The sequence below is a fragment of the Pelobates fuscus genome, chromosome 8 (assembly GCF_036172605.1).
Source record: "Pelobates fuscus isolate aPelFus1 chromosome 8, aPelFus1.pri, whole genome shotgun sequence".
Classification (NCBI taxonomy): Eukaryota; Metazoa; Chordata; class Amphibia; order Anura; family Pelobatidae; genus Pelobates; species Pelobates fuscus.
The window spans coordinates 44143654-44287832 of NC_086324.1; the positions used below are offsets into that span (position 1 = coordinate 44143654).

The 144179-nt window shown below is 40.7% G+C and overlaps 1 protein-coding gene across 1 annotated transcript; it reads right to left on the reverse strand.

Annotated features, from left to right (window-relative positions):
* Positions 1 to 12423: 12423 nt before the first annotated feature.
* Positions 12424 to 95726, reverse strand: LNPK (lunapark, ER junction formation factor). Its single transcript, XM_063429765.1, has 13 exons — positions 95629 to 95726; positions 67202 to 67280; positions 66808 to 66849; positions 66403 to 66590; positions 63167 to 63225; positions 60741 to 60781; positions 49664 to 49747; positions 49520 to 49568; positions 33954 to 34178; positions 18677 to 18782; positions 16008 to 16078; positions 14580 to 14732; positions 12424 to 13390 (listed from the first exon to the last, which is right to left on the reverse strand). The coding sequence occupies exons 2-13, from the start codon at positions 67226 to 67228 to the stop codon at positions 13200 to 13202; spliced, it is 1236 nt and encodes a 411-aa protein (XP_063285835.1). The 5' UTR covers positions 67229 to 67280; positions 95629 to 95726; the 3' UTR covers positions 12424 to 13199.
* Positions 95727 to 144179: the final 48453 nt, after the last annotated feature.

Sequence of the window (144179 nt, forward strand, 5' to 3'; positions counted from 1 at the left end):
CAGACACTCACAGACAGACTTATACACTCACAAATCAACTGACAGACACACACATACAATGAATGATAGACACACACACATTCTCAAATTACTAATATTATTATTTTAATTTGTCCACCCAGCCTCTCTACCTTTGGGAGAGCTGGAGTTGAACTGTCCCTGAGGTCCAGTGTAGCTGTTGTGAGGTGGGCGGCTGTGAGCACATCAGAGGCATTGGGGAAGCTCTATTCCTCCTGCTCTGCTCCCTCGCGGGCCGTCTACTGATGCAGGATTCTGGCTCACCACCTCTGATGTGGCCACAGCCGCCCGCCTTGGGGGTCCATAAACTGCTTCCTCCATGACAAGAGGAAGCACCGAGGACATCCATGCAGGCACTTTGGGATAGATACAGACAGGGCAGGCCTTAGGCCTTTAGGTGCCCTGTGCGAAAAATCACACATACACAGGCTGACAGTGACGCACACACAGTTACAGTGACACACAAGCAGACAGTCACAGACACAGAGGCACACAGTCACACACACACAGCCACAACACACACAGAAGCAGACACGGTCACACACAGTTACAGCCACACACAGAGGCAGACAGCCGCACACACAGAGGCAGACAGCCACACACACAGAGTCAGATAGTCACACACAAAAGCAGACAGCCACACACAGTTACAGCCTCACACACAGAGGCAGACAGTCACATACACACACACAGAGGCCGACAGCCACACACACAGAGGCAGATAGTCACACACAGTTACAGTCAAACACACACAGTTATAGAATAAGTATAGGTAAATCACTATAAAATTACAGTGAGAGTATCCAGGAGCTAGTAAACCTCATCAGTAGGAAATAAAGTTGATATCCATAGAAATAATAATACTAATAATGGTATAAAGGAAAAGGTCCTGTATGAAAAGTCCAAGAGAGTATCAAGCAAGTCTAAAATAGTATAGCATAAGTGTGCTTCTCTAAGCATTGGATTAGCTGATACCATCAAAAATTATCTCAGCCAGTGGAAGCGGGGTGACCACGTTGAGGCCAGAGCATCAGGGTTTAGAAAGCCTCTTAGTTCTCAAAGTCTCTGATGAAGTGGGGCAGGATCCCTACGAAACGCGTAAGGCATTGAAACTGACAGGCTTTTGGATTTTTTATAAGCCCACACTGTGAGCTAGCCTGTGTTGCTGCCAACCCCGGACTTGTATTGAAGATCAGTCCACAAAATCGGAGGGAGCACCTCGGTGTGAGGTTTGAGATGGAACGCACTGTGAAACGCACACCATCCTCACCGGTGATCAGGACATATAACGGAATACAGCTCAAATATACCTTATCCAACAACAACAGGGTCTGGACCACAGGTTACTCCACCAATTTCATATTATATCATTTAGCTGTCTATTATTACTTTGATGACGTGATTTTTGCATATTTGTAACTTTTGGAAAAAGTGCTTACATTTTTAGAGTAGATACTCTATATCTTTTTTATATTTCAAGCGCATCTCTGATTATATTTAGCAATCCGTGCCCTGTACTGACTTGCTTTACTTTTTACACACACACAGCACCAATCTCACACATACACAGCACCCCTCCTTTTGTCTCATCCCAGCCCCACCATGTTTCTCATTCTCCCTCCTAGCCCCTCCATGTGTATCATTCTTCCCCCAACCCCTCTATTTGTCTCGACCCACAGCCCCTCCATTTGTCTTATTCTCTCCCCAGCCACACTATGAGTCATATTCTTTCCCACCAGCCCCTCCATGTGTCTTAATTTGCCCCTCTAGCACCTCCATGTGTCTCATTCTTCCACTTCCCACCCCTATATGTGCCTCATTCTCCCCCCCCCCAACCCCTTAATCTCCATGTAGCCTGGCCAAGTGGACTGTGGATGGAGGGTCTTCTGTTTCTGACAGGAAGTGCTCATGGCTGTGCACCGGCCCTGAAGTTATGGCTGCCAACCAGGAAATATCCCGGTTGGCCAGGCACTGTGTCCAACTGCTTAGTCTGACCTTTTTAAAAAAAAAAAAAAAAAATTCTTTATTTTTGCGTTGACAGATATTAAGAAAAAAAGCATAATATTTGAGTGGAGGCGTACAGAGTCCGTACCTCTTATTTCACATTGGTGTACAGATTATGCAGTTTTACAATTATACATTAGATTAGTTTGTCGTTCTATGAGGCAAATGAAGGTTAGCCAAGAGGTATGCCTCACTGCATTGATGAAAAAATATACTGTCAAGGGTTTTATGGATAACATACCTTTTGCAGTCTGACCTTTTTAACCCCTTAAGGACACATAACATGTGTGACATGTCATGATTCCCTTTTATTCCAGAAGTTTGGTCCTTAAGGTGTTAAAGGGCAAAAACTAAAATCCAGGGGGGCAAGGGCCTCCCGTTTGCTGACACCCATGTCTGGGTGTGTGACGGAGCTCCTGTACCCCGGCTGGGTACCTCCACCAAGCTCACTCCCTAGTTGGAACCGTAAAACCTGAAGTGCATGTGCCTCAGTCGCCGCAGCTTGACTATGGTCCTTCTGGAGCTCTTCCACCCGACCAGGCTGCAGCTCTGCTTCCAGGCAGGTATCATCCCCTCTGCCTATCCTGCTGCAGTCGTTCTTCCGGGCAGGTATCATTCCCTCTGCTTATTCCACTGCAGTCCTTTTTCCAGGCAGGTATTGTCCCCTCTGCCTGCAATGTGATTTCTATTGCATTTACAAAGGCACTTGCAGCTCTCAGGCCTAGCTCTTTTGAATTATCCCAGGGCTAGCGGGATCCTGCAACTAGCCAACAGGACCGAAGAATCTGTCACTGGGATCCCTAAAAAAACACACAGGACACAAGCTCCAAAAGGAACTAATATAGCAAACTTTATTTTACTTAAGACTAGCCCATATTGTAATTACATTTATATTGCTGTGACAAGCATAACAAAATTCAAATAATAAAACGTCACAAAAGTATATTCGAAGCTTGGGCTTGTCACCAGGGATCTGTACTTGGACACATTCCCTTTAACATTTGTATTAGTGATATTGCAGAAGGTCTTGATGGTAAAGTATGTATTTTTACTGATGATACTAAGTTTGTGAACAGGGTTGATGTTCCAGGAGGGATAATCCAAATGGCAAATGATTTAGGTAAACTAGAAAAATGGTCAGAGTTGTGGCAACTGACATTTAATGTGGATAAATGCAAGATAATGCATCTCGGACATAAAAACACAATGGCAGAGTACAGAATATTTGATAGAGTCATCACCTTAACATCTGAGGAAAGGGATATAGGGGTGATTATTTCTGATGACTTAAAGGTAGGCAGACAATGTAACAGAGCAGCAGGAAATGCTAGCAGAATGCTTGGTTGTATAGGGAGAGGTATTAGCAGTAGAATGAGTGCTCATGCCATTGTACAGAACACCGGTGAGACCTCACTTGGAGTATTGTACGCAGTTCTGGAGATCGTATCTTCAGAAGAATATTGATACTTTAGAGAGAGTTCAGAGAAGGGCTACTAAACTGGTTCATGGATTGCAGGATAAAACTAACCAGGAAAGGTTAAAGGATCTTAACATGTATAGCTTGGAGGAAAGACGAGACAGGGGGGATTTGATAGAAACATTTAAATACATAAAGGGAATCAACACAGTAAAGGAGGAGACTATATTTAAAAGAAGAAAAACTACCACAGCAAGAGGACATAGTCTTAAATTAGAGGGACAAAGGTTTAAAAATAATATCAGCAAGTATTACTTTACTGAGAGGGTAGTGGATGCATGGAATAGCCTTCCAGCTGAAGTGGTAGAGGTCAACACAGTAAAGGAGTTTAAGCATGCGTAGGATAGGCATACAGCTACCCTAACTATAAGATAAGGCCAGGGGCTAATTAAAGTATTTAGAAAATTGGGCAGACTAGATGGGCCGAATGGTTCTTATCTGCCGTCACATTCTATGTTAAAATATATAGGAAATTATAATGGCATAATAACATATTTATAAAGGCATGGGGAAGATAATAACCAGCACATACATATCTCTCCTAATTAGCAATATGCAAATTAACCAGCTTTGCTATTCAGGTAGTGCAAATTGCTGTTGCTACCAACAGAGGGCGCTACACAGGCTCCATAGTCAAATCCGCCGTGTTGGTAGCAATCCTCAGTTCTTTTTCTAATTCACCTATGGCGGAATATATTTTGAAACTCACTTTGAATTCCCATTGCATTCTGGAAAATATCCATGCGACAGGGTTAATCGCTAAACTTTAAATTAGGAATGGCAAGACTTCAGGTAAAGTAGCCAAATTGTTACTATAGTTAAGATAGAGAATTATTCCAGATAAGCTTTCATTTTTTAGTTATCATTTACTGAAATTTGGGATTTAGGAAATAACCCGGTTGTTGAGGACCCATCACTCATAGCTGAACAACACACAATTATTTACCACCTAGATTCTACACACTCAGGATTATTATAGAAAGAGAGAAAACACTTTGACTAGTATAATACAAATATAATTCCTTTAGGCATGTCTAGGGTGGGTATGTTAATGAGAGGGGCTCTTACAGTAGTGGCACACCAGCCTGAGTTATTTCAACTAAAGAAGTCTCGCATGTAAGGGGCAGGCTAAACGCTTGCAGATGTTGATTCATGCGTTGCATGTGTCCCCATATGGGAGTGACGCTGACCCTTTTGTCCAGAATATGCCAAATTGGAGCAAGAGTGCCTGTGAGCAAACACGGCGCTAAGGCAAGTCATGGCAAATTAAAAAATTTGAAGTTAAAGCTCAAAACTTAGCATTTAGATTGAAACAGTGGCGTACTAAGGGAGGGGCGGGGGGGCGGTCCGCCCCGGGTGCCATCAGGGCTGGCCAGGCTTGCTATTCTGTGAGCTGTGTGGCTGCACCGGGTGCCATAGCAGCAGGGCGCTGGATAGCCGACACAGCTCACACGCAGGGGCTGGGAGCAAACAGGAGACCTGGCTGCACAGAGAGTTCGGGGCGGAGCTAAAATGGTCGTGGGGCGGAGCCAAGCCGGATGCGGGGGGCGGAGCTAAGTGCAGCCTCATACTGCTGCACACAGAGGGGAAGCAGGAAGGAGTCCCTGCTTCCCCAACTACAGCACAGGAGCCAGAGGTACTGAATCCATTCCTCCTCCAGCCCAAGCTTACAGTAAGTGAGATAGTGTGTGCTGTGTGTAACTGTGATTGTGACTGTCTTTGACTGTGTGTGTGTGTGTGTGTGTGTGTGTAACTATATGCCTGTGATTGTGTGTGTGACTCTGTGTGTGTGTAAGTGACTGTCTGCATGTGATTGTGTGACTCTGTGTGTGTGACTGTCTGCATGTGATTGTGTGTGACTCTGTGTGTGTGTGTGTGTGTGTGTGTGTGTGACTGTCGGTCTGTGACTGTGTGTGTGTGTGTGTGTGTGTGGGACAATCTGTGACTGTGTGACTGTCTGACTGTGATTGTCTGTGTGACTCTGTGTGTGACTGTCTGTCTGTGACTGTGTGAGTGACTGTCTGCCTGTGATTGTCTGTGTGTGTGTGTGCGTGTGACTGTCTGTCTGTGACTGTGTGTGTCAGACTGCCTGTCTGTGACTGTGTGTGTGTGTGTGTGTGTGTGTATGTATGTGTGACTGTCTGCCTGTGACTACTGTGTGTGGGACTGTGTGCATCTGACTGTGTCTGACGGTCCTCGTCCTGCAGTGAGACAGCAGCATTACAGGGCATGCAAGGGACCTGTGCAGGAAGACCACATAGATCCCAGCAGCAACCACTGACCACCAGGGACTGAGGATCCACTCCAGCCCTTCTAGAGCAAGGTAGGGAGGCTGGGTGGACCTCTTATTTATTAAATGTGTGTACGTATGTAATGTTTGTGTGATTGTGTGTCTGTGATTGTATGTGTGTGGTTCTGTGATTGTGTTTGTGTATATCTGTGATTATGTGTGTATCTCTGTGTATGTGTTTAGTAGATAGCTCCCTTATTTGGTGTCCTTAAATATTGCAATCTAAAATAAGGAAAACAAATAAGGGATTTATCCACTAAACAACTGAAAATATTTTTTTTTAAAAAGGGCTTTTTTAATTTTGATCCTTTAGCTGTTTAGTTGATAATTCCCTGAATTGGTGCCGTATGCGAGATTTTCATATTTAAAGATACCAAATGAGGGTGATGTTTAGCAGATAGTTCCCTTATTTGGTGTGCCCTTAAATATTGCAAGCCCACATAAGGATAGCAAATAGGGAAGTTATCTGCTAAACAAAGATCGAAGTTAAGAGGTGTCAGCCAGCCCACAACAAGAAATCTGGGTGGCTAACGTGAATTATATGCAAAGGTGTTGTCAGATGCCAGCATGCAGAGCACAGTGTTTCTGCGTGTGTGTATATGTATCTGCATGTGTGTATGTCCTTGTATGTGTATAAGTGCAGACATCTCAAAATCTCACCAACACTACACACAAATATACTCACGCATTTCAACGTCAACACTACATACAAACCATACCATTATATATAACCACATCACTGCATTCAAATACCACACAACACACAAATGCATGCTTGCATTCAAACACCAGCACTACATACAAACACACCCCTACATTCACTCACACATACTTCATACAAAAACATGCATACATTCACACACAAACACTGCTCAGTGCTAAATACATTAAAACAAATTTGGGTTGTTTTTTACATTTAAAGTTGGGGGGGGGGTGCCAAAAATAGGACCCGCCCCGGGTGCCAAATGCTCTAGGTACGCCCCTGGATTGAAACACCATCTTATCCATGTGAGAGGTTATAAAGCTCCACAAGGGTAGTAAAGGCACATAAACTCAATAACGTAAATACATAGAAATCTTACGGAAAGGATAGTGTATGCAGCACCATTTATCAACATATCAGTTAGAAAAGTCTGGTAATCATTAGCGGTGTCAAATTCCATAAAGTGTAAGTTCACTTTTTTTCATCCTCCATTTATTCTGAATCTTCTGTGGGGAAGATCGTTGAGGAGAAAGGGTGTCCAGGGGCCTTATAATCCCCCAGGTTTTCAGTGTAGCCAGCCCACCCTCCGGATCCTGAAGAAAGCAGAGTTTTCTTTCTTTCCACAATAGGTGCTTTTTTCCTCCATTTGTAGGAAATCTTTTGGTTCCTCAATGTCTTGATCACATTAATAAACTATCCATCTGCTGGGAATTGCGGTTGCAGGAAGATCCGCATACAAGACAACATCCTGGTATGACCGATATCTTTGTTGCCGCAAATAAGTCCTTGAAGCAATAGTAGTGGAATCTAGCTGATCTCGGTGCACACTGTCCATGAGCCATTCCGTGTCTTTCATATCAGGTGCCAAGGCCTTACACAATGATGTTAGGAAGGAAGGTAAAGCCTCAGAGGAGATGTTATCTGCTATGCTGCAGAATCGGACATAATTGTGCCGTGACCTGTCCTCAAGGTCCCCCATCTTCTGTCTCATCGTGGCATATTCTTCCTCCAACTTTTGTAGTTTATTGACTACATCATTATGGGCAGTACTGAACTCAAGTTTATGCTTGAGGTGGTTTGGTCTGTCACCTATCTCCGCAATGTTAGCATGAAGCGATGCGGCAATTTGTTTAAAATAGTTCTGTAGTGGGGTTCTCAGATGTTGGAGCATGGTGTTATAATGCCAGTTTGTGACAGGGTTGTTATCAAATGCTATCAGTGCTGGGTCTAGGTCAGCTTGTCCAAAGTTCTTTCTTCCCTTACCAGATCGGATCTGTGAGTTTTATTGTCTTTGAAGGGGCCATATGAGCAAGGTAAGGTATCAGCACTGAGAGGTTTTATTCAATCTGCTAACAAGTGCTGAACAGCCGTGCTGCAGGCCGAGTTTAACCGGGACCTCTACTCCCTGTATCTGCATAATTCAGCTGTTGTTCACGCCCCCCCCAACTTTAATTTCTATAAGAATGTTTATGCTAGAGATGCTGGGATTTAAGTCACCCTCGTCTAGTTGTAGAAGACCAAGCTAATCACTCAACAGATCAAACTAAAGCAAAGGTGGCTATAGATCCCCAGATGTGCCATGATGCTTTGTCAGCCTAGTTCTACAACAGCTGGAGTCTAATTTTTGGCCACCCCTGAACTAGATACTCTAAATGTTCTTTCGAGGGCATAATGCTTTATCATGATCATGACCCACCAGTGAACAACAAGTCCATCAGCCCTTTTATAGTCAATTGTTACAACAGAAAATTTAGACTGTCATTTTTTTCCTATTCTTACTTATCTGGTTGTAGTCGAATTTCCCATTCAGAACATCAGAAAGACATTTGGCGAACAAATGAAAAAAATGCTACGAAATTCCCCTCTAAATTTCACAACAGTTGAAACAATGAAATCAAATGTCATCCAAAATGCCACAAAGCCAATCTGTAACTAGACTTGCCAGGATTACCAGCAAAGGATAAAAAATATTAATAGTAACCATGAAAAGAGATGATACAATTTAAAGCAAATTCATAATAAAGTAGTATATAAAACAAAATGTAATAAAATGGTTTCTTCTCCAATACTTTAGAATGACTTAACATTTTATTCTAAAACTCATTACTCATTGCGTTTAACGCGTATCTGTCACTTTTTAGTATTTCTTAATTTTAATGAAATATTGATTAAGACTGTGTTGAATTTTCATTGAAATTCAAATGCAATCCAAAGATACCATAAGACAAAGTAAGGACTACTTTGTCCTCCAGTAAAGTACGAGGTTAAAAAAAAAGTTCCCAAATGTATCCAATCCAAGCAGCCTAACAAATGCAAGCTATGGGATTCAGGTTCTGTCTATGGAGGACCCCTCGTCCATAGATCTCAGCGTTGCACTCTTGCACATGCACAAATTTATTTATTTAGAACTGGTATTTATAAAGCGCCAACAGACTCCAGAGCGCTGTACAATTAGTGGAGGATGTACAATATACACAGGCAAATACAAAAGGTAGAGAGGGCCCTGCCCGTAAGCTGATATCTAGCCATTTAAGCTCTTTTACACAAGCTAGATAGTGTGTGATAATGGAGTTACTTGCAGGACTTTACTCAATTATCTCCCAAGCAGAGGGGAGGGATTGTGTGATGTATATGGGCATTGACAGACTGTATGTTTGTTCTGATTGGTTTAGGTTTTGTGTTCCTGTGTCACATCAGGTCCAGGGGGTGTTCCTCTGGCCTGGAGAATTGTATAAAAGCCAACCTGAACCATTAAAGATCAGATCATCTTGCACCTTCATGAAGTTTCGGCTCATGTTTAGGGGATTGCTATAATCACTATAGTCCACTAAGTATAATCACTAAGTTCTTGTAAGAGCTTGTTGCTGCTATGCTCTCTGGACTAAGAGAGGTCTACCCACTGGAAGCTGGACCCTGTCATAGGTCCAAGGTGGGGAGGAGACGGCGAGATCCCAACTAAGTAGCGCCGGTTCGTGGGGTTTGCAGTAGTTATGATGTCCCGGCGCAGTACTAGGAAGCAGCGATTGAAGGAGGTACCCAATCGGTCCGTCGCAAACAGCCAAACTGGTAACAAATCTCAGGCTACTGGCTAAATTTAATGCCAAAAATCTTACATTGTGCATATTAAATAGGTTTACATTAAAGCCAGAGGGAAAATAAGCAGAATTGCAGAGAATTGTATCATATACAGTTATTGCTTACGTGCAATGAAACTGTTATGGATTTAAAGGAGGTTAGAGTAAAATTACTTCACATAGACGTGTTTTTTAATCTTAAAGTATTTATTTTATTTAATTTTTATTTAATTTTATTTTTTTTAAATGACAGCTCCTTCAACCAGTAATCTAGGAGTTTATTTCAGAGCAATTCATATATGGGCTATAAGTATATGGGTCATACACTCCCACTTCTACACTGCATACAGCTAATGTGAAAGTGTTTATCAACGTGCAGAATGGTATTTTGTGAAAGTCAAAATATTGCATAACTGCTCCTGGAATTGAAAATGAATAACACCTTTTTTATTGGAAAACATTTTTCAACAAAACTTGGAAAGTAATCCATGTAATTCTACACTTTTGTTGCAATTTGACCATTTAAAATAAGGAACACCGTTAAAAAAAAAAATTAAAAATAAAAAAAAATCAATAAATAAATATTTGCTCATAAGCCATTTTTCCCTTTGAGATTGTGTGAGAGAATGCGCTTAGCATGAATTTGAAGAGCAACACAGCCCACTAGGGCCAACATACGATATTTGGCCAGAATAGAGAAGTTGAGGGTAGCTATAAAAATAAAAACTCAGGATTTCAGGGGGGAATTTTTTTTTATTTTATTAATTACTTTTCCATCTCAGGGCCCAAACCTGACCCCCCTTCTGCGGTGATTCCCCCAGTTCCTCCTCTCCAGTTAGGAGGGTATGAATACCTTTGGGGGGGGGGGGGGGGGGGGGGGGGGGGAAGGGAGCCTGCCTATCTCTCACCTCGCACGGTTTCGCTCTACACCTGGGGTATGTTATCTACAATACAAGTTATAGCCAAGTATGAGGTTATTACATGCAGGCGACAAGAACACAGCCTGAATTCTGGCACAGATTCTACTCTATACAAAGGTCAGATCACTCAGCAGCTTTAGATTCTTAGTAGGCATTATGAAGCATAACAGCTGTAGACTTTTTGCTCGCTGAGAAATTTAGGTTGTTGCTATAAACATGGACACATAGTAACTGCAGAAACAGATACATGAACATAGTTCATATATGCAAGCAATACGATTCTCTTTACTCTTCGGAAACTGTACACCAATGGCTGTGATGGGCAGTAAGATAAATTTAGCCTATAATAGAGTGAATACTTGGAGTCCCTCACAATCCAGGAACATGTTCCAAGTTAAGTCCATACATAAAATAATATTTTTTCAAAAGTGGACTTTGTTTGGATAAAGTTTCTGCATCTCCTATAAGAGAACTCTGTTGTCCAACTTAAAGGGACACTAGTGTCACTAAAACAACTTTAGCTTAATGTTTGGTGTATAGATCATGTCCCTACAGCCTCACTGCTCAATCCTCTGTCATTTAGGAGTTAAATCACTTTGTTTATGAACTCTAATCACACCTCTCTGCATGTGACTTGCACAGCCTTCCTAAACACTTCCTGTAAAGAGTCATCTAAAGTGCATCCTTTCTGTATTGCAAGTTCTGTTAAATTTAGATTTTCTTATCCCCTGCTATGTTAATAGCTTCCTAAACCCTGCAAGAGCCTCCTGTATGTGATTAAAGTTCAATTTGCAGATTTAAAATTGTTAAAGGTAAATTACATCTTGATGAAAGTGAAACCAGTTTTGTTTTTTTCCATGCAGGCTATGTCAATCATTGCCAGGGGAGGTGTGGCAAGGGGTGCATAAACAGAAAAAGTGATTTAACTCCTAAATGGCCGTGAATTGAGCAGTAAAACCTGAGAGGCATGATCTATACACTAAAACTGCTTCATTAAGCTAAAGTTGTTAAGGTGACTATAGTGTTCCTTTAAGATTAAAAACAGATTATTTTTTCCTGTGTGTCTGTTGTACTACATACTGTTCCAAAGTCTCACTAGCAACACTACTCTAACCCCAACATAATACGTCAAATTAATCATTAAATAAATACAAAAGGATGATAGTCCAGCTATTGATTTAGGCTGGTGGCCCTTGCAAAAACTGAAGACAGGTTCAAAGGAAACAGTTCAGGATTCGTCACGCATCATTACATAAGAGGAATATTTTGGTCATCAAGAAGGTACATCATCAGTAATCTGAGGTTTGAGAGTACAGCACAAGCAACAAATAGACGATAATCAAATCTTTAGACATGAGAGATTCTTAAAACTTTTGAATGCAGTGTTATTCTATTGTAGTATGTTGTACATTTTCCTTTGATAACACAGAAAAAGAATTTTAAGGAGCAAAACATTTTTTTTTAAAAATGAAGTTAATCAGAAGTGTTCATGATAAAATGTTGCCTTCTGGACAAGACTAAAGGTTTAAAACTTCTGCAAACCTTCTAATCTACCTTGGATTAGTATTCACATCTATATATACAAATAGTTGATCTACCATCTTCAAGGAACATTATAGCGCTAAAAAATTTCATAATTATTGTATGTGTCCTTTACCTTTCCTTTGTCTGCATAAATACAGTTAATATGTAACGGTTATATTTTTAACTAGACACTTTCAACCTACTGCAATAAACCTCTCAAAGCAGAAAGAGCTCCCGCAAGTAGAAATACGTTTTCAAGATCAGTAATAGTTAGTTGTGTGCACATTCACACTAAAATTTTGAGCATTTTTTTTTTTTCACAAAATCTAAAGATGCCATAATTCCTGAGTCTACAAGAACAGTTCCTGCATATACATTTTTTTTTTTATGGATTTAAGAAATAGTCGCCCAAATTAAATAAATCAGACTTTATTTGTACTTAACAAAATATAAACACACAAAAGGCAAGACAATCGACTTCTGTACCATCATTGTTCAGTTATAAATAGCATCTAGTATTCAAGTACATGGCAAGCTTTTCCTATGTTATTTTATGTAAACATGAACTAAACAGAATACAAAGGTACATTTGTGATCAACCTGTAAGCTAGCTACAGGAAGAGATCTGGACATTGACAATGTGTAAGTGCACACAATCTGTTATAAATATCACTGTATTTGTAGCAATAATTGTAAGAAAAAAAAAAGTGCTTTATTTTCTATTGCTCGCTGTGAAAATTTGCTCACACGTTTGGTACCTATAGTGGTCCATTTTAACATCCAGACGTTCACAGATATGCAAATTGTAAGACATATCCCTGGTACAAAATCAGTCTATATATATGATCCTCCAATCCCTTACCACTCACTGTAAAATAAATAAACCTGCAAGCTTATTTTCTTAAAATACTTAAATGTAAAATAAAACATAGTTTTGCCTTTTTTTTTTCTTCCCCCCCACCCCATGCTAGATAGCTGACCCATACAGACCTACAGGTCAGATTAATAGAGAGTAGAATACATTCCCCAGTGCTATATTGTCACCGACCTCCAATAGATATGGCACAGCTTTCTGGTAATGAAGCAGGTCAAGCTAACATGAATTATAAAAAAGGTGTCATATCTCTAGAAGAAAATCCACTCAAAAAAAGGAGGAAAAAGCTGCCGTAAACAAAGGCACTTATTTAATTTATTCTGTTTCCATTAAGGACTCTTCGTTCTCATCAACCTCGTTGGAAGCTTTAAAATCTTGCACTAAAGTGTTTTCCTTTGCACTTTCGAAAGGTATTTTGTCACTTGGCTGTTCAGTACATGACACTTCGTCTTCTCCTAACTCATCGGTAACTGAAGTTTCTGCAGACTCTGACTCTTCAGGGGTTTCTGAAATATGTAGAGAAGATTAAGGATTTAACATATATAAAATATTGAGTAGATACTTTTACTAATGTATTTCCAAACTTGATCCTAGAATAATAGCCAGTTTATCCCCTTTTCACAGATTCATAATTATAATAGAAAAGTTACAGAAATACATCAGGTCATTATGAGTAAAGGAAAATTAAGCAGATGGCAAATCTACTTTAAAAAAATAAAAAAAATAAAAATAAAGGACATGATCGTAAGCAAAGGTAAACTCAAACAATCTCAATTCAGTGATTAACTTCTTTGTTAAGTGTAGTATGCTTCAAAAAATATATTTTAGACACATTATATTGTTGAGTGCCAGAAGCACTTTAATGAAAACATAATATGGACATTGCAACATTTTAGGTAGTTTGAATAATTACTCAAAACTAGTTTTAGGTGTGCGCCAGTATGGTAAAAAAAAAAAAAGACATTTAAAGGACAACTGTCACTTCAAAACTATTTTTTAATATAAGAATCATTACGTCAGGTTTTGCAAAAAGATTTTTTTTTTTTTTTAAATTTCTAAATCTGATATATGTAAAAAATTTGAAAACCTCATCTCTACCTTTATTATTTGCCATATATGAACCTTGGGTCAAACAGTGTTTGGGGAAAAAAAAAAAAAAAAAACGTTTTGTTATGGTTGTCACTGCTTCAGTTCAGGGAATGAACCAGGGAAGACCAAAGAGAATGTTTTCAAACACCGTCCTACCAAAGGTCTATGTACTGTATATGGCTGAAAGATCCGGTCATGCACCAAAAGTGTGGATTAGGTTTTCCTCATACTTTTACATATACTTCTTTTTATTACAAATCTATGTAAAGCAATAAAATTCAACATGATCATGAATGGCCTTAAATGCTAAACAAACAATACAATTAATACACATTGGAGACAGTCAGCACACATTTAAGTTAAAGCAAATTTTTTCCAACATTGGCTCAAAAGAATATTCAAGTGGATGAGATGCTATGATCGCATAAAAGCACAGACAGATTGCTTTGTGAATGAAGTTTGGCGCTAATAAAATGAGAATAAAAGTTACTTAAACACAATGAAAAGAACTTGAAATTCTGCACTATTTTAGAATTAATTAGTGAGCAATGTGAAAAATCTCTGCTAGAAACATTTTTTTTACCCAAATCAATTGTTCAGTTATACCTGCAGGAGTTTGGCTTTTCAACTGCTGTTCATTAACACAGCCTTGTGAGTCAGAGCGAGGCCTTCTCTCAAAGTTTAATTCTTGAAGTCGTGGTGCTTGAGGTCGTGTTTTTCTGGCAGGATTCAGGAAATAGCAGTAAGCACACCTAAAAGCTGCATTAATATAGCGATTAGGTACCTATCAAAATGGTGTTTTGTTTTAGTAAGCTATAACATATTGTAGCAAAATTAGATATGGTTTCCATACAGCAAACTGATATATTACTGTATTTAAATGAATTCGAATTTGTATTCTGAGGATGTATGCAAACAAATCTGCACTGCAACTACATCCAAACGGCTCTAAAAATAAAAATAAACACAGATGAATACAAACTAGGCTGAACTCAATGGACTTCAGTCATTTTCAACCTAAATTATTGTTACTACACATAAATAAAGGAAAAGAGACTGGCAGGAGAATGATTGTTCTTAAAGACATTTCAGGTGCAAAGTGTGGCTGTCCTTTGGAAGAAAAGAAAAAAAAACATCTTCACAATAAACCAGGGCCAAGACTACAATGTCCCCTATCCCCTGCCCTGTCCAAAGACCAAAGGTCAGTTTGGAAGACAGACCAGATGCTCCAATATTCTTGCAGTACCTCCATAACCCTTAGCAAAAAGAGAGAGGGCAGCATACACACACACCTATTGCATCAGACAAAGAAGTCCTGCAGAGCACTTAACTCACCCTGACTGGCTACTAAAATGAATCAGAGTAGTTTAAACTAAAACTCTGTTAAAGGCCATGTGCAGGGTGAGTGTAGGATGAGGTCAGCGTTTACAGTTTGCTGTAGTGATAGAGAGAAACAAAATGGAGTCTTGACAGAGAAATGGGTTTTTCTTCCTACATCTTCAGCATAATACATCATGATATGCCATAATACTTCCTCATTTAATATATTGGTCGGGCATTGATACAACTTTAATGCATTTGATAGGTTTGATAAGTTCTGATCTCAGTAATATGCCATATTTTTGCATACTCAAATTTTTACAGTTTTTAAAAATGAACATATGCCTGCCCCTTGAGCCACAGTCCTCACTCCAAAAAAAAAATACTTCCTTATTAAATATATACAAAGAGCTCAGCCACTGACAGTACTGAATGAAAGCACACCCAGCGAGACCTATACTAAGGATTTCACTACCTGTTTACAGTTTCTTGCACTGTTTTCAATTCAGGTTGTGAATTCAAAACAGCTGTGTGCACACATTTGATAAGGAAGTCTTTCTGGTACGAGGTGGCAAAGGAACCAGGTTTATGGTGCAGCATTCTGCAAAAAGAAATTTGGGCAAAAATGATCACATTTTGAGCACGCAAAAATATATGCCTTATTAATGAGGCCAAATATATTTTTGTTTTACGAAAGGGTTAATTCACTCTCACCAATGTATTCAAATTCTTCCTTAAGGGCCATTCCATTATGAGAAAAGCACTGCTGACAGATCAGGGCATATCTGAAAGAACAATTAAAAAACAAAACAAAAAAAAACAAAAACTAGTATTGTCAAACAAAAACTGCGTTTTCCAACTAAAAAGTTACAATTATAAAAATAACAAAACGCAATCAATGTGCACTAAAGACGTACAAGTAGAGATATGCATTTCTCACTGTTAACTGACAATATAAGCCATCCTGATCACCGTGTTAATTTTGTCGACTAACAATTTTAGTCAAATTTTAGTAGACTAAATTTTTTAGATTTAGTCTACTAAAACAAACAATTCAGATGACTAGAACTAAAATGGCATTTTAGTCAAAAGACTGACAAACTAAATTGAAATTTGCCAACAAAGTTAGCACTGCACAGAGGGCCTGGGGAAAGGGCAAAAGAGACAGAACAGGGCTTGGGAGAGAGACAGCTAGAGGGGCTGGGAAGACACAAAGACACAGAGGGCCTGGGGAAGGGGCAAAAGAGACAGAACAGGGCTTGGGAGAGAGGCACCTAGAGGGGCTGGGAGGACACAAAGACACAGAGGGCCTGGGGAAGAGGCAAAAGAGAGGCTTCAACTACACCCATTAGATTTTAGTTGTGTTGACTAAAATCTACTGGAGAATTGGTCGACTAAAATCTACTGGAGATTTGGTTGACTAAAATCTACTGGAGAATTCGTCGACTAAAACGGCTTTTTAGTCAAAAGACTGACTAAAACTAAATTGAAATTTGCTGCCAAAATGAACACTGCCTGGTCATAAATGTGAATCTAAATGTTTTATATAATAATATACTTCAATACAAAAGATTCTTGCTCTCAGAATCACAGAAAAGTGTATTTGCATTGGCTTTTAATATATTGCAATAAACATTTCCAAAAATGTCACGTTTGAGAGTATTTCACCTCAAATTTTTTTTCACAGTAGGAAATAGGATTGCCGTGTTATCTATTATTAGAGCCAGAATGAAGGTATGCTCCAGTTAAGAACTGCACATAATAAATTGCACTCTTCATCTCCATCTCAAGCACTTATAGTTTCTTCACATCTCCCAAAAGCATATTTTAAAAAGCAATTAAGCTCTACTCAGTTTTAATACCGTGATTATATTTCATTCATTCTCCATTTTAATGATGATCAAATTAATGACCGCTTTACTAACGCATCTGCAACTTATTTAATGGGTATAGAAAAGCCATTATATGTATTAATGATCCATAAAATGTAATCCCATATAGAACCAGTGTCTTACACAATATAGTCTTGCAGCTGAAGTTAGAACTTAAATTGTGTTACACACTTTTTTTTTGTTTTTTTAACCTCTGATCTCTTTTACAGAACACATTTTTAACAATGTGTTCTAAGTAGTATTTCCCAGCGTACAACTAGACGGCGAAATTCTTAATTTCATATAAAAGGCTGAAAAACTTTTTGTGAACTCATTCAAAAAGGTCACATGTGTAAATAGTATTATTTAATTAATTAATTAAAAGGATGTGTGTACCACACACACATATGCCAATAACCAACGACCAGCCATGTTCATGTTGTGCGAGTAGTATCAATGTTTTGGGGATTTACAGAATACTACTGACCTGACGTGCAAAAAAAAAAAAAAAGTCGGTTAGGACATGCACTAAACATTATGCACAGATACAAACTTTATGGTATAGAGATAAATACTAATCCCTTTGGGAGAGTACCCCATCCACTATACACATATGCTCCCTAATAAGTGTCCAGGCATTTACTTAATATGAAGGAGAGTTGCTTAAAGGGACACTATAGTCACCTGAACAACTTTAGCTTAATGAAGCAGTTTTAGTGTATAGAACATGCCCCTGCAGCCTCACTGCTCAATCCTCTGCCATTTAGGAGTTAAATCCCTTTGTTTATGAACCCTAGTCACACCTCCCTGCATGTGACTTGCACAGCCTTCCATAAACACTTCCTGTAAAGAGAGCCCTATTTAGGCTTTCCTTATTGCAAGTTCTGTTTAATTAAGATTTTCTTATCCCCTGCTATGTTAATAGCTTGCTAGACCCTGCAAGAGCCTCCTGTATGTGATTAAAGTTCAATTTTGAGATACAATTATTTAAGGTAAATTACATCTGTTTGAAAGTGAAACCAGTTTTTTTTTTTCATGCAGGCTCTGTCAATCATAGCCAGGGGAGGTGTGGCTAGGGCTGCATAAACAGAAACAAAGTGATTTAACTCCTAAATGACAGTGAATTGAGCAGTGAAATTGCAGGGGAATGATCTATACACTAAAACTGCTTTATTTAGCTAAAGTAATTTAGGTGACTATAGTGTTCCTTTAAACATATAAGCCATGATGCAGCTAGCAACATATAGGTCTCCCATGTTAAAAATTAATAACTACAGGTTAAGACCACCCATATTGAGGCTCTTAATAAATAGTGGACACAATGGCATCCAAACAGCCTTAAAACATTGTTTGAAAAATGCTCCAATTTTCATTTGTGCACGTGTATGCCAAGTCATATTTTAGTATTAACTAATGTCTTTATGATAAAAAAAAAAGTCTGCATGTGGGAATGCCAATGTTTTATCAAGACACATTTTGTGAAATACACAACCATAGAAATGTAATATTTACCTGTTCTGAGGGCCATCACCGACCAAGTACTCAATAACTCTATCCAATGCACCCCTCTCTCGAGGAAGGATTGGTCTTGCCAATGGAGGTCCTGGAGGATGAATAGCTTAAAAGAAAGTTAAGAAAGGACATGTAATGACTACGATAATAATGTGACTATATTTGTTTAACACGTTACTGTATGACTCTTCAAGTGCTTTCAAAAACATCCTAGATACTATAATACATCAAGTGATTTATTTTGTAATACTAAGGCTCACACTTCAATTAAAGTTTCTAGTATTATAGTCATGTCTTTGGCATGGTTGTATGCTTTTCGACTTGAGCGGTTACAATGTTAAAATATGTAAGGGAGTTACAAGCACCATAAACTCCAATGGCAAGTTATTCAACCATGCACTAGAATACATATTCTTCTTGAAAAGGGGGTACTTCATACACATAGAATATATACATAGAATATACGTTAAAGGACTATTATTTGTTGAGCATTGAAACAAGGGACAATTAAAGTTTTTTGTACTAGTTCAGTCTCTATAATCCTGTGTAGCACATTAACATTGACATAAAAAAGTATTAAAATGGCTCATTTCTGACCTATAAAAATGTAGCTTGGGCTTAAAAATGGGCTTAACACAATATAACTAAGGTGGAACTGAGTTCCCATATTTGTTTGCGGAGGGGGGATTTTAAGTAACCTTATAACATTTAAAACTTTTTATGTGTGTACTGATCCTTATTAATCTGTAGTGTGTGTGTGTGTATATAGATAGATACATATACACATACACATACACATGTGAGGTATGTCCGGAAAAGGTCCATCTATTGTTAATATAACAAGAATGGTTTGCGAGACATCAATGTAACCTGGCAGCCAAGGAGAGTGGACTGGAATGTGCATGCATGAATTGCGACTTCTATGTACTAGTTAGTGGGGGTGCTAGACGCCGTTGAGTGAGCATGTGTACTGTGTAGCCGTCACATTTAAAATGACTGAGCGACTAAGATTCAGGTAAATATTACGAGGTAGCTGATGACGATTCCAACAAAGGATTTTGCAAAGTTTTTTTGGACCGTGGAAGAGACTCTGGGATAACTGTGTGAACTCCCAATATGCCTACTTTAAAGCGGACTGGGGTGTCATTGTCCTATGTACAATGCTTCTTGTATTTTATATTCCGGACAGACATCGTTTTTAAAATAGACAGACAGACAGCTCTAAGTTTCCACTCATCTACCTTACCATTCAACCCAGTCAAGTAGAAATTTATCCCTGGTGAATGTGCCATGGACCCTCAAGGCTAGCTATGACAAGTAACTTTTCGGTCTGTCTAGTAGCATAGGATTGAGATTGTGAGCCCTGTTATAATTTACTTCAATTAAAACATTTTTAAAAAATATATAGCTCAGCAGTTCCGGTTTGTGAATAGTATTCCAAATGACATTCACATCAAGCCATTAAAAACCTGTTACCTCAAAAGTGAGCAAGTACTTTATAACCGTAATTGAGTTATGATGGGCAGAGAAGACATGCAGCAGCAAATTTAGTACCATTTTAGCACTCCTACATTTTTCAAAATGTATATTAAGGAGGATATTTCCTCAACAACACCACACTTAAATTGCTGACTGCAGCTGCATCTCACTGCATGTGCTTCAGCCGTATTTACTTGAGATGAGTAGAAGAGTTATTTCAAGTGTATTACATCTACCCGAGTACAGCATGGTAGCCAACACGATGAGAAACTTAAACATATATCTACATATTTTAGATTCCAAAATACTGTAAGATTTTCCACAAGGAGTGACAACTACAAGGTACCTTTAACAGCTGTATGAGTAGGAGACACAGTGCAAGGATTTCAAGGGGAACAGCAATGTCTTCAGGAAAATATTTGTGTGGTTCATATGTCTAAAAGAAATGTTAAAGGACACCCCAGACCCCTAAACAACTTTAGCTTGCAGAAAAGATTTGTGTGCGAAGAACAGGTCCTATTTTTATTTTTTTTTACAAAAAGTGCAGATTTCAATAAAAATTGACCATTTTATAAATTAACCTGGTTACAACCCATTTGGTTTCAAGCTGACAACAGGTCAGGTTACTTCCTGGTTTGGTTAACACACTGGAGCTAAACTTAATAGGTAGCAATTGACCAGAGCACCTGACTTACATAAACATATTAAGCTGCATTGGGAAGTCTGTGATTGGACAGCCACAGAAAGTCTGCGCGGTGTTAGGAGAGGGCTTGCAAAGGCAGCAGACAAGAGAACTGCAGATTTTGCAGGCTGATTTTAGATATATCCCAAATGAAAAAATACCTAATTAGATGCATGCACATTTTCATTTGTGGTATATCTACTAAATTGTGATTTTTATTTTGTATTAGGGCAGTGAGGAGTCCTTTGAAGTAGTGTCCAAAAAAAAAATGAATGCTTTAAATAATACACACACAATATTTAAATTATAATATTAACACTGACAACATAAAAACAAGAAGCAACTCTAAAAAAGTATAAGAAATTCCGGTATATGTCCGGTCTGCTGGTAATGCTGTAGTTAATTTAAATTAACATTTAAGCTAACCCTAAATTTTTTATATATTTTTTTCCCACGGCTGCATGAAAACAATTTTGATTCATGCTCATGAAAAATAGGTTACCATATGGCATTTCTAATTGAAGCTGCTCTGTGCACACAACCAGCACATGGGATCAGAATTGATAACCACTTGTCAGAACTTATACAGGGGGGTACGCAGAGCTGCATTCATCGGTGCAACAAATTTTTGTCCCATTGAGAGCCAGCTTATTCAGTAAACTTTTGATTACATAGGAAAGAGAGGAGGGATAAACAGACAAAACCATTTCTACCAGAAATACAATTCTAAACACTCAATTTTACAGTTGTGCAATTCCACTTTCTATACATATAGCTATACAGCCTTTACAAAATGGTGTTAGACTTTAAGTAGAGTGCTCGTCAAATCATACAAAAGGCATTCAAGCTATTTTAAGTCAACATGCTATAGGCAGCAAGAACAAACATCCCATAGGTTTACATGGTGATTGCACTGCCTTTAAAACTCTATGGGATATTTATGAAGGCAAAAAGAAGTTCTAGCTTGGATGAAGGAGCTAAACACTAGTTAATTTTCACATCATTAATGGTTCATAATGCATAACCACAATAAATGACACCTTGCTATATGGACATCATCCTGCTCTATGCTGGCCATTTAAACAGAGGCGATGATAGTATGTATAGATGTTCATACAAGTATGAAGGCAATCTTTAGTACATTTATGGAGATTCCCATAAAGTGAAAAAGCAGCAAGCATCGACAGATTGTTCCAAAAGACCTGTTGGTTGCAGTCAAAGGTAGATATACTTGACCCCAACTGTCCCTCGTGCCTGCTGCCATCTTCATCTAGGATAGCCTTTTCAGCCCCTGATGATTCATCTGCCAAAAGACGCAAGATGATGCCTACATCCAACAGTCTTCACAATTGGCTGTTGGATTTAAACAAAAGTAGACAGCACAGCTTTGCCTTTGTCAACCTCAGGCTTGCCTATAAGATAAAGTTGCTCGTACTTTGTCTTATGGACTGGTTTGGAATTGTCAAGTAAATTCCAAGACAGTCAGCATTAGTATTTTACAAAGATTATATTTTAATGAAATACCAAGAATGCAAGAGCCCAGTGGTAACTGTTAACGAACAGCAATGGTGACAAGTTAAAGCTGCAGAGTCTTCCTAACCCTGCCCCAATTCACTTAGAAGAAAAAAAAATCAGAAGCATGTAGAGTTTCATGGACATCAGTTGCATCATAGGACATACCATTGCCAGATTCATAAATTTGTCAAAATAAAGTCCACGCGCGCGCACACACACACAAAAAAAATAAATAAAGGAGTAGCATAAGCAGAGCAGCATATTTAGAGAGGTGCCAAATGTACCCACAATTTTTAACTGCATTATGTAAAGATCTTAACCAGGAAGAGCACCTTACCTCACAAGAGCAGGAGTTTACGAAACAAGCAGTTCTATTATCATATAAAATGAGTGGAATGGCTGAGTTAACTAATCGCACCCAACATATTGCTTATAGAACATATATGTCCTGTTAATGGCAGAGCCATCGTTCTTGATCTGGAAGAGGGGTGCGCTCTGTCCTAGTTGTGTGTAGCGTATGCAGAGACTGCATGCAAAACATTAAAAAAAAAAATCCAATTAGGCAGTTGGAATACTTGGTTCTGGCTACTCAATGTCAAAATCACTAGTTCTAAGCAATTCTCCAAAATAAGCCACAATAAAAAAAATAATGTGCACCATAGCTGCTGCAGTTGATTAGAATTAAAGTGATTTCAAAAAAAACAAACTTTTTTTTATAAAACATGAAATATTTCAGAAATATGTAAAAAAAAAAAAAAAAAAAGCACCCCAGCCCTTTTTTTTTTTTAAATTATCTATAGAATCTGATAACACAATCTCTTTAGTCAAAGAATTCACCATCTTGTTATTGTATTACCGTAAAAAAATAACTTCTTTCTTACAGTTGCAATGGGTGACCTGGCCTGTTGTAGATCACTGCGAATAGGTTAGCACATAGCAGTTTGTACTGACCCTGTATATTATTATTTTGATAGTTATATAGCGCCAGCAAATTCCGTAGCACTGTACAATGTATATAGGTGTATGTCATCATTTTCAGTCTGAGGAGCTTTTTTCTTTAGAAAACAAATCCAGTTTTTCTAGCCTTTCCTCATAACTAATGTTTTCCATCCCCCTAATAAATTCTGTGGCCCACCTCTGGACTTTTTCTAGTTCTGCAAAATCCTTCTTTAAAACTCGTGGCCAAAATTGCATTGCATATTCAAGGTTGGGTCTTACCTGTGATTTTTAAAGAGGCAAAATTATATTTGGAATAAGTGAATCAAAACACCTTTTTCTACATGAAAGCACCTTACTAGCTTTTGCAATGGAAGACCGGCATTCCATACTGCTGCCTAGTTTATGACCTATAATTGTTCCCAAGTGCTTTTAACTTAATGATATCCCTAACTGAACACCATTTAATGTATAGGTGGCTTGTGGGTTTCATAAAACCATGTTGATTCTTGATAATTATATTTTTTTCAAAATTAATATATATCTGAATATTATCCCTTAACAGACCTTTCACATAAATTTCTAGACCACAGATGTTAAGCTCACAAGTCTCTAGTTTCCAGGTTGAGCTTTTGATCCTTTTTAAGTAGGCACCTCATCCTTTTCTCCAATCCTCTGGTATAACTCCTAAAACAAAAGAATCCTGAAAAATTAAAAACAGTGGTATGGATATTTCTACAAGGTCCCTAAGCACATGATGGTGAATACCATCTGGACCTGGGGCTTTGTTTACATTAACTTTAATTTCTGAAGGACTTTATCCTGTGTTAACCATCATCTGTTTGCTGTAAGGCTTTTGTAACAGGTATTTGTAAATCTACAGCCATAGATTCATCTTCGCTATATACAGAAGAACTTTTTTTTTTTTAGAATGTCTGCCTTGTCCCGATTCTCCTTGATTAAATCACCCATCTTACTTTATTAGCCCTCTAATTGCCCTTTTGCAAGACCTATAGGCATGCTTATATTTGTAATAGGATGCTATTGCCAGTGAATATTTCCAGCCGGTCAATTAGACGTAAAGATGCCCTTATCCTAGATGTTTTCCACTTACCTGGGATACTCAGTGTGTAAGGTTTCCTGTCATGCTGGCATGGCTACATCCGGCTACTGCTGAGTTGGGTAAGCCGTATGCTGATCCTGACAATCATTCATCGACTGAGAGTGCTCTCAGCTAATTAATGTATCTCTGGGTATAGAAAATGCACAGAATTGACATAAGCCTGACAGGAACGCTCACTCCAGCCTGGCCAATTACGCTGCCAGAGGTGGAGTTACACCTAAATATTTCCGCATGTGCAGCATTTCATACGGAACAGTTCAAAACAGTAAAGTGGTTATGGTGCTTGGAGTAACCCTTTAAAGCATTAATTGGGCTGAAGAGACAAGCACATAGAAAATGTACTGTTACTTCTCTGGTAGTTCTAGTATGTTCACCATGGCAACTTTAAACTATAAGCTATGCACTGCATTCTTTCCATTGGTGCTGAACATGTGCCTTCTTGGATTCATGATGATTTATGCTGTATGTTAGACTGTGCACAGCTTCACAAAGAATATAGGGGGGGGGGAGGGATGCAGTTGGGTTGTAAAATAACATCACAGTTGCTTATTAGAGTTTTAGGTGACAAACCATGTTGTCAAAACCCACTCAAAACTTTAATCTTAAAATAATAATAATAATAATAATATATAACAAAAAAAAATACACGCCTACAGATTCACATACTTTATTATCTATTATTTGGGTCTAGACAATTGTAGTGCCAGGCTAAACCTGGCTCATGCAAGGTAAACACTAGCACATGCTAAGCTTGCATCACAGATTCCATAGATCAGGCATTTATCCAGCACTTTTTCCTTACATTTGCTAATTGCTCTTAGATTCATGAGTGTCTCCAGCCATGCATCTTGCTTTTCATGCTGTTACGGACAACAGTAATTAATATAAACATCAAAAGCAATCATTGTAAGACTGGTCATTTTTGCAGGCTTGGCATACTCTCAACTACCTGCTGGTTATTAATTTTTCAACATATGGGATCACAGTTGCAATGAGCGATAAAATTGATTTATTTTTCCTCCCCCCTACAAATTGTGTTAAATATGAATATTGCTCCTTAATGCAGGTAATCAAACCTATTCTCTTGGTCTTGCAAGTTTGCATTGCAATTGAGAAGGAGACTATTAAATTGGATATAAAGCAAACAACGCAGTATCGATAAAAACTCTACATTGAGAGTACGTTAAACAGGTGGATCAATTGTTTAAAACTAAAATTATACAGTACTACACAACAGACATCGGCAAAGCCTTTTCAAAGTTAGAATTTAAATTTTAAAGTAACCCGGAAAGTTTTACATCCTTGCTCCCTTCCTCCCATCCACGAGACTATTAGGATTATTCTAAATTGGCATCTGCTGCTCCATGCAAAACTGGAGAGGCTTCCCAGCTGTTCTGCTCACAGCAAGCAACTAGACACACTATGACCTCTAATAGTTAACCTCTTACATTCTGTTCTTCCTTTTAACTCTTCCCCATACAGCCAGATCTACAAGGCAGGAACTAATTATAATACAATCTAATCAAATAGAAGATAGATAGTAAAAATGTTTTAAAGCTGTATGTCATATAGGGATTTGGTCAGGACCTGCTTTTTACTAATATTAGTTATGCAAGAAGGAATATTGCACTGGTTTGTAACAGTTCACATAAAACATGTTTAGATAAGCATTTAATTTCCCAGACATCACTTTACACTACAACAGCGCAGGAGAAGTTTTGCGCCGGAGTATCTAGTATTAGATTAGGATGCAAAAATTAAACCAGTACCTAGTTCGGGTTTTTCCGTGAAACTAGTGTAACACTTTACCTTAAAAACTGATGTGCCCAAAGGGATGGTAGATCTGGCAACAAATGTAGCAAAAATCAGTAGTACTTTAATTGCAAAATGCAGCACATTGGACTTTTTTTTTTTTACTTTTTTTTCTTCTTTTTAACCCCTTCCCAACCGCGGACATATCAGGTACGTTCAGAGCTATTAACACCTATCCTGCCAGTGATCACTGTATAGATCACCGGCTCTTGCACAGCAGCACTTATCTTTTGCTATCTTTGCATTTTTATTTTTTTTAGGGATTAATATTTTTAGTGACAGATCACTAAGTAAAGTTATTGTGATCATGTCACAGAGGTCACAAAGCGCTGAGGAGGCGTATGCCATCTTGCGTTAAAGTCTGACACGTCTATGCCAGACTCCGACCCCGACTTTGAACCTGCCAGGTGCTCAGATACAACGCTAGATACAGTGTCTGCTGCTAGCGATGTATCTAGTTATGATGTATCTGTGGCTGCTAGTCCCCCTGCCAGAAGGAGACGTGCTGCTCCAGCTGGCAGTACTGCTGAGGAGTGGGTAGTGTCTCATCGCCAGAAGCCAGATATCCCACCCTTCACTGCAAATTCTGGCATTAATGTGGATGTCACAGGATTTAGCCCCCAACAGTTTATGGAGCGTTTCTGGGCGATGATATATTGGGGAACACTGTCGCAGAAACTAATTTATATGCCGATCATCCATGCTGCAAAGCCGGACTCCTTTTTGGCAAAGCAGCAATGGGCACCCATTGATGTGCCAAAATTAAAAAAATTCTGGGCATTGACTATGCTGATGGGCATCATAAAGAAGCCCTCCATCCGCTCCTACTGAAGCAGTAGCCCCATCTGCTCTACCCCCATTTACTCCCAGGAAGTGGAAGAGGTATGAAATGATTCTACATTTCATGCACTTTAGCGACAACAGCCTGTGCCCCCTTAGGTAGCATCCCCAGTTTAACAGGCTGTATAAAATCCGCCCCCTGATTACCCACTTCGCTGCCAGGTTTGCAGAGGCTTATACACCTGGAAGGAATATATGTGTGGATGAATCCCTGATGAACTATAAGGGAAGGCTGGGATTCAAGCAGTATATTCCTTCCAAGCGCTCCAGGTATGGTGTAAATGTGTATAAGCGCTGTGATAGCAAAACTGGGTGTAACGGAGCTCCGTGTACCCCGACCGAGTACCCTCCGTTGATGGATGCTCCTAGCGCTCTCAGAGGACTCCAAGCACTGCAGACGACACCACAACCACCGCAGGCTCCACAACCGCCGTAGCTTAACTGGAGCCGCGCCGTCTTCCGTCCACCCTGGAATGAACCTTCAGCATTCAGGAACGTGTGGGGAAGACCTCTCCTCCAGGAGAGCGTAACAGGAACAAGCTCTTACAAGAGCTAAGTGATTAAGAGCTCAGGGGAATATGCAGCGCATAGCAATCCCCAGTGTGATATAGCAGTTCCCTCCAATAACGAGACAAGGCTACGTATTGAGGGTCAGAAGAGGTCTGAGGACTGGAACACCCAGCCTGCTTTTTATTAGGATCAGGTACATACAGGACACTCCCAGGGGGAGGATGAAATTGACCAATCACATGCATGGTAACACCCCCACGTCTCCTCCCCTCAGATAAACACATAACCCAATTAAAACATACATTATTTTACCCAAGTTCTGGATGTACCCCAAAAACAGGGGGTACAGCTTTAAATCTGGTATCCCCAAATAGCCCTTGTTCAGGGGAACAGTCTGTCCAAAAATCAGCCCATTCGGATGGATGGTTCGGGAGATACAGGGCTCCAAAGTTTTGACCGACCGCACAGACCAACTAGCCGAAAATAGTTCCATGAGTTTTGGCCTTGCGGTCGGTCTCCGTTCGCACGGTAAAATAGACGAAATTCTTGCCATCCATTCGCATCTTTGTGGTCGCTAGAATCCCCATACTAAGTTAAGTATAACTACCGAACGGCCGGTCGTTCGGTAGTTTCCGTACGTAGTTCTGGATGTCTGGAGGTCTTAGCGGTATTCGCCTGTTTGCGCTTCCGATTTCAGTTCCATGCGTTCACAGGCAAACACCGCTGTTCGCACGCAAGATGGCCGCGAACACGTGTAAAAGTCCCGAAATGGCGGCCACCTATTCAGAGCACAAAGAATTCGCATGAAATCATACGAACGGCTGTATTCTCCAGTAATGGTATTCTCATGCAATATATTCGCCTAAATCCCCTGGCTGTTAGGTTATATTAGCAGTCCAAACCTACAGCATAGATAAAGGGTAAAAGACAGTCTAATACAAGTCCATATGCCTGAATACAGGGTTTACAGTGCAATATAGTCCAGGACCATAGTCGCAGGGGAGGAGGCAGGCAAGCAGGCCTCTCCAGGACAAAGTGGCGAAGGGCACTTCGTCACACTGGGTATACTCAGGCCTTCCGGGTGTACGAGGGAAAGGATAGCCACCCTGACCCTCCAGGTTGCCCAGGGAACCAGTGGCAAGATTGTCTGGGACCAGATAATTCCCCCTGATGAACAAAGGGTACCACTTGTATACAGACAATTTTTATACAAGTGTCCCTTTGTTCAAGCTATTGTATTGTTTTGATACAGTAGCTTGTGGTACAATAAAAAAGAACCGCGCAGGTTTCCCAAGACAACTTGCACGCACCCAGCTACGAAGGGGGGAGACCTCAGCTCTGCCCCAAAAGGAGCTGTTGGCAGTTAAGTACAGAGACAAGAAGGATGTGTACCTTCTTTCCAAAATCGACTGTGGAGGTCTCTGTACGTGGCAGAGCACAAGTTTTTTACAGTTTCAGCTCTAGATCATTTCGCTCCCCAGGCGGTGATGGGAGAGAGCAGAGTTGGGGCTACACATTTTATTTTTAAAATCCCCCCAACTGCGGCAAAGCAGAATCTCCCCAAAAAAAGGCAGATTCTGTTTTAAGAGGAGGCAGAGAAAAGATACCGTATATTACTTTCCTGATTGCCCTGGACAGCCTGGACTCTGCATTGGGGACTGTTTCAAACGATACCACACACTGGTCCATTTAAAAAAAATAAAAAAATGTACATTTGCCCTTCAGTTTTTTGGGGGTTACGTTTACCCTATGTGTGGGGGCATGGGTGTACTGAGGAGGCCTTGCAGAAAACAACCTGGAGTGTTTTCTTGCAATAACCAACAGGTTCTCCTAAATCACAGTCAAAAAGCAATGTGTGTGTAAAAACGAAAACTGCAAAATTACCACCACACACTTTCTCCAATTTTTTGGGCTAGAAAAAGCACTCCATATACAATACCTTGGGGTGTCTACGTTTGAAATGTGTACACTTTCATGGCAATAATAAAACTTGATATGCCCCAAACTAAAGATAGGCCTATCAGAAGAAATTACAAGTCATACAATTGTAACTGAACCTTCCCAAAATCCTGGCAAACCTATGCATGAGGGGCATGTGTGTACTCAGGAGGCCTTGCACAAAACAACCTGGAGTGTTTTCTAGAAATAACCAACAACAGGCTCCCATAAAATCACACACAAAATAAATGTGTGTAAAGATGAAAATGTAAAAATTACCACCACACATTTTCTCCAATTTTTTGACTAATGCGATTGCATCAAAAAACTCCCCCAAACAACCCAACAAACCTATGCATAGGTACTCAGATGTTGCTAAAAAAAAATAAAAAAATTGGGGTGCTGAGAATGAAGCTGAGAATCAATACCTAAAGTAGAATGTGTATGAAACACACACAAACTGAATACCCAAAGGTTTGACAAAGCCTGGTGGTAGAATTAGTGCATGGAAAGTGTTAAAATAACACCATTTGAAATATCCTAGGGTGGCTTCTTTTCAAAAATATATGGTTTGAGCGGGGTAAATTACATTGGCCGGCTTCAAAAATTTCCCAAATGGGACATGGGTGCAGGATGACCAGCTGTGAAAATTCCAAGTTGGAAAACTGGAATGCGCACCCTCCAAATAAGGTCTTTTAGCCCCTAGAGAACCCGACACACCTGTACATGGGTGGTATCACAGTACTCAGGAGATGTTGCTGAATACATATTGGGGTGTTCTTTGGCAGCAACCCTTAAAGTTCTCAGTACATGTATTCTTAAATTGCTATGTGTAACGGACCGTTTCAGCAGACAAGGGGTTAAAATCCGTTTAGGCGATATGCCCCTTTCTGAGAGACAGACACAGCTACTGCAGAACACCAAACTCCCAAACTGGATACAAAATAGCACTCCGAACTGGAACCTCACGAATAGCTGCTAGCAGACGAACAGGAAAAGCAGACAATCAGCTTACACTCCTGGCAATCAGTCTCTATCAGCATACAGTGAATCCCCCCAAGAACGAGACAAGGCTCCGTGTTGAGGGTCAAGCAGAGGTCTGAGGTGCTGGCACACCCAGCCTGGTTTTTATTACAAGTGAACACATACAGGCCACACCCAGGGGGAGGCATAAAAATAACCAATAGTATCACGGGTGCAACCCACACATCCCCTCCCCTTAGTGTGACACAATCCCATTATACATACAGTTAAAACATACTTTTTACCCAACTTTCATAACTCTAAAACCATACATCACATTCACATAAAAATACATATCCACAATCAATCAATTCAGGGGAACAACATATTACAAATTGGCATGAATCAGACCAGGGTTTCAAAAGTTAGTAAAGTATCTTTTAAAACCCCTGGCAGCATGGCAAAATCTGGCTCACACAGGTTTCACAGAGGCCTCTATCCTGGAGACAATGGGGGGAAGTAATCCAATTATCCAGGGACAGAGGCAGACTCCATTGAGCACATGGTTACACAAAGACAGTAAAACACTTTAAAATACATAAAGTTACTTTTTATACATTAAACACAGACATGTAACATATCCCCAGATAGCTCAGGTCTGCGTGCACATTATTAGGTGAATGGCACGCAGACCACACAAATACAGTTTAATTGCCATGGAGCCAAAGTCTTTCCCATAGTCTTTCATTATATGAATAGGCTCCATGGCATAGCTATCTGGGGGTATCACTGCTCACACAGGGCAAGTACCGAATGGCCCCACTGTATTTAAAGGGCCAGAATGAGTGACATGCACTCTGTTAGGGCCGAATACTGTTTTTAAAGGGCCCAATCTCCCAGGGACCATAATCACATGGCAAGAGGCTGGCAAGCAGTCCTCTCCAGGCCCAAGTGGCGAAGGGCACTTCGTCACACTATGGGTGTCAAAAAAATCACCAATCATTTTTTATTTTATTTTTTTACATTTGCCATAGATTGTTGGTAAAATGGTTGCATGAAAAGAGCCAATATACCCCAGGTTTAGGAGGAGGAGGACTACCATTATGAAAACATGGAACATCATGTCTGAAACGTATCAAGGCTAACTGATACCAAGGGGTTCCCCCTCCCTCTGTCAGCTGGGGACAAATGTGGTGGTCCCACACTAACCGACAGTCTCTGTGGATCAATCACAGAAAATACTGCTCAAAGCACTTTAAACCACAGTGGATAAACAACTGTTCACCCACAGGGATTCCCTAAAACTAAGGGGTAGTTTAGAGTTCATCTCTTAGTCCTCAAGAGGCTCATGTGAATTTAAAATATCCAGATTGTGTCTCCCTGCATGCCTCCATGTCAAAAGTGATCAGCACTGGCTTCTGCATGCTACTAAGTGCAGATTACTGTGTGATAGGCAGGAACAAGCTTTGCAGCATAAATGGAAGACCTACCTTCAATCACCCAATACAAAACGAACAGAGCATTTTCTACTGTGATATCAGCAGTGACATCAGCTGGGGAAATCACTCTGCATTAGAGTTGCTGCTAGGTAGCCAAGGTTAGACCGTGAGACAAGTCTTATTTGACTCCACAAGTCCCTGAAAAACCTGGCAAATGTATTCATGTTGGGTATTGTTCTCATGGAGAAAAACAGGATACAAATAGGTGTAAGTACAGTAATGGGACACACATGGTTTGTAAAATTTCCCATAAAAAATTTTCATGTGACGTGTGTGAAAATAAAAACCAAATATATACCCTATACGGTTTGTGAATAAAATGACTGAATTAAAAGTATAAAAATGCTCCTAGTTAAATACCCAGGAGAGGTTATGTTTTACAAATTTATAGTTTGTGTAGCAGTTTGGGATCTATAACGGCTATTGAAGTTCTAATCTTAGCACACCAATTTCTGCAAAGGTTTCTCTTTAAAACGAATTCACGCCTTGCAATATTTGCCCTATAACTTACAAAACGTAAGTAAAATCCTTGAAATATTGGTAATTTTAACAATAAAGATGAATAAGTAAACCTATTTTAAGTTGTTTCTTTAGTTACACATGTTGTGTAGATTATAAACAAAACTGAGAAAAAGTGTTATTTCCATTTTTTTCACTTTAAGATTTTATTCATAAGGTTGTGTTCTGTTAACATAGGAAATTGTATGAAAGCTCAACTTGTCAATTAAAAAAATGCATATGTATATATGCACTTAAATGAACACCATAGCATTAGGAATACAAAACTGTATTCCTAACCCTATCGTGTCCTGCCTCTGTGGCGCCCCCCCCCCCCCCTCCCTGTTGGAGGACCTAATTCGCATTAGAATTTCCACATAGGAAAGCATTGAATCAATGCTTTCCTATGAGGATTTTGAAGACGCTGGATGTCCTAATGCAAAGCATGACAATGTCCAATGGCATTTAACTCCATGAAAATGCAAAAGATTCATCTCTAGTGGCTGTATGGAGGCTGTCTTAACCCTGCATTGTAAACATTGCAGTTCCTCTGAAATTGAGATTAAGTGGTGTGGGTGTCTATAGTGTCCCTTTAATGAGAAAGTTTTAATTCTGGTGTAATGAACACAGCAAAAAGTTCCAAAAAGCACCATGTCTCAGAAAAAAAAACCTTTTTTCTTAAGGGGTAAAGCATACATGCTACCAAATAAATTTACACAAAGATTTTACATGTTAACATCCAATGAGTAATTAATAAGTGGCCCAAATCCAAACTCTAGAATTAAAATGTGGTTACATGGTCTTCCATATCTTATAAGTCACTTCATTTTAGCCACAAGTTACAAAAGTTCTTCAATGTCCAAGCATAGTGGACAGCTCCAGTTTAGATTAAATAGATCTTAACTTTTAATAAATACAAAATCTTGTGGTACGAATTATTTAATGTAAAAACTAATCCAGTATGCTTTGGAATTTAAATGTTTAAATAGGCAGCCTCAATCTAATTAGCTTGCTGTAATTAATCTTTTATTAGAAAACTGAAGAGAGGAAAAAAAGAAGGAGACAGAAAAAGGAAAGGGGGAAAAAAAAGTGTTACAAACTGCAGGCATTCTTAAAGTAAGAATATATATTCTAGACGTGTTTGCCTTTATAACGGATCCATATAAATCTGAAGCTTTCCTAAACCCAAGGCTGTAAAAAGGTATGTTATATATCGTTGACTACAGAATACTGCAAAGTTTTATTGCCGTTTAAACAAAGAAGCCATAACAGTTAAACGAGCTCAAGCAATAGGCTGCAGTATCACTAGGTGCCAGCTGTAAAGAGTTATGGCTAATTGAATATGGAACTCCTGCTTAATCAGATAACTGCAGTCCTATTTCCAAATGAAAACCTATTTCCATAGCGTTTGAATATTACCAGGTTTATTGGTAACCAGAGAAAACTATATAAACTGTAAATAACAGTAAGTGCTCTGTTTACCCATTCCAGATATTGGAGTTGCAGGAGATCCAGGTCGTTTCATAACAAGATTTGATTGGACTGCTGGATGAATAGCTCGGTCAGGGGGGCCACCCGGAGCTGGAGTATCCCTTTGAAGACCTGGAGTTGCCGCCAGCAGCCCTGCAACTTGTGGAGATCCCTGGCTCGGGTTTACTGGTGTAGACACACTTACGTTTCTTTGAGCTGCCGTCCTCTGGCGCAGATCTAAGAGAAGTGTTACAGTACATAAGAATTTAATGATTCATTACGCCCTGCTGAGAGGAAAGTAATAGAACTCAAGTGACATTATAAACTTCGAACAGGAGAAGAAAATTGAAGGGGCAAAGTGCATGAAAAACTACCAGACAGTGGCATACATGAAACAAAAAAGGAGAGAAATTTCAGATTTATCATTTTTAAATCATCAAGATAAACATGTTCTACAATATTCATTACACATTACATTTTGTTTACCTTAAAGGTTTAATAAGGCATCCTAAAAATCAAATTTACCTTAACAGTTCATGTGCATTAAATTCTTCTAAGTTCCATTTATCCCCCAGAAACTAAAGCCATTAACGATATATGTTTAAATGTATAATAAAGATTTTGGGTGCTGGATAATTAGTGCTCCTAAAAAAAAGTGTATATTTAATTGCTACACACTTATGTGCATTCCCCAATCCACCAATATAGAGCACTTACTACTACACATATGTTTAAATGTGTTAGGCCTCACAAACCTGCAGTTAAACCAAGGACAAGGATTCTGGGGACATTTCTACCAGATCTAAGGGATATCAATGATGGTAGCTACAGATTAACTTGTTAAATTGGGACACCCTGAAACCTTAGCCTACTGTCAGGTTCTACATGCACTAAACCAAAAGGTGTCCAAATAAAAATAATGGACTTGCAGATACAGTTGTAATCAAACTTGTATGAAAATTCCCATATGACCGAACTGCACTTAAGACCTGAGGGCTTCAGCAATTGCTCTAGATGGACTAATCCAACCCACAAGCTGCATCTTTGTGTTTCCATTTAAATTCTGGGCACACACGCACACAATTTTGCTGGGTGCAAATTACCCTGTTCAACGTGATTTTTACATCTGCTAAATTTTTGCATTATTTTTCATAGATGACTCAAACTCCTTGCGGTAGACTAGCAGTTTAAGGCAGGCCAGAAGTAAGTATAACTCCTCCCACTCACTTTTTTTTTTTCATGCTCCGTGATTAAAATAGACCCTCAATTTTTAAGTTGTAGAGATATCTATCTATCTATAGTAAATGATGATTTTACACTTGTAGAAACCTCCTTTTTACTTAAAGCGGCACTGTCATGGCCGAATCCCGGGTTTTTTCTTTTTAACCCCCCTCCCGACTCCACTACATCTAATTGACCCCCTAATTACCCCCAAATTACCTATTTTTTATCTTTATTTTGTGCCTGGGCCTAGGTTTTGGGCGCCGCCATATTTGTGTGGGTAGATGAAGTCCCTGTGGTACAAGTCATCTGCCCATACTAGATAACGCTGTGAGATTCCCGCACATGCTCAGTTAGGCACTTGGACACGCGAACGGGAATTTAATTTATTCATTCGTCAGAAAGACAAAATTAATGAATAGAAATGTAACACGAACACTGAACATCGGTGTTTGTTCATTTAGTTTAATACAAGGAGGGAGCTCCCTCCTTGTAATATGAAAAGATAGAAGCGTCAGGGAGCAGTGCTCCACGCCACTTTCCAAGCCCCCCATGTCCTCCCTCACTCTATGACCCCCATAATAGCATAAGGGAAATTAAACTCTCCCTAATGCCCCTACTCACTATACCGCCTGTGGCTGCTCACTGTTTAAAAAATAAAAAATAAAAAAAAATAAACCCTAGTACCCCCACCCCCCAGAGCGGCGGGTGGGGGCCCTAAAAGGATAATGGTATGATGAACATACTGGCAACACTGTATTGCTACTCCCTCTGTACCCTTTTAATTCTTCTTAAAGGTAAAAAGTTCTAGATATTCACTTCTGGTTCTTGTAGCTGGCCCCCAAATACAGTTGTAATCTAAATTATTAAACCCAATTGAAAATCGAGTTTATTGTCAAAACTTACAGAATTCAGCTGTTTACAATGAACAAATCAAACAAAAGTAATTGTAATAGTTCAACATAACAAATGTTTCAAGTGGTTTCCCCAAATTCAACTAGAAATGCAACTTGTAACAACTTCTCCAGTTTCAAAACTATTCAACCTTTTCATGGCAAAGTCATAGGCGTGCGCACAGGGTGTGCCGGGTGTGCCTGGCCACACCCTAATCCCTGCGGCATGCCTATGGATGGAGACCGGCATGGGAGATCTCAGGATCTCCCGTCGGCTCATGCAGAGCCAGCGCTATCCGAGTGCCGGCACTATTCTAAGCCTCCACCATGGGCCGGTGGGGAGATCAAAGATCTCCCACACCTGCCCACAGCAGCATGGAGGGAGGCAGGAGAGGACCCGAGAGCTCTAGCCAGCAGCTCCGCCAGGTTCCTCTTGCGAGATCTGAGTGTTGCCGCAGCAACGCTCATTTCTCGCGAGAGTGAACTCTAGCCCCACAGGCTAGAGTTCACTTTCCACTGGACCACCAAGGAAGGCAACAGCACAGTCCCCCCTCCCTATAAAAAGGTAAGAAGGGAGGGGGGATATTAACTAAACGGTCCCCCCACCTCCACAATCACCTAAACATACAGCACACACCCCCACACACACCCCCCCCCACACTCACAGTACACTACCAGCACCCTCAAACACACACAGCCCCCTCACACACATAGCACACTACCAGCCCCCTCACACACAAACACACAAACACGCGGCGTGTGTTTGTGCTTTAGGGTTCACACCCTAATGCAATAGGCTGCACATGCCTATGCTTAGAGTACTTAGTAGAGCACCCTTTTGCGGTTATGATCTGCTGCAAACGAGATGCATAGCCAGACACCAGCTTCTGTCAGCGCTCCTGTGGAATCTTAGCCCATTGCTCATGAGCAATGACCTCTATTTCAGTAATATTCTTGGGTTTGCGTGCTGCAACTTCCTTCTTCAAATCCCACCAGAGATTTTCTATGGGGGTCAAGAAAGGATACTGATGGCCACTGTAGAATTTTGCAGGGCTATTTCAGCAACCAAGCTTTGAAGGAATGTGGGGTATGTTTGAGATCATAGTCTTGTTGGGAGCTCCAATGACTTAAGCTGCAGCTTCCTCACAGGCGACATGACTTTTCTCCTAGGATTTCCGGATATTTTAATGAATCCATTTTGCCTTACACACTCTGCATGTCTCCACTGCCAAAGGATGCAAAGCAGTCCCAGAGCATTAATGGGCCACCATCATGCTTAACTGTAGGCAGAGTATTCTTTTCCGCATATGCTTCTTCCTCCAGACACAAAACTTCTGTGGCTTATTTATATGACTGTGAGCATATACTGGAGCCAATGTTTCTTGTGCTTTTGAGTCAGTAGTGATTTATGTTCTGGCATGGAAACCTTTTGCCTTTAGTACGCGCCTTACTGTGCTCACTGAAACCTCAGTGCCTCTTGCCACCAAGTCTTGCTGCAGATTTTCTTCACAACCTGCGTTCTCAGAAATCTGGTGGCAGCCATTGATAGCTTCCTTTTTCTGCACCGTCCAGGTAGTATAACCACTGTTTCTTCAAATATGAATTTGCAAACTATGCTTCCAACTGTCTCTAGGAACATTCAGACCCTTCGCTATCTTTTTGTGAAGAACAATGATATCTTCTCTTAACTTTGTGGACCATTATTTTGACTTGGCCATGTTTCTAACATGCAGTCAAACGAGACACTCAAAAACCCCTAGCCAGTTCAGGTATTTCAACTAACCTGGTGCAATTAGGTGCAACTAATGAAGCCCTTGATTAGTTGCATCAGGTGTTCCTGAGACAAAGTTTTTGAATATATGTAATATTGTGAGGGTTTCTATTCGGGGGGGTTGAATAATTTTGAGACTGGAAAAGTCATAAGTTTTCAGTTGAATTTGGGGAAACCACTTAAAGTTGTGTTGAACTATTTTAAGTGCTTTTGTTTGATTAGTTCATTGCAAACAGTTGAAAATCTATAAATGTTGACAATAAACCTGATTTTTTAATAGGGATCGAATAATGTTGAGAATTGTATTTGGGGGTCAGCTTCAAGAACCAGAAGCGAACAAGTAGAACTTTACCGTTAAGAATAGGGTACGGAGCGAATAAAAACCCTATCACCAGTATGCTCGTCACCTACTCATACTGATTTTAGGTAAAAAGGCTATTTTAACAAGCGTAAAAGCACCATGTTAAAAAGATAGATAGATATCTTCGCAACTTAAAAATTAAGGGCCTAAAAATGAGTTTGTATTAGTCAACTGAAAAACTGAAAAATAATTCAAACAATTTTGTAAATGTAAAAATTACATTGAACAGGGTAACTTGCACCCAGCAAGATTGTATGCATGTTTATTTTTCTTATTTACAATAATCCACTGTATCCCATACTCTTATTGTATCATCTCAATTATGTGTTAAAATGGGTTTAAACCCACATCTGTCACCCATAATTTAAATGGAAACCCAAACATGTAGCTTGTGGGCTGGATTGGTCCCTCTAGAGCAATTGATCGAGCCCTCAGGGGGAGAGGGGGCTGCCTCAGTGGAGAAGGCTATTGCCACTGGTGCAGATCCCGAAAACAGACACCGACACCGCAATGACCACTGAAACGGAAGACACTGACTTCCTTAGAGAAGTCCCCAGAATAAAACTATCCAAACTTTATTTTCTGTGCACTTTATTATTGGGGCGACCCCCCTTACTACTGGGGTGACCCCCACACTCAAAGGTGTGCATTCACCATTGGGTTACTGTGCACTTTATTATTGGGGTGACCCCTCTATAGGGGGCGACCCCCACAGGCTCAAGTGTCACAGTGCAAGCAGGCTCATCCCCTGATATACAATCAAGTGTCACAGTACAAGCAGGCTCATCCTCTGCTATATCATCAAGTGTCACAGTACAAGCAGGCTCATCCTCTGCTAAATCATTAAGAGTCACAGTACAAGCAGGCTCATCCTCTGCTAAATCATTAAGAGTCACAGTACAAGCAGGCTCATCCTCTGCTATATCATTAAGAGTCACAGTACAAGCAGGCTCATCCTCTGCTATATCATTAAGAGTCACAGTGCAAGCAGGCTCATCCACTGCTATATCATTAAGAGTCACAGTGCAGAGGGCGGGGCCGGACCGCCGAGCTGAACGGTCGCAGGCAAAAGGAGCTCCTGCAAAAATACGACAAAAAACAGGCCTTTTGAACGAAAAGCAGACCGACAGCAACGGAGCCTAAAGCAGGGAGACTGAGGGAACCAGGGTGAGGCTGGCCCACCGGGCTTCAGTCCCCTGGAGGAGAAATCTTCGGTACCACAACTGAGACCTTCTCTGGCGGTGAGTGGGGCAGACGGCCGCTGCCCCACTATCCTGCACCACAGTACCCGGCATGGGGCACTAATCCAGACGGACCCGGCCCCGTTCCCCCCCCTATGGACCGGGGGGTGATCCCGGTCCTCACCCTGTGGCCCTGACAGAGACGCCGCGGAAGCAGGGGGACCGACCGTTCCGTCCAAGATGGCGGGCGCCATGTGCGCGGGAGTCGGAGGGAGGACCTGCACCCTCTCCGTGCCCACGGCTGAAACTGCGGCAACTAACTTCCTATGGCAGGAAGCGTGATGGCAGATACTTACCCCCGCAACCATCTGAACCAGCGACGACGACAGCGGTACAGGGGAAAATACCCAGCGCACCGTCTTTTCCTGCCAGAACGGACTAAACATGTTGATAAGTGGGGTTAATACTGTGCGGAGACAGACCTCTTACCTGCCTCCCACCCAGCCTGCAACAAACTGACCCACAAACCGACGACCACACGCAAATGACACCGAGCTCACCACTATGGCGGACTCAGACCCTCAGAGTACCAAGAGGAACAAATTTATTGCAACTCGCTTTCTCAAGATGGCGGGGGCCTGCAACACAAAGTATCCCACAAACAACGCGACCTCACACACCAGGGAAACCAACAACTAAGCGACTGGCAGGACAGGTCAGTGGCAGTAACCCCACAGTGGACGCAGAGACCCTACCCACTATCAGGCACCAAACGAAGGCACGCAGATTGTAATGGAAGCCACGTGACCCGGCGACATCCAGCTCTGGTCCCTTCTTAGCCACGACCTCAGAGTAACAGAGACAACCAAAATAACGTCGAAGGCTCACCCTCTCAGCTCCTTAACCAGCCGTTTTCCACCTCTGCTCTGACCGCCTGAAACCACCTAGCAGCTGACCCAGACCAACGAGGTATCCTGGGCATCACCATCTGAAACCTCCAGCGCAGGCAACGGCTAACCACACAGGGACTGACTGGCTCTACCACACACAAAGCCTGAGCCGGGTATGCTTCATGGGGACTCTCCATATGTATTAAGCTATACAATGCATACTCACTAATCTATTTAAGCAAACGTCTAGTAACACTAGTGACACTGCCAAGGCTCACTCCAAAGGTTTTCTCCACAACACACACCATAAAGTTATAAACGCCACTATATTACATCAGAATATACTAACTGTGTTGTAGACTTGCCCACATTATAGGACAGCCGGACGGGTCGCTATTACAAAGCTTGTACCTAACCTATATAACACATGCTATAAACCTGTAACGCACTCTTGTTACACACGTATACTGAAACACTCAATAGAACATAAAAGTTTAGACTAACCTTGTTTTACAAAACTACTAACCTGAGCAACCACTTATCCCCTGCTTACAGTTTCTCTTGTTAATAACTAATACCATTGGCCCTGTGCAGGGCATCTATGTAACTACGCTGTAAGAACGAAACTAAAATATAAAAATGTGCAGGGCTTTTACATGTTACACGTATGACTTGCCTAACATGCACTACACACATAGACCAATACCTAACGTGACCATCACAGACAGGAAAGCTTAAATTTTATTTTATACGTTATGTCTATCCACTATCTATACATCTTCTTAACATAATCAAAAAATTGTGCTGTCTATTCATATGCCATGTTTTGAATGTCATACCTGTTACTGCTTACGACTACTATCGTGGCTGATTAAGCCTATTGTTAAACCATGCACAACAAAAATAAAGAATGAATAAAAAAAAAAAAAAAAAAAAGTCAGTGCAAGCAGGCTCATCCCCTGCTATATCATTAAGAGTCGCAGTGCACGCAGGCTCAACCCCTGCAATATATATATATATATATATATATATATATATATATATATATATATATATATATATATATATATATATATATATATATATATATATATATATATATATATATATATATATATATATATATATATATATATATATATATATATATATATCTATGCATGGTACCCACAATACGACTGGGGTGATCCACATACTCCTCACCGAGGAAGGGGGGGGGAAAAAAAAAATCAGGCTCCAGCAGTCGTCTGCGGACTTCTGTGCACTTTATTATTGGGATGAACCCATTTACTACTGGGGTTTTCCCCCACTCGCAGATGCGCATTCCACGTGGAACTATGGCCGGAGGCGCTCTAGGTGTCCTAACACATTTACACATGTACCTAGACCATATATATATATATATATATATATATACACACACACACACACACACACATATATATACACACACACACACATATATATACACACACACACATATATATACACACACACACATATATATACACACATATATATACACACACACACACACACACACACATATATATACACACACACACACACACACACATATATATACACACACACACACACATATATATACACACACACACACACATATATATACACACACACACACACATATATATATACACACACACACACACATATATATACACACACACACACACATATATATACACACACACACACACACACACATATATATATACACACACACACACACATATATATACACACACACACACACATATATATACACACACACACACATATATACACACACACACACACACATATATACACACACACACACATATATACACACACACACACATATATACACACACACACACACACATATATACACACACACACACACACATATATATACACACACATATATACACACACACACACACATATATACACACACACACACACACACACACATATACATATACACACACAAAAAAGATAGATAGCTTGGCACTCTCCTTACTTGAGATCCAGTAAATCCGCCTGGGTGCAAATTGTGATGCGTTCAATATATACAAACAAAGAAGAATCCAGGATGCACTCTCAGGACTTGTGAAAAGCAGTGTTTCGTTTTATTTGAAATCATATGCAAACAGATGAACCAACGTTTCGACCTCTGCAGGTCTTTTTCAAGGTTACTGTATCTAAGTGAATAGTGAGTTTATATAAGTAAAAGATAAGTGCACTTACCAATCGTTAGCGTTGTGTCTCCCTCCACCGAAACCCGGAAGTGAATTAGGACCGTCTCCCTGACGTCATTACGTCATGACGTCCAGCGGATTTGCAAAGTGGTTACCATGGCAACGGTAACCACTTTGCAAATCCGCCGGACGTAATGACGTCAGGGAGGCGGTCCTAATTCACTTCCGGGTTTCGGTGGAGGGAGACAACGCTAACGATTGGTCAGTGCACTTATCTTTTACTTATATAAACTCACTATTCACTTAGATACAGTAACCTTGAAAAAGACCTGCAGAGGTCGAAACGTTGGTTCATCTGTTTGCATATGATTTCAAATAAAACGAAACACTGCTTTTCACAAGTCCTGAGAGTGCATCCTGGATTCTTCTTTGTTTGTATATATTGAACGCATCACCATTTGCACCCAGGCGGATTTACTGGATCTCAAGTAAGGAGAGTGCCAAGCTATCTAATATATATATATATATATATATATATATATATATATATACATATATACACACATACATACATACATACACACATATATACACATACACATACACATACACATACACATACACATACACATACACATACACACACTCAACAGATGGAAAGGTCAACAGACGACCTCTCACTCAAGACTTTCAGCCTAGGTTAATTGCAGTGGCAACCTCAATGCAGACAACAATCCCCAATAGGCTGGGTCAGGGTCTTGCAGAGACTGAACAATGGTACTCCATCTGCCTATAAATTCATGAGCTACTAGACCCCGGGCCAAGCACCCATATACAAAGGACAAGTGCAAGTATTCCATCACGGACCCTCCAAATAATTACATCAAGCCTGGGAACAGAACCCCAATGTGCCGGAAAGTTATCCAAACAACCTAATAAGGAAATCTCTTGAGACTCCACGGATTTGACCGCCGCACGGTCAGACAACACACAGAGATCGACGAAATGGGGGTTTGCCAGGCCTTCATCCACGATCCATACAATTGTAGCCACAAAACCTAGGACAAGGAGACCGTGTTCGACTGTGTCGCACGCCCTCACTCACTTCACCCCAACAACAGAACATTACCGAGAAACCGCTATACTCTTACATTTCTCCGGTTTCAACGCTCTCATGGTGTAACCATGGGCAGCGGTCTACCTTGTTATGAAATAAGGAAGCTACCTCTACTCGAGTAGGGAGGCTAGAATACTCCGGATGGCCAGAGGATAGGACATAGGATTCCTCTATACTCCTGGGCTGAACGACCCAGTAGGGTAATTTAGCTCCATGAACTAATGCTTAATCTGGATACCTGGTCGACCATTGGGGATCGAAGTCCACATCTTCCAGTACCACCCCTCTACGGGTACTGAAGGACCACAAATCTCACATATGAGGAAACTTACACTTATTTCCAAGAAGCGCTGGGCATTTGCTCCAGACGTCACTGATTAACTCGGGGATAAATTTTATGCTCACAGTAGTCGGGAAACTACCATCCTGGCACCGTCCTACAGCTTCCCCACACCTAGGTCTGTTCAATCATTCGGATTGGACGGACACATACCCGTCCAGGATAGTCACACCAGGGACCCATTTGTCCATTTTGTTTTCATCGACGGGACCAAACGAATCAATTCACATGTCTATCGTTAAGGTACGACCCATGGTATCCAAGAAACTTTTATAACCGTCATGGCGCCCTTTGCCACAAGGGAATCCACTACCTCACCTATCTAGACTGCAAGACGTTACTTACTACACACGTAATCGACAATCAGTCTCTAGGGCTGGAAGGCTCGCTGCACATATCCCTACCGGAGAACCATGATCTGGAGAAGAGACGGCTGGCGTCGAGATTACCGACAATCTACAGCTAGCCTGGGACAGATCCGATAGTTGTATTCTCCTACATTTGAACAATATCTCGGCAACAGACTACACAAAACACCTGGACGGAGTCTGGTATCGGACTAATAATATCGGAGGACATTTACCATTTTTAAATTACACGCAAGGTTACCCTACGACTAGGGTTCCCTCAGGAGATTACCTATATCACGAACTGGGTTTCGTGACAACAACTGACAACGGGACTCCTTGGTCACCATCGCATCACGGAGATCTGGGTGACACGCACCTCGCCACTACAGCAGAATCGAAGGGGCTCCCGATCCTATTGACTCCATTCTGGGCTATCCACTGCCCTTCCACTGTCTCCGAACAACCCACAAGATACCATCGGAGACTTTGGCGGCTCACGTTCCACGACAGGACTTTTCGAGAATTTCAAGGTGTTCTACTTCCTCGGACTCTTCACACATCCTGTGTTGTTCCATAGCGTTAAAAATGCAAAATATGAAGCCTCCTGTCCTGTTCTAAAATTGTAGATTATGCTAGCGCAGTGTACCTATAATCTTAATAAAATTAAGGACAGGAGGCGAGTATTTTCCCTCCCTAATTATCATTCCTTGGGTTGTACTTCAATAAAATATTTGAATTCGGGGGCGTGGTTCTCTCTTTATTACGTGGTTTATTTCAGATCACATCTTAAAATTACGACTGCTATCCGTTATGATTTCCTAATACATACAATTTGACTATATTAATGTCTCTATCATAGCTACCTATTTCGGTTAAAATATTCTTGTCTCATATGATAAATTCCTTTTACGTAAAGTACTACGGAATAAACTGGCGTTTTATAAACAGTAATATTGATTATGCTAATAATAATAATAATGAGGACAAACAGTTCATTTCCAAATCCCTTTCACGTCTTTTATTTCTTTTCAGTTTGATTCTTCTTCATGGATCAATACATGGGATCGTTTTTGCACTCTAGGACAATCTTCCAGTCGGGATTTGGATCATTTACAGTCTGATTCTTCGTTGTTATTATTTATTGTAATAGCAGGATATGTATATGATTATCTCGCACCAAAGAAAGAGGAAATTATGCAAGAGGAAGGGGCTTTTATACCCTATGGCAATGTTTTTTTCACTAAACTTTATTGTTAAACCTGTGCTGCTGGAGTTTTAGTAAAGAAAGATTATGCAAAATACTCGCCTCCTTTCCTTAATAAAATTAAGATTATAGGTACACTGCGCCAGCATAATCTACAATTTTAAAGCAATAGCATTACGAGTGTTTAGGTGAGAACATTTTTTTAGAAATTACACAAAAGTAGCAAGGCACAAGAAAATAATGCATTTATTTTAAAAGAATAAAATGAAATCCAACATTAAAAATATTTTCAACACACAAAGCTATCTTTGGCCTGAAGAGATAGAACCTGTTAGTCAAACTAAACAAATGTAACATAAAACACCACTATTATAATAATGCAAAGGCATCCTCACTGCCCAAGGACCATCATCACACAGATTTGTCAGATGCGCCACGTGAGAAAAACAGTACTGTAAAAAATTATAAATAAATTTTTTAACAACACTTTAAAAAGAACGTTCATTATTTCGCAAAACATGAACCAGAACAGGACATGTTGTGCACACAAACATTAAAAATATAAAACCAGCCAGAACACTTCATACACTGAACAAAATTGACATACCTATTGTTGGTATGGCTAGAAGGAAATGTGTAATCTCTGCCTTAACCATACCTCCAGTGGGAGACCGTACAGTGGGTGGCCAGGGACCATTATTTAATGTTAAAATAATTAACAATTAAGTATTGGACAGTGTCAGTGGACTCCAGGCAATATAATCAATTCAGTTTGATGAGGCAAAATGGTGTTAGTGCCTAATGTGTCCCTTTAATTGACAGTGAAGAGAAGTTTTAAAAAAATCTGACATGACAAACTTCAATCCAGAATAACGTCACGCAAATTGCTCCTGTTTATTGACACTCCCTTACATTTTTTTTTTTAAAAGCCAAGTTCTTCTTGCCCAAAGCTTGTGTTTTCAGTACACAATACAGTCATCTATGACAACGATCAATGTAACATGCATAGCAGCTTGACACACGCACCACAAAAGATGTTGCAAATGTAAACTGTGTGCCACAAAAATGCTCGTGGACTGGCAAGTCTATAAATGTCTGTAGTATGATGCTAGAAACATACACTAAAGGGACTGGACTTTATCTCTCCACCAGAATCTTGCATTTTTCAGAAATGTTGGTAAGCAGTGTCACTTTAAGCCTAGGGTCAATTCACATATCACAAACAGCAGCTCAGTAAAGTGGACAGAACAAGTCAGTGCTTCCTTTATTTAAAGATTGCAAAATCATTCTGATTTTTCGCACAGAGAAGTACTTAGAGCTCTCAGCTTCCTCTGAAACACCAATTACGGGTTATTCTTATATTGAAGAAATCTTAATTGGATCCCATTTTCTATTTGCTAGCGAACATCCAACACAAAAAATGTTCACTGTTGATAGAACCAGTACTCAGCAACATTCATTAAAATCAGAAGAGTCCTATTATAAAGGTACGGACAAAAAAGAAAAAAAAAAAAAGGTACACATGCCAAGGACATGGCCTTTTATGCAGAACATAATTAACTGTCAAGTATGCACATATACCAAATGTTAAGCTCAGACTAGAACAGCAGGTCACAAGATGTAAACTAAAAGAGGTTCTAGAAAAGTTCAAGTTTTAATGGCACATGAGCACCTACTCTCTCAGTATTTTGCTGGGGTATAAAGCAGGCAACGTAGTACACACTGTTTCAAGACACATAATATTTCATAGTGACAAAGGTCATTCAATCCTAGCAGATTACATAAAGGGACAGTATACTCGCCAAAACAGCTTTAGTTTAATGAAGCCATTTTGGTGTGTAGAACATGCCCCTGCAGTTTCACTGCTCAATTCTCTGCCATTTAGGAGGTAAGTCACTTTGTTTATGCAGCCCTAGTCACACCTAGTACACTGCCTTCCTACACATTTCCTTTAAAGATCTAATGTTTACACAGTTTGCTCAGTATGTTTAATATACAATTCATTATCTCCTACATGGTTAATAGCTTGCTAGACCTTGCAGGAGCCTCCATGTGTGATTAAAGTTCAATTTACAAAGCAGGAGATAAAAACTTCTAAAGTGACTTGAGATCTTATTGAAAATGAAACCATTGTTTGCATGCAGGCTGTGCGAGTCACAGCTGAGGGAGGTGTGACTAGGGCTGCATAAACAGAAACAAAAGGTGATTTAACTTCTAAATGGCATAATTGCCTTTAAGAAAATGCTAGTATTGGCAGGATAGAACAATATATGAGTATTGGTACAAACTGTAAAAGATTTTTAGCTAATCTATAGGGACACCTCTTAATTACTGAATTCAGTTGTTTCAATCGACCCATTGCCACGGGTGTAAGAAATCAAGCACCTAGCAATTCAGTCTGCATTTACAAATGTTTGTGGGGGAAAATGGGTCGTTCCGAAGAGCTCCGTGAATTCAAGCGTGGTACTGTGATAGGATGCCACCTTAGCAATCAGTTTGTGATTCCATGGTCAACTGTGATATTGGAAAGTGGAAGCGTTTAGGAACAGCAGCAACTCAGCCATGAAGCGGAAGACCACGTAAACTCACAGTGGGGTGCCAGCGAGTGCTGAGGCGTATGGAGCGGAAAAGTCGCCAACGCTTGGCAACGTTCCAAACATCCACTGGCTTTATTGTTAGCACAAAAACTGTGCGGCGAGAACTTCATGGAACAGGTATCCATGGTCAAACCGCTGCATGCAAGTCTCACATCACCAAGTACAATGTCAAGTGTTGGATGGAATGGTGTAAAGCATACCGCCATGTGTTCTGTGGAGCACCTAATCACACTTCACTGTTTTGCAGTCTCATTTTAGAGTTTGGGTTTGTCGGATGCCTGGAGACTGTTACTTGCCTGACTCCATCAACTGTAAAGTTTGATGGAGGGATGATGGTATCGGGCTATTTTCCAGGTGTTGGGATGGGACCCTAACTTCAAGTGAAGGGAAATTTTAATGCTTCAGCATACCAAGGCATTTTGTGCAATGCTAGGCTTCCAATTTTTTTCAGGACAATTTCTATTTCAGAACAATTGTGCCCATTGCACAAAGCAAGGACCACAAAGATAAGGAGTTTGGTGTGGAAGAACTTGATTGGCCCGCACAGATCCCTGACCTCAACATTAAAGACCTTTGGGATGAACTGTAACAAACTGCAAGCCAAGCGTTCTCGTCCAACATCAGTGCCTGACCACACAAATACTCTACTGGCTGAATGGGCAGAAACACCCAAAATTCTGTGAAAAGCCTTCCCAGACAAGTAGAAGCAGTCATAGCTGCAAAGGGGGACCAACTACATATTAGGGTCCATGGTATTTAGAAAGCTAGGTCATAAAAGTCCATGTTGGTGTAATGGTCAGTTGTCGCAATACTTTTGTCCATATAGTGTGTGTAATAATACACTCTGTATTTACGCTGAAGGTCAAAATAAAAGTACCAATCACGGTCACACAACCGAGGTCCATGCACAAAATTGGGAGGGGGTGACACCAAACACAACACACAGTTATCCACTAGTAAAAACCGCTGGGGGTCTCATCTGATGGGAAATAAGAATTCTCAGAAAAAGCCAATATACATCCAACATAAAGTATACAAAATGGACATGTGTAATAAATTTTAGGCAATAGTTTGCTCGGTTAAGCCTCCAGTGACAGATTTGAACCACAGCGCACTAGTGTACGTTTATTCATTGAAACATGTGGTTTGCTATTCATAGCTGAAGATTCCATTCTTTATACTTTTTTATTTCTCCACACCCATTTCCTACTGTTAAGGAATTTTCATGGGCTGCCATTTTATGGAAGAGGGGGATATCAGGATTTACAAATTACGCCCCATTTACTTCATTATACACATGAGACATGCAAGAAGCTTTCAAAAAAAAAAAAAAAATCGGTAATGAAAGCAAGACATTCAAGTTACAGATTTAATTTGGGGTGCCAAGGTTAACAGTGTATGACCTAAACTGCCATATGAAAAGTATAGTAAAATGTGGGACATTACCTTGACCTGGCCTTGGAGTAATAGGTACACCAACAGGGAGCTCAAGTTCCTAAGAAGAACATTTAAATATGAAAAGTTAAAAAGATTGCTCAAGCACACTACTAACTCTGTGATTATGCTTCAAAATGTAACATAAAAGCGTACTTTTATCTTCTTTGAGTCTGGATCGAACCTTTCAAGGATTAATTTAGCCGCCTTGTAGGTTTCTTTTTCCATTACTTCTTCAAGCTATAAACAGAACACATCAAATACATTAATAGGTGTAAAAAATCAGAACAAATAAAGGGGGGTGGGGGGCATTGACCATAATTTAATGCCTCTGCACACCTACACATTGTTGCTGCGCATTGTGCATACTCATTTTCAAATAAATACTGCACACACTGTAATGCTCCCTTTCACAAAGTACACAGCTCAAAATAGTTACATAAACATGACCTTAATTTGTGTATACTCAGCCTACCTGCACATCACCTGAAAAAAATACATAAACAAAACAAAAAAACCTGATGAGGGTAACCGAAAGAACATGACAAGAAAAATCTACAGAGATTGCATGATAACGTCAAGTCAGTACAAACTAATTCCTTGAAAATGATTCCAGCACTCTGGTAAATAGATAATATAAAAAAAGAAAAAAAGAAAGAAAGAACAAAGTAAGGCCTTCCAGAGACAGAACGGAGCGTTACCCAGCACATAAGGCATCTTAAAGGACCCCTATAGGCACTCAGACCACTTCAGCTCAATGAAATTGTCTGGGTGCCAGGTCCCTCTAGTTTATTGAAAACATAGTTTCAGAGAAACTGCTATGTTTACACTGAGGGTTAAGCCAGTGACAGCCACTAGAAAATCACTGAAAATCACAATGAGACGCTGATGTCCGCAGGAAAGCATTGAGTAATGCTTTCCCATGGGCGGCTTGCATTCGGCGCTGGAGTTGACAGGAGGAGCCCTGCGCTGGAGAAAGGTAAGTGGTTGAAGGGGTTTTAACCCCTTCAGCCCAGCGGGATGTGTGCCATGAGGGATGGGGAACTAAAGACTACATAGTGCCAGGAAAACAAGTTTGTTTTCCTGGTACTATAGTGGTCCTTCAAATCAGATTTTAATCTGGAGAGGAAGAGCTCCTAGCTTTCTATATCACATCTTCAAAGTTATAGGGCTGGCTATGGAGCACTTTTTCAACAATTTTAGGCTCTTGTACAATGGCCATGGAGGTTAGAGGAAGGAGTTAGGTCCTATGTGAGCCTGAACTCTCATTCTGTCTATTTGGATGTGGGACCATGTCTGGGGATTCTCAACCAGTCTCTGGGGCACTTTTGAAGTTATCTTCATTAGGGATCGACCAATATGGATTTTGTTTTTGGAGCAGATACCGAAAATCTGTGAACCTTTAGGTCAATACCCTACCGATATTCTGTATCTTTTTATTTACTATTATTATTATTATTATTATTATTAAGTAGTAAGTGCACAAAATATACATGCAAGTCAGATTTATTTGTTTTCAAGAATATTTAGTGTTCCTCTCCCTTTCTGTCCCTTAGTGCACCTCTCCACCCCTCCCTTCCCTGTCCATTAGTGTACCTCTCCCCTTATTTATCTGTTCTTTGATGTGTCTCTCCCTTCCCTCCCTCCCCCTCCCCCCCCCCGTGCCTCATTATCTCTCTTGTACCGTGGCCAAGAGCAGCAGTCCGCAGTACAGGAGTTTCAGTTTCCTGTACACGGCCGGACTGACCAGAAGAGCTCTCTCAGTGAGCACTTCCTGTCAGTTTGGCCGGGTACAGGAAACTGAAGCTCCTGTAGCGTAGTCCACTCTGCTCAAACATGCTACACTGAGTGACTAGTAGGCGGGGGGTTGCTGTGCGTTTCCTTCTTGCGGGTCACTCAATTCTTGCGCCACCAAAGTCAGTGCACCCTAAGACTGCCGCCTGATGGACACGCCAAGCCACCGCCACCTCTCACATTATCGGCAATACCGGTATCAATAGTGGCAGATACCGATATTTGCCAAAATCCGGAATATCGGCCGAACCGATTATCAGTCTATCCCGAATCTTCATTAAGTCTTGTTGCACTGGTTCTCTTTTTAACCAAGGAGATATTTGCATGTAGGTATATATTTTATTATTATTGGTATTTATATAGCACCAACTAATATTACAATATTGTGAAGGGGCGGGGGGGGGGACACTCCACCCCTTAAAAAAAGGTTTCTTAAAGTTAATTTTATGTCTGGAATCAATTGTGTTATTAGACATGAGTGCAAGTTTTAAAATGGAAGAGGACCAAGTCTCAGAAAAATCTTGGAAGTAATGAATCCACAAATGCAAAAATAATGCTTTAATTAACTCCCACAAGGAAAATAAGCTGAAAACCGCTATTTATAAGCAAAAAAAAAAAAAAAACTCTCAACAATAATCTTAAAGGACCACAACAGTGCCAGGAAAACACTTTCCTGGCACTATAGTGCCCTGAGGGTGCCCCCACCCTCAGGACCCCCCTCCCGCCAGGCTCTAGGGGGCAGAAGGGGTTTAATTTACCTATTTTTCCAGTGCCGGGCGGGGGACTCTCCTCCTCGTCGTCATCGGCTGAATGCGTATGCGCGGCATGAGCCGCGCGCGCATTCAGCCAGTCCATAGGAAAGCATTCTCAATTAAAATCACAGTGAGGAGCGCCTCTAGCGGCTGTCAATGAGACAGCCACTAGAGGCTGGATTAACCCTATTATAAACATAGCAGTTTCTATGAAACTGCTATGTTTATAGAAGAAAGGGTTAATCCAAGCTGGACCTGGCACCCAGACCACTTCATTAAGCTGAAGTGGTCTGGGTGCCTATAGTGGTCCTTTAAGCACACTAATGATATAGTATTGTAATGAATACTTATTGATTATTTGACCTTATCTTTCAGACAACTAAAAAGAATTGGAGATTAAATTTGCTCGCTCAGTTACATTGTTTGCAAATCATAAATACAAGCTACGGATGACATTTTTAAATGAAGAAAAAAAAAAGCAAAAAACAACATAGCGCATAATGTGGACATAGCACGCAAATACTAACACTACCTCTCAAAACTCCCATAATATACTACTAACTGAATGAATTAGTCTGAACAGATGGAGATTTTCAGTCTTTCATTATAAAGGAATGGGGACAATTTCACTAAATTGTTGTGGACAGATTTAAAATTAAGAATGTTCTGATCCGCTTTATCCATTCGTGGGAGATTGAAAATAAAAACTGCTCATTTTCAGCAGCTTAAACAGAGGCAATTCCAACCAAACTGTCAGATCGGATAACGCAGCAGTATTTCTTAAGATCTTCTGCTGCTTGAGCTCTAAAAACAGGAAGGATAGAAATGTATCGCTGGTATTTAACGGCTTTATTGCAAGGAAACACCAAATGTTGCTAATTGTTTACATATAATGAGGAGAATAATTACATGCAGCAACTTCAATAATGGAATCTGCAAAAATCTATCAGCCATCATTATTGGAAGTTATTAGACATGACAGCAAATGACAGGCAATTCCTCAGATTTATTTCCTTGTAGCATTTAATGCTATTAATTTAAAGAAGGTCGTTAGCCAAGCGCTTTGCTGAATAAAGTCTCTGCGCCAATTAACTGCTGTCAGCATCGATTTTAGATTATTTATTAGCAGAAGCAATTAGCTCCCTCCGAACACTGAAAACTCAATAAGAGAAAACATTCCCGAAACTTGCCATCTTGTCTTTAAAGGTTAAAGCTTCATTTTCCTGAGGCTCAAAAAAACCCAAAAAATAACATTTAAACCTCTTTCCAAGATTCCAAGAGAATGTGTACTTGAAACACACAGTTCCCTGGTACGAAAATTTACAAGGGTCCTCCGTTCCAAGTTCCTTTAAGACAGCCATCCTGACCAGGAACAAAATGAACTAATGCCACTGGCATTTTTAAAAGGTTTAACATAGGTTAAATACTCTTATAAATTCTTTAATTTCAAAATAACGTGTAATGAAACTGGTTACGCTGAGCTTACAGGTCAAAGTAATAATTTAGAACACTTTTTGTAGTCTTTTTATTGTATTTTTTTAAAAAATATTTGTAATTATACAGAACCTATTGTGAAAGGGGACTGTTTGCATAATTTTCTGTAATGCAGGTAAATATAACTGAAAGAACACTTAAAATAAACTAAGTGTTGCAGATCTAACTTGATTACCTATTGCAGTAAAAATCCTGTGCGGCATACATCGTCATGGCCTTCCTTAACTCTAGAGTAACTCACAATTACGTCAGGCAAACCAGGACATGAATGCCTTGGGTTCTGTTCAAGATTAGGGCCCTCTGACTGCACAAGGGTGACCTGTGCATTATTTCCTGTTGATTATGGGAAATAATAGCACAGATGAAGTAATCACTTGTACATACATGATTAGCTCATTAAAATAATACAATACCAGGGCTTAAAATGTCAAGTCCAATACTACTAGTCAAGTCCTAAAAGTCACTTGTCACTGCAAGCCCAGAGGGTCTATGTCACACTCACCATGGCTACATATTTCACCAATGGCTACTGGAAATCTTGAATCCTTATATATTATTCAATGCGTGTAGCATGTTTGAATGTATGAGTGCAGTGTAAATCCATATGTTCTTAGTTTAGAATGTAGTGTGTAATAACTAGTTCAGTTGTAGGCAAACTTTGGCACTCCAGCTGTTGTGCGGCTATATCTCCCATAATGCTTTTAAAGCCACAATGCTGGCAAAACATCAGAGGAGATTTAGTCCACAAAACCTGGAGTGCCTACGGTTGCCTATCCCCTCAACTGTATCCATGAGTATAAATGTTCATGTGGAGTGGCGGCGCATATCTGTTAGTCTGGAGATGCTGGTGCATAGAAGCAAATGCTCAGTGTATGAATCTTAAAGCGGCACTGTCATGCCGAACTTACCTTTCCTCAATCTCTTCCTCTTCTCCCCCTCTCTCAGGATCTGTTATTCTTTTCTTCCTGTCTTCTTTAGTTTTCTTTAAAACCATAAGACAAAGTAGGGACTCTTTGTCTTATGGGATTCCTCCGCTTGACCAGCTCTGACCAGCGGAGGAGCAAAGTGTGCTTCATTTCCGCTGGTCAGAGCAATTTTCCCATGATCCCTAGCTTTCCTCCCAGTTCCCACAATACTTCCTGTCAGTATTGCCGAACGTCCTGTCACTTAGACAGAACGCCGGCAAAACTGCCGAATTGCATCCTAACAGAATGAGCACCGTTTCTCCATTGGTGTTAGGATGCAATTCGGTACTTTGTTCGGATCGGAATTTCATTCAAATGAATGAAACTCCGATCCTATTCATTGCTGTGGCTGCATCTTGCAGCCGCTTAGTAGATAACTCCCTAATTCCCACGGTATCAGGGAGCTATCTACTAAAAGGCTGAAAGACCTAAATTGGTCTTTCAGCCAAATTTACTAACACCAAGTAAAAATGACTTGGTATTAGTAAATAATATGCCCCTACTCGCTATACCGCGAGTAGGGGCATGTCTAGTAAGCAGTGAGCAGCCTGTGGCTGCTCACTGTAGAAAAAAAATAAAAAAAATATTGCCCCCCACCCCTAAATGACGGGTGGGGGCCGTAAAGTAAAATAAGGGAGGGAGACCTATTGTCCCCCCCCCCCCCGGCCCCCACCCCTGAGCGGTGGGTGGGGGCCATAAAGATAATGAGGGGGGGGGGACCTACTGTCCTCCCCCCCGGCCCCCACCCCTGGGCGGCGGGTGGGGGCCATAATAGTAGTAGGGTGGGGGGGACCTACTGTCCTCCCCCCCCGGCCCCCACCCCTGGCCGGCGGGTGGGGGCCATAATAGTAATAAGGGGGGGGGGGACCTACTGTCCTCCCCCCCGGCCCCCACCCCTGGGCGGCGGGTGGGGGCCATAATAGTAATAAGGGGGGGGGACCTACTGTCCTCCACCCCCCGGCCCCCACCCCTGGGCGGCGGGTGGGGGCCATAATAGTAATAGGGGGGACCTACTGTCCTCCCCCCCCGGCCCCCACCCCTGGGCGGCGGGTGGGGGCCATAATAGTAATAAGGGGGGGGGACCTACTGTCCTCCAGCCCCCGGCCCCCACCCCTGGGCGGCGGGTGGGGGCCCTAATGGAAAAAGGGGGGGGGGGGACCTACTGTCCTCCCCCCCGGCCCCCACCCCTGGGCGGCGGGTGGGGGCCATAATAGTAATAAGGGGGGGGGGGGGATCTACTGTCCTCCCCCCCCCGGCCCCCACCCCTGGGCGGCGGGTGGGGGCCATAACGATAATGGGGGGGGACCTACTGTCCTCCCCCCGCCCCCACCCCTGGGCGGCGGGTGGGGGCACTAAGTAAATTCCCCCCCCCCCCCATCAAGGTGACTAGGGGTGCCCAAGCCCCTAGTCACCCACCCCCCACCCAAATAAAAAATGCCCCTACCTACCCCCCTCACCCTAAAAAATAGTGAGGGGGGAATAAAATTGCTAACCTGTAAAGTAAAATTAAACTTACCATTCGACGTCTTCTTTTTTCTAAAATCTTCATTTTTCAGCCCCAAAAAAGGCCAAATAAAAAACCATCATAGCCGGCGAACTAAAAATAAAATAAAAAACTCGAGCGCAAAAAAAAAAACCCGACGAAAAAGAAAAAACCCGAGCGCACAAAAAAATAATCCATCTTCACCCATGGAGGGCTCCGCGCAGACTGAGCTCCGCAGGGTGGGGCAAGGCTTATAAAGCCTTGCCCCGCCCTGCAATTAGCCTAAGAACACTCTGATTGGTGGGTTTAAGCCAATCAGAGTGCTCTTTGTCATTTTACAAGCGTGGGAAAGTTCTTTGGAATTTTCCCACGCTTGTAAAATGACACAGAGCACTGTGATTGGATGGCTTGAAATCCATCCAATCACAGTGCTCTGTGTCATTTTACAAGCGTGGGAAAATTCCAAAGAACTTTCCCACGCTTGTAAAATGACACAGAGCACTGTGATTGGATGGATTTCAAGCCATCCAATCACAGTGCTCTGTGTCATTTTACAAGCGTGGGAAAATTCCAAAGAACTTTCCCACCCTTGTAAAATGACACAGAGCACTGTGATTGGATGGATTTCAAGCCATCCAATCACAGTGCTCTGTGTCATTTTACAAGCGTGGGAAAGTTCTTTGGAATTTTCCCACGCTTGTAAAATGACACAGAGCACTGTGATTGGATGGCTTGAAATCCATCCAATCACAGTGCTCTGTGTCATTTTACAAGCGTGGGAAAATTCCAAAGAACTTTCCCACGCTTGTAAAATGACACAGAGCACTGTGATTGGATGGATTTCAAGCCATCCAATCACAGTGCTCTGTGTCATTTTACAAGCGTGGGAAAATTCCAAAGAACTTTCCCACCCTTGTAAAATGACACAGAGCACTGTGATTGGATGGATTTCAAGCCATCCAATCACAGTGCTCTGTGTCATTTTACAAGCGTGGGAAAATTCCAAAGAACTTTCCCACCCTTGTAAAATGACACAGAGCACTGTGATTGGATGGCTTGAAATCCATCCAATCACAGTGCTCTGTGTCATTTTACAAGCGTGGGAAAATTCCAAAGAACTTTCCCACGCTTGTAAAATGACACAGAGCACTGTGATTGGATGGATTTCAAGCCATCCAATCACAGTGCTCTGTGACATTTTACAAGCGTGGGAAAATTCCAAAGAACTTTCCCACGCTTGTAAAATGACAAAGAGCACTCTGATTGGCTTAAACCCACCAATCAGAGTGTTCTTAGGCTAATTGCAGGGCGGGGCAAGGCTTTATAAGCCTTGCCCCGCCCTGCGGAGCTCAGTCTGCGCGGAGCCCTCCATGGGTGAAGATGGATTATTTTTTTGTGCGCTCGGGTTTTTTCTTTTTCGTCGGGTTTTTTTTTTGCACTCGGGTTTTTTATTTTATTTTTAGTTCGACGGCTATGATGGTTTTTTATTTGGCCTTTTTTTGGGGCTGAAAAATGAAGATTTTAGAAAAAAGAAGACGTCGAATGGTAAGTTTAATTTTACTTTACAGGTTAGCAATTTTATTCCCCCCTCACTATTTTTTAGGGTGAGGGGGGTAGGTAGGGGCATTTTTTATTTGGGTGGGGGGTGGGTGACTAGGGGCTTGGGCACCCCTAGTCACCTTGATGGGGGGGGGGGGGGGGAATTTACTTAGTGCCCCCACCCGCCGCCCAGGGGTGGGGGCGGGGGGAGGACAGTAGGTCCCCCCCCATTATCGTTATGGCCCCCACCCGCCGCCCAGGGGTGGGGGCCGCGGGGGGGGGGGAAGGACAGTAGATCCCCCCCCCCCTTATTACTATTATGGCCCCCACCCGCCGCCCAGGGGTGGGGGCCGGGGGGAGGACAGTAGGTCCCCCCCCCCCTTTTCCATTAGGGCCCCCACCCGCCGCCCAGGGGTGGGGGCCGGGGGCTGGAGGACAGTAGGTCCCCCCCCCTTATTACTATTATGGCCCCCACCCGCCGCCCAGGGGTGGGGGCCGGGGGGGAGGACAGTAGGTCCCCCCCCCTATTACTATTATGGCCCCCACCCGCCGCCCAGGGGTGGGGGCCGGGGGGTGGAGGACAGTAGGTCCCCCCCCCCCTTATTACTATTATGGCCCCCACCCGCCGCCCAGGGGTGGGGGCCTGAGGGGAGGACAGTAGGTCCCCCCTCATTCCCATTATGGCCCCCACCCGCCGTCCAGGGGTGGGGGCCGGCGGGGGAGGACAGTAGGCCCCCCGTCCCCCCCTTATTACCCTTTTTTTTTTTTTTTTACAGTGAGCAGCCACAGGCTGCTCACTGTTTAGTGGACATGCCCCTACTCGCGATATAGCGAGTAGGGGCATTGGGGAGATTTTAATCTCCCTTGTGCTATTATGGGGGTCATATTGACCCCCATAGAGTGAGGGGGGGACCTGGGGGGCTTATGAAGTGGTGGGGAGCACTGCTCCCTGCCGCTTCTATAGTTACATATTACAAGGAGGGAGCTGCACGCCGGTAGCTCCCTCCTTGTAATAAACTGAACGAACAAACTAACACTGATACACAGTGTTAGTTTGTGCGTCTGATTTTTTCTATTCATTCATTCGTCTGTCTGATGAATGAATGAATAGGTGAAATTCCCGTTCGCATGTCCAGGTGTTTCACTGGGCATGTGCGGGAATCTCAGGGCTATCTAGTGTGGGCAGATGACGTGTCCCACAGGGACTTCACCTACCCACACAAAGATGGCGGCGCCCTGAATAAAGATCGGGCAGAAAATAAAGAATAAAAAATAGGTAATGTGGGGGGCATAGGGGCATTTGGGGATGACTAGGGGGTCGATTGGATGTAGTTGAGGCGGGAGGGGGGTTAAAAAAAAACGGAATTCGGCATGACAGTGCCGCTTTAAGTGTAGTAAGTATATATTTACTAAAAGCTATGGAAAAAATGTAAAACTTGCAGTGAGTCCGGCATAGACAAATTTAAGGCTCAAACAAACCTGAGAAATAGCCAAAGGTCTTTGGTTAAATAGATCCATGGTCAAATTACCTATTCAGGCAGCAGTTCACAATCAAAACATTCAAGACTTGACACAGTAAGAATTTAGGGAGCTTACTGGAAATATTTCTCAAATAAATTCATCAATCCATTCCTGCATTTGCCAAAAAAAATAAAATAAAAAAAAAATGACCATCTGGTGAGCCATTACCCGGGGGCAAACAGCTATATAGACAAAATTGATACAATGATTTTGTCTACATTTTACTACACAAGAATGTGTTTTGTTGTCTGTTTTTTTTAATTCTTTATTTTTGATATGCATGCAAAAGAAGCAGAGACTCACTATGCCCCAACAGCATACGTAAGGCAAGTAATATCATAAAGCATATTAGTAAAAGGCATACAGGAATAACTGGATATTTTTTTTTTATTTTTTTTTTTTTTTTTTTAGAAAACAAGATGGGCAATCATAATGACATTTGCTGGATGCTAGATGGACATTGTGTAGTCACAAAGATTAGTCATGTCTATTTAAAAGGTCAGACAGTAGATACATGTACTAAGCATCTGATAAATAGCTTAAATCACTTTAAACAGAACTATGGACTAGGCTAGGATTTAACACTGTCGCAGATTAATTAAAATAAAACAAAAAGACATATAAAGCTTAAACAAACAAAAATATAGCCACTGGAGCATCTAAAAGAGCAACATAGGAAATTAACATAACGTCGGGTGTGTATACAAGTAGACTTGAAAATATTCCACTACTCCGACTCTTAATGCATATGTGTCCGCTTGTCAGCCGACTCCTAGTGCCGTAAAGACTTCCTCAGGCCTGCTCAGGATTCCTGTATTCCAGCTTTGCTGATAAAGGTAACCGGAGGGGGTCTCTCCCTCGGGATCCAGGGAGATTAAAAGCCTCAATAGGTAGCTGCCATCGCCGAGTAGAAGGAGGCCTCGTATTGTGCTGGAGATGTCCCCTTATGAGATAATGGCACCAATATCTGTGCTGCACGACGCCTCCGGTTAGGCCCAACATGCCTCTTCCGGGGGGGCCGTGGCTCACGCAAATTCCTGTAGGTCGGAAGCACCATAGCCACCGGAATGCAATTCAGGCTGTGCCTGCCACTCCAGTTCTGCCCAGAACTTGTGGCATACGGCCTTATAGGCCCAACTGAAGGCTGTCTCCCAAGCACACTCTGCTTCTCCTGACTGTGGGGAGTGCAACTGAGAGTCAGCGGTCATCTTGGCAGTTTGCGGTTGTGCTGGCTCACTGAGCCGAGATAGAAGTCGGTGGATGGTTAGCATAGTGATACCCCAGGGTGGACCGGAATAACCTCGAGTCCAAAAAGGGCAGAGGGAGAACGGGGCTGCGTTGCAGGTACTCCGGCAGACTGGATTGCGGTACTACAAGGGATTGGCTGCCTCCCTGCACACATTGGCACACCAGACTAGGCTGCACTGTCAAGAACTGCTCTAAAATAGTCAATATCCGATGAAAAGGCTCCAATTTAGCTCTAACTCTGTCGGCTATATAATAGCCCAGCTTAAAAATTGAGTTTTAGCAGTTTAGCAATTGGAACAAGCCAAAAGGCCTAGAGATTTGCAGGAGCTAGCATGCTAAGCATCCTGTCAGCATGGCACTCAGTCCCCGCCCCCCTCTACACTAGAATGTTAAGTTTAAAAAAAAATAAAAAAAATCTATATAAATATTTCACTTACTATTTTCTTTTTCTGTGCTTTTAAATCATCTATTGCATCATCTGAAAAAGAAACACAAAATATGTATTACATGGAGTAAAATATAGCTGCTTAGGCAATATTATATCCCATGCACTGGGGGTGTATGATTATCGTACCTATATTTTTAGTTTATTTTGTTTTAACAGTTAAGCTGTGTGAGGTTTTGCTAACAAAATTGTACTCTTAAAATATCGGCTTATAAAAAGTTTAGAATCATACAGCTGACCCTTTACTTGATGGTTAAAATGTAACTTGAGACCAACGTGACTTGGAGTCCCTATAATGAGAGCAAAATGCCATCTAAACATTGTTCTAGTCAATTTGCTAACAAATGTATAAAGATATTCAACCATACATTATTTGATCTTATTATGCCTTTCTTCTAGGTTATCATCATAGCAGTATAGACACTTCAGTAAGTGTGCAGTTGCCCGGTCTCAAAGTCATGCACTACCATACCATGTTACCACGCACACTCTAGGAATTCTGTGAAGGAACAGCAAGGTGTTTTTTTTTTTGTTATACATTACAGAGCAAAGTATTAGGTGATGAATAAGAGGCTTCAAGTAGATATATATTTAACTTTCTACACTTGCCCTTGACATAGTAACATGTTCATTAGCAAGAATATACAGCAGACAAGAAATCATCCATTGAAACTGGAAGAATGGTGTTTTTGTTTAAAGCAAAGCAATTGATAATAAAAATAGATGTGGAGTTCTCTTCCCAAAGATGTATACTTCCAAATGCAGAGAGAGTCCAGGCACACACATTCCATCATACTGAATATTTTTTATTGGAATAGGCACAACATGAAAAGGTTTTGACTAATATGGACAGCTTTTTTCAAGTCCTTATCACCCAAAACATTGTCATGTTGAGCATATTCCAATAAAAAGTCTGCAGTAGGATGGTATCTGTGTGCCTGGACTCTCTGCATTTGGGGTTTTCCATGCCCTGAGCTTGGAGTGCCAGTATATTATGTTTTATTGATTACCACATAGGATATGTGCAGTGCCTACTGGAAACATATTTGGTAACACAAAGATGTAATCTTTTCCCATTGTCTAGATATTGTTTTAAAAAAGACCTGGATTTTTCTTTTTTCTAAAAACCAGAATTTTCAAGGATATGTATTATGTATGTGAACAATTTGTTGATCTATGAACAATTGTCATAGTGTTAGTATGTCAGAAAGGATTTTGTTCCTTTTTGTGGCATTATTGGCCAACACTTAAACTTTAACTTTTTTCTTAATTGCATAAAGAGATGTGTGTAAAGGTTGAACTTTGTGAGCTTGAGTCTTTATTCAACCAAGATTACTAGGTTACTATTTTGCCACCTCTGTGCTATAAGCGCCTTCAATACTGATGTGAGTGTCTGAACTGGATCATAGCAATGGAAGAAGGTTGCGTCATCTGATGAATTAGGTAGATGGCTGGGTCCTGGCATTCATGTGGATGTTACTTTGACACGGGCCACCAACCTAGAGATTGTTGCAGACCAAATATAACCCTTCATGGCAATGGTGTTCCCCGATGACAGCAGCCTCTATCAGCAGGATCCTGCCACACTGTAAAAGTTATTCAGGAATGGTTTGAGGAACACAACAGAGTTCAAAGTGTTGCCTTAGCCTCCAAATTTCCCAGATCTCAATCCAACTGAGCAAATGTGGGATGTGCTTGAACAACAAATCTGATACATTGAGTACCCACCTCAACTTGCAGGACTTAAAGAATCTGGTGCTAATGTCTTGGTACCAGATACCACAGGACACATTCATATGGAGTCCGTGCCTCAACGCATCAAAGCTGTTTTGGCAGCACAAGGGGGCCTACACAATATACGGCAGGTGGCTTTAATGTTGTGGCTGATCAATGTATGCCTACCTGAATTTGGAATCCAGAAAAGGCACTGACACTTATGGAAGATAAGACATTCATTTGTGAGGACCCCATTTATATCAAAATGCATCAGTATACCATCACAGATTCTTCAGTCCCCTCCTGTACCTTTTTCAGGTTGTGAGGGGATAGCAACATAGCCATGACTATTTATGAATTAGTTTTAATACTTTTAACTCTCGATTGGTTTACCCCATTACAGAACGTGTGACTTTTGAGATTATACAATTACACTTCCCATCTCTAACATCTCACTCTGCCCATTTGTTCTGCTCTGGTTCCATCCTCAACATCTTCAACCTCACCTACTCATTACAAAGTCTTTTTAAGTAAGAAATAAGTATCGAACTAAGAACTGTTTTTGAATACTATTTACCTGCCAAACATGTAGAACAGCCTGTAAACACACACATTAAAAAGCGCACAAAATAGATATATTCTATTTAAATACATTAATGCTTTTTAACAGTGATCCACATTAAATTTGCAAAATATACTTACTGTTTCTTTCCATTCGTCTTGCAAACCATACAATAAGCAGTGTTCTTACAAACCATATTCTGTTGGGGAAGAAACAAGAAGTACATGGCTATAAAACTACTTGCTATGAACAAAAAATGTATACGCTGTAGAGAAAAGCATTGTGAAATAATTGGGTTTACAGAGGAAAAATAAAAGTTTACCCTACAGGGAGGATTAGTCATAAAACTACTTTTTTTTTTCTTTTTTCTTCTGACTACTTCTAATAGCAACACTCCAGGCTGGAACAGACAACTACTTTTAATGCAATGCATAAGTATCGCATTTAATAAAAAATGCAAAATTTATAATAAAATAAAGACACGTTTAGAGTTTATGCAGCTACTGATGAACTACAGACAACGGAGTGTGTCTACGGCCAGGAAGAGACTTCACAAAATCAGGAGCCTTTTATTTCGTCCTAAAGGATCTGATCTCATTCCATAAAGCTGGGATGTGAGGAATACAAATTTGTATTGCAGCTTTGTATTCTTAACACTATAGTGGTTCTTTAAGAACCAGATATTCAGCATGATTTACAAATGCCTCATGTTACACAGTTCACATCCAAGAAAACAACTTACTTGGATATTACGTAACAATAATGCAGCTTACATTTCGCAAGTCACAACTGACCTTGCTTTGTCTATGAGACCTGAAGGAGACTACTACTAATTGCCAAATTTCCAAAACAGAGTTTGAAGCTGTATTATGTAGTCCTGTAACACGCTGCAAAGCTGGCAACAGACTGTATTAGGGAGTTAAAGAGCCACACTGACATTTTGGAGTCTTTTCACAAACACTAAAGTTAGACAAATTTCTACACATCAAAATGTGTGTGAATTGATTGCAATGTTTTATAATAAAACTAAATTACAGCTGTTCAATAACTGGTAAACTCATATGGGGTTAACACACAACTTCGAACTAAAGCATATTCAGGAATTGGTCAAATTGGGGAGTGATTTTCAATACATGCTTAAGAGAATCACTGTGAATAGATAAAGCCACCAGAATAGGGGAGCTCTCCAATAGCACTGAAACTAAAGTCCTCTAAAGAGGAACAAACTCACAAAAACCCACCAGAATCCAAGTATTTTGGATGTCCTTGCACAGTAATGTTTAAATGTTGTTTTGTTCCAGTATGCATAAATAGTGCATTGTTTAAAGGAAACAAAAACTAACATTTTGGTTAAAAAGAAAAACCTTCAAAACTTATTTGACCAATTAATAAATTTACAGATAAGAAAAACTATTTGAAAACAAATAACATTTCTAAAAATATAACTGGTATTTTCCCCACATTCTAGAATCGAACATTTAATTATCCCATATGCATGTTATGTGCACATACCTCTATCTCCATGTATAATGTATATGTTGCTACATTGCCGTGATAATTTACATATCATATCCCCTTTAGCCGTGTTGCCTCTTTGGACACACATACATAATGACAGACACACAGGGACAGATACAGGTCACAGTGTGCGTCAGAGAGTGTGTATCAGAGAGTGTGCGTCTGATAGAGTGGATCCTTTGGTGTTTGCCTGTGTATCTGTGAGTTTATGTTTGTGAGGGCCTCCAGTGGAGGGTGCCTGTGTGTGTCTGGCAGGGTGCAAGTTTGGAATGAGAGTGTGTGTAGGGAGGCTGTGTTTCTTTGTACAGTCCCCCAAACACTATTGATTTATAATTTATATTTATCGAAGCCCCAATCCTCCATACCTTTTGGACAGGGAGAGGGCTGTAAACTAATTCCTTAGTGCTCCATTGGGCTCACGGGTGGTTCACTGAGCTGAGCTGCTTGTCTGCCCCTTCTGTGGATGCAGACCACTGACAATTCTACCTTCCAGTCTGACTATGGGGGAGCAGCAGCAGTGGGCTAGGCAGGAAGCGTGCAGCACTGCGCTAGGCAGGAAGATCTTTAGGTCTCCCCAGCAGCCTGTACAACTGCTGGGGACCCATGCAGAGCTGGCATTGTAATATTAGTGCCAGCTCTGCAATTTGCGTCATGCTGCAAACAAAATGAGTTTGCCAAAAGACATTTAATTTGCAATATTAAAAAGTCATGTACACACAATTCTTGGTCATGGGTGCATACCCTGGGAATCGCATATACACAATTCCTGTAGTGAATGGGTTAATTTACCTGGGAGGCATGAAAATCAACACCTATAATCCTGTAACAGGGTCCCTCCATCTCAATCATTGTTTTAAACTCTGCCCTGTGCAGAATAGGAGAAATTAAACTGGTTCAATTTCTTTCTCATTCTCATCTGCAATGTATGTCCTGGCTATACATGGAACTTAACTGGATTGTGAGGTCACTTGCTAAATCTTTAATATCAATTCAAAAGAAAACCGAGCATTAAATAAAAAAATAAGTTACAGATGGTTTAAGTTTTATTCGGCAGTGTAATTCCACAGAATTAAAAGTGTGTGTGTGTGTGTGTTTTAGATGCAGTACTTTAAAAATGCTACACAAATTGTCCTAACTGCAATAAAGACACGGGAAACATGCACACTATAACCCAGTTTAACCCCCTTAGGACCAAACTTCTGGAATAAAAGGGAATTATGACATGTCACACAGGTCATGTGTGCTTAAGGGGTTAAAATAATGCGGTTACTGTGGCATTTAACATACAAGCCAATGAGATTAGAAGCTTACCAAATGCGTTTAAGATTAGTATCCGATCAACAAACAGATTGAGCACAAGCTAGGATCTCATTTGAAAGCATAAAATTGTATATTCTTTATCCTGCAGATAGACTGGTATGAAAAGGTACAACGTTTTGTTTTGTTTTTGTTTTTTAAAAGAAGTACAGTTGGCATGTACAGATACTGTGTGATATTGCTGTCTGTAGCAGAATTAAATGTCTATAATGCACTGGCCCAGGATTTCAGTAGAAAGATTGTTTTTTCATATTTTCTCAAATTGACTTCTTGTGATTTTAAAATAATACATTGTTAGAGAGGTGTCTGATAAGATTACAACATATATTGAATGTCACTAAACTACAGTGCTTTGTGCAAATAAACTGGTCACCCCCACAGAAAATCGATTACAGATTTGAAATGACAGTTTACATATTGTTACATTATGCTGCATTTTGTTTAAAGGGCAAGATGTCCTAATTACAATTCATAATCAAAACTATACGGATAAAAAAATATATATATAAAAATAAGTTAAATTAAAAAAATAAATACTTACAATACTGGAAACAAGAAAAAAGGAAGTATTAAAAGGATTCTTGCTGTAAATGTTTCAGGCAGGTACCATAAATAAACAACAAAACATGTGACAAAATAAAGAATAGCAGAATAAAGGAGTAGTCGTCCAACCCATATTTTCCGCAACTTCTGATTTTTATCCCTGAATTCTTCTAAAGATTGAATATCCTGAAGATAAATATTGAAAAAAGAAATGTATAAAGCAAAACAAGAAAACAATCACCTAATTAACATTTAATGCAGCAATTAAATGTAGAGGGATTTCAAATTGCAACAAGGTTTTTGCCAGTGGCATCAGTTACTACTAGATTTTGTAAATTAAGAAAGTCAGATTAGAAGCATAGCTTTATGTGGCTCAACATATTTGTACCAAAATCAGACCTACCTTGTCCATTTTCTCCAACGTTTCAATGGTGGAAGGCTTTGCCTGTTGGTTTAAAGGTGCAAAAATGGAGTAACAGTAAACTAGAAATTCAAACCAGAAGCATTAATTAAAACAATGTCCTTTCTAAACAGAATACTGTGGGCTCATACAGCCCTGCTTTAGAACTAATGCAGATCTTAACTTTAACATTAGCATGCCTAACGTTTGGGTGGCAATGCTATGCTGAGAATGCAGATTACCAATCCCCAAAGTCCTCAGCCCAGTGGTTATGGTGCTTAATATAAACCCAGCATTATAAAGGTTAAGCAGTTTATAACACTATACAGATTCGCATAAGGACCATGGGCTATAATCAATGGGGGGTGGCGGGGAGGGAACAAAGTATAGTACTCACCCTCCACCTGGAAAGGAGTGCCCCCATTGTGCAGAAATAGGCTGTAAAAACTGTATGAAGGAGAGTCTGATGTTTTTCACTGCAGGTAGAAGAGGAAAAAAAATAATTAATATTTAGACATTTTTAGCACAGAAAACTACAAAGATAACCTGCATAGACGGCAATGAATAAACGAAACATGAACGTTATTGTGACAAACCAAGTTTGACATATTACAACAAATGGAGGGCCCCGGTTAGATTTGTACAATTATGTGTCAAATTCAGAGTATATTAGCATTGCTTTGCTTGAAGTCTGTATGTGCACAGTTTCAGTTTCAAAACGCTCCACATACACAGATTTTTTTTTTGTTTTGTTTTTTTGCTACCAGAGACGCATCGTTAACCAGTCCAAAACAAGCATTCTGGGCTGGCTAATGTCAATTCTGTTCAGGCAGACACTCGTTAATTGATGACGCTCTCCCCGAATGAATGAGTAGTGGGATCAACATCCAGCTTCCGCAGCCATGATGAAGCTGGATGCGGTTAAGCCACCTCCTGGGAACCTCCGTGCCTGACGGGACCCAGCTAAGAGAGCAAACTATTGTAAAATGGTTTGCCTTATTACCAGGGAATGGTACTCCCAAGCATCATAACCATTACACTGTGCTCTGGTGGTTATGATGTTTGGAGTGAACCTTTAAGTACAATGCAAGGCAGTTCATGGAAGTGACAAATTATTCACAAGCGTCATGTCCAATTTTAGGACAAAATACCATTCTCCTGTTTCAGCAAAGGCTAAATTCCATTTTTACATCGTGCATCAGTACACTATAGTAAGGCTTTTGGAGTAATCACAATTATACTAGTAAAAATGTAGGCCCCTTCATTAAATAGGTTCACAATTTTATTATTTATTTAAATTACTTACACAGTCAGTATCAACTATTCACCTAGCAACTACCCTAAACAGAAACTTTGTTTTCAAACATGAAATTCAGAAAAAAGGATTTTATTTATATATATATTTTAAGTATACATAGGCAAAGTCAGAATTACCAATAATATACCTTTTGCAATGTTCACATTCACCACGAGAGACCAATTAAGCACCAAAACAACTTTACTAAAGCAGTTATGGTGTATAGATCAATGCTCAATTATCTCCCATTTAGGTGTTAAAATCCCTTTGCTTCGCAGTTTACTGTTGGACGACACGGCTAAAGCCATGACCTGGTCGAAACTGAATTTTTTCGAAAAGGCGAACAAAATGGACACCCTTTTAGCTAGAACGCTTAGGTCAAGGCAGGGAAGAACCCACATAACTGCGATCAAACACCCTGATGGCACGACAACAAGTCCAGCAGAGATTGCTAAGATTTTTGAAGATTTCTATGAAAGTTTATATAACCATACTCCAGATGGAAGCCCTCATGGGGTGCGCGAGGAAGAATATATCATGCGTTACCTAGATAGGCTGGGGATGGCTAAACTGAGTGGAGAGGCAACACGTGCTCTGGCAGCAGCCATTTCGGAAGAGGAAGTGGACAAAGCTATATCGAATCTGAAAGGCAACAAAGCGCCGGGGCCTGATGGTTTTGACGGCTCATATTACAAAATATTCCGAGAAGAACTCATACCACAACTGGTCCGCCTCTTTGATACCTTACGGCAGGGCGGTCAATTAGAATCTGACATGTCATTGGCGACTATAGTGCTTTTGCCTAAGCCCGGGAAGGACCCTCTTTACCCAGAAAACTACAGGCCCATCTCGCTGATCAACAACGATCTGAAGATACTGGCGAAGATACAGGCCGAAAGACTGAACCCTTTGTTGGTTTCTCTCATTCACGCAGATCAGGTTGGGTTTATACCAAGTAGACAATTGTTTGAAAATACCAGGAGGAATATAGATCTTATATGGAAACAGGTGCAATCAAAGACCCCTACGTTAGTGGTTTCCTTAGGCGTTCGATAGAGTACAGTGGCAATTCCTCTTTCCTGTCCTGAAGTGCATGGGCTTCCCGGAGGAATACTTAACAACGAAGGCGATGTATAACAACGTACGGGCACAGGTACAGATTTCTAGAGCCCCATTACACCCGTTTCGGCTACACAACGGAACGAGACAGGGTTGCCCGCACTCGCCCCTTCTTTTTGTCTTGGCATTGGAGCCCCCTGCTTCACGCAATACGTAAACATCCAAACATTGCAGGCATCAGAGTGGGGGACAAAGACTTCAAAGTCTCAGCATATGCAGATGACGTTCTTTTAACCATCACGACCCCGCTGGAATCGATGGCGGCACTTCGGGACGTCATATTGGAATACGGTGGGCTATCCGGTTATAAGGCGAACATCCAAAAGTCCAGTGCGCTCCCGATATGCTTGCCTCGGGTTGACGCAGATCGGTTACAGGCGGTATACCAGCTCCACATGGAAACAGACTCCCTGAAGTACCTAGGGATTAATATAACGGAAGACCCAGAACGCTTATATGTAGCTAACTATGCCCCTATGCTCAGAGAGCTGATGGGAGATCTAGACAAATGGGCAGACAAACACATCTCCTGGATCGGTAGGATAAATTCCATAAAAATGAACGTCCTCCCGCGCCTATTGTTCCTTTTCCAGGCGTTACCCGTCCGAGTCACGAAGACGCAACTGATCCCGCTGCAAAGGTTGATTGGAAATTTCATATGGCAGAACAAGAGACACAGAATCTCCAAACAGATATTGTATAGGCGAAAAGATAGAAGGGGCTTGGGCCTTCCGAACCTCCACTTCTATTACCTAGCGGCACAACTGACGCAGATAGCTATGTGGCATTCCGCTCCGGAAGAGAGGAGGTGGGTGGATATCGAATCTATGATGGTGGGGGTAGACGTCCCCCAGTCCATGATATGGATCCCCAAGGAACACAGACCAGAGATACGAATTACATGCCCAGCGATACTCAATTCGATTCGGATATGGGACAGGTGTAACACCAAATATAAGCTGGCGTCATCCCCTTCCCCTATGACCCCACTTCTTCGGAACAGAATTTACGCCTGGTATGACCCCTAGAGATTTCCGCAACATCGAACGGGCTGGATTGCAACGGGTGCATCAGCTGTATCATAATGGAGAGATTGTCCAATTCGCGGACCTTCAATCAGGTCACCACCTTACCCCGGCGGATTTCTTCAGGTACATCCAAATACGTGACTTCGCCAAAAAAACAAATATTAAAAAGGCGGCCTTGGGGACACGTACCTTTCACGAACGGATATGTTCTGATGGGGTACCCCCCAAGGGGCTGATTACACTCTTGTACGCTCATCTCAGCGAGGAAAATGGAGAATGGGGAAGATTAACGTACACGGATCAATGGGAGGCGGATCTTGGAGAGACTCTGGAGGGAATCGAATGGCGGGAGATATGGGAGGCAAATTATAAGGTATCGATGTGTGTCACCCTCCAGGAGCAGGCGTGGAAAACTATGTTTCGCTGGTATACTATCCCAATTAAATTACACAGGATGCACAAACTAGAGAATGACGATTGCTGGAGGGGCTGCGGAGCCCGAGGGACATATATCCATATGTGGTGGGGGTGCTCAAAGTTACACGGATTCTGGACATCCGTGGAAGATCTGTTGAAGCGGATATTTGATAGACCTTTGAGACTGGACCCGTGGATATACTTATTGAACAGATCTGTGGACGGATGGACTGCACGGGAACAACAATTAGTACACAAGATTACTTTGTGCGCACGCCGTGCAATAGCGACAGCGTGGCTTACTCCTGAGGGCCCAGATTTCTCCGGGGTTATCTCCAGAATCAAAGAATGTAGAATTATGGATGACTTAACGTCAAGGGTGAGGGGGACCGCAGTGACGTTCCAAAAACTATGGGAACCATAGGACAATAGCATAACTGGCTCAAGTGACGAATTAAGGTGATACCATACGATACAGGACCAAATACATAAGCCACCGCGGGATGAGACGTTACTCTCGACGGAACGAAGGCAGACCCCCCGCCCTCCCCCCCTCCTCTCCTCTTTTATCTATGTCTTGACCATCTATCTCTTACTTCATTTCTTCTTTCTTTCCTTATTTCCTTTCTTTTCTTTGTTTTTATACCATTTTCTCAGGCTAGATCATGCGATCGGAGGAACAAAGTAGCACAGTTAGGATCCTGATTAGCACATATGACGGCTACTTATTTTTTTTTACCTATTAGCCTGTACCTTTATCCACCATAAGCTTCCCCAACAAATGGAGAGTGCCAGAGCCAAAGATTCCACTCAGACAAACAAAGTTTGCGGGGACTGACGTTCCACCGCAATGCTTGGTAATTTCATTGGCCTCATTAGTAACTTGTAAGTGTATGTATACTACTGTTAATTGAACTATGCTGACTATTCTAGTATGGGGAATTGTTAAATCCGAAAAATTCCTCAATGGATAGCAGGTGCCAAGGATTAGAGTCAGAGCCGGGGCTCATATTGTTTTTCTTGTCGTACTGTATAATGTTTCCAAAATGTTACTCAAACAGGCTTCTGCGCAAGCCCTAAAGTTTATGTGAACTTGTTCTATCCATTGAGTGAAAAATAAAGAATTTAAAAAAAAAAAAAAAAAAAATCACTTTGCTTATACAGTCCTAGCCACACCTCAACACATCTGTGGCTTACAAAGCTAAAAGTTGTTTTGGTGCTTAGAGTGTCCCATTGAAGGAATACAAAATATATGGGATAAGAAGCCATACAATTTGCCAGACTCCAGCATGTGAGGTTGAAGACATCATTACCCCAGCTTGTTGATTTTGAGCATGTGAAGTCTCTCAATAGTGCAGCTAGTCCTGGGAAGAATACACAAAAGAGGCAATATTCTTTGACCAAGTGTTAATCAACAAGCAATAGTCATGGAAACCAGTAGAATGCATCTAAACATTTGAAAACATTTAGTAACATGCCCCAAGATAAGCATTTCTTTTGAAAGTCCTTTTCCCTGCCTACTTATTAGAGCACAAGCATGCTGTCAATATTAAGTTATTAATTTAAGCTATTCTCTCTGCCAACTGAAATCAAAACCTGCTGGGTCCTACCTGAAACTATGAAAACAAAAATTCCTTTATTTCACTTATCACTGGCTAAATATAGGCAGAAAGAGGAAGAAGTGTGTTTTCACCACTTTCACATGCACTCTGAGGATTCAACAGGAACTGCTTTATTCTGTTTGTATGTGATTTATATGCGTGTTTTTATATATACAGTAATGTGTTATTTTGTTTCCATCGTTATGTTACCTAGGCCAGCGCTATTTCCCACTTATTATACCTATAATGTATGTTAGCGTAAACATGCTTCTAAATGCACTAGAAAGCATGTGATTCACTTTACAGTAGTGGTCTGGAACCTAACCCACTGGATTAGCAAGATTTAATTGTATCCATTATAGAAAAAATATGTCATCAAAGGATCCTGTAGACATAGTAAACTACAAGACAATGTTGAATGGTTTATAAATGGCTACAGAACCTAGAGAAGGTATTATTTACCCCTAAAATATTCTAAAACCCCAACATAAAAATATCATGTAATGTAAAAGATAACTGTTAAGTTTTAAAGTGGTGTTGGGGCTAATGTTTAGTGATAGTGTAGTGTGTTCGGATAATGGACAGATTATTGTGTAATATAGTGGTTAATGGGAGAACTTTACTGTAAGGGCATAACTTGGACATAACACGTTCCAGTGCTGCCAGAGATTAACGGGAGTTACATTCCCATGTAGCAGCTAGTAAACAAATGGCAGCAGATAGGTGCCATTGTAATTTCCATTAGACATTGGCAGACTGTCCAGTCAAGGTAAGGGCACACATACTGCATGAGCATGATCCATGCTTTAGTATCCGTTCATTACGGGGAATATTTGTAGATGTGATCACCAATATGGGATTCTGAACATAATCAGCTACTTAAAGAGATACTATAGGCTAGAAACACAAAATGGTGCCCATCTCGCTCCACTCCCCGAGCAGCACAGAAAAGGTAAAATAACAACCTTCTGTCGCTTACCTGAATCCAGCGCTAATGCCCCTTGGCACAGGGTCAGTCAACATAGGGAACCTAATGCGCATGCGCGGAGAGCACTGCAATCACATTAGGAAAACCTAATTTAAAAGCATTGAATCAGTGTTTTTCAATAGGGTTTCGGCTGACTCTGGATGTCCTCACGCATAGAGTGAGGAGGTCCCAGCATCAGTTAGGCGACCAAAAAGCACCTAATGACCCAGAAGCACCTTTAGTTGCTCACCATGTGAGTCCCCTGGGAGTGTCCACTTTCATAAATAGTATGCCTTTGTGGTGTTATTTGACCAGTCAAACTGCTATAATGAGACATAGGCCCATCAAATCCATCTCTCAAAATTCTACTATAAAAAAAAAAAAAAAAGTCGTATCTTCATGAAATAGTGCCAAAAGCATGCACTGAGGGTATTATTTTACTCAGAACAAATAGCTGAGCATAATTTGCTGGATTTGATCATAGTGGCACATATCAAATATACAAAATGCCCAACAAAAATGTAATGTTTATATTTAAAAAAAAAAAAAATAAAATGTTTTATTTTTACCACAAACTTTCTGGTGAAAAAATGGCAGCAAGTTAAGGCACAATAAACGTCATATGAGATACCCTGGAGTGTCTTTCACAAATGGGAGGCCTTTGTGAGATATTTAGAAACTGAAATAGCCTGGTCTCCTATATGTCATTGGAGCTTCAAAGAATAATGACAATGGTATACAATGGGAGCATCGTTGTACTCCGCAGATGTAGTTGAGAACAATATGGGGTTCAGTACAGGAATAGCACACATCAGCTTTACAAAATACATATTACAAAAATCTTGTTATATGAGTCCATGTTAAAAAACATAACAATTTTATTACTACATTTGGCGGTGAAATGGCTACTTAAAAAGTGACAAAATACCCTTAGGTAAGTAGCCTATGATGTCTACTTTATATAAATATATACTTTCGGGCGGCAATTTTGCTTTGTGGACTATTAAGCTTACTAGATCAACATACCAACTTCTAAAATTGTTCTACATTGAAATGTTATTTTACTCATGTTCTGACCTTTAACTAACAAAATTAATTATGAATTACTTTTCTTAAAGCTGCGCTTATTATTCACACATTATTATTGCCAAAACGACTTTCCAGAGCTAAAATTTTACTTGCCAATGGGTAGTAGACGTTTTGAGACCTACGTGTGTGTATTTAAATAAATGAAACCAAGGATGGCTAGGGCTGCACTCACCTGAACATGCATATATTATAGGGTACTGCTGAGGGGGGTGGGGGGGGGGGGGGGTGTTATTTTACAGCGACTTCTGGTATTTATTGGGATTTGCATTCAGAAGGAAAAAGCAAACAATGGTTGGTGTAAAAAATAGGCAACACAAATGAAACCAGTATTACGAAATTAATGCCCTAAAGGTTTCTTGATGACTTTCACAAATCTTGGATATGTGCCTTATATATTGGCTGTTAGAGAAATGTGCACATACACAAAATAAACATGTTGTGACATGGAAAAGGAAATGGTGAAGATCATTGTAAAGCCAAAGAGGATCAAACTTTATTTTATGTCAAATATCAATGCAACTAATTGCTAAGAAAATTTGCCAGTTGCAGTATCCAAAGACTCCCACTTCTTTCTAAAATCTGCTACCTTCCCTTATATGGAAACACTGGGTGACTAAGCAGCAGACAAAGGAGAACGCATGAAATTAATGTTAAACCAAAACCTCTATTTTAAAAGTTTGAAATGTTAAATTGTTTAAAATTTTATTTCTATTGCAGAAGAAAAAAGCTGAATAGTCATACATAACAATAACCGTTTTCTTATTTGAAAATTTTTCAGCAAATAGTAAAAAAAAAATAAAAAAAAAATAAAAAAAAAAATCTTAAAAGGGACACACCAGACCATTAAAGACCACTATAGGCACCCAGACCACTTCAGTTCAATGAAGTGGTCTGGGTGCCAGATCCATCTAGGATTAACACTGCCTGCTGTAAACATGTTTACTTTAGAGTTAATCCAGTCTCTAGTGTGTCTCATTGACAGCCGCTAGAGGCGCTTCTCACTGTGAAAATCAGTGAGAAGACGGTGACATTGAGGATGCTTTCCTATGGACTGGCTGAATGCGCACGCGGCTCTTGCCGCACATGCGGCCGATGACATCAGAAGAGGGAGGAGAGTCCCCAGCACCGAGGGAGCCCAGCGCTGGAGAAAGGTGAGTGTTTAACCCCCTTCCTCCCCCTTCAGCCCGGTGGTAGTGGGACCCTGAGGGTGGGGGCACCCTCAGGGCACTATAGTGCCAGGGTTAAATTCCTACATGATAATTGAGCAGTGAGACTGCAGGGACATGATCTATACACCACAACTGCTTCATTAAGCTAAAGTTGCTGTGGTGACTATAGTGTCCCTTTAAAGCACTTCGGCTTCCTGAAGTGCTTTATGTGCAACGAGTGAGTCCTTTTTCATTTTACAAAAAAAAAAAAAGGCAGATTTTTATAGAAATTGGCACATTAATACTATTGGAATCTATTGAAATCTGCACTTTTAAAAAAGGTGGAAAAAAAGGATACACTTTGGCAAGCTAAAGTGCTTTAGGTGTTCGAAGGGTTTCTTTAATAATTCACCAGCAGCGACAACACTTGAGAATTTTTCCAGTTTAAAAATACTGGTTTTAGATTTTAAATTCACTTTCTTTTTTTTTTAATTCTTTTTTTTTGTTGTGCACAGAAGTAACAAGAAGCCTTGGTGCGCCACAACAGCGACATCAGGATAAGATGGTAAGCATTTGTAATACAGGTTGTAGCATTCGTTAGTCAGGCACATTTTTAGGTTAATGAGATCGAATTAAATTCACTTTCTTGACAAAGCACACATTGGTTAATAACCAAGTAAAAGTTAGCCACTTTTGTGAAGGTTTTATTTTCAAAATCTTTTTCACATTTTGAGCACTGTACTTGCAATGGGTGGCCAGGGATAGACAGCGAACTAGTTGCTGAACAGTTAAAAATGGTTGCAGTCGCTGCTCCTCTGACTGAGATTATTAATCCAATGCTTGTCCATTGGGGAATACATATATAGCCATCGCCAGCATGTGCCAATCAGCATCTCCCTCATATAGATGCTTTAGATCACATTTTGCAGGACAGTATCAGGAAGGGTCCCAGTGGCAAACACTAGGTAGTCCTAGTAACAAATGCAAACCCCTAATTTATCAGACTGGATGGGACAGTCTCTTTGCACCAAAACCACAACAGCAAGCTATTTTGTAAACTTGAATATAGTTACAGATTTCTGAAGATATGATAAAAGAGAAGATGAAAAATAAAAAGCTTTAGTCAACACTAATATGACCTGTTTTTCTCTAAAGCAAAATGATTTAGGGAGTAGCTTTAAAAGGTTACACTGTAATTATACTAACTTGCATATAAAGGACAATCATTGGTATTTAACCAAATATGACTAGTATATTTACAAAAATTCCGTTGTAGCTATTTTTTCAGGAAAGTAGAAAAATAAATTCAAGCATTTCCTTTTAAAAGTAGTGTCCCTTTAATCAGGTGCATGCTTGATTAAGAATGTTGTAGCATTCAAAACGTTGCTGTTGCACACTTTGGCCACCTGAATAAAAAGATCCAACTTTTAAAAAGAAAAAGTGCTGGAATTTAATTTTATACTTTCATGAATAAACTGGTTTTGGCAGAAGCGGATTCCTTGTACCCTTAATTTATTACATTTTGGTTGTTTCAGCATAATAAAAGGCTACTGAAATGAAAGTCACCCCAATGTAGTCAAACAGGTTTTTAATGGTTTGACTTTTTTAACTCGCTGAGGGCTGGGCACTGCGCCTTGCCACCTCACAACTGGAAACTCTAAGATTTAAGCAAAGTTCAGCAGAGATTTAAATTATTAAAGGTTTACTTCAAAGCACCATGATCACTTCAGTGATTTTCACTATGAAACACTTTTTATACAGAGTTTAACCCCTCTGCAGCCGGGCGTGTAACTCCATCTGCGGAAGCATCATCATCAGCCATCCTGAAACTAGAGCTCTAGGATGGCTAATGTCAATTTCTTTGTTTTTTGTGACAATTTTATTTTTGGATTTTCATTATTGTTGACAAGATAGTGTTGTATATTTTGAAATATTGAAATAGAAGCATTTTACATACAGTTATTACGTTAACCAGTGGCTTAACATATCCACTTCCTATACTTAAGCCCTCACTCCTGTGTTAAAGTAGTTTAGTAGGTTCATCCTTTGTGCGCTGTGAGTGCTGATTCCTGCTTTGGGATCATGGCTATCAACATTGCGTGTTGGCTGGAGGTGCCTCAGCGCAGTCATACCAGCAGGGTAGGGGTAGGGATTGGGTGAATTAGGTCAGGTTATTGACTCCAGGTGAAGTAGAGAAGGAAGAGTAAAGTAGGAGATAAAGAGAGAAGCGAAAAGATTTTTCTTTTATTTTTTTTGTATTTTTTTTTTTTTTTTTAAAGGGAGGGTGGGATTGGGGGGGGGGAGGAGGAGGGTGGAAGGCGAGTTGTAGTTCTATCATTTACTGCTACCACAGCATGCATCATCGGGTCTGTCGGTCAGAGCTTGTGAGTGTCACCTCTCTAGTGTCGTAGTATGCTCCCTCCTGGTGTCTGTTTGGGCTGTCGTCTTTACCTGAGTGTTGCCGGGGGGTTATGTACTGATGTTAGTGAGTGTCTAGGTCTGCATTCCCACCCTATGGGTGAAGTCAGTCCCCTCTGTGTAAGTGTTCCCTAACTGTGCAGTAAGTCTCAAATTGTGTATATGTTCTGTGGAATTGTAGGTGACCCTTTGTCGCCTTCTATTTTGTGGTATCGGAACCTCTCTAGGGCAGTCAGCTGTCTGTCTGGGATCAAGTCCGAAAGGGCTTTCAGTTCCGTTTCTGTGCACCATTGGCAAATATATTTCCCATCTAAACCCTGAAACCCAGCTAAGTCAGTTGGTCTTTGTCCATCTGCTAGGTCTGAGTTGTGCACAAGGGGAGTCAAGGCAGAATGGGTCGTTGTCAATTGCCTCATGTACAACCGGGCACCACACCCGGAGAATTGCATCAAGGCGAATGTCAAGTTTGTGCAACTTTAATTGCACAGAATGCCAGTTATTGGCTGAGAGCGGTCAGCTGAAGCTCTCAGCCAGTGAATGACAACGGCCTTGAATTCCGGCTTCTGCAGCCCTGCAGAAGCACCTCACCGGACCACCAGGGAGAATCTGAGCCAAGCAGGAACCCAGGTAAGAGTGCAAGTCATTGCTAAACTATTTGCCATATTACCTGGCTACTGGAATAACCTCAATATTCAATGGAAAAAGTAATGGCTCTTTAATTGGTCAATCTGTCCAGAGGTTACAATTTAAACGGACAACATAAGCACTCTGATATTAAGTTTAATGTTAGGCTTTATTACAGCTGGGCGATTTTTTATTTTGTTTAATTAGTATTGATCCATAAGTCCTACCCTTTTTTGTCCCTTACTACGTTAATTTTTCACTAAACGGACAGCCTCCAGATTGGGTTAACCACTTCCTGGTCTAGACATAACCCAATATTAAAGGAGGCAAATGCAGCCTTTTAAAAGTGGCCATCAAAGACAGTGTAACTTGCCCGAGTCCACTAATAAATACCATTCCAGCCTAGCAGCAGCAGCACCTGTTGCCAGTCACCACTTAAACTTAACAAGAAACACTGAGCAGAGTCAGTTACGTGATATCCTAAGTTTAAGAATAGACATGCAAATTATTCATGTCATAATCGTATCCATCTAAACGTTGGTGATAAGCATCGTTAATTAAAACAAATTCTTACAGGTCCACTTGTCGCACCATCATAGCGGTTTATGCATTTTCTAGCTTTGGCCTACATTAGCCATATTTTTTTGTATGTTAAAAAAAAAAAAAAAAAAAGAGAGAATACAAATAACCGCAAAAAAAAAAAAAAAAAAAAATTATATATATATATATATATATATATATATATATATATATATATATATATATATATATATATATATATATATAGATAAATACATATAATTACATAAAAGATTACATTAGTATACACGTAGAATTTAAATACATATATGTATATATATTAAAATTCTACATGTATATTTAAGTAATCTTTTAACATAATTATGTGATTTGATTAATTAAAATTTGATTGACATGCCTGACAACACAGGGAGAAAGTGCAGAGAATTTAATTCGCAAGCACTATATTTGACCCTGTAACTCTCCAAGACACCATAAAACCTGTACATGGGGGTACTGGTTTACTCGGGAGACTTCGCTGAACTCAAATATTAGTGTTTCAAACTGGTAAATTGTATTACAACGATGATATTTTAAGTAAAAGTGACGTTTTTTGCATTTTATACATTTTAAACGAACGGCACTTTTATGGACTATATTATTGTTGTAATATGTTTTACTGTTTTAAAACACTAATATTTTTGTTTAGTGAAGTCTCCTGAGAATAACAGTACCCCCCATGTACAGGTTTTATGGTGTTTTGGAACGTTAGAGAGTCACATATAAGGCTTGCATTTAATTTTTTTCACATTGAAATTTGTCAGATTAGTTATGTTGCCTTTGAGAGCGTATGGTAGCCCAGGAATGAGAATTACCCCCACGATGGCATACCATTTGCAAAAGTAGACAACCCAAGGTATTGCAAGTGGGGTATGTCCAGTCTTTCTTAGTAGCCACTTAGTCACAAACACTGGCCAAATATTCGTTTTTTGCTTTTTTCACACAAAAACAAATATGAACGCTAACTTTGGCCAGTGTTTGTGACTAAGTGGCCACTAAAAAAGACTAAACATACCCCACTTTCAATACCTTGGCTGTCTACTTTTTCAAATGGTATGCCATTATGGGGGTAATTCTCATTCCTGGGCTACCACACCGTCTCAAATGTAACATTACTAATCTGGAAAATTTCAATTTGAAAATTGAACGTTCTATATTTGACCCTGCAACTTTCCAAAACACCATAAAACCTGTTAATGGGGGGTACTGTTGTACTCGTGAGACATCGCTGATTACAAATATGTGCATTTTTTTGCAGTAAAACCTGCAGTATTATGACATTCACAGCTAAAATGGCAGACGGAAATACAATTTTTTTTAAAAAAATCTTATTTTCTCACATTTTTTTAAATTTTATTCATAATAAATTATGTTCCATATATGAATACTGATCAATTAAAGCCCTGTTTCTCCTGAACAAAATGATATATAATAAGTGTGGGTGCACTTAATGTGACAGCGGTGAATTACGGTTGAACAGACATATAGCGCAAATTCCAGTTTTTGTTTATGTTTTGATCAGAACGTGCACTATTGACTCCGTCCTGAAGGGGTTAACCCCTTAACCCCTTCAGGACGGAGTCAATAGTACACGTTCTGATCAAAACAAAACGTAAACAAAAACTGGAATTTGCGCTATATGTCTGTTCACCCGTAGTTCCCCTCTTTCATATTAAATGCACCCACACTTATTATATATCATTTTGTTCAGGAGAAACAGGGCTTTCATTTCATATAAAATATTTGTATTTGAAACAATTTATTATGAATAAAATTAAAAAAAACTGTGAGAAATTTGATTTTTTTTTTTTAATTTGTAGTTCCGCCTCACATTTTAGCTGTAAATGTCATAATACTGTTAGGTTTTACGGCAACAAAATGCACATATTTGTAATCAGCGATGTCTCACGAGTACAACAGTACCCCCCATTAACAGGTTTTATGGTGTTTTGGAAAGTTACAGGGTCAAATATAGAACGTTCCATTTTCAAATTGAAATTTGCCAGATTAGTAATGTTACCTTTGAGACGGTGTGGTAGCCCAGGAATGAGAATTACCCCCATAATGGCATACCATTTGAAAAAGTAGACAACCCAAGGTATTGAACGTGGGGTATGTTTAGTTTTTTTTAGTAGCCACTTAGTCACAAACACTGGCCAAAGTTAGCGTTCATATTTGTTTTTGTGTGAAAAAAGCAAAAAACTAATATTTGGCCAGTGTTTGTGACTAAGTGGCTACTAAAAATGACTGGACATACCCCATTTGCAATACCTTGGGTTGTCTACTTTTGCAAATGGTATGCCATCATGGGGGTAATTCTTATTCCTGGGCTACCATACGGTCTCAAAGGCAACATAACTAATCTGGCAAATTTCAATGTCAAAAAAATGAAATGCAAGCCTTATATGTGACTCTCTAACTTTCCAAAACACCATAAAACCTGTACATGTGGGGTACTGTTATTCTCGGGAGATTTCACTAAACACAAATATTAGTGTTTTAAAACAGTAAAACATATTACAACAATAATATAGTCCATAAAAGTGCCGTTTGTTTGTAAAAAATGCAAAAAACTTCACTTTTACTTAAAATATCATCGTTGTAATACAATTTACCAGTTTTAAACACTAATATTTGAGTTCAGCGAAGTCTCCCGAGTAAAACAGTACCCCCTATGTACAGGTTTTATGGTGTCTTGGAGAGTTACAGGGTCTAATATAGTGCATGCGAATTAAATTCTCTGCACTTTCTCCCTGTGTTGTCAGGCATGTCAATCAAATTTTAATTAATCAAATGACATAATTATGTTAAAAAATTACTTAAATATACACGTAGAATTTTAATATATATGCATTTATAGGTATATAAATTCTACGTGTATACTAATGTAATCTTTTATGTAATTATATGTATTTATCTCTATATATATTTGCGGTTATTTGTATTTTATATATAGATAGATATATATAGAATGTCATTCTAAGTGTATTCTGTTTCCAATATATATATATTAATAACAAAATACAGTTAGAATGAAATTACATATGAATATATAATTTATTTTATATTTTGTTTCAATATTTTATTTATTTATTTAATTATTTTATTTATTTATTATTGTAATTATGCGTATATATATATATAATATATATATGTAGATCTATTATATATATAATATATATACATATTATATATGTAACGTCATTCTAAGTGTATTTTAATATTAATATATATACTAATATTAATATTAAAATACATTACGTATGACGTTACATATATATAATATGTATATATATTATATATATAATATATATACATATTATATATATATAAAAAGGCATTTAATTTATTTTATAACATTTAAATTTTTTTTTTTTTTACACTACCTACCAGCAGGGGGACTGTCTAATATTTTAAACAGTCCCCCTGCTGGCAGATCCATAGCCAGCTATAGGGGGCCATGTGATCGCTCTTTGAGAGCGATCACATGGCCCCCGGGGGCCTCATTTGCCGGAGGGGGGCTGCCTGGGCTCTCAGACAGCCCCCCAGAAGAGGATCGCGGCGGAGGTGAGTACACCTCTGCTCCTGGGGCTGCAAGCCGTTACGGCGTTCTATGCCGCCGCAACGGCTTTAAAGCCCTTTAAAGCCGCGACGGCATAGAACGCCGTAACGGCGTTAAGGGGTTAAGGACTGGACTGTTTTTGCGATGTTGTACATTTGCGACCAGGCCTCTTTTTACACTTTTGTGGTGTTTGTGTTTAGCTGTAATTTTCCGCTCTCTCATTTACTGTTCCTATACAAATTATATATTGTTTTTTTCAGGACAAAAAAGGCTTTCTTTACATACCATTATTTATATAATCTCATGTAATTTAATTTTAAAAAACAAACAAATATGATGAAAAATTTAAAAAAAAAATACATGTTTTTTTTACTTTTACTTGAAAAATCTTTTACTCATCTACAAAAGCGAATAAAAAAACCTGCTAAATAGATTAAACATATTGTCCTGAGTTTTAAAATACCCAGTGTTTACATGCTTTTTTTTGCAAGTTATGGGGTTATAGGTACAAGTAGGATATTGCGATTTCAAAACATATATTCTTTCAAATTTATCAATAGTGACATTGTAACACTATTATCTGCCAAAAGTCTCTGAATAACACCCCACATGTACATTTTTTTTTTTTTAAGTAGACAAACCAGGGTATTCAATATAGAGTATGTCCAGTCTTTTTTAGTAGCCACCTAGTCGCAAACACTGGCCAAAGTTAGCGTTCATATTTGTTTTCTGTGTGAAAAAACAAAAAAATTAAATTGAACGCTAACTTTGGCCAGTGTTTGTGACTAAGTGGCTACTAAAAAAAGACTGGACATACCCCATTTGCAATACCTTTTGTTGTCTTCTTTTGCAAATGGTATGCCATCATGGGGGTAATTCTCATTCCTGGGCTACCATACACTCTCAAAGGCAACATAACCAACCTGGCCATTTTCAATGTAAAAATATTTGACCCATATATTTGACCCTGTAACTTTCAAAAACTCTATAAAATCTGTACATGGGGGTTACTGTTATACTCGGGAGACTTTCTTGAACACAAATATTAGTGTTTCAAAACAGGAAAACATATCACAACAATTATATCATCAGTAAAAGTGCTGTTTGTGTGTGAAAAATGCGAAACAAAGTAACTTTCACTGACAATATCATTGCTGTGATAGGTTTTGCTGTTTTGAATCACTAATATTTGTGTTCAGTGAAGTCTCCCGAGTAAAACAGTACCCCCATGTACAGGTTTTAGGGTGTCATAGAAAGTTACAGGGTAAAATACAGCGCTAGCAAATTAAATTCTCTGGAATTTCGGCCTGGGTTGGCAGGCAGGTCCCTCAAATTGCAATTAATAAAATTACTTAATTATGTAAAAATATTACATAAATATGCACGTATAATTTAAATATATATGCATATTTATATATTTGAAGTCTACGTGTATATTTATATAATTATTTATGTAATTTTGTATATGGACATATGTATATTTCGTTTTATATTTATTTATTTATATATACATAGATATATATACCATTTCATTCTAAGTGTATTTTGATATTAATATATATATTTTAATATCAAAATACAGTTAGAATAAAATTGCATATAGATATGTAATTTTTTTTTAAATTGTTATTATTAATTTTTTTTAATTTAATTTACTTATTATTTGTATTTTATAATAATATATATATACACAATATATATAGTTATTATATATATTATATATATACACGTGTGTAATTTAATTATAAGTGTATTTTTATATTAATATATGTACATATTAATATAAAAATACACTTAGAATGACATTATATATATGATATATAGACGTATATTATATAGGTATAATATATGTCTATATATCATATATATATATATACACATATATAATTATTATTATTTTTTTATTAACTTTAACTTTAATTTTTATTTTTTTTATTTTACAGTTGCAGGGAGACTGCCTGTCAGCACAGACAGTCCCCCTGCAGGCAGACACATGGACACCTATTGTGACCATGTGGTCGCCCTGTTGAGCGATCACATGGCCACAGGGGTCCTAATCCGCCATGGGGAGACTGTCTGGGCTGCAGGCAGTCTCCCCACAACGGGAGCAACACCGATCGCCGCCGGGGGAACGACGGCGATCAGGTAAGTACATCTGACCGTTAGGACGGTTCAGGACCGTCATCAGTCGGCAACGCAAAGATGCCGATGACGGTCCTGAACCGTCCTCGGTCGTTAAGGGGTTAAACAGCATGATTATTGCACAGGTGTGCACAGCTAACTGCACACTGTATTGCACAGCTAACACAGATTTAGACAGTTTTGTGAATAATATTTGAGAGAAATGGGCATTTTGTGTACATAGAAAAAGTCTTAGATCTTGGAGTTCAGCTCATGAAAAATTGGCAAAAACAAAAGTGTCTATGCCATGCAGTAATTTTTTCTCCTTTTTTTTTTTTTAAATACATAAAAAAAAAAAAGTTCAATATCAACCAAGGGTGCCCCTTCAACCTTTCACCCATAATCCAGTATCATTTCAATAACACTGTCTTGTACATAAGGCATATTAAACCGGTATATTTCTTGTGCACCTATTTTAGTAGGTTGACCTTACTTTACCTTGGATATCCGACAGCCAGCTAAAGGTCAATCATAAGTAAAGATGCCATTAATAAATATAGCATCAAAGTAAATGCTTTTTAGGAATGGAACACAAGTTCACATTTCAAGCGGAACTCAAAAAGACCAGTTTAAGAGCACACGTTATACACAGAAAAAAAACTCAATTTTAATTAAGATAGAGATAGACATATATAGAAATACTCCATAGATCAGAATTCAGAAGCTACTTGTTGGGGTAGCCTCTTCCTAGAATGGAGTTTCACACATCTTGTGAAACTCCATTCTAAGAAGAGGCTGCCCCAACAAGTAGCCTCTGAATTCTGATCTATGGAGTATTTCCTTACCCATAAAACACTGCCCAGCAGTGGTTTTAGGGTTATGTAGTTTAGTCCCCTGACTCAGGTTCACTCATTACACAGGAAGACTGGATCAGCTAAATAAACTGATAGCAGTCACATAGCAGCTTATCTCTTGCACATTACAGCTTCCAGCAGATATCTCCCAAGCGGTCAATCACTGATCTCTTCAGAGCCAGAAAATGAAGGGGAAAGATGTTCATTATAAGGCACTGTGTGCTGTAACAGTGAGACTGTCAACATTGTTATGAGGATTAGAGTGAGATTAGAGTGATCATTTATTGCAGAGTATAAATCTTTCAACTTTACCAAAGTTAATGTATAAAATGCATTGCAGAACACAAAGAGTAGCAATAAGTAGCAAACACGGATATGAGAATAATGAAATGGTGAGCATTATCTGGACACTGTAGCCACCAGAACAATGACAGTTTAATGTAGTTCTGGTGTATCTAGTATGCCCCTGCAGACTTTTTAATGTCAACACTGCCACCTAATAACACCTCTAGTAGCCGTCACTCAGGTGGCACTAGGGGGCGCTTTCTGGGTGACTTTCAGCGTCTGCACGCTACTCATGGAGGCACTGAACCTTCCTCATAGAGATGTAGTGTTTTCATGCATCTCTATGAGGAGATGCCGATTGGAGCATTGGATTGATTGATTATCAAGTTTGATGATCTCAGCCAAGGAGGCAGAGCAGGGCAGTGGGGAAGCCGTGAAGGACCTGTGTGGCGCTGGAATAAAGCCAAGCAAAATCCCCTTTTACTTTGCCGACAAGAGGGTGGGGGAACTAAACTAGGTTTTCACAGCTATAGTGACAGGAATAAATTTTTGTATTCCTGTCACTATAGTGTTCCTTTAACTTGGATTAATTAGGTGTACTTTGGAGACTTGGATTCACAGAAAATAAAAAATATATATTCATAAGGAGCAGTTTTAAGGGACCCTATGCACTATAATCATTTCACCTCACTGAATTGGTTACAGTACCTAAAGTACTCTGCAGCAGTCCCTCCATTTTCAAGCAGTATGTAAGGTTCCCTGGCCACCCACAGCCTGACCCTTACTGGAAGTATGGCTAAGGCAAAGATTACACACTTCTTTCTAGCCATACCAGCAATGAGCGATGGGATAGGCTGAAAACAGCCATTGCTGTCCAGGCTAATTCTTCCCTCATTAGCCCAGGCCACACATAGGGAATTGGCTGCTGGGGACACTTGTTTACCATTACAGCATTTTTACAATTTTAAAAATGGAGTAATGCTGAAAGGAAGGACAGGGCCAGGAAACTCCAGACACTACAATCACTTCCCCGAGATGGAGCAGTTACAGTGTCCCCTTAAAGGGACACTCCAGTGTCAAGAAAACAAATCAGTTTTCCTGGCACTGCAGGTCCCCTCTCCCTCCCACCTCCCACCCCCGGTTGCTGAAGGGGTGAAAACCCTTTCAGTCACTAACCCGAGACCCCCGGCGATTTTCAGGTCGGCACGCTACTCCCCTTCCTTACGTCAGCCGGTGGGCGAGACTGATCCCGCCGGTCGGGGAGACCTAATGCGCATGCGTGGAAATGCCACGCACGTGCATTAGAGCTCTCTATAGGAAAGCATTTCAAATGCTTTTCAATGCTTTCCTATGGGGAATTGAGCAACGCTGGAGGTCCTCACACAGCGTGCTATAAACCAGGAAGTGCCTTCTAGTGGCTGTCTAGTAGACAGCCACTAGAGGAGGAGTTAACCCTGCAAGGTAATTATAAAAAAAAAAAAAAAATAATAAAAATAATTACACTTGCAGGGTTAAGGGTAGTGGGAGTTGGCACCCAGACCACTCCAATGGGCAGAAGTGGTCTGGGTGCCTGGAGTGTCCCTTTAAACTATCCACTGCCCAACACAATGTATTATGAGTGTGTGAACTGTTGAATTCTGAGCTTTAAAAATAAAAAAAAAATTGGGGGCGGCGCCTGACCAGCGAACTGAACGGTCGCACACAGAGTGTGCTCCTGCCACACACGCTACAAACTCCACATAACGGCCCTAATCAAACTCAGAAATAACACCAAGGCGCGTCTACCGAGAAGGGGACACCTTGGCAAGCAGTCTGATACCAGACATAAATTACCCCTACGACCGTAACCTCGAGAAAAGCTATTGGCGGCCTGCGGGAAATGGTGGTGGGGAGAGAAGGCCGCTCTCTCCGACAGCACCGTGGCAGCTAAGAATGAAAACCAGCCTAACCCCCCCCCCCCACATGACTGGCGGGGGTAATCCCGGTCCACCACACTAAACGCCACGTGCACTGGGGAGAGCGATACAGCAGGGACAGACTACTCGTCCAGGCTGAATGCCATTTTCTAGGCCTTTTGGGCAAAGCTGGAGAGCCGATCACCACTAGCCACAGAAAACACTTGACCAGCCAAGCGAGCTAGTCCCCCGCCTGACGGGACCCCAAGATGGCGCCGCACAGAGAAAACCTTCTTGTCTCCACAGCACCAGGATGCCATACACGCCGAGGAAAACACAAGGAGGCACTTACCCTGCATGCACCCAGCAACCGACCGGGACGAACAGGTCAGTCACGAAAGGTACACCGCACCACAACACCCGAGAGACAGACAAAGCCACATCTTCTCTTGCGGATCTCAGCATCTGCGACATCGCCCCGTCCTCAAATCGCTGACTCCCGGCGTAGAACAGAGGCGGACAAGGTACTCAGCACCCTGAACCGAGGGACCGTGGGCGAGAGGCTTACTGGACTCTGGCTACCAAGCGGCGGCCTCCACCTCCGTCCTAAGCAGGCACACAACGCCTCCAGATCGGGCATCGGCTAACACACCATGGACTGACTCACGGAGAAGCCCACAGCCCACGGCCCTGCTAATACCGTAGAGACCCTTTTGTTCCTTTTTTTTTTTCCTATGTCTTACCTGGCAGACACTCATGAGACGCTTTATCTATGTTTCACTTGTTTTGTATTAACCCTATGCGTTAGACCTTTATGTTAACCGGATCACTACCAAGCAATACTAGATAAATACCACGACTGCACCTGTTACATATAACTGCTAACCTAGTATACCTAACATGTTTTATAACTGAATAATCGTATAGACATCAATAGTTTAAACAACCAGGCATAACAGCTATGTCAAACCCATGGCGACACTAATCTTTAACACTTTAATTTCTTAGGTGCTGCAATGTTTTAGCTGGTAAAGTTTCATCACTTGTTTCTTGTTGTTGTTGACAGGCCAGACCCATAGGCATATATAGACCAAACGTGTTTTTATGACATACACTCACATGACTCTGCTGTGCCCTTCACTCGTTTTCTAATATTTTAAATATAAAAATGTGCTGAAGCAGCGTAATGAGGCAAGGGATAAATATCTTATGTATTCTGTTTCATTGTGATTCATGCATGATCTTGCATTCGTTGTTGTGACGATGCAGGACAAACTGTTCACTTAAGCACAACAAAAATAAAGAATTGAAAAAAAACAAAAAAACATTTAAAATAATTTATGACTGCATAGCACATGCAGTGAAAATGTAGAACTCAAGTGTTCAGGGGTTCAAAATAAACTAGCCACTGCTGGTGTAGAAATTGCATTCACACCGAGTTTTGGTTATACCTGAACAGTCTCCGAGCAGCTTGCGTTGTTGTGATGCACTATGTCAAATCCATAAATTACAGGCATGTTCTGCACATGTTAGCCAGATACATGCCACTAATTGCCTCTTACATTGTAGTATATGCTCAAATACAATGCCTGAATATTGCATTATCACGTTTGTTTTAAATTAAAGGAACACTATAGTCACCAGGGGAGGGCTGGCAGCCTTAGGCCTGGGGGGCAAAACCAGTCAAGTGGCCCATTGCGCCACCAAATCAGTTCACCATCCATGCCCACCTTTTTCTGGTTTTATAACGGATATTGATGTTATGCTAATCAGTAGCTCTTTGCCATACCCGCTCCTTCACGGCTCTGACTTTCAATGTTGTCAGAGCACAGGCTGAGAATCTCTGAGCCTGTGCTCTGACTCACTAACTGAGCGCTGGAACCACGAGGGAGAGGATATGATCTGACTGCACCTACTGCTGGTGCGCACCAGTGGACCACCAGCGAATCGTTTAAATTAATTATGCTGGTGTACCCAACTTGTGAGCTGTGTGACCGCACAGCTTGCCCACCCCAACGGCTGGCCCTGCTGACACACACTGATGTTACTACTTAGACATCCCTCAATATTAATACAGAGATGAGAGTAAACACCAATAAACTGTGGAAACAGAGCTGATCCCCCCAAATTCATAAAGGTTTGCTTAGAGGATTTATTCAAGATTAAATCATGCCTCCTCCTCTCTCGCCCATGCGCTGCTCTGTAGGCTGGGAGGAAGTGAAGAGTAATCACAGTCTCCCAGCACAACGCCACCTGTGGCTGCATGGGGAACAGCTGTTTAATGTAATGCTTGCAGGACGGCCAGCTGCCGCAGCACCTCTTTGTTTCCGTCTCTGCAAAGGGCTCCAGGCACTGCTTGTTGTGAGTGTGAGCCACTGTAAATTAGGGGCAGAGGGCACTTGCACTGCGGTCAAGACGGGTCTGGGCAGGAGGAGAGTGCAGTGCAATCAGTGCACTCCCCTCCTGTGGGTCACCAGTAGACTGGTGCACCTGCCCAGGATCAGAGCCGGTGCAAGGATTTTTGCCGCCCTAGACAAAATATAAATTTGCCGCCCCCCCCCCCATGTGACATCACAATGCCCCACCCATATGATCTGAAATATGAACTAACACCAGTGCTGCACACAGTGTGTGTTTACATTAAAAAGCCTGCAGGGACCAGCTATAGACACCACAACCACTTAATTAAGCTATAGTGTCCCTTTAATGTGAGGTAAATTATAGATTAGTGTCACTAATAATATACTAGATTGCCTACTTACAATTAGATGAGGATGATGATGATGGGCTGCAGTTTGGCTCCACTGGTCTGGTGTAGAACAGGACCTCTGGAGGCTGTTTGCAACTGTGGTCACAAAATTCAACGTTCTGGGAGAATTGGAAGCAGCTCCATTTTTTGGGGGCCTCTTACACAGCTCAAGGTCTGGGCCCCAGTGCCTGACGGTGACCATAAGGCCCACTCATAAGTCCACTTATATGTTCCACCCACCCATGAGCTCGCTCACAGGGAGTGGAGTATGTAGGGGATGTGTTAAGTGTTATCTAATATGTGTGCTTATGGTATGTAGTGTATAGGGATACCAGTTTGTGCAGGTGATGCAGTGTGTTTGTGTGTAGTGGAAGCAGTGTGTATTTGTGTATGAGGGATGTACTATGCGTTTTTGGTTGTGTGTGAGGGATGCATTGTGTGAATCTGTGTTTGTATGCATAAGGGATGCAAGGTGTGTGTCTGTATGTGTGTGCATTGAGTGTAAGAGATGCATTGTGTTTCTGTGTGTATGTAAGAAAAACAGTGTGTGTGTTTGCATGTGTGTGTAAAGGTTTGCATTGTATGTTTCTGTGTATGTGTGCAAATGATGCATTGTCTTTGTGTGTAAGGGTTGCATTGTGTGTGTGTGTAATGGATGCATTGTGTGTTTCTCTGTGTGTAAGGGAAGCATGTTCTGTTTCTGTGTATGTATAGGGATGCATTGTGTGTGTGTGTGTGTGCGCGTAGTGTTAAAGAGCTCCCTGTCTTGCCCCCTGTCCTATAGAGCTGTCCCTTAGAGCTCTCCCCTGCCCCTTAGTGGTCTCTCCTCTCCCCCACCCTCCCCTAGCGGTCTCTTCTCACACTCACCCACCCTCCCTGGGCTCTTCTCATCCCCCCTCCACCCTCCCTGTGTTCTTCTCACTCCTCCCTCTGTATGTTCTCACCCACCCTGTGTTCTTCTTACCCCCCCCCCTCCTCCCTGTGTTCTTCTTACTCCCCCCCCCTTGTTCTTCTTACCCCCTTCTTCTTCTTACCCCCCTTCTTCTTCTTAACCCTCCTACTTCTTCTTACCCCTTCCTTCTTCTTCTTACCCCCCTTCTTCTTCTTACTCCCCCCTCTTCTTCTTACCCCCTTCTTCTAATTACTCCCCACTCTTGTTCTTACTCCCCCCTTTTTCTTATCTCCCCTCCTTCTTACTTCCCCCTCTTATTATCCCCCCTCCCCTCTTCTTACTCCCTCTCTTCCCTCTTCTTACTCCCTCTCTTCCCTCTTCTTACTCCCCCCCTCCCCTCTTCTTACTCTCCCCCCTCCCGTCTTCTTACTCTCCCCCCTCCCGTCTTCTTACTCTCCCCCCTCCCCTCTTCTTACTCTCCCCCCCTCCCCTCTTCTTACTCTCCCCCCCTCCCCTCTTTTTACTCTCCCCCCCTCCCCTCTTTTTACTCTCCCCCCCCTCCCCTCTTTTTACTCTTCCCCCCCTCCCCTCTTTTTACTCTTCCCCCCCTCCCCTCTTTTTACTCTTCCCCCCCTCCCCTCTTTTTACTCTTCCCCCCTCCCCTCTTTTTACTCTTCCCCCCCTCCCCTCTTTTTACTCTTCCCCCCCCTCCCCTCTTTTTACTCTTCCCCCCCCCTCCCCTCTTTTTACTCTTCCCCCCCCTCCCCTCTTTTTACTCTTCCCCCCCCCTCCCCTCTTTTTACTCTTCCCCCCCTCCCCTCTTTTTACTCTTCCCCCCCCTCCCCTCTTTTTACTCTTCCCCCCCCTCCCCTCTTTTTACTCTTCCCCCCCCTCCCCTCTTTTTACTCTCCCCCCCCCTCCCCTCTTTTTACTCTCCCCCCCCTCCCCTCTTTTTACTCTTCCCCCCCCCCTCCCCTCTTTTTACTCTTCTTACCCCTTCCCCTGTAGGTGGCCGAGCTGCACTCCAGTCCGCGGTCCCGGCCGGAGTGATAGGAAGGTGCTCAGCGTGCACCTTCCTGTCAGTCCGGCCGGGTACAGGAAACAGAAACTCCTGTTCCGCGCGGAACAGGAGTTTCTGTTTCCTGTACCCGGCCGGACTGACAGGAAGTGCACACTCAGTGTGCACCTTCCCATCACTCCGGCCGGGACCGCGGACTGGAGTGCAGCTCGGCCACCTACAGGGGAGGGGAGAAGCAGCTGCAGCCGTCTGAGCACTCTTTACAGAGCGCTCGGCGGCTGCAGCATTTAAAGGGCCGGCCCGCCGCGGCCGGTCCTAAAATAATTTCGGGCGGCCTGGGGGGCAATTGCCTCCCTGCCCCCCGGCCCAGCCCGCCCCTGATAGTCACCTAAATTACTTTAGCTAAATAAAGCAGGTTTAGTGTATAGAATGAGAATTAGCAGTTAAGCAGGAAAGGCTGGGTGAATTCTTAAGATTAGGCCCACTTTCATTTTCAGGTCCTGTCCGATGAAACCTTTATTGCAGCACTGGGTGCATTCAAGCAGGCACGTAGAAGAGGTTTTAACACTGGGTATACGTGCAGTATTGTTTCCAAGTTGAGATTTTTACATTCTTGTACCATTTTATGTAAACATGCAAACCACAAAATGATAGATTCCCTACAAATTCCCATAAGCAATATTTTTCACAATTCATCCATTTAGTTGGATCTTAATACATGTGGCAAATTTATATCTGTTCTTCTATGCCAATATTTAAGACCATGGTCTAAATATGGTACAATAAGAAATAAACATTCAAACTGAATACCCCAATAATCCTGTAAGAGATAAATAAAAATGTTAAATAATGCTTATGCCAATATAGTGGTAGGAGTGCTTTGATGGCTGACCTCCCGTTGTAAGGAGTCAAACCATTTTAGAACAGTTTTACTTATAACCTGGGGTCTACCAGGGTATTTCTCCGAGCGTCCAGTACTTAAGACGTAGACATGGAAGCTTCCTAAGCTGGCGCTTCAGCCGGTTTTCCTGAGCTGGGCCCTACAGAGCAGACCAAGCACATTTGCTGAAAGTGTCAGCTGATCACTCTCAGCCAATGAGCTAAGCCCTATACCACCAGGCTTAGGTCAGACAAGGAGATTTCAGCCTGAATTACTTAACACAGGGGGAAGGCGCCAGCGGACTCACAGACAGAAATCAAACCATTCTAAAATGGTCTGACTACTCACAATAGGGGTAGCTGCCAGGACAGTCATGATACTATAACCACTACAACACATTGTACTGGTTATGGTTTTAGTTAAGGTGTAACTAAATCTCACTGATCATAAAGTGTGGTAAGTGGAACGTACCCTGGTACATTATATCTCCTAAACCCAAGAGTCACACTGAATATAAACCACTGGTATGCACTTACAAAATCCCTAACACATTTAAAAGCAAATCTTACAGTGTAGCAAGAATGTATCACCCAATCTGGATATCAAAAACATAGCAAGAGAGTTTTCCATGAGTGCAGAAGATAATTAGTTAGAAGAGCACATATTACTAAACGAAGTTCAAAATCAAACTGAAAAATCTAAATAGAAGTTATAGAGTTAGAAAAATTATAGAATTCAGATCAAACTAGGCCATTTTGGCCTATATGTACAGTATTCAAGGTGCAGATAAGTAACTAAACCATCACAATAAGAATTTCCTCAGAAAACTGTTAAATTCTCACTATATAATGTCACTTGAAACTAATCATAGAACACTACTAGGTTTGTTCACTAAACCGTGATATCTTTGACTTTGACTTTAAAAAGTTTTATAAAAAAAATAAATAAAGTACTTTTTAAACTTTATTTCCAGCGCATCGATGTTGGCAATAAAATATGCAATTATTTAACAATTTTGAATCAGTTCACTGAATAACTGCAGGTCTCAACAGGTTTATCTCCTTAGCCATAAATAAAAATCAATATACTACAAATATGCACACAGTCTATATGTACACAAGTATATGACTGCAAATATACTCAGTCTATATTTTTATACAATGATTGCAGAATATACATAAAGGTATGGTAGTCACATAAACAGTGTAATGTGGAGTTGTAAGACAGAACTATTAGTGTATATTAATAATTAAAGCATTCCAGCACACTTTAGTACATACTATTCCTCTTGAAGGTACCAAGGCCATCAAAGCACTTTGCTGAAAAGCCTGGTACATTGAGTTTTATCACACAGCCTTTATGACTAGGTCCAACCTTCGGCATTCCAGATGTTGTGGACTACATCCCCCATAATGCTTCTACACCCATAATGCTGGTAAAGCATCATGGGAGGTGTAGTCCAAAACATCTGGAGTGCCGAAGGTTGCTTATGCCTGGACTAGGCAAAGGTTTGAAAGCTTGTTTTGAATGTAAGTAACAAGCAGCCCTCTGGCTGCTGGAGCACAACTCCCATCACCAGAATTCCTACCTAGAGCATGTGCCAGTGCAAAAGTGTCCTAACCTGGGCATGCCAGTCTCAGAGTCTGAGTGAACTAGAGCAATGGAGTCTAATGGGATTACACCTGCTGTGGACCACCCCTTACATCATACATAGCCAGAAATCATTCTGGCTAAGGGTCTTGGGAGCCACAGTCCAGAGTAGCTGGCATGCCAGTCTCGCAGATTAAGTCTGTCACTAGAGCAATGGAGTCTAATGGGATCACACCTACTGTGGACCACAACTCACATCATACATAGCCAGAAATCATTCTGGCTGAGGGTCTTGGGAGTCACAGTCCATGGTAGCTGGCATGCCAGCCTCAGAGATTAGGTCTGCCACTAGAGCAATGCAGTCTAATGGGATCACACCTACTGTGGACTGCACTTATCATAATCAGCCAGAAGTCAGTGTGGCTGAGGGTCATGGGAAGCACAGTCCATGGTGGCTGGCATGCCAGGGGTGACCTGGATCTGACCTTTTAATGCCAGGCAGCTCAGTGAGTGCTGAGACCCTGCCTGGCTCCCACATGGGGGCTGCCATTACACCTGCATGAATGACAGCCTGTCACAGGCCTCTGCCCGCGGAGACCCGGCTAGCACGGCCAGCTCTGAGTGGCCCGCGGGCGGCTGGCGTTCTAGAGTCCCGGCCCAAGGCCTGCAGCATGCCTGGGCAGAGCTTTACCTGCAGCGGGGGCACGGCCACCTCACAGCCGCCGCCTCTCTCTCTGGCTTCCACTCGCTACTACTGGCACAACAGCTCGCCGTCTGTCGGGCCCGCCCACCGCTGACACAGCGCAACGTCACCGGGGAGTTCTGACCGGCGTCCAATCAAAGCGCCGGGAACGCTGACGTCGCCGACGCGCTCCGGGGTGTGACGTGGCAGTGTGCGGAGAGGCGGGAGAATTGGAATGGGCTAAGGTGGAAGCGGTGTGTTCAGTGACAGCCAGTCTGAGCCTAGCCTGAGCCCAGCCTGGAGGGGAGCTAGCACACCTCTCACCATGGACAGTGGAAATAAATAATAATAAATAATTATATTGATAGGGGTTAATACGAACACAGACCAGAGCTGCACAGCTTGGCAGTAACCAGCAGCCAGCATTAAAACAGGCTGAGCTTCTTCAGCCGCAGATATGTGATTAGTGTGTCAGTGTTTGTCCTGTGATTTCATGGTTTTACTCCTCACTATATACTGTATGCTTCCCTTTCATTATTTTACCCCCTGCAGTCAATCCACTTATTCTTTTTCTCCTTTGTTCATCGTTTTGCTCCTTTCTATGTATCTTTCTATTAAATTATTTTACTGCTTACTGTTTACCCCCCTTTCATTCTATCACCCCTCACTTTCCCTCCTTTCATACTATCACCCTCACTTTTTACCCCCTACTTTCATACTATCACCCTCACTTTTTACCCCCTACTTTCATACTATCACCCTCACTTTTTACTCCCTCCTTTCATTCTATCACCTCTCACTTTTTAACCCCTCCTTTCATACTATCACCCCTCACTTTTTACTCCCTCCTTTCATTCTATCACCTCTCACTTTTAACCCCCTCCTTTCATACTATCACCCCTCACTTTTTACTCCCTCCTTTCATACTATCACCCCTCACTTTTTACCCCCTCCTTTCATACTATCACCTCTCACTTTTTACTCCCTCCTTTCATACTATCACCCCTCACTTTTTACCCCCTCCTTTCATACTATCACCTCTCACTTTTTACTCCCTCCTTTCATACTATCACCTCTCACTTTTTACTCCCTCCTTTCATACTATCACCCCTCACTTTTTACTCCCTCCTTTCATACTATCACCCCTCACTTTTTACCCCCTCCTTTCATACTATCACCCCTCACTTTTTACTCCCTCCTTTCATACTATCACCCCTCACTTTTTACTCCCTCCTTTCATACTATCACCCCTCACTTTTTACCCCCTCCTTTCATACTATCACCTCTCACTTTTTACCCCTTCCTTTCATACTATCACCCCTCACTTTTTACTCCCTCCTTTCATTCCATCACCCCTCACTTTTTATCCCCTGCTTTCATACTATCACCCCTCACTTTTTACCCCCCTCCTTTCATTCTATCGCCCCTCACCTTTTACCCCCTCCTTTCATTCTATCGCCCCTCACCTTTTACCCCCTCCTTTCATTCTATCGCCCCTCACTTTTTACCCCCTCCTTTCATTCTTTTATCCCTCACTTTTTACCCCCTCCTTTCAGACTATCACCCCTCCCTTTTTACCCCCTCCTTTCATTCCATCACCTCTCACTTTTTAACCCCTCCTTTCATACTATCACCCCTCACTTTTTACCACCTCCTTTCATTCTTTTATCCCTCACTTTTTAACCCTTCCTTTCATTACTGGGTTGACTGTGTGGGGGGGGGGGGGAGGGCTGACAGTGTATGTGTGAGGGTGACTGTGGTGGGAGGGGGGGTAGTGTGTGTGTAGAAGGTGACAGTGCATGTGTATGAGGGTGGCTGTGCGGGGGGTGATAGTGTGACCAGCCTCCCCACAAAATATATATATTTTTTTTATTTTATTTTTAATGCAGGAATCCATTCCCTGGTGGTCCAGTGGTATCCCTCCCTGGTGATCCAGTATGCAGCTCCTCCGGGTGCAGAGCTGCAGTGCAGACCATTACACTCTGCACCCGACGGACATGGAGACTGTACTGGGCTCTCCCTCCTCCGTGTCGGTACCGGAAAGAAGCTTATGTTTCCTTTCTGGGGATAAAACTGACTAAAATTCTGAATGATATGTTTAACTGAAATTTCAAGATGAAATGGTCAGAACTAAAGGCTGAATAACATTGCTAATGTTAAAGGGACACTATAGAGGCCAAAATAACTTTGACTTAATGAAGCAGTTTTGGTGTATAGAACATGCCCCTGCAGTCTCACTGCTCAATTCTCTGCCATTTAGAAGTTAGATCACTTTTGTTATGCAGCCCTAGTCACACCTCCATGCATGCACAGCCTTCCTAAACACTTCCTATAAAGAGTCATCAAATGTTTACACTTCCTTTATTGTGCAGTTCAATTTAGAATGTATTATATTCTGCTCTGTTAATAGCTTGCTAGACCCTGCAGGATCCTTCTGTGTGTAATTCAAGTTCAATTTACTGAGCAGGAGATAAAAACGTATAAAGCGAGTTAACATCTGATTAACAATTAAATCATTTTGTTTTTCATGCAAGCTGCGTGAGTCACAGCTAGGCCTAGGGGAGTTGTGGTTAGGGCTGCATAAACAGAAACAAAAGTTATTTAACTCCTAAATGGCAGATAATTGAACAGTCAGACTGCAGGGGCATGATCTTTACACCAAAACTGCTCCATTGAGCTTAAGTTGTTTTGTTGTCTATAGTGTCCCTATACAGGTACTTCCATACTATTTAAATTAAGCCCCACAGCACCCTTGAATTCTAAACTAACAAAGTTTTACTTGTCGTTCATCCTTCACCTCACCAGTTTTGCCAATGATGATTTTAGCAAATCCAATGCTTTGTTACGGCATTCTAGTGTAATTTTAATTTATAGATTAAATGCTGCCCTATTATTTGTTTTTTCATTTTGAAAGGTTTTTTTTTTCTCCACTACTGTGATATAACACGTAACCAATCTGGTACCCTGACTATTATTACTACGTTAGGTGAGTCCTAGATTGTTTAATTTATTCTCAAATTATTATTCAGCGCCAACATATTCCAAAACACTTTCCAATTTCCATGTGAGGATATATAGCTGAAATTAGACAAACTATTGGAAATGTTAATTTAATTAAACACAATGGGAAATTGCAAGCTTGTCAAATCTTTTCGGCTAAAGGTTAAGATGTATTTGTATCTGAGGAATCCAACACTTCCAAAGGAAGAAGAGGTCAATGTAGTAATATCACAAATAAGGCTGCATAAAACTCCCGGACAAGAAGGGTTCTCAAATATTTATGTTAAAATATTTTGAGACATTTTAGTCCCTCGAATAATCAGACTTTTCGATTACATAACAGAAGAAGGAAATTTAGATGTATATTTTTTACACTAGAATGTTAACCCCTTAAGGACACAACTTCTGGAATAAAAGGGAATCATGACGGAATATTTCCGTCATGTGTCCTTAAGGGGTTAAATACCTTTTAAGTCCTCAGAACTATAGAGCTGGTTCCTTTAAATGTTACTCAAAGTATGATGGCCCTTAAGTGATTTGAAGTGGTAATGGTGCCTGGAATTTGAATGCACGCTGTTTTACTTTGAAACCATACGTACGGTATTTAAGCCCCTTGCTGCTAGAGGTGTTTTTTCATCTCCACCTTGTCATTGTGGTGTCATTAGCCAGTCTTGAAGAGTTGTTTCTTTGCACAGAGTTGCATTCATTGGCTGAGAGTGGTCAGTTAACACTGCTAATTAATGGTTGGCTGGTATCTGTCTTCTGCAACCATGCAGAAGCCAAATAAATGCATGTCACTCAACGTAGAGCACCCTCTGAGCCTAGTAGAGACCCAGGTAAGAGGGAACCCCGTTGCAAAAAGGTTTGTCCCATTTCCAGGAAAACGGGGCCAGGATATTCCTGGCATGATAACTGGTATAGCAGTTTAAATCCATTTTTTTACTAACTTGGTCAACACAGATCAAGTCAGTTTGTATACCAACAGGACAACAAGGCAAGAATATACAATGTAATATTGATCTGATCTGTCTACACACCACTCTCAGACACACCGGAGGCAATTAACAGGCTGGAGTGTCTGTATTTTAATTTTTTTTCATTATTTTATTTGTTGATTGTCTGAGATATTTCATGGATAGGGAGGAATAATTTGAAAATGAACCTTCTTCCTCCTTTTTTTTTATTTTTTTTTCCTCGGATGAGATTTAGAAAGAGTTTTGGAAATATTTTTCAACATTATATAATCTCACCCTGATCGCGGTGGCTAGAACTTGGAGAGGAATGCACTGATGCAGAATTTTTAAGTTCCATGAACCTTTCTAACATCCCTTCTGATATGTAAGAGATTTAATTAGAGGAGATTAAAACAGCTATTTCTTTCCTTAACCCCTTAAGGACCAAACTTCTGGAATAAAAGGGAATCATGACATGTCACGTATGTCATGTGTCCTTAAGGGGTTAAAGGAGGGAAATCATGTCTGTAGACACCCTCAATATAGAGATTTTAATTTTTTATACCATTATGCATTATAAATCCACCATTTTCTACAGGGTCTAGATTACTGGGAGTACTATAGCTGATTCCCTAAAAAAAAAAAAATCCTTCCTGCCATCACACTCATTATAGAGATTTCATTTTCTATACCATTAGAATCCACCATTTTCCACATGGTAAGCTGCATATGAACGGCATATGAACTGCTGATATATATGATGAATACCTGGATGACTGGGAGTATTGGGAGTACTATAGACGATTCCCTATGAAAACAAAATCATTTTACCCTCTTTTGAAAATGCTGGTTCTTCAGATAAAGTAAGATAAATCTTTTTTTTTTTAACTAGATTGTACATAATCAGTAAACAAAGAACTTAGTTTTTTTTTTAAAGTGGTTTTTAAACACTGGGGAAGTCGCACCTATTAAGAGAGTAACTGAAATACCTCACCTCACTTGCACTTTGTGTGTTAAGGTTTCTTCTAAAGAACTTTATACTGACTGTCATCAAAAAGCTTTAACTTTTTTTGGTTGATTAAGTTATTTTCAAAATTGCAAAAAGTTTTTCTACATGCAAATATAAGGTTAATAGCAACCTGTGAATAAAGAATGAAGAATCATAATGTCACGTTCACATAGAGTTTGAAGGAGCTCAACTGCAGATTTCTGATTAATTAGATGTGAATGTGAGGAGTTGAGGAAATAAAGAGATGACAGTTCACCAGGAAGTTAACTGATACTGTGTCTTTAATATATTTGGTTGAAGAAACACAGGTACTGTATCTTTAAATGGTTCAAGTTTGTTGAGTGGATTCTTAGATTAATTTATACAATTGAATTGAAGCAATAATATGAAGGAAGCAATGTAGATTTAACTTGCAGAGATTCGTTTTAGCTTAATTGATAGAAAACATCTCATATGGAGGTAGAAAGGTAAATGATTAGGAATTACTCCTATAACGATAGGAGGATGTTTGAGCAGGCTGAGCTTGAGCTCAGTAGTCAGGGAAAGTTCGTATAATACAGCGAGGTAACTTAGCTTCCAGAGGAGTTGAAGTTGGTTCCAGAGTGCCTTCCGGAGAGGTTCCGTGGAGAGAGGAGTCAAGTGCTAGCCGTGGTCGAGGAAGGAGAAGGAGGTTAGTCGTTTACGAATCCGGTTCGGTACACAGGTAAGTTTGTAGAGGAAAGTTGCAGCCGGTTTAATTCCGCGGTACGCTGTTCATTAATCCAGCGTCTGTGGCCTGGCGCGGTCGCATTATGTAGCGCAATGAGACCGCGTCAGAGGGGGGGGTGTGGCTACAGTCCGTCAACCCGGAAGAGACAGGCAGTGCAGGTAACAGCCATGACACATAACGATCAAGGGACACTGAGAATTTCTAGGGAGAAAAAATAGGAAAAAAATTAAAGAAAAAATACAAAAGACAACTTGTTCCTGGTTTAATTTGTGTGTGTGTGTGTGTGTGTGTGTGCAGAGATCTACTTTTCGATTTCCCGCTTAAAAAGAAATGGCGCCTAAAACTGATAGGACGGATAAGACAAAAAAGCAGGATAGAGCCGATAAACCAAAGGCTCAACCTATTAGTTCGTTCTATTCTCCCAAATCACAGATAAATACTCAGGGCTTTTCTCCTGGACCATCGTTAGATCATACTTTAGATTCAAGTGTTTTAGATTCTTCAAATGCAATAACAAATATCAATTTAAATCAGGCATTAGATAATCTATACAGCAAAATTAAAATAGATCTGGAAAAAAATCAAGCAGAAATAAAGGAGAAATCTCCCAGATCCGATCAATGATGGTTCATGAAATTACACAACTAATGCAAAAAAATACAGATTTACAACTTCAGAATTATTTTCTAAAACAAAATATTGCTGTACTTCAAATGAAAGTTACAGATATTGAGGATAGGTCAAGAAGACAAAATCTCAAAATTAGAGGCATTCCAGAAACAATTGATTGAAACAATTTGGATACATATATGATGGATTTTCTGAAGATATATTTTGACCCACAACTACTGGGATCATATCCAATTGAAAGAATACACAGGTTATCAATACCACCAAATATGCCCCAGTTATCAAGAGATGTGATAGTTCGGTTTAACAATGCAAGAATTAAAGATCTGTTTACAAAATAACTACGTAAGAATCCACCTAAAGAAGAGAAATATGCAACTATCTCCACATTTGCGAACTTATCACCAACTACCAGAGCAAATAGGAGAAAATTTCTAGACATAACCAAATGTCTTAGGGAAAATAATATTCCCTATAAATGGGGATTTCCTACCAAATTGATCATGTTTTATAAAGACTTATCCCATCTCTGTGCTGACCCAATTCAAGCAAAACAAAAATGAATAGGATTTATGGAAGCAGGAAGTGAAATACCAACTACTTCAGTAACAAAACAACTAAATGGATCAACTTAAAGGAGCAAACATGTATTCCTGACCCTATAGTGTTAAAACCACTATCTAGCCCCCTTTGCCTCACTAAAGATAGTAAAATCTTACTTGTATTCAAGTCTGAAGCTGCTGCCTCTGCCTGTGAACTTCCTCTGGCCTCTGACATCATCAGAAGTGGTGGCCTGATCCAATCACAATGCTTCCCCATAGGATTGGCTGAGACTGACAAGGAAGCAGATCAGGGGCAGATCCAACAAAATTCAAACACAGCCCTGGCCAAACAGCATCTCCTCATAGAGATGATTTGAATCAATGGATCTCTATGAGGAAAGTTCAGTGTCTGCATGAAGAGGGAGGAGATACTGAATGTTTGGATGCATTTTAGGCAGCCATGACCCAGGACGGATCTCTAACAGCCATCTGAGGAGTGGCCAGTGAAGTTATCACTAGGCTGTAATCTAAACACTGCATTTTCTCTTAAAAGACAGTGTTTACAGCAAAAAGCCTGAAGGTAATGATTCTACTCACCAGAACAAATTCAATAAGCTGTAGTTGTTCTGGTGACTGTAGTGTCCCTTTAATTATGGAAGTCCATGACTTTAAAGATAAGGGAGGAAAGGGAAAAAAAGGGGAAAGGAAAAATCTTCTTGGGGAAGAGGGAAGGTGAGGGGGAGAAAGAAGGGAATTTTCATTTCATTCTCTTTTTCTTTTTTTTTTTTCCCTCTCTTGAACCATAGTGGACTTTGATGTAATGGCACTTTTTATCAAATATTATGCAAAGCTTTATCAATGTTATATTGGAATTCTAGAATTAACGTTATATTGAAAAGTCGCTTTGAATCATTAGATATTGAGAAATCTCTTATCTCTTTCATATTCGAACTTTAGAACAAAAGTCAGGCTTAAATACACGTGTTATCAAGGTACTGATAATACAGAGATGTAAAACATTATAAATACACATTAGGTACATTAGGGGAAAGTCTTATAACTCTTATTTTTTTATTTTAGAAATTAACACTAAGTTAAAAGACACTTGTTAGCACATTATATATTTTGAAATTTGTATTTATTTTTTTAAATATCTGAACTCCTGAACGAAAGTTAGGCTTAAATACACTTTTATATAAAAGTATAGATAATACAGAGATGTAACACATTATAAATACACATCAGACACATTAGGTATTACATATAAGGGAATAATAGAGTTTGATACGGAAAATAATATTAAGGAAATCTAATAATATTTTGAATATCTCAATTCTGGTTTGTTTGTTTTTTTCACTGCATATATTGGATTTTCTGGCTAGATAAGATAAAGAGGTAAGAAATAACACGAATGAAGCGAAAGTAGGAGATAGGGTGGGGGAAGGAAAGAGGAAAACTAAGACATTTATTTTCCACCTATCTCTCCCAGAGGTTGATTTAATATTAAAAAAACATATTTTACTTAAAACACAAATTCATCACTAAGTGAGGACCTGAGTCCAGGGATTGCTAAATCCCATTGTGGACTGGTGCTTTTTGTCTAATTTTATCACTTTTATATATATATTGTTAAATAAAGTACTTTTTTATTTGCACTAAAAAACAAAAACAAATCCAGGGTCCTATAGAGAGGCTTGTTTACAATGGAGTTTGGAATCTTTGTAGTATGAGAAATGTAGGCTGTTAGCTCAATGCTCTATATATAAGAGCAGGGAGTTTCTATGGAGATCCATAAACATTTAAATATTTTATTTTATTTTATTTTTTCTCTTTCTTTTTCTTCGCTCCCTTCTCCTTTTTCTTCTCCATGTTAGACCTACTATACTGCAGCAGTCGGATCGACTTTAATATTTATACATAACACATTTAATATCCCTCACGGATATAGCACCACATAATGTCCCTGGTGGTTCATAATGACTTTTTATAGCACACGATGGAAAATTACCGATTCCACCTATGAGCTATGAGAATATATGTAGTTGGTTTCTATTGTTGTAGACACCATATTGCAATGAATGTTAATGTTTTTGGACCGATACTGGTCAAATTACGGTATATGTGTTTTGCGTTACATATGCAAAGAGGCTCTCAAAAGTGGGAAAATTGGGATAAAGGTCATTAAAATTTGTTACTATAAATTCACAGGGACTAAATTCACCTTTCAAAAGAGCATGTTTGTTAGATCTCTTGACTAGACATCATATATACATTGCTTTTACTCAAGAGACACACTGGAAAGATAAAGAGAATGTATTATGGAATTACTGTAAATATCCAAATATTTATACATCTAGCTTTGTGGGTAGGAAAAAATGTAGGGTGGCCATAATAATATCTTCGGGGGTCAAGTTTGAATATATTCACCATGTTATAAGCTACTGATATCTGTAGATAAAGAAAAAAATCATTTAAAAAATAAAAAAATATATTTTACTGTAGCAAAGATAATGGGAAAGTACTGGGAATGATACATTGGGAAAAGATCTTGAACAAACATACTCAATAGAGAACTGGTATAATTATTTTAGAATGTTTAAAAAGACTATTCATTGTGTTAATATGTGGGAAACCCAGCTTAAAATTATTCACAGATGGTATCGAACCCCATATTTATTACATAAGTTTAATATAGGTAACCCAGAAATTTGTTGGAGATGTAAAATGGAAATAAGAACCCATATGCATATTTGGTGGTCTTGTAAAAAACTTGACATAATTAAAAGATGGATGAATGATTTAATAAAAGAGGTCCTAAATATCAAATTTCATATTGAGACAGAAATGTTTTTATTTCACCTAGTTCTACCCAAGACTCCCAAATACACAAGATTTCTAACGATCCACATTTTTATGGCGATTAAACTCTGTATGGCTCGCTATTGGAAGCTGAAGGATATTCTAGGCCCAAAAGAAATTATAAAGAAAAATAGAGGTCCAGGCACTCCTTGGTTCAAAAGAAAGGTACTTTAATGGAACCACAGCTACGTTTCGACAAAAAGGTCTTTATCAACAGATAATAGCTAAACTTATAAAGCCGAATAGATGGATTATTCTTAGGAATTGACTGCTGCTTGTAATTTTTTTATACGTTTGATTTGTGTTAATTTTTTTTTTTATATTCTTTATTTTTGAGTGCAGGGTAAGTTACAGGCATAAACAAAGACTATTTCAACATATTAGATCGTCATAGACAATTGGTATGGGTAGTCAAGAGATGCTGCACTTTTTCTTTTTTTTTGTGATAGCAAGATAGGAACACGATTAAAACAGGAAATGGTATAGTAATGATTTACAGAACATTCAAGCCAAGCACGCATAGCTATTTGATTCAGCATAGATAGGCTTTTGATATGGTCACAGATTATACATTTTCATGACATTTGCTAAGGTACTACACAGTATACCGTATTTTTCGCTCCATAAGACGCACTTTTTTTCCCCTCAAAAGTGAGGGGAAATGTCTGTGCGTCTTATGGAGCGAATATGAAGCTTTACTTACCTGTCTTGCAGCGTTGGCCGGCAGCACAGGGCGCACCGCGGTAGTGGAACTTGAATTTCATGTTCCGGTTTCCGGCGGGACTGAAAGGAAGTGCGCACTCAGCTTGTGCGCACTTCCTTTCAGTCCCGCCGGAAACCGGAACATGAAATTCAAGTTCCACTACCGCGGTGCGCCCTGTGCTGCCGGTCAACGCTGCAAGACAGGTAAGTAATTATAGGACAAGGGGAGGGGGACAGTATGGGAGGGGGATAAAGTCTATGGGGTGGGAGGGGGATGAAGTCTATGGGGTGGGAGGGGGATGAAGTCTATGGGGTGGGAGGGGGATGAAGTCTATGGGGAGGGAGGGGGATGAAGTCTATGGGGAGGGAGGGGGATGAAGTCTATGGGGAGGGAGGGGGATGAAGTCTATGGGGAGGGAGGGGGTGGGAGTCTGTGGGGAGGGGGGGGAGATGAAGTCTGTGGGGAGGGAGGGGGATGAAGTCTATGGGGAGGGGGGGAGATGAAGTCTATGGGGAGGGGGGGAGATGAAGTCTATGGGGAGGGGGGGAGATGAAGTCTATGGGGAGGGGGGGAGATGAAGTCTATGGGGAGGGGGGGAGATGAAGTCTATGGGGAGGGGGGGAGATGAAGTCTATGGGGAGGGGGGAGATGAAGTCTGTGGGGAGGGGGGAGATGAAGTCTGTGGGGAGGGGGGGAGATGAAGTCTGTGGGGAGGGGGGGAGGTGAAGTCTGTGGGGAGGGGGGGAGGTGAAGTCTGTGGGGAGGGGGGGAGGTGAAGTCTGTGGGGAGGGGGGGAGGTGAAGTCTGTGGGGAGGGGGGGAGGTGAAGTCTGTGGGGAGGGGGGAGGTGAAGTCTGTGGGGAGGGGGGGAGGTGAAGTCTGTGGGGAGGGGGGGAGGTGAAGTCTGTGGGGAGGGGGGGAGGTGAAGTCTGTGGGGAGGGGGGGAGATGAAGTCTGTGGGGAGGGGGGGAGATGAAGTCTGTGGGGAGGGGGGGAGATGAAGTCTGTGGGGAGGGGGGGAGATGAAGTCTGTGGGGAGGGGGGGAGATGAAGTCTGTGGGGAGGGGGGGAGATGAAGTCTATGGGAGAGAGGAGAAGACTATGGAAGGGGGGGACACTATGGGACAGGGGAGAAAAAAAATATTCTGTACAAACTGTCCCATAGTAAGAAACACTATGGGACAGTTTGTTCAGAATATTTTTTTTCTGGGTTTCTTCCTCTAAAAACTAGGTGCGTCTTATGGTGAGGTGCGTCTTATGGAGCGAAAAATACGGTATATGTTAACGTAAAGGTAAACGAGTTGAACCAAGTGTTTCAGGTTTAAGCTATGGAAATGCAGGTACCAGGTCTGTCGGTTTGATGGGTTTTGTTCATTAACTATATCCTAAGAACAAGATATTGCGGTATGCTGTTTCATACTCGCACTTTTTATGGTAGTTGAACTAACAGATAATAATCATACCTTTAGGTATATAACAAATTGCAGTTAACTAGAGATAGACTGTTTTAACTGACAGAGTGCGCGCTCAGGTTTTTGAAACAATTTTTATGCATGCTTAGGGATAGTGTATACCACCGGGGAGCAAATCTTCTGATCGGCAATGGCACAGGGTGCCGGGAGATGAGATAGCTGGAGGCAGGACAGTCTCAATGTTGAAAAGTCCTTCTGCAGGTTAGTTCACGATAGTCCCTTGTACCGCCATTACAGGTTGTTGGTACTAGGGAGCTCTGCTTGTTTTCAGTCGCTAGGCAAGGTGTCTGCTGTGTATTTACCGCTTGTGAGAGTCCCTTCCGTAGCAGGGGTCCAGGTGGATGCCCCATGGTGCATTAGCGGTTGCAGGCAGCCGATGCGTCGTCATATTACCTTGCCTGGGGGAGGGGGCACCCAACCCCCGCAGGAGGCCTCCGTGGGTCCGTTCGTGGCTTGGTGAGGTCCGTTAGTGCCTGCAAATGGGTGGCTGTGGGTAGTATCTGTGCGTTTTTGGCTGTCCCCTATAGTTTCTGCTGATGCAGATTAGTGGCCCGTCGAGGCTCCGGTCTTGGCGCCGTCGCACATGGCCTCCGCCATCTTAGTTGTGGTGTCTGGATGGATTGGCGGCCCTGCTGCTGTGCCGAAACAGCTAGCGGCGGTCAGCTCCCGAGGGTGGTGACCGGGATCACCCCCCGGTCCATAGGGGGGGGAACGGGGCCGGGTCCCTCCGGATTTGTGCCCCAGGTTGGGTGCTGTGTTGCGGGATAGTGGGGCAGCGGCCGTCGGCCCCACTCACCACCGGAGAAGGCCTCAGGTAGTTTGGCGAGAATTTCTCCTCCAGGGGACTGTGGCTCGTGGAGCCAGCCTCTCCCTTGATCCAGCCGTCCCTCTGTATTAGGCTTTGTTGCTGTAGGTCTGTTGTTCATTTTAAAAGCATGGTTTGTAGTTGTTTTTTACTGCGGTGTTGCAGGAGCTCTGCGTGCCTGCGACCGTCCAGCTCGGCGGTCCGGCCCCGCCCCCCTGATTTGTGTTAATTTTTGTTTGTAAACAATAATAATAAAAATTATATTGGATTAAAAAAAAGAGAGAATATATTCATCATGTTTCTCATGATATGGGGAAATATGAGAGATTTTACTCAATCAAAGTCTCTTACAAAGTTCATACATAGATACCATCTATATGATATTTGGCGAACACAACACCCTGAGGAAAGATTTCTCTTTCTTTTCAAACCCTCATGATTCATACTCTCAAATAATTTTTTTCTTATGAAAGCTACATCTTTAGACCCCTGTGTTTATGTCTTTAAAAAATAATCCTTACTATAAGAGTCATTCAATATGGAGATTAAAAGATTTTATATTAACTTCTGAGTCTAATAAGAAAGAGTTATTGAAGGCTGCTGAACTTTTTCTACAAGAGAATGAAAATGAAGCTGTCTCGGACTTCACCCTATGGTGCTCGTTGAAATGTTTCCATAGAGGTTATTTGATCAAACAGGAAATCTATATGAAACGGAAACAAGGTAAGTCACTGGCTGATCTCCATATTTGCCTTGCCGGTCTGGAGAGAACGAACAAGCTACATCCTTCTCCTGAAATAAGTAGAGAAATAATAATCATCCAACAAGAGATTAAGAATAAACTAAAAGAACAAACTAATACTATATTAACACATCTTGAACAAAGATGGTATTATTCAAATAACAAAGCAGGCAGAGCCTTAACAAACAAATTAAAAGCCCAGGATCAAAGAAACAGAATTAAACAAATGAGGGAGTCGCTTGTCTCTCTCCTCTCCATATCGCTGAGGCTTTTAGAGCATATTATGAAACTCTATATAATCTACCTGAACCCAACAGAACTGATTCAGAAATGGAAGATTTATTAAGATCTCTAGATCTTCCAGTATTATCCATAGAAAAAAGAAACATACTTCACAAACCTTTCTCCCAGATAGAAATCAGGAACGTGATTAACGATATGATGGGGGGGAAGGCTCCAGGTCCTGATGGCTTTACAGCTCTTTTTTTTATAAGATTTTACAACCCAAGATTACTCCTCTGTTAGAACGCGTGTATGGTGCCATAGCTGGATCAAATGGATTTCCTCAAGAAATGCTTGAAGCCACTATTTCACCTAATTTAACAATAGGCAAAGATCCTACTAAGGTAACTAGTTATAGACCAATCTCATTAATTAACATAGATATAAAAATGTATTCTAAAATCTTGGCACAGAGATTAAACCTAGTCATCTTAGATTTGATACATCCTGATCAAGTGGGCTCTGTAGTCGGCAGATCAGGGGAAGATAACACCTGCAAAATCATTAACATAATAGATGAAATCCACCATAAGAAAACTCCATCTATTATTATGGCCTTAGACGCTGAAAAGGCGTTCGACAGGGTAAACTGGAGATTTAAGGCGCAGACTCTGCTAGCGTTTGGACTTTCAGGTCCATTTGTTGAAAGGACTATGGCACTATATACGCTTCCCACCGCAAGAATCACTGACTCTTTCTTTAATTCCTTGAAGATTCGAAACGGCGCCCATCAGGGTTGTCCGTTAGCTATTAAGGAAGACAGCTACAATTAAAGAAATAATGTTTGGATGACAGGACCATCTAGTTTCCCTTTATGCAGATGATATTATTTTAACGATATCTTCTCCTGAATGCTCTTTAACAGAAGATTTTAGGATATTACAGTTGTGACGAAAGTAACATCGTCACTGGTTCTTGGAGTTGCCTGCTGGCCAGCCTCTTGCCTCAGGACTATGGGCCCTGCAATATACCTTGCCCAATGCACTTTAAAAAGCTCTGTTCATGTGAAGTATGTACTTTTGTACTCCAGACAGAGAGACCGACCATTAGCACTAATTCTCTGGAACTGTTTTGGGCATGGGACCATATGCACGGTCGGTCAAAACTATGACTTCCAGGAAATTCCTGAACCCCTGAACTGATCTGGGTGCTTTTTGGACGTGTTGTTCACCCAGATCGGGGCTATCAGCTGATGTATTTATGGGAATATGTTGTGTTTTGGGGTACTTTTGGGGTTTTGTAAAATATGTGTTTTTTCTGCCTGGAGATAATCAGTTAATACAGTATCTGACTCAATTATCTCACAGGCAGAGGGGATGGATTTTATGTTTGTTATGGGAGTGTTGTACCTTTAATTACTGTTCTGATTGGTTTGTAAGTTTTGTGTCCCTGTCCCCAACAAGGTCCATGTGGGCATACACCTTGCTTGGGGACTTGCATAAAAGGCCAGCTGTGGCTTCCATTAAAATAAATTACTCCATACTCTGTGCTGTACCCTTTTCATGTATCACAATCTGATATAGACTGTCTATGAAAAAATTCTGGTCTGATTTTTTGCTCTTCCTTTCAATATCTGGGAGTTAATATTGGCTCTTCGAATTCAAATTTATATTCAGATAACTACACGCCTTTACACGACACCCCTACATCCAAAACATCCGTTATCCAGTTTTTTAATAGAAGCTTCTTATATATATGAAAAAATATATATATATATTTATATATGAAGCTTCTATTCAAAGACAGGATAGCAGATGTTTTGGATTATGTTTATATGCATAGTATTTGCCTTCAGACTAACTCTCATAAATAAAGAATATAAAAAAAATGAACAAGATGGGAGATCGTCCTCTTCTCCCACCCACCGATAAATAGCAGACCGTAGTAAAAGCTGGGCACCTCAAAACACCCGGTGAAATCATAGAAACTTAGCTCAAGGCTTACCAGAACTTTCTTTGTGTTATAGGGATGAAAAGAGCCTCAGAATTGCAGGATTTCTCAAGTTATAGACTCAATATCAAACATCACAAATATTAACAATTTATCTTATTCAAAGTAAACAGTGTGGCTCCAGTGGGTCCAACACCAATGTGAGCTCATGTAAAATTATCTTTGATCTTTCCAGTACACCGCAATTGTCTGTACCTAGAACAAATAGATACGATCAGTGGTTTTATCTGCAACAGGGACCATCACTCCACGGGCCAGCTGCAGTTGCACCCCATGTTACCATGGGCCACCTCAACTTCAAGGCCAGTACACAGCCGCACCAGGTCCTGGGCAAGCGATTGCCAGGTGACTGGCAGGAGGGGAGCACTGTGTTGTGCTGCTCCCTTCCTGCCAGTCTCTGTGTGCAGCGTGGCTAAGCACCATGGTCTGACAGGAAGTGCCCACTGAGAGAGCACTTCCAGTCAGACCTGGTACCGCTAGGCCATGCTACACGGAGTCAGAAGGTACAGGAACACTTGACTTGAAGATGGAAGATGATATTCAGCCCCATTTACCTCCTGTAGTAAGAAGTGAGCAATTTCTGATTTGAGTGTTTTTTTCAATTGCATGTGGATTCTTCACATACTCTGCTGTGAATTACATCTTAAAGTAAATACCCCAAGTTGATTACCTACTCCTTGTTTACATCTAATGGCAAACTCATCTTTAGATTTTTGTTCGTATTTTTCCCGGCCGTGAGCTATTTGTGTGAAGTGCCCTCTATTGATATTGGCAATCTTGGCAAACATGGCAAGCAAAGAAGGCTGTGAAAAACTGTCCATATTGTTTAACCTTTTGATCTTTTGTTAAAAAAATACACAAAAATACTCTGCGCTTGTGGATATTAAAGGACCACTATAGTGCCCCCACCCTCAGGGTCCCACTCCCACCGGGCTGAAGGGGGAGGAAGGGGTTAATCCCTTACCTTTTTTCCAGTGCCGGGCTCCCTTGGCGCTGGGACTCTCCTCCATCTTCTGATGTCATCAGCTGAATGCACATGCGCGGCAAAAATGCAAATGCGCGCGCGCATTCAGCCAGTCCATAGGAAAGCATTCTCAATGCTTTCCTATGGACGCTGGCGTCTTCTCACTGTGAAAATCACTGTGAAAATGATGCTCCAAGTCGCAGTACAGATATGGACATAAACAGGAGAATTGTCGTGGGTAAGCCAAAGGTTAGTGGGTGCCAGAAAGCAGGATAAACAAGTAGAGAGCCGAGGTCAGAGGATGCCAGAAGTCAGGATACACGCAATAACAATCCATGGTCAGGAATCAACAGGAGAACACTGGAACACGAAACAGCAATACGAGAACCAGAGTCAATGAACTGACACTGCCCTCGGGGCTAAACTGGATTTAAGGAGTGCTTATAATCTAGTTAGAATCAAGGAAGGGCATGAATGGAAAAAAACATTTAATACCCGTAATGGACATTACGAATACCTAGTCATGCCCTTTGGGTTATGTAATGCCCCTGCTGTTTTCCAGGATCTCAGGATCTCAATGATGGCTTGAGAGATTTCATCTATTCCTTTGTGTTAGTATATCTAGATGATATACTGATTTACACCTGATAAAGACATTCACCGTGCACAAGTTAAACTAGTTCTATAGACCTTACTTAAAAATGGTCTGTATTGCAAACTAAAAATATGCCTATTCGATCAGAAGGAGGTACAGTTTCTTGGCTACACGATATTATCGTAGATTTATTAAGGACTTTTCTACGATAATAGCCCCGATCACCAATTTCACACGTAAAACAGTTAAAGGTACATTTTGACCAAGAGAAGTCATTAATGCCTTTGAACAACTTGAGACTTAATTTGCTTCGGCTCCTATACTTGCTCAACCTGATCCCAGCAAACATTTCATATTAGAAGTAGATGCCTCTGAAACAGGGGTAGGTGCTGTACTGTCTCAGAGAGAGAGTCATGACAAACCACTGCACCCCTCTTGCTTATTTTCTAAAAAGCTGTCCCCAATGGAAAGGAATTATGACATTGGCAACAGGGAGCTATAGGCTATCATATTGGCACTAAAGGAGTGGAGACATCTAGTTGAAGGAGCCGAAGACCCCCTGATAATCATAACTGATCATAAAAACCTGGAATTTACTGGGGAAGCTAAAAGAATGTCATCCAGACAGGCTAGATGTTCCTTTCCCGTTTTATTATATTACAACTTATAGGCCTGGTACTAGGAACGTAAAGGCTGATGCCTTATCCAGACAATTTGACATGAACGAAGAACAGGAGCAAAAGAACACTCCTATTATTCCTCCTGAATGTATTTTGGCTTCATTGTCCTTTCTTTGTCTACGCCTCTTCTTGGTGTCATAATCGCGGTGCAGCCTCAGGCACCAAGTACTAAACCTCCAGGTCTCCTGTTCATTCCTGAATCAGAAAGAAGGGCAATTCTTACTGTGTTCCATGATCACATTACAGCTAGGCATCCAGGCACATGCAAAACCATTTCAGCGGTAACTAGACAGTTCTGGTGGCCCTCTCTTATGAACGATGTTATCGCTTATTGTGGCGGAACCAACCTCGCCACTGTGCACTGGAGAAGCCTGGCTGCTCGCCTGCTCCCTTGAGACTATGGCCCGGCAATTAAACCGTTTTATTTTTCCTGCTGAAAGGCTTATTCGTGCCTTTCTGCCAGGGGGGTTCGGTAGATTCAATCTACCGAACAAAGTACCGATCGATGGACCACCTAGGAACTGGAGTGTGCCGTCAATTGACCTCCCAGAAGCTGCGGTTAACCGCAGCTTAATTGATGAATGCTGGGTGGCCTTTGTTCATTTGCCAAACACGTGGCAGCGTCCATTTTAACTCCCGAACGCCCAGCGGTGTTCAGCGCCCAAACTATGGAACTTAAAACGGACACTTAATTGCGCAAACACCGCTGAGCCGCCAGCCTCCTTACCTCTGCGTTCGGTAGTGGAACCGACTAACTGTTCATTCGGTAGTTTGACCATATGAACAGCATAACCCCAGATAGCCATGCCATGGAGCCTATTCGTGTAACGAAAGACTATGGGAAAGACTTTGGCTCCATGGCGATTGAACTGTATGTATGTTATCTGAGCGCCATTCGGTAGTAATGTGCGATCAGATCTAAGCAATCTGGGGATATGTAGAATGTGTGGGTTTTACGTGATAAAAGCAAGCGTGTGTAATTTTATGTCTTTTTACTAACGTGTGTAACGTGTTTTGCCTCTGTCCTTGGCGATAATAGGATTACTTCCCAATTATCTCCAGGCCAGAGAGGAGGGATTGTGATGCATTGTGGGATTGCTGAAATGTGTAAGTCTGTGATTGGTTCTTTTACCCTTTGTGTCCCAGTCTCCCATCTGGTCCCCTAGGGGAGTGTCCACCAGGTGGGAGACCTGCATTAAAGCCGGGCAGTTAGCCCCAGTAAACCAGATTCTGCTTGACCCTCAAAACGAAGTGTCATCTCGTTCTTGGGGGGAATTGGATTGTATGCTGATTGCCAGGAGTGTAAGCTTTTCATATGCTTTTCCTGTTCGGCTGTTTCCAGTATTCGTGTGTTTCCTGTTCGGGAGTTAGTGAATTCATGTGTTTGCAGTTCAGGAGATGGGTGCTTACAGTAGCTGTCGGTGCATCTGGAAAGGGGAATATCGCCTAAACGGTTTTTAACCTCTGGTGAGCAAATCGGTCCGTTACACTTATGTAAATACTTGCCAGACTTGTGCTGTCTCTAAGGTTCCTCACAAATATAAATGTGGGTTGTTACAAGCACTGCCTGTGCCTCTCATTCTGTGGTCTCATATAGCCATGGACTTCATTGTGGAGTTGCCTGTCTCCAAGGGATATAACACTATACTTATGGTCACAGATTTTTTTAAAATGGCCCATTTCGTTCCTCTTAGAAAATTGCCTTCCTCACAAGACATTGCTGAAATTTTCATTAAGGAAATAGTGAGGTCACATGGGGTTCCTCAAAACATTGTTTCTGACATGGGTTCACAGTTCATTTCTTGATTCTGGAAATCTTTTTGTAAAGAATTGGGTATCAAACTGTCTTTTTCTTCATCTTATCATCCCCAAACTAACAGGGCAGCCGAAAGGGCTAATCAATCTCTGGAGGTTTCTCTACGTTGTTTCATTAACGATACCCAGGATAATTGGTTTGACCTCTTATCCTGGGTAGAATTTGCCCAGAACAACGCTACGCATGACTCTTCTAAGCTTAGTCCTTTTTATGTTGTATATGGTCTCCACCTTGCCGTCTTGCCTTTTGCGTTCTCTGATACCAATATCCCCACTTAGAGTGAACAGCTGAACCCCTCTTGGGATCAGGTACATACTGCCCTAGCTGGTGCTGCTTCCCGTTTTCAGCTATATGCTTATAAAAGACTTAGTGCGGCACCTTCTTATCAAGTAGGGGACAGGGTTTGGCTGTCCTCTAAACACATTAGATTCAGGATACCCACTATGAAGTTCGCTCCTCAATACATTGGTCCTTATCATGTATCACGTAAGATCAATCCGGTGTCTTATGTCCTTGACCTCCCTGCCAACCTTCGTATGCCTCGTACATTTCACGTTTCTTTAAAGCCACTTATCTGCAATAGGTACACTACTCCTTACACACCTTCTCCCTTGGTGGTAGCAGGTCAGGAGGAGTACGAAGTCCATTTGTTTTGGACTCCAGGTTCTTCCAGGGTTCTTTGCAGTATCTGGTGGATTGGAAGGGTTATGGTCCTGAGGAAAGCTGCTGGGTCCCTGCTGTTGACATTCATGCTGGGCGCCTTCTTTGCTCTTTCCATACCCGATTCCCTGATAAGCCCGGTCCTGCCCACCCGGTGGGGCGGTCTTTGTGTGTGGAGTACTGTCACAGTGCCCCGATCGGCACCACGGTATGAACGCAGTTGATCAGTGCAGTCACGCCGTCACTGTGCCCGATCGGCACCTCGATGTGACCACATCTGTTCGGTACTTTTTTTAGTTTGGCAACCCAGACAATATTCTATGAATGCTGTAGATCCCTAAGAGTCACAGACAGCCATTAGAGTTCCCCCCATTCAGGCCCAGAAGACACTGGCGCTAAGGCATACGGAAGGGGCTCGGCGGTATGCCTACCCTTTGTCTACATTCACTCCCCCCATGCCTCATGGTTAGGGGTACTGAGAGTGAGAGACGATAACTTTCCTTTGGAGATGGCTAAACTACTATCCTAGCAACTTCACCAAACCATTTCGTACCTGGCCCTGGGCAAGCAACATGCCTCTAGATGCCACCGATAAACACCCACCGTTAACTGCGCCACCACTATTGTCGTACAGTACTTACTTGCTTTATGCCCAGCTCTCATCCCTGTTCAGCTGTTCACACAATGGCCTAACTTAAGTACTTAACTCATCTCCCACCTAACATGCTATATCAGTGAGATGCATCTAGATTAAAGCAACCAATCTAGCTGACCTCCCGCAGCTACCAACATTTATCTACTAAATGATGGGAGACATGTTTCCTGATATCATCCCAGCATAAATTTGCATTTCCTTTTCTTTAATATCACGTGAAAAAATTAAAAATAGGCTGTCACTCGCTTGGAGCATACATAGTATAACGAACAGTATGCGATTTCTCATGTACCTCTATTATTTACCACAGTTTTCTCTTGTTGTGAATATATCGAACATGACTCAATTTTTCACTTCTGTAATGTCATATCTATGCCTCAATAAGAGAAAAAACATTTTTTTTTACAAATAGCCAAAATTTAAACATATATCAAAGAAAGTGGTGCAAAATCAGACTAAAGTGCAAATTAATAACACACTATAGTGCAAGTGTCAGGATATAATGTGTTTACCTTTGGGATAAAACCATTAGCATAACACTTATATTGGGAGAGGGAGAAAAAAACTAATACAAGAACACTTATAGCATGATATTTAATACATCACAATAATAAAAAAACAAAGGATGAGATAGGCACTCACAAGTAAATTGCACAAAATAAAGGGGGCCACTTACCTCATGGACAATCTGGGTCATCTAATCATTCGTTTTGGCTACTGTGGCCTAAATGTGAAATTTACTTTGAATTCACCTTGAATTTTCACCTTAGTAAATAACCCTGACAGCGTGATGTTACTGCATACGGATTCAATTCTGACTAGAATAAAAGCAAGTTGTTGTTTTTTTTTTAATGTAATATTTTGCAATTTAGATTGTGGGCTGATTCCATGTTTTAAATTGCAGTTGGATAATAAATGTACTTAGTGTAACCACAGGAGATAATTGGTCAGTGCCAGGACTGGGTTAATAGAGGCTTCGTATAAATGCCAGCAGTTTGGGAAGCTTTGGCATCATCTCCGTACCATCCAAATGTATTTTATAAATATATATATGTTCATCCAAATATTCATAGTGCTGCCTGTCTTCTGTCGTTGCCATATGTAAAACACCAGTAGGGGAACCAGCAGTGACCTGATAGTGGGAGCAAGAGATATATGGATACATGTGTGGACACCTTGGCCATTCTTTTTACTTGGGTAGTCTCACAGAGCACAGTAAAATGACCTGCTATTTTATATGACAATTAGTGTAACAGTAGCCTTCATTTCCATGTTTTCGAAGGGAGACGTAAGCTTCATAATTTTAGGTTTTCCACAATTGGGCCACAATTGCCCAAAGACCATCCTTATGTATTCAGTTCTACCAACCATAAAAAAAAATGATAACTAAGTCTTCACTTTTCTAATCTATAAATGAGAAATGTGATAATTCTGTTTATATTCACAAGTGGTCAGTGGAATCTTCACATATGTTATGCTGAGGAACTTTCAGAAAAATCTGGCAACTGCCGAGAGATATCAAGCCTTGTTTTCAAATGCACCGGGAAAGAGAAGGTAATTGAGCCAACCATCTCATTAGTGATTTATTGTTGAATATGCAACAGCCTCTAGAATCAGTGCATCAGGCCCTTAACAAGGCTTATTTATGTTGTCCTGCCTGAAAAGCGTCCTGGCTGGGACCAAAACATCTGTTGTAGAAGCTTCTTCGTATTGAAAAATCAATTGCTAATTAGCTTTCTTTCATGTCTGTGTGCTGGCTCCATGAATTGTTTTTTTGCTGGTCTGTGCTGTTTCTACCCCACAGGATGTACTTCTGAAGAGACTCGGGACCCATCATTGCAGCATTCAGTTCCGATATTGAAATTATTTCAATATTGATAGTGTCCCATGTGCTACTATCCCAGTTTAATTGCATTCCTCCTCTGTAAGCCATGAACTGGCTGCCGATTCACCAGCATCTCATTATGGCTATTGCCTAAGTTTAACAGGAATATATTTAATGTCAGGGCCAAAAAGAAAAGTAATCTCCTTTTAGAAAATGTTGGTTTTCCTGTTTCGGACCACAACCGAGAACTAATAGTCTCAACATTTTATTTGACTATATATAAATATAAGGATGTTCAATATAATATTAGGGTAACAAACAGAGACACAGCTGTGACTTTTTTTTATTATTCTAACCTGACTTTTGGATAATGTAAACTAAACTCCAGCAATGGAAGTGGAGCCGAAACCACTTTATATCAACAATTGAAGAACAGTAACAAGATTGATCGATCTTCTGTTTGGTGTTCCTTTTAATATTTAAATACTGAGAGTAAGGAGCATTAGGCTCTGCATACAGTTGGGTGCAGATATTTTTTAATGTAAACAGAATTATTTTTAGCATTTCATGCTTCCATCCTGGATTTTTCTGTATAGTATATATTCTTAAGGTTTTTTTTTTGTTTTTTTAAATGTTTTTACTTTGAGTCATATGTTTTGGAAACAACACAGAAGCTATGGAAGCAGCAATTATTGTTATTCTTTTAATTACTGGAAATATCTATTCACATAAATGTTTATATTAGAATTGGTGCCTATTTCACTGGGCCTGGACTGGCTTATGGAAATATGTTTACTGGGTCTGCAGTTTTCTTCGACAAATAGGGCTGTTAACTGTGTGTAACATTTGTGATGTTTTGCATGTGTTTACAAATGGGCACAGAGTTAGATGAGAGAATGATTATGGCATTCAGAATGCATGACAGTTGGCATCTACATCTCTTTGTATGTCTGTGAATACTTTGTCATGCTGCATATGTCATAATGATGGAGGTTGAAGAGGTATCTGATGCCCCACTTCCAAAAATCCCAGTGCACCATTTAAGTGAGATGGGCCATGACTGCCTTGCATTCATGTTTATAGGACGGTCATACAGGACAGTTATAGATTGGAGGAGTGATGGATAGAATGTTAGGGTGGAAAATGTATAAATTGTTGCCACTTACCTTCCTACTTCCTGTCAATCCTGGGCACCACACTGCAAGCAGTTTTTCCTGCCCATTTTTTCTAGACTTTCCAGCTTTTCTTTGCTTTTTTGCTCTTTTCTTCGCTTTTTTGCTTTTTCCTCTTTCTTTTTTTGTGTTTTGTTTTTCAGTTATTGACAAAGCTGCAGAGTTTGCCCTGGCCAGCACCTGGAGTACACGGTCACGAAAACTAGACCAATGGGAGAGGGGGTTTCTGTTGTTGGTAGTTGACAGAAACCAACCTCTGGGTCATATGATACCTGCCTGTGGGCTGCAGTCCTACAGCCAGTAGTTAAGAGGATAATTAAATGTTGGTTAAATAAAGCTGTGGCCAAGCCCTCTCCCTTAATTTGATATCAGTGTCTTTATTTTGGGTTTGTGGAAAGTGGGCTTGGTGAAGTCATTATGAGTTTCGGGCAGTCATGAGTCCAGCATCCTTCACCTGTCAAACCAATATATTGCATGCACCATGTGAATAGGGCCATCCACCTCAAGATCTGTGAGTTGCGTCACTTGCGTGTGTAAAAACTGGCCATTCGCTTCTACTTGTCCCACATGTCAATAGATGCCAACCCTCACCTTGTGTTTATTTCGGTGTCTTGATCGATACAGCTGGATTTCATGCAATAACATATAGACTGCTTATTGTTCAACATTTTACACTTTTCCCGGCCCATTTGCCCTGAATAATATTAGACAATATCCACAGTGTACATTCAGTTAATTAACAGAGAAGCTAAAGAGACCTGTAACATTATGTAACTTTAATGGAAAATATTATTAGTTAGATGGACATAAGACACTTGGGCATTTATTTTGGGATGTATCACTCAATCATATATGTAGCTGCTTCCAGGTTTTGAGGTGCTGAAATGGGTAAATGGGACATTGTGCGTCCCTGCAGAAATAGGCAACAAAGAGTGGATCTTGCAGCACATATTCACAGTAAAAGGGACTGTGAAATGCAGCCAATATTTTACTTTAACTCCTAGCAATTGTTCCTTTAGTCAGAGCCAAATACAAAGATGCAGTTGTGTTACAGTCTATAGTGTAGTGTAGCCAACGTGCTAAGCACTTTGCGTGCATCAGTGGTTGAAACGTGAATTCCAGCAGGCCTGTTTCGTAGATTACCTCTTCTTTAGTCTTTGTGTATAGAGTGAGTCAGTCCTTGTAGATTAGTCTAAATATTTTAACTCCTTAGCCGCCTTGAAGTTTTGCTGAGTTTTTCTCTTAGCATGCTAACCAGGATTTGAATTCACAATTGATCTATTGCTGCCCTCAGGAATACTCTTTACAAATCTGACATTTCAACGTCACTTTTGACCACAGATCTAAAAATTTAAAGCAAATTATTTACCAATAGTATTTAATTATGATACTTCAATATATTAGCAATTTGGTGAAAAATAAAATATAAAATTGCTCCCTACAAATATTTTTTTTCAGTCACTCTCCTTCTAACCACTGTAACCAATCTCACCATACTAAGCTGTTGGAACTCAATTTAGGTTTAATTTGCAATAAAACCTGCTATTATAAGTATATATGTGAGTATAAAATCTTCCTGTGGTGTCTTGGTGTTCTATAAGATTAATTACTCCCTTTTCTTTCAGAAGCTAAAAATGTCTTTCTCAGCTGCTTTTACTCATATGAAGAAGGTGGTTTCGATAAAAATAAATCTATTATCAAAATTTCTAGAAAATTTGCCCATCACATTTTTATGTTCGGTTTTAAAAAAAAAATGTAATCTCAATTTGTCAAGTGTGTGGTATGAAAGGAGATAGAATATCAAAAGGATTGTTATGGGGCATAAGAAGGAAACACTGTAAATGTATAATTATTAGCATTTATATAGCTACAAAATATAACACTTTACAATTATAGAAATGGGATATGAATAGTGCCATGCTCAAATGGGCTTACATCCTATGAGGATTTGACATAGGCGGATATATATATCGTTAGATGTCTTACCCATAGACACTTACTGGTGGTCTGACTATGATCATCGATACCTTTTTTAATGCTTTTGTAACATTGTCAGTATTAATGTTCTTATCTGGAACATGAGAAAGCAATCCAAGAAAAGCAAACTTTACTATCCTGAAGGATCATATATTTTGTATGATTTGCTTCTATAACCGTGGAGTCCTAAAATAAAAGCCACAGTGGAGAACCAATTAGCAACATCCAAGAAGCTAAACTCATCAACTGTCCCAATGCCCTTGTCACGGCACCCATCCAGTGCAAGGGCATGAGGGGCGTCCCAATGAGGTCCTTACACTCACTGCAAGTGCCACCCATGTGTCTCTCCAATGCGGCCACTCCTGCTTCTGGTGTCCTTACCGATGCAAGCTGCTGCATGCTGGAGCTTGTTAAAGACTACAAGCTAAATAATGACACAAACTTACGTATTGTCATCACACGGGTCAAAGTGAAGTTGGATGCCCTCTTAACGCTAGAAAATCCCCTTTTTAGTTTTGTACTGTGCCCTGTTGTGGTTTCCATTATATGGTTATTCCAAGGGTTCATTATTTGTGTGTAGAGTTGGCTAATCTGACTATAGCTTGTTCTTGACCATTCTCCTATCTATTGTACCTGACCTTCAGCTAGTTCTCTCATTTATGCTACTTTATGTCTTCCTGACTTTGACTTGTTTTATACTAAGGTGCAAAAATACAATGTGTGTGTACACAAACCACAGTGCAATAAGTGCTCAATAGGATATAAGCAGAAAAGAACCTCCCTGGACAGGGTAGAACTTCCCCAAAGACTTCCTCTTGTCTTCAATGAAATATATACAAAAATAGGGGATAATCTGCTAAATTAATGATGAGAAAAGAACATAGCGTATAACTGTGTATATGAATGAACCATAAGTGTAAAATTCACAAGTGGCCACTCACACTTTCACTGAAGTTAAAAAGCCTTTAACATAGATTTCTTTTTCATAGATGCCTTTTCCAAATCAATTCTTCCTTCTATATTCCTTCTATATTCAATGTCTCATAGACCAGCTGAGATGTATGTGCTCAGGAAAAAAGATGCAATAAAATTGTAGTGCACATTCAAAAGTATAGTAAAAAATAAATTTAATAACTTACATCACAGTATAAAACAAAAGGTGTAATCTCTCTGTCACCACCAGGGGTCCTACGCGTTTCGTCCGTGTATAGGACTTCCTCAGGGACTTCAGTAGCATATAATGACAGGATACAAGTGAACAGTAAAAATCCCTTCCCTCCTCCACCCTTTATACCTCCCCCAATGTCCACATAACCCATTATTCAGAGCAGGTGTTTCGTTCTGCGGTCCGGTTTCTATGACGTCATCCCGCGCGCCGTTCAGTTCCTCATGCGTTCCAGCATGCGTTCCATTGCCGAAACCCGGAAGTGTCTTCATAATCAATCGTTTTTTCTTTTTCTCAGTGTCAAAACTTATATTTACGGACAAAGGGCAAAGAAGAGAGGGGGGGAGGGATGTTAGAAATTTGAAATGGCACTACTATGTTTAAATGTGCTTAGTGCACATACAATATTAAATGAATTTATAGAAGCTTTTTTAACAACATGCTTCTATGTTAAAAAGATACCAAACATAAAAAATATGAATTAATGAATATGTTATCACATTATATATAAAAAAAATGAGTACCAAAAAAAAAACCTTCTTTTTCCTTCTATAGAGCACACACACTTTCAGGTGAACAAGATTGTGAAATCCCAATATATGTTGCATTTTATCCATTTTTCCATAAAATGTGGAATATCTATAATAACTCTCAGGGAATTGTCTTTTCCCACGATTGGGGATTGAAAAGAAAAAATAAATAATAAAATAAATAATAATAATAATCAAAAGATATATATAAAAAAAAACTAATAATAAAAAATGAAAAATTGCAAAATAAATAAATAATATATAATAATAAATAAAAATAAAAATAGAAACATAATAATAAAAAAAAAAAATATATAAATAAATCAATAAAATAAAACAAAATAAAAGTTATCAATAAAAGTTATGTTTTAATATATGCATACACAGTACACCCAGGGAGTTCCTAACTCATGACCCCCGGGGTTTTATTCTTGGGGTCATCCTTTCTTGAATAGGAAATAGACACGGCTAAGCACTTGTTCCTGTAATAGTTAAAATTCCATGTACATACATGTACATACCTGTGAACTTGTTCATCCAATCTGAAAATCAATAAAAACTTGATGGAAAAAAAAAATATGTTAGTAGGGGAGTGGGTTGTATTGTTGTGTTTGCACATATGTTGTTTTGTAGACAAAATAAAAAATGTGGGGGGTGGGGCCTGATCCTTGTGCTGAGCAAATGTGAACTGCGGGTGCTCCCGCTCATCTTGTGGATTTTCAGGGTATATCCCCAATCAAAGCGCATATTCTGGTGCCAGCGCACCCTACCTTTGCTGGTGGTGTCGGGGTGAATCTACAGACCCCTCACTCGGGTTCCCTGGTTGATGGGAGAATGGGAGACCTCAGCAGCACGTTGTGGCCTGCAGGCGACTGAGCTGGGGGAAAGCAGCCAATTTCCCTGCTCATAGGTTTTCTGTGTGGACTAATCTCACCCCTGAACCGGGTCCCATTCCCTCCCACCCCCCCCTCTGTGCCGGCGGGGGTTATCCCGGTCCCCACCAAGCAAGAACCTACTTACTACACTAATTCAGGGCGACCTATAAGTGAACAGTTCCCTCGTGGTTGTTTCAAGATGGCCAATGGCAGTAAACCTGCAAAGTGCACGAGCCTCATCCGGAGAATAGGAAGCTGCCTTCAAGAGCAAGTTTGACAACATTTTCCAACAGTGCTCGAAGAAACTACAATCACAAGAGAAGCAACCTAGAGTGCCTGCTCCTGCTACTAGGCCTCAGGGCAGAGTTCTACCCCAGAGATTCCCTCCCAGATGGGGAACCAAGAATGTCCGATTGACCACACGACGTCCAGCCACCCGGGGGACTTATCACCAACCGGGATCTCGAGGCTTCACCCTAGTGAAAGTTAGAATGGCCAGTGGACTCTGGGTTCAGGTTCCCGTCAGAGCCTGGGACTGGAGGGATGCAGCACTATGCGGCGCCCAGGGAGGCTCAAAGTACCCTGCACATCAATCTGTCCTTGGCACTGACGCTGTGGGCATCGGCTGATTAAAACGCATTCAGGGAGTTAAATAGCGCTTTAAGTGCATTACTCATGATATTTTGCCTTTGTTTAGATCTAGCTGCAGTTTACTGTTTTAAATGCACTTTCTTCCCATACATCTGTAGTGGCATAATAGTATTGCCCTGTCCTTTAGCACCTTGGTGGTACTATTTGGTACTATGTCTAGCAAATCCAAAAAGGCTGATAATACAGTTTAGTGTCATGCTAGCAGTATTATGATAATTGTTCTCAGCTATTCTACTTCATAAACAATATAGATCTACATAGTTGGCCTGAATATGTTTAGTTACTGTCTAGTCCAGGGGTAGTCAACCTGGTCCCTATGGGATTTCAGGTGGGCAGTGGTGGGTTCTGCAGAAATCGCCCAATGGGCTTTGATGGCTGTGGACCAAGGATCCTTTAATCTCCCCTGCTGGCCCATGCAGAGCCAGCCTTGCTGTAAATCCTCTCAAGCTGATGAGGATATCAAAGATCTCCCCCACCGGCCCACTGACACTTAGTTCCAGCAGAGGGAAGGAAGGGCCTGGGAAGCTCTGTATTCCTCCCGTTAGCAGGCTGGTCAGAGCATTGCCAAGCATTACCATGGCAACGCTCCGATACAGTACTGTGCTCACAGGAGGACAAGAGATTCAGCCTGCAGACGGAGGAGCTACAGACTAAAGTGAACATGCCACCACTGGACCACCAGGGCTTGCAGCATTATGTCCCCCCCTCCCTGGTAAAAGATAAGAAGGGAGGGGGAGACATTAAGATAGATTTTCACATCTCACCTACCTACACACAGCATAGACTCTATGCACCCTTCACACCCTTCACACACACACTACATCCCTAACACACACTGCAACCCTCACACACACAGACTGCCCCCCACACACACACACAGACTTCCCTGTTACACACACACACACACACAGACTTCCCCGTTACACACACACACACAGACTGCCCCCTCACACATACTACACCCCTCACACACACACACACTGCCCCCTCATGTATATACAGACTGCCCACCTCACACATACACACACAGACTGGCCCCTCACATGCACTTTCCCACTCACACAAGCTCTGGCCCCCTCACACATGCACTGCCCCCTCACACAAGCACTGCCCTCACAGACGGACTGCCCCCCTCACACACTACACCCCTCACACACAGCACAAAAAGACTGCCCCTTCACATACTCCACCCCTCACACACACTGCCCCCTTACAAACGCACTGCCTCCTCACACACGCACTGTCCCCCTCATACACGCACTGCCTCTTCCCACGCACATCACACTTCACATATGCACAGCACCCTTCACACACACATTATCTCTCACACACATACAGCACCCTTCACACACACACACTGCACCCTTCACACACACAGCACCCTTCACACACCGAAGCCCTGACCCCCATACAGCACCCCTCACCCACATACTGCACACCACACACACACAGCACCCTGCACACACACTGCCCCCTTAGACATGCATTGCCTTCTCACACACGCATTGTCCCCCTCACACACGCACTGCCCCTTCACACGCACATCACCCTTCACACATGCACAGCACCCTTCACACACACACATTACCTCTCACACACATACAGCACCCTTCACACAGACATAGCACCCTTCACACACACACTGCACCCTTCACACACAGTGCGCCCTTCACACACCGAACCCCTCACCCACATACAGCACCCTTCACCCACATAATGCACCCCACACACACACAGCACCCTTCACACACACTGCTCCTCTAACACACACTACATCCTTAACACACAAACACACACACACGCAGCACCTTACAGACACACATAGAAAAAAAGTAGAATAGAATAAAAGGGAAAAAATAGATACATTTAAGTACATACTTTAAAAAAGATGGTAATAGTTACTGCAGCACTGGTGGGCGGTAAGGAAATTTTACCATCAACAAAGATATAAAAGTGGGTGGTAGGTATTAAAATATTGACTACCCCTGGTCTAGTCTATTAATTATACATGCCTAGCATAGCCTGGTATGTTCTTATTTTCTTTTTGTTATTTTTCACAAATTAGTGCAGTATTCTTGACATTTCAAGCAACTCCTTGTATCGTTTAACACTGTGTATGCCATTTCTGAAATGTCTTGTATTTCTCACTATGCACTGAAAAAATAAAGAATGTTAAAAAAAAATAAAAAAAATTTAAGTGTGTTTTTTATGTACCTACTAAGATGGAATGCACATATGAGATAAAGGCCTGTTATTTATAGTTTTTGTGAAATATTTGTCCAATCCTCAAAACTGTATATCCTTGACTGCCAATTAAATTATTGTACAGAACAGCTCTTCCTCTGGCACTCAACCCCTGCATTGGAAATAGACAATTTTCACCAGTTGTGAAAACAGAATTTGTCCATGGTCTAGAATCTTTCCTGGTGCTTTTACCTGTCTGTAAAATATATTATCTAATTTAAACTTACCTCATATGATTATTTCTTATATTTTGTTTTAACATTTTTTGCCTCTCTACCAAAAGGTGGAACTACAGAACTACACCACTTGAAACGTGTTGCTTTTACACTTGTATTAAGAAACTTCAAACCTGTTTTGTCTATCCTTCATTGACACATTTTCTTTTATATCTCTTTTAACATACATTCCGAGAAGAAGAAAAAAACAATTGAAATATTTAGCTGGATGGCAAATCTCGTAGAAGCTACATTTGTTTTATCAGAATTTGTGTAATCCAATAATAACATGCATTTAATGTGCTTCTTCATTGTTATATGCATACATGATCATTATGTCCCAATCTGCTGGTAATTTGGTCAAGGAACCACTAATTCCTAGCTCACTACAAATATTGTCCTTTTTAACACTGCCTACTGAGGATTGTACTAAAGTTTACACTATAATAACGTTTGTCTCCCCGAACGTTTCTAGATTTATTGCCGAGTTCTGAAATTCGTTTAATATACCCTTGGTAATTACAGTCTGTTTTGGTACGTAACACACACACATTATTTCACGATGTTCTGATCCCTTGGTTACCAATATTCTCTTGTACTGATAGGCCCCCTTTATTTACATTCTTCTTTTTTGTGCTTCTCGTCTGCCCCATAATTCCATCTTGAATACACTTTATGCATTTGTTTGTCTACACATTTCTGAATTTGTTTTAAATCGGTTTTATTGAGGTTAACACAATAAGCAGTTTCCCCCCCACAGGGGATAAAGCGTAAACAATGCATTCGTTATGGAAAAACATGAGTAGTTATGTGTACAAGTTTATCATAGCACGTCATAGCCCTATAATGTGGTACACCTTTCATATGTTTTTGTCTGCATTGGCTGAGTTCAAGATGGGGCCTCATATGTTACTACACGGTCAAGTTGTGTCTAACTAAGCATGTGGCAAAGCTTTCAGTATATGTAACCTTATATGTAATTAAGTAAACTTTGCCTTTCTATCGTAAGTTTAATATGGGTCAGAAGATATATAACTAATTACAGCAGCGTACCAGATAGCCTCTAGGTACTATAGGGCACCAATATCGTATGTGCTTGCTAAAGCCACTTGTGACGTCCTACGGACAATTTCAATATAAGTTGTGCCACGTGCCATATTTGCATTTGGTTTGCCAGTAAGTTGATTACAATAGGAAACATGTAGCCTATGTCCGCTGAAGCCATGTAGCGTGGAGAACATATTCAGATTTAAGTCGCGGTACACACATTTACATAATCAACATAGACATTAGTAACTGTAGGTAATTATGCAGCGAGTGGATGAGGGTGACGTGTTACCTTGTGGATTTATATAACCCAAGTGATAAGGTACACAGACCTATCGTATGATGTGTTCAAATAGCGCTTAGTCTATTGTGACTCTAACTTGGATACACATTTCTAAATTTGTACGTACTCACTTTGTGATTTAAATTAAAAGAACGTTTTTTACGTTTTTCTTGACTCCATTGTACAGTCGAATTAAAAAAACAAAAACAAAAAATAATAAAAATATATATTTTTCCATCAAATAATAACCTGCAATACTAGCAAAGTATTTAGTATTTTAGTTTGGGATATTAAGCTAAAATACTAAATACTATGCTAAAGTCTGTACCTAGAACACCTTTGGCAGAATTTCAAAGAAACTGTATGCCAGACGTAGACATGGAAGGATAATGACAAGAACTACAAAGATTATGGAAAGAAATAAAATCACAGTTCGTAATTCAAACAATGATACTAAATAGCAAGCTAATAAAGTCACAGGCTTAATCACTTCCATATGTAGCAGTGCCCACATTTTCCACTTCAGCAACAGAGATAGCAGATATTAAATCTGTCATTAAAAGTATATCTTGTTTCTGCAAAAGGGCTTGTAAATGGTACCAGTAGAAGACTGTAATTGGAATTATAAATTTAATTTCCAAATCTATGTTTCTGTCTCTGTTTTACACATAGAACTAAAGTACTAAAACGCCTTCTGTTTAAGGTCACCATCCATCTTGTGTCTCATGTCTTCACCAGATTCATATGTCTGATATAACCTTTGTCTCACTTTCACATATTCCGAACCTATAATAAAGCATGCAATAGTACTTCATAAAAAAAGTACAGATGACAAAATATGTTTTACAATATTTTGCTTTTGTTTATTCTCTATAAATTTGAAGTATATCTTAAAAAAAGTACACCCCTCACATTTTTGTAAATATTTTATTATAACTTTTCATGTGACAACACTGAAAAAATGACACTCTGCTACAATGTAAAGTAAACAACAAAATGCAAAATGTGGTCAGACTCAAAGATAACTTGAGACTAACCACATCTCTGGAAATATCTATAGCGGTGGTGTCTAATATAACAATCCTGGCTGACACGGTTGTGGGTGTCACTGTGAACCACTGCAGGTGTCACTATAGACCCATAAACAGAAAAAAATAGTAATAATACTGCTACATAAATAAATAAAGTATATACAAGTTATACTAGAATTCCATGCCCGTCAAAAAAGGAGGTATATAAAGGTAGGGATATAATTCTGCCATATGTAATCAAATCTCAACCCTAATTATCAGCTTTAATATAATGCACTATAAGGAAATGAGAGTAAATCCCTAAGTCCCTGCCATAGATACCTCCTAGAAATTGTCAATAATCAGTACATAGTTGAAAAGGGCTCCAAATAGAGCTAGTAAAGAGGCACCCCTGACGAAGGTGCTCCTTTCTAGCACCGAAACGTACGTTGGGCGTTTTTTCCTCTCATATCATGTATATGAGCACTGGGCACTGGTGGTTTTAGCACCATGATAATCACCTAAATTTACCTTCTACTTTCTTTCTTTTCTATGCCTGTCTAGTTAGATTAACAGGGAGAGAGGCTTTTTAAATTTAAACTAGCAGTCGGAATTTGACTGCTATTAACACTTTATATTATCCTCGACCTCCCTCTACCTCTTTACTAGCTCTATTTGGAGCCCTTTTCAACTATGTACTGATTATTGACAATTTCTAGGAGGTATCTATGGCAGGGACTTAGGGATTTACTCTCATTTCCTTATAGTGCATTATATTAAAGCTGATAATTAGGGTTGAGATTTGATTACATATGGCAGAATTATATCCCTACCTTTATATACCTCCTTTTTTGACGGGCTTGGAATTCTAGTATCACTTGTATATACTTTATTTATTTATGTAGCAGCATTATTACTATTTTTTCTGTTTATGGGTCTATAGTGACACCTGCAGTGGTTCACAGTGACACCCACAACCGTGTCAGCCAGGATTGTTATATTAGACACCACCGCTATAGATATTTCCAGAGATGTGGTTAGTCTCAAGTTATCTTTGAGTCTGACCACATTTTGCATTTTGTTGTTTGGTTTTGTATATATGGGGTTAAGCCCCTTCTCGAGACATCTGGAGTCTCAAATTGGTACATCAGTCTCTGAGTAGGCATCTGGCACTATCCCCTTGGGTCACCTTGGGGCTGTCTGTACAGGTGTACACCCAGAGACATTGAACTTTATGTTCTTTGCTTTTTTTTTTTTACAATGTAAAGTAGTAAGTGTACAGCCTGTATAACAGTGTACATTTGCTGTCCCCTCAAAATAACTCAACACACAGCTATTAATGTCTAAACCGTTGGCAACAAGAGTGTGTACACCACTAAGTGGAAATGTACAAATTGGGCCCAAAGTGTCAATATTTTGTGTGGCCACCATTATTTTCCAGCACTGCCTTAACCCTCATGGGCATGGAGTTCACCAGAGCTTCACAGGTTGCCACTGGAGTCCTCTTCCATTCCTCCATGACGACATCACAGAGCTGGTGGATGCGCTCCCCCAACTTCTGTTTGAGGATGCCCCACAGATGCTAATAGGGTTTAGAGATATGCTTGGCCAGTCCATCACTTTTACCTTCAGCTTCTTTAGCAAGGCAGTGGTCGTCTTGGAGGTGTGTTTGGGGTCGTAATCATGTTAGAATACTGCCCTGCGGCCCAATCTCCGAAGGGAGGGGATCATGTTCTGCATCAGTATGTCACAGTACATGTTGGCATTCATGGTTCCCTCAATGAACAGTAGCTTCCCAGTGCTGGTAGCACTCCTGCAGGCCCAGACCATGACACTCCCACCACCATGCTTGACTGTAGGCAAGTACACTTATCTTTGTACTCCTCACCTGGTTGCCGCTAAACACACTTGATACCATCTGAACCAAATAAGTTTATCTTGGTCTCGTCGGACCACAGGACATGGTTCCAGTAATCCATGTCCTTAGACTGCTAGTCTTCAGCAAACTGTTTGCAGGCTTTATTGTGCATCATCTTTAGAAGAGGTTTCCTTCTGGGACGACAGCCATGCTGACCAATTTGATGCAGTGTGCGGCGTATGGTCTGTGCACTAACAGGCTGAACTCCCACCTCTTCAACCTCTGCAGCAATGCTGGCAGCACTCATGTGTCTATTTCCCAAAGACAAGCTCTAGATATGACACTGAGCATGTGGACTCAACTTCTTCGGTCGACAATGGCAAGGCCTGTTCTGAGTGGAACCTGTCCTGTGAAACCGCTGTATGGTCTTGCCCACAATGCTGCAGCTCAGTTTCAGGCTCTTGGCAATCTTCTTATAGCCTAGGCCATCTTTATGTAGAGCAATAATATTTTTTTTTCAGGTCCTCAGAGAGTTCTTTGCTATGAGGTGCCATGTTGAACTTCTAGTGACCAGTATGAGAGAGTGTGAGAGCGATAACACCAAATTTAACACACCTGCTCCCCATTCACACATGAGACCTTGTAACTCTAACGAGTTACATGACACCGGAGAGGGATAATGGCTAATTTGGCCCAATTTGGAAATTTTCACTTGGGGTGTACTCACCCTTGTTGCCAATGGTTTAGACATTAATGGCTGCGTGTGGAGTTATTTTGAGGGGACAGCAAATGTACACTGTTATACCGGCTGTACACTTACTACTTTACATTGTAGCAGAGTGTAATTTCTTCAGAGTTGTCACATGAAAAGATATAATAAAATATTTACAAAAATGTGAGGGGTGTGCTCACTTTTGTGAGATACTGTGTGTATATATATATATAGTTTTAATACAATGTTAAACAAAAATCTGCACACCAGTCAAACCATAAGACTTGCTTTTCCCACAGAAATCACACATTTGCAGTGATGTTACCACCGCAAAGGATTCTGGGTGGGCATATGCAAATTCGCCCCTTAAGGACACATGACATGTGTGACATGTCATGATTCCCTTTTATTCCAGAAGTTTGGTCCTTAAGGGGTTAAGAAAGAATCAAATTTTTGCCTCATTTTGCCTCCATTTCAAACATGGATTCCTTTGAGTCTGTGTTTGCTGTATACAACAGCTTTGAAACACAACTTATGAAAAGATGCAAAGTCAGTTAACCAGTCATGGACAGCTGTATCATTGTTAATGCAAATCATCAGCATGACTCATATACTTACATACTATACAATATTATACATTTCTAAAAAGCATGTTTTAAATTACTTCAAAATACACTGTTCTACAGGACAAGTTCCTAATCCTACCAACCATTTTGTGATCAACAAAACCAATACACACGACCGACAATTTTTTTTTAATGTGCTGGTAGAAGGAGTGATTTAAGGCAACGGGGAGCCCTTGACAGATCGGTTAACCTTGGGTTCTCTCACTCTCAACATGGCATTGCATCTGGCCAGTGGCTGAAGTTGCCTCTATAAGAGCACAGTTCAGGAATATCTGTGCCTATTGTTTACCTACGTGACCAGTGGCCCAGTCTGAGTTTTTCTAGCTCCTACCTGTTGCCCCTTTTCTCTCCCTTATGGTGGACACAGATGTGGGCCTCTGTTCACAGTGGGACCTAGACCGGTGTACTGATTGTCCATTGAATAAGGGGACCAGGTTTAATACAGATGTAATTATCCCTTTGTTTTTTTTTTGTTTTTTTTTAATAATAAATGTTTGATGTTTATTTCTTTATTATTGATATAGCATTTGAAACCTTGCAATTTACTTTCATGAAATCTTACAGCCTTGAAAAGACTATTTGTTGAGTACAGTAGTGAGTTTGGACTGTAAACTACCAAATACCATAATCTCTTTCTACATCAATCACAAGGAAGCTGCACAAATCTATATCAATGGTTATATTACGCCAACAACATGCTCATCATTAGCATTAATCAGCACAACCTCATGGAGAAAGTAATACTTCATAAATCTTATTATAGCTGAAAAATTAAACAAAGCCGTACCTTACTGCATCCGGAAACTTTCACATGATACTGTACAAGAAAATGAATAATAATTACATCAAGAATGTATTTAGCTGTGACTGGTGGCATTAATGGGGCAGTGAACGGTTCAGTAATTTCCCAAACACTCTTTAACTTCTCTAATAATTTAAAGATGACCAAAGATCGTAGGACCTACACATTTGCTAATAACATTATTTACGTCTGAATATGCAGTGGTAAATGCAGCAGAAAGTTTAATTTGATTCAACAATGATTTAAATAAAGACAAATACAGATTAAAGGGAATATATCTTTTAAAGGGCTCTTATCTTAAAGGAACATTATAGTGACAGGAATACAAACATGTATTCCTGTCACTATAGCTGTAATATCACTATTTAGGTACCCAATACCTCCTGAAACCTATGTAAAAGGTGAGTTTACATACCATCATTCCAGCGCTTTGCGGGTCCACCCCGATCTGCCTCCTTGACTGAGACCATCAAAATTGACAATCTCAGCCAATCCAAAGCTTTCCCATTGGAAAGCATTGGGAGTCTGTTGTGCATGCCCAGCAAAATGTAGCACTGGCCAATCAGCATCTCCTCATCGAATGCATCGCTACGTGGAATGTTCAGAATGTCCGTGCAAAGCCAGAAAGCACCTCTCGTGGTCATCTGAGTGACTGCCACCTGGGGTGTTGCTAGGTAGTAATGTGAACACTGTCTTTTCTCTGAAAAGGCAATGTTTATATTAAAATGTGTGCAGGGACATGCTATACACACCAGAACAACTACATTAAGCTGTAGTTGTTCTGGTGACTATAGAGTCCCTTTATACTATGCTTAATTTAGTAGGTCCTGTATTTGTCTGGAGGGGGGCATTTTTTCTTTTAGTATGCCAGTGGACTACTGCCAGATTCAATTTAGTTCTCATCCTAATCCTAAATATACCAGTCCACCTTAATGTGTCTTGCATCCTCTTCATGTTTCTTCCACCCCTCCAATAATCTAGTCATTCAGTCTCATATCTACCATTTATGCTCTGAATTTTATAGCTTCCAATATATCTCATTGCCCCAAAGACGTTACCCTTCCCCTGTTTTCAGGAATTTGTGACAGTTATTCACTAAAGTGAGGTTACAAAGTGAATTCAATGTGAATTTCAAATTTAAGGACAAAATAGTCACGCTTGAAGCATAAATGATTTTTTGCGTGTTTTGGCTATTTTTTCCTTAAAATTGAAATTCACTTTGAATTTAAAATAACCCTGCCAATAGCACTGTTCTTTGTATGAATGCCTGTGGAAAATCTAGGTCCCTGCATCAGGTCAGTGCTCCCGAGTCCCTCATGTCCAGTACCTTTAAGCACTGCCCCTGCACTCCAATTTCCATAGAAGAACCACATTAAACCTTGCTTTGCAGTTAGGTATCTCAGTCAGCAATGTATGGTGTGGGCTCCCGTTATTTCATGTTCCAACTCAATTCACTAAAATCAATCCTTGCACTTTTTCAGAGTAAACAGTCCAATTGAGCAAGTGAAAATGTATGTTTAGACCTTCTCTATGATCATATGAGCAGCCGAATCAATGCATCATGAGATTTAGTCATATAACCTTAGGATGGAGAAATGTCTTATGTCACATTGGTATTCAAGAAAGGTTAACCCTTTTTCAGTTGATTCGAAATATATTCTTGTCATTATCCGTCTCCACATTTTTCCTGCCCTTTTGTTAACTCTACATTATACTTAGTCAAGAAGAAATCTATAGTTGTCAGAGCTCTTGATACCCAGTGTTATCAATCACTCCAGTACCCAAAACAAAGTAAATTATATATCTGAGAATTCAGGAAGATCACAGGCCTTGAGCATTGATGGATCCGGGGAGGTTGGTACCAGGGCAATTGCTCCACCCCTGAGAAAACATGATCATTCATATCTGGCTACGAGTATGTTTTCCTGGCACTATAGTGGTCCTTTAATGAATGAGAATAAATTTACTTTGTTCCAAAATGCCTAAAGACATGTTGTATGTATCAATCTGTGTTTGTATAAATCTAAGAGTAGGTGTTTGTCATTGTATTTGTGTTTGTGTAGATATATGTGTCCACTGGTTAAAGTCTAAAGAGCACTTCCTGAGTACAGACTCTGGATCTGCCCCTGTTCTTCTGTTGAACCAGCTTCCCCATAAGCTACCTACCTTTAACATTGTCTTCATAGGTAGGTCTTAAAGTGTTGGAACAGTTTAGTTTAGGGAAACACCAATTTTTAGTTTCTAAATTTTGAAATTTGATGGAGGAAATTTTGGAACAATTATTTTCTAGAAAGAGTTGTTTAAAATAATATTAATACTTACATTATTGTACTTCTTTACAAGTTGCACTTAGCGTAGACTGGTTTTCTAGTGTTTGCTATGGTATATTTTAACAAACTCAGAATGATAAAGCTATCAGTTGCTTTTGCCTGGATGCTAATTTGATGTTTCAACAGATACCATACCAAAGATGTCAAACATACCGCTGGATAGAGTTGTGTATGTAACAGTATCCAGTTGCATTCCAATGAAACCATTCGTTAACTACGCCTGCTTTTTTTAAAACTGCAGTACGGGGACAATATTATTTTGATGGCATTCCAAATTTTGCAAAGCCTTTGATTTGTGTTGCCTGCATTGACATTGTTAGAAGGGATAAGAGGATCTAAAATTTGGATATTGAGGAAGTATATAAAATGGAGCTGAGCAGGAGTATGAAAGGAGGGATATGTAATGTGAATGAGACATTAGTTATTATAATTCTCCATCAGAATCTGTTTTAGAAAAGATAGATTTTTACCTAAAATCGTCATGGTTCATTGGAGTCCTCTTACCATGATTCAGTCATTATTTCTATATAAGTGGATATTTAGAAATTTTAAAATCTTATGAACAACTTCTGATCATAGCTTTGTTGGCCGAGACATCTCTATCAATAGACAACTTGCGCATAGCGAAAATTGAATTATATAGATTTAAATATAGTTGACCATGATGAAGTTAGATTTCCCCATTATGTTATTGTAAGGTAAAGGGTGGGCCTTAGGGTGTGTTTTTTTGTTTGTTTGTTTGTTTATTTATTTATTTTTTAGTTGTGTTTTTAGCAACCTATTTGGATTTGCCAAAAACAGATAGGCTGCACCCAAACCTTCATTGCATCATAACCACAATAATAAGGTGTCTTTTTCTACAGTACTATTATTTTCTATAGTTTTATGGTAAATAGTAATATATATATATATATATATATATATATATATATATATATATATATTATATATATATATATTATTTTCTTTTTTTTTCTTTTTTCCTGTAACCCTCAAAAATCCTATCTCTATCTCGTTTCCTATAACCATATCTATGATTCTGTAAATAATAGGTTCACTGCTACTTTATTTCAAAGCCACAGTTGTACTTTCTTACTTATCCTCACAACACTCAAAACATGTTATAATTGGCTAAAAAGGTGCATTTTATAAAAAGCCACCCAACCATAGCATGCAGATATTTGTTAGGCAGAGAGCTTTTTTCTTATGAGTGCAGCTGGTTGATCCTGTTTACTTGTGATTGTTCATTCAAATCTGTATCTAATTCGCAAACCTCAAAAAAAATATTGTATCAGAGACTGATCTTAATAAGTAAAGCCAAAGGCCGCTGCCGGTTTCTGATATATTCGTATACAGATGTATGCAAAACTATCTTGTTCCTGTCAATATTCACCAAATAATTCTTCTCTAGCAATGTAAATACCACAGCCACATCGGTATCTCTATGAGATTCATTCTTGCTCATTTTTTGGGGTGTTTTTATTTTTTTTATTTTTTTGTAGTTATGACATTTTCACCTTATTTAAAAGTTCAGATTCTGATATTTACATATGAATAGGTAAGCTGCTGGGGCTTTTTTTCCTTGGGTCTTAGAAAAAGACAACTCGATTTCTCATTTTTACATTGTATGTAGCTGTTACTATGTATAATATTGTGTTATTATGCTATTCATCTTTCTGTCAGTCCCCGTTCCTGTGTGTCCAACTTGTCTGGTTACAACTACATGTTTGTTCGTCCACCCACTGTAAAGCGCTGCGGAATTTGTTGGCGTTATATAAATAATAACATAATAATAATTAATAATTCAAACTACTTAATGTATTTGGATAAACATTAAAATTGATTTATAATAATGAAAAAATTTATTTTGTAATATTGTGATATTTTTCATATAGTGATATATTTTTTATCTATGATATGTTTTTTTTTTTTTGTTTTTTTTTTTTTTAAATTCTTTATTTTTCATGGGCATGCAGAATATAAAATTGCTTTACATCAAGTGCAATACGTTTTTCACATTGTACAACAGATTGATAAAATTCTATGGCAACCATCACACTTTGCTAATCCACCCGTTTTTTATTTATATGGTCTGATACACCTCTTGCCTAAAGTATAGCCTTGGTGCCGGTTGGTAGGAGGGTGCGTGTAGTCGGCTGGGGGGGCCCTGCTCATGGATGTCGGGTCTGGATACCTTCGAGGGCTCTTATATTGAAAGTTTAACTCTCACAGATATATGGCCATAGGCCGCTTCTCAACCAGGTAAAAGGTGGGGGGAAGGATTCAACTTAAACAGTATCCCTAGCTGTCTGCTTACGGAGCCAGTTAACATGGAGTTTAATTTAAAACTTACGCTTAACACTTAAATTGTAGCGCTACTTTTGAAAGACACAGTGCATACTATAGCTAATCATGTGTTTAAAAATAAACAGAAATTAAAACAGAACATATGTAGAGCAAAACAATACAAAGCCGCATTTGCAGCTTTGGTGCTTGAGTTCGTGTATAGAGTCCAGGTCACCGTCCTGCATTGTCGACCCGTTGGGGTCAAAGTAAGTATCAAGTCCGTAGGGCTTTGAGCTCAGGTCAGGGAGCTTGCTGCCTTCGGTGTCGGTTCTCTGGGCGCAAACGGGGTTATGTCCTCTACATTCCACAGCGGCCGGGCACTCGCTGACGCCGTGGGCAGCCCAAGTCCTAGTGGTCGGAGGAAGCTGGACGCCTCGGAGATATGGGAAAGGTAGGTTGTCTTGCCGGCCTGCTCTGTTATGAGGCGGTTAAGCCCCCATTTATACGGGATGGAATTCTCTCGGAGCAGAGTAGTAACCTGTCGGAGGGATCTGCGCCATGTGAGGGTCTGCCTGGAGAGGTCTTTATAAAACGTTAAGGTATCACCCTCAAAGGTCACTGTTGGGGAACCCTTGGCGGCGCCCATCAGGGCCCCTCGATCTGAGTCTCTGATGAATTTGATCAGCACGTCCCTTGGGGCGTCTTCTGGAGCTTTGGCCGCTTTAGGTAGTCGGAAACAGGAATCCAGTCCCACTTGCTTGGCTTGCTTTGGGACTAACAGCGTAGCCACGAGCCTTCTGCAATAGTGCGGCAATTCCATGTTTGTGATCGATTCGGGTACCCCTCTGATGCGCAGGTTTCTGGCCTTCGCCTTGTCCTCCATGCCGGCCATTTGGGCCGTCAGCGTCGCACACTGTTTTTGGAGGGACCCCAGCGTTGCATCCGTGGCCGATTGTGCCACCCTGGTACTCTTGAGAGACTCCTCAGCCGAGGTCACACGGCCCGATATCGCTGAAATCTCACTGCGTACTTGCGCCATGTCGGCGTCGAACATTGCTTTAATGTTGAGCATCAGGGCCTTAATGTCCGCTTTAGTGGCAGGAGCTGCGTCTCCGAGCTCGTGTGCTTGTGGGGCTTTGAGTATTGCCCTGCCAGGAGTGTAGGCAGAGTCGGACAGGCTCTCTTCATCCGAGGAGTGCGTGGCGTAGGCCTCGCTCGGCGCCATCTTGGCAGGCTCTTTTCGTGGGGTCGGGGCGTAGAAAATTGCCTATATCTTGGGATCCGGAGGTAGGATCAGCCCGGCTTTTCTTCGTCCTTTTCCCCATAACTTAAGGGATCCGGGGGTCCGATTATCTGGTCCCGGAATTAGTTTTTTGCGCTATAACACGGGTTTTAACGGGTCCCGGAGTCAGAGCTGTTGTAATCTGCGACTTTCCCGCTTAGGCGCTGGCTCCGCCCCCTATGATATGTTTTTTATGTTTTAATATTTTGCGATAAACATTTTAGGAATGTACCCAAAAATTATTAAATTATTTGAAAAGCTTATCCAACAATATTAACAATATCTACATCAACTTTGTATTATTCTTTCCAAGAGCTGATCACTTAAAAAGTAGTCATATTTATTTTTTTAAATATTTACATTTAACATTTTATAAATAAACTGATGATGCATACATATGCATAGACTTGTTCAAAAATCTCAGTCATCACATTTATCTGTGTCATTACAGTAATTGAACGTACCAGTGCTTCTTTAAAGAGTTACTCCAGGCACCATGACCACTTCAGTGGGTTGAAGTCGTCGTGGAGATTGGAGTCTCTATTTTTGACATTTAACTATGAAACGGTTCACATGCAGAGATACAGAACTTTGTCACTAGAGATGTAACTCCACCTCTGCCAGAGTCATTAGCACACTAGATTGTGAGTTCCTAACTGACTTATGTTAGTTCAATGCATTGTATGCAGCTATTGTCACCACGCATAGCATGCAAGTACCGGCCAGGTCCTACCTCGAACCCAGTCTTGGGAACGTCCCTCCCCTTGCAGCAAGACAGATTGGACTGGAGGGAGAACTTGGCATCAGCGCTTTCTACTTGCACTTTCTTCTTTTCCTTTCTTCCTCTCCTTCTCTCCCTGACCCTCCTGCAAGGTATTTTCTATGTTAGAATCTGTAAGTGGGCAAATGGGAAATGATCCCTTCCATTTCCTGTCTAGCCTCACACACAGATGTTGGAAGTTGGATGTTATATCCTCTATAACTCTTCCTGCAGCACTGCTATAAAGCATAGGAGGCTGACTGGACCTATAAGACACTGGCCAAGGCCCCTGGTACCTATCTCCTCACTAGCCTCCAAAAAGGCACATGAGAAGTACTGAAATATGTGCCCCCGACAGGCTAGGCACCAGTGGGCAGATGCATACTCTGCCTAATGGGTAATCCAGCCCCGAGTGTTACTGTTGTGCTTACCACTGCACATTGTTTGTACTCTGCATGAATTTTAATTTTGGAATTTGGACTCCTGCGCATTCCGCTTGTTGTGCCTCCATAAAAAAAACTTTGAAATATCAGTGAGTTTGCTAAATCTCTAGAGCCCAGGATTCTATGACTGAATAGCACATTAGCAGGTTACGTGTGAACACTGTATCCTATTCTGAAGCTGTGCATCATTTCAGCACTGTCTCATCTCATATTGACACCGTGGGTTATTCTGGCACTTTCCATCCTATACTGACTCAGTATTCTGGCATTAATGTTGACTTAGAATGCTGTTCTCCCATGTCCTTTTACACCCTTTTTTGTCAACTTCAAGGGACATCCGTCCCGACGCAACATGTACCTTTTGTAGTCCCAGAAGTCATATTGGCCAATATAATTTCATGTCCACCAATATATTCTTCCTGTTCTGTTTTAACTGTGGCCTGTTGTGGTTCATGCTATACTTTGTATTCCTTCTGTTTACCTACTTTGATTACCGATACCCTCCGTCCATGACTTGCCTATTCATTGAGTGTCTCTTAACTACTTCTAGACCTCATGTTTTATCTTTGTATTCCTAACACTACAGTTTTCCTGGTCTCCACCAAACCTAGATTTTACTAGAATTGGTAACTAGGATAGTAAATTCTACTAGAGCAATCTTACGAAAGTAATTATCTAATTTCTCAAGAAAATCCATGGTATACCTGTAATATTTCATGTTATTCCAAAAGCTTGTTCAAAGATCTCACTAATTTTATTTACCCCACAATCATAAATAACTATTTATTTCATAATGATTGGTAATATATGCCGCAGGTGAAAATAAGTTAATGCAGACAATTAATGTCTGAACGTCTGAATTTAAGTTGTGGACATTGGAGCCATGTTTTATTTGACCAATATGCACCTCCAGTATATCAAAAATTGACCATCTTTCTACTGCAATGTAGCAATTCCTTGTTCAATTTTCTGATTGCAGATGTTCCTTTACATATATATCCCAAGACGTTATGCACCAAAATACATTGCAAGGTGTTCCACTAAAAGGTGTCGCAACCCATAAAGTAATATACTAAGCTTCTATAAAATATAGAATAAAAGAGGCAGTCCTGCATTTAGGTATGGCGTTTCTGCTACCCAATAATAGCATTTCTGTCAAGTAAGTTTCAACCTTGAAATGGAAGGCAAGTTACATTTTTATATTTTGCTCCACTGTGCCTTTAAAATTTCAACTGGATGGTATTTAAAAAGTCTGACTTCATTTTTGGTACATTTAACTAAAGAATTATGCATTGGTTTTATAGTGTTCTGTTACTGTACACGAATGCAATAAATCGAAACAGGACCTACACATGGTAGAACCACAGCGCACTGCGCTCTGTAAAACTAGCCAGAGGCAGTATGTTTCATGAAACCCATATTGTCCATGTGAGCTACAAATAAAACCAACCAATTACTCTTTGTTCTAATGAAGACTTCTTAGAACGCTACAGATATTGCAATATTATCTTCTGAAAATATTGGAGCAAACTGCTAGCTGAAAAGTGTAAAATATGTGGCTTAGTTCTTAATTGCCATTGCTGCATTTCTCAAAATCCTTATTGTCAAATTACAGAAATAACATGTCCATAAAAAGAGTGTGCAGTGTTCTTGCAAAATCCCCATTTTTTCCAGATGCTCATAGACTTACACAATTTAATGTATGATTGTATGATAATAATGTTTTTTTTGTGTGTGTGTGTTTTTTTTTTTTAAATTCTTTATTTTGAAAGATTTTTGTTTTATGGGGTGGGGGTACAGAAAAGAAAACGGGAAATTAAAGTTTGTAGTACAAATTTCACAAAACAGTGTGCTTTTTACAGTAGGCAAACAGTTTAAGCGTGTATATCAGTTATCTGTTGGTGGTTTCCACCTGCTTTAATTGCAGATAAACATTTTCTACATTCTAGTCGATATCTGTTGTTCTTTGTCTGGGGATTGGGGTGGGGAACAGAAATGAAAAGGGTGGGGGGTAGGGTACATATTCCTTTACTTTGCGTATAGAGTCCATGGTATTGTCAGGTTGTTTGGTAGGGTGCAGGCCCTGAGGAGAGGGGGCAGGGAGTTACCCAGTGTCCCGTCTATGTTTCAGTGCGTCTTGTATCTCTTGTGTGCTACTGCTATCGAGTAGTTGCAGGGGGCGGTGTGTGTCATCTCGGATGGCCTCATTATCTCCAGTGTGCAGTGCCTATGTATGCAGTTAGCGTGTTCATGAGGGCCAGTGGTGCGGGAGAGGGTAGGTATTGGGGTTGTCTATGCAGTTTGTGAGTCTCGGTTGGTTTCGGTTAGCGGAGTGTTGCCGGGCAGAGTCTGGTTTTGTGGGAGGTGGCATAATTTACAGTCGTGTATCGGCTGTGTAGTGGGTTTTGAGCGTTACAGGTGGGTGTGGATGGGATTCACGGCCTTGAGGGAGGCCATGCGTTAGGTGAGGGAGGTGTGGGTCAGTGAGACGAGTGCTAGGTCATCCGGTCTCAGGGGTTATGCAGTAGGTGGTGTATCAGCCAGGGATCCCATATCTTGTTGTGGTGGTGGGTGGTGTCATGTAAAAGGGCTGAAAGTTTGTCCATCTCCATTGCCTCTTTTATTTTTTGTATCGTCGTTGCCAGAGTGGGGGGGTTTTGATTACCCCACTGTTCTGCTATTGCACGTCTGGCAGCCAGCGCTATCTTCGCTAGTAATTTGTTTTGGGATCTGACCAGTGGGGCATAGGGTTTGGAGAGTAGCCATATCCAGGGGTCCATGGGAATGTCCGTGTGTAGGACTTGGGATGTCAAGTTGGTAACGGCTGTCCATAATTGGGATATGTGGGGGCATGCCCACCATTGATGTATGTAGGTGCCTTGGGCTCCGCAGCCCTTCCAACATGTATCTGTGGTGGAGCAGCCCATTTGTTTCATTCGTAGGGGTGTTAGGTACCAGCGGTGGAGCGTTTTATATGCCTGCTCCTTGTGGTTTACGCATATCGTGAGGGAGGCTGTTGCTTCCCATATGCTCGCCCAGTCCGAGGTGTCGGTCGGTGGGCCTATATCTCTTTCCCATGTTCTGGTGTAGGAGAGTGCGTCTGTCTGGGAGGTGGAGTTTAGTTGGAGGTAGATGGAGGAGATTTGGCTTTTGTGTACTGGTTTGTGTATGCAGTTATGTTCGAATTGGGTAAGTTTGGTGGTTGCTGTGGCCTTGTGAGTGGGGTTAGAGAGAAAGCTGCGGATTTGTATATATCTGAATTGGTCGTGGGTGGTCAGTGGGGTTTGTCTGGGCAGGTCTGGAAATTGGATTAGTTGGTTGGCTCTGAAGAAGTGGAAGAAGCGGGAGAGGCCATTGTCTTCATAGTGTGCGAAGTCTCTGGGTGTCATCCCAGGGGGGAATTGTTTGTTGCGTAGGATTGGGGTGAGTGGGGAAGGTTTGT

Coding starts and splice junctions, on each gene's coding strand:
- LNPK (XM_063429765.1), bottom strand. CDS start 67,228: ATGGGGGCACTCCTTTCCAGGTGGAGG. Junction 16,079..18,676: donor GGTGATGGCCCTCAGAACAG/GTAAATATTACA, acceptor TTGTTCTTTCAG/ATATGCCCTGATCTGTCAGC. Junction 13,391..14,579: donor GAAAAGCCAAACTCCTGCAG/GTATAACTGAAC, acceptor TACATATTTCAG/AAACCCCTGAAGAGTCAGAG.